General features: G+C 44.1%; 1 protein-coding gene and 1 pseudogene across 2 annotated transcripts; both read right to left on the bottom strand.

Moving 5' to 3' along the window:
* Window positions 1-38,835: 38,835 nt before the first annotated feature.
* On the bottom strand, window positions 38,836-107,450 carry MTMR12 (myotubularin related protein 12). Of its 2 annotated transcripts, none has more exons than XM_027605860.2 (16): window positions 107,370-107,450; window positions 80,914-80,974; window positions 78,201-78,343; window positions 76,806-76,878; window positions 75,913-76,043; window positions 74,126-74,219; window positions 70,583-70,712; window positions 63,405-63,480; window positions 55,046-55,152; window positions 53,938-54,062; window positions 52,236-52,314; window positions 50,701-50,771; window positions 48,443-48,615; window positions 45,787-45,954; window positions 44,674-44,835; window positions 38,836-41,798 (listed from the first exon to the last, which is right to left on the bottom strand). In XM_027605860.2, the coding sequence occupies exons 1-16, from the start codon at window positions 107,448-107,450 to the stop codon at window positions 41,229-41,231; spliced, it is 2,244 nt and encodes a 747-aa protein (XP_027461661.1). In that variant the 3' UTR covers window positions 38,836-41,228. The 2 variants fall into 2 exon arrangements, with proteins under 2 accessions (XP_027461661.1, XP_027461662.1); XM_027605861.2 differs by lacking the exon at window positions 107,370-107,450 and adding an exon at window positions 86,255-86,320.
* Window positions 58,405-61,177, bottom strand: LOC113929163 (annotated as a pseudogene).
* Window positions 107,451-108,338: the final 888 nt, after the last annotated feature.

Genomic DNA, 108,338 nt, shown 5'->3' with positions numbered 1-108,338 from the left:
AATCCGAGGTGGGGAGGAGAGGGCAAGGGGAGCACAAAGTAGACCCTGCCTTTTTCCTATCTTTCAGGGCAAAGGTCAATTTCACCTCAACCGGTTTCTCCCATTCAACATCCTGTTCAACTCTTTTTTTTTCCTTTTATTTCTCTACCAATTATTTCCCAAATAGCTTAAAATGTTTCTTTTTAAAAGAAATTTAATTATTTGTTTAGTATAGTCAAATCCATATAGTTCAAGGAATAAAAAATTAATATAGTGAAAATCTTCCTTCCAGCCCTGACCCTGGTCACCCAGTTTTTCCCCTCTTCTCCTCACCTGGTGGTTTCAAAAATACTTCAACAAATTCTCTGATGCGCCTCTCAGAAGAGGAAGCCTTACTCCCCTCCCCTTGAGTGTGGGCCTGACTCTGACTCTCTGCAAATTAGTAGACTGTGGCGGTGAGACTCCGTGTAACTTAGACTAGATCATAAAAGTCGGAGCTTGTTCTCCCTCTCCCCACCCCTCTCCTCTGTCTCTCTCTATCTCTCAGATCATTCACTCTGAGAGAGGCCAGCTGCCATATCTTAAACACTCAAACTGTTTTATGGAGAGGTCCACTTGGGGAGGAACTGAGACCCCAGGCACAGAACAATAGGAGTGAGCCATTCTGGGAAGCAGATCTCCCAGCCCCAGTCAAGTCCTTAGTTCATACTTGATTGCAATCTCATGAAAGACTCTGAGCCAGTCCTGAACTTCTGAGCTACAAAAACTGTGAGATAATAAATATTGGTTGTCCTAAGACACTAGGTTTAGTTAACATCTTATGCAGTTCTGCAGTGATAGGTATTAAAATACCTGGGTGCTTATACGAACAAATAGGTGACAACTAATAGTATTGTTATGAAAATCGGGGGTGTGAAGCTGGCTTGGTCAGTAGAGCGCGCAACTCTTGATCTGGGGGTTGTGAGATGGAGCCCCACAGTTGGGTGTAGAGATTACTAAAAACACATAAATAAACTTTAAAAAATAGTATTGTTATGAAAATCAACACAGGGAGCGGTGCCGGGGTGGCTCAGATGATTAAGCGTCTGCCTTCGGCTCAGGTCATGATCCCAGGGTCCTGGGATCGAGCCCCCTTGTTGGGCTCCCTGCTCAGCGGGGAGCCTGCTTCTCCCTCTCCCTCTGCCATTCCCTCTGCTGGTGCTCTCTGGCTCCTTCTCTCTGTCAAATAAATATATAAAATCTTTTTAAAAAAATTTTTAAAAAATCAATACAGGGAAACCTCACTAAAGTAGAGGTCAGGAGGCTAGACAGGGGAGGCTACAAAAGGGAGCCTTAACTGCACTACCTATTATTGCATTTCTCTGGTGCTCCCAAATAAACCCATTTTTGCTGGTAAAATAACTGACTTTTACTAACATTTTCTTGGATTTCCTTCCAGAGATTTTTTTTTATGTATATTCAAACAAGTATGAAAACAGTTTCCTTCCTTTTTTATGCAAATAATAGCACATAATACACTTGTTTCGTATCTTGATTTTTTTCACTTAATGTTGGAAAACATTCTATATCAATACTTAACAGCTTCTTCATACTTTGTTTCGGCTGCATTGTATTCTATTGTAATATACTTTTTTCTTTAGTCAACTCCCTGTAGATGGACATTTAGGTCATTTCCAATTCCTTGCTATTACAAACAGTGCCCTAATAGATATAATGAATAGCCTCATGTATTTTGTCCACAAAAATGCATGCTCATGGTCTGTCTATTCATACGCACTCTTGAGATTACTAAGACTTTACATAACTTCATTGTTTTTTCAGAGGTTTTCTAGCATTTTTTTTCCTTGTTTATTTTCCACAAGCTAGACTTCAAAATCACCTTACTTGGAAAGAAAGAAAAAGAATGAAGGAAGGAAGGAAGAATATGGCATTTGGGGAACCAAAATATATATTCCTAATAACAGTGACTGTTTATTTATTGACTGCCGAGTATGTGGCAGGCATGTTCTCCAGTTAACCCCACCAGAATCCTGCAGAGAAGGTGCTGTTCCTGCACCACATAAACCCCTACCTCCTCGTGCAGCAAAGCCTGCCAGCACACTTATGCCCAAGCAGAGGAACCTAGAAGTACAAGGGAGTTAGCACTTAAAGCGGGTAAAGTTCCCCTTTCTCTCCTCAAATGGGTCACTGAGATCCTTTCTACAATTTCTCTGAGGTACTTAGCTGCAGCAAGTTCAACAACACATTCCTGCTACGTCTCTGCCCTTCACTCCACCCTCCCCCTCTTCCTCGCTTCTGTTCTTCGGAGTTACACTCTCTAACAAAATAGTGGCACAAAAGCCTTTGTCTTAGGCTCTGCTTTCTCAGAATCCCAGATTACGACAACCGTTTACTTGTGAAGAAACTGCAGTTCAGAGAGATTAAGTAATCTGTCCAACATACCACATCTGGTAAATTGCAAGCCTGCATTAATGAAAAACATATTTGTATTAGAACCCCAGTCCTTACTTCAATCATTAAATATTTGTATGTATACATATTTGCTGTATGCTGAGCACTGTGCTAAACAATGAGGATGATATAAAAAACCAAAAGAGACACCACTCAGTTCTCATGAGACTGTTTAGTGGAGGGCACAGATATTAAGGAAATCATCACACATTAATGTATAAAATGAGAACTCCTTTGAATATATTTGAATACAGAAGGAATATAGTATTATGAGACTATATATTCTCAAATATATGAGAAACTTATATTTTATCTGGGACTCAAGGAAAGCAACTCTGCAGAAGTAGTAAGCCAAAGAATGAAGAGAAATTAACTAAACCAAACCTCTCATTCCTGAGAAAAAAATTGCATGTGGAAAGGCCCTCTGGCAAGGAGAGATCATGGGATGATGGAGAATGAAATAGAAAACCATTTTGGCTAGGCTAAGGGGGAGAGTGTTGTCCAGATGAGATCGGGCGCGTTCAGGGTGGTATGGCCGTAGACGGAGAGTGTTGTCCAAAGCAAGAGTGACAGACAAGGATCAAATCATGCAGTGCCATAAGGCCATTTAAAGATTTTGATCTTTTTCCAACCAAACACAATGAGAATCCATCAAAGATGCTTTTTTTAAATGCCTCCCTTGTGGGGCGCCTGGATGGCTCAATCGGTTAAGTGACTGACTCTTGATTTCAGCTCAGGTCATGATCTCAGGGAGTCTCTCTCTCTCTCTCTCTCTCTCTCTCCCTCTGCCCCTCCCCACTCACTCTCTCTCCCCCAAATAAACAAATAAATAAATGCCTCCCTTGTAGGGGAAAGGATGGAATGGGTGGGTATGTAATATTACATTTATATGAAATGTATATTATGTATACTTAAATATATATTAAATCTGAATATTATTCAGATTTGCATGTTGAAAAGCTCCCCCAATACACGAAAGAGATGGTCACGATTGATACAGCAGCCAGTTAGTTTTGCAGTAATCCCAACAGGACCTGATAGTAACTTACCTATGACCATAGAAGAAGAGATAGTAAGAAATGAAAGCTTCCAAGAGATGCTTAGGAAGCAAAATTAATGAACTCATTGGAAGATTGACTATGGAGTGGGTGAGCCACAAGGAAGAGAGGTTTTCAAGGATGACTCCCCATCTCTGGCTTGTGTAAGAATGCACAGGACAGCCCACTGAGATAGGGATCACTGAGCCCTGACCAGGTTTGCATTTGAGTATATTTCAGTTCAGTTTTCGAGAAGTGTATGACACTTCCAAGAAGAGATGTTGTATAGGTAGTTGGATGTACAGGTGCTTTCTGTTTTAATCTGGCAAAAATTTCAAAACACCCAGAAAATGGAACTGTAAAAGCACAAGAAGAAAACTAGGGGTGAACTCTTTTTATAACCTTGGAGAAAAGATGCCTTTCTTAACATGATTCAAAATTTGGTAAAAAAAATTGTTTTTGAAATAATTATAGATTGGGGCACCTGGGTGGCTCAGTTGGTTAAGCATCCAACTCTTGATTTTGGCTCAGGTCATGCCTGATCTCAGGGTCACGAGATCAAGTCCCTCGTCGGGCTCTTCACTGGGGTGGAGTATGCGTGGGATTCTCTCCCCCTCTCCCTCTGCACCCACTACTCGTGCATGCTCTCTCTCTAAAAAAAAAAGAAAGAAAGAAAGAAAAGAAAAAACAATTCTCGATTGACAAGAGGTTGTAGAATTAGTACAGAGAGGCCTTATATAGTCTTAACCTGGTATTCCCCAACGGTAACATCTTCTATTACAATAGTACAATACCAAAACCAGGAAAGGAATATCGGTATAATCCACAGACATTATTCAGACTTCACAGGTTTTATATGCACTTGTGTGTGTGTGTGTGTGTGTGTGCGTGTGTGTGTAGATCTATGCGATTTTACCACATGTGTAGATTTGTGTAACCACCACCAATCGAGATCGAAAACTGTTCTCTCACCACGAAGACCCCTCATGTTACCCCATGATAGTCCCACTCCTCCCCTCACTCCATCTCTAACCCCTGCTCACCACTCATCTGTTCTATCATTTCTGTCCTTTGAGAATGCTGTATAAATGGAATCATACGCTCGGGAGCCTTTTGAGATTGCCCTTTGTCATTCAGCATTATTCCCTTGAGAACTATTCCATGTATCAGTTGTTCGTTCTTTTTTATTGCTGATGGTATGGATGTTCCACAGTTTGTCTACCCACTCACCCGTTAAAAGACTTTGTGGTTCTTTCCAAATTGTGTCTATTACAAATAAAGCTGCTATGAATGTTTGTGCACATGTATTCGTGTGCACATGGTTTTCATCTCTCTGGGATAAATACCCAGGAGTGCAATTGGGGGCCTTATGGTGAATGTGTGTTTAGCTTTTTAAGAAACTGCCAAAATGTTTTCCGGAGTGGCTATTCCATTTTACATTCCTACCCCAGCTTTGCTGTGAAGAACAGCAATATTATTGATATAACTAGCAAACCTTTTAGAGGCATTCAACAATATTATTTCCTTTTTAAAAATTTGGCACTACGATTGCAAAGATTTAGGGAGCATTTATCATATTCCAGAGATGGCTCTAAATGTCTTTCACATTAATTTTAGTTATTTTTTTAAAGATTAATTTATTAGACAGCGAGCGCGTGCATGTGTGCTAGTGGGAGAAAGAGCAGAGAGAGAGAATCCTCAAGAATTCTCCCTGCTAAGCGCTGAGCCCAACCAGCTGGATCTCAAGACCCATGAGATCATGACCTGAGCCGAAACCAAGAGTCCAAGGCTCAAGAGACTGAGCCACCCAAGCGCCCCTTTTGCACATTAATTTTAGACCAAACTGTGTAGGTCACAATTTTTCACTCCCCTGTAGTTACACATCCACATCCTTGCTATTGCCTTGCAGTGTGTGGAGTATACTTCATTACCCCCTTGCCATTGGGCTTGACCTAAGTCTCAGCTGTGGGGTTGGCCATGTGACTATCTTTGGTAACTAGGATGTTGGCCGGTAGGATGCAAACAGAGGCGTGAAATAGGCTTCCGCAGTTGTGCTTTTCCTTTTATGCTCCAGGCTGCTGCCATGTGAAGGGCTGCTTTCATGGCCATGAAAACACTTCCTCTGGGTAGTCCGCTAGTCCCAGAAGAATGAGAATGAAGCAGACAAAAGCGAACACACAGCTTGGAGTCCAGCCCAGCCAAGCCCAGCTGAGATGGGCAGAGCCATTCTAGCCACGCCACGATTGTTGAAATAAATGCTTCCTCTCGTTTGCCACTAAGCATATGTGCTGCCGAAGCAAGCACTGTTGTGTGCCACTCAGATGTCATGTTATCCAGTAGCTCACTTAGTTCTCATAACATGCTGATTATGGGCTATCAGAGCCCCATTTTACAGAAAAGGAAATCGAGACACACAGAGATTAAATATCTTACTTAAAGTTCCACTGCCTGATACCAGAGTCCATGGTTTTATCAGGATCTCACAGTGACTAGATGAATTTAAGACAAAAACAAACTACACAGAGTGGTCTTTGTCATAAAAGACATAAAACTCCAAAGCAAAGTTTCAAAGATTTAAAATTTTATTGTATTTTTGAATAATAAACTCACATACTTCAAAAATCAAAAAGATAAAAGGGATGTACATAGAGAAGTTGCACTTCTACCTGTGAGCCATCTGTCAGAGACCTAATTCTAACATGGCCCTTGGCGATTCTTGCCACCCTGGTATCTACACTGTTGTGAGATTCCCTCTCCTTGAGTGTGGGCAGAAGTCGTGACTTGCTTCTAACTACTAGAAAAGGGCAAAAGGGGAGAGGGTATTGCAGATGTAGTTAAGGTCCCTAATTAATTCACTTTGAGTTAATCAAAAGAGAGATAACCCTGGGTGTGCCTGGCATAATCAGGTGGTCCCTTGAAAGCAGATCCAACCCTTCCCTAATGAGAGAGACTTGAGTCAGCTGAGACATGGTTTTTTTTTTTTAATTCTCCATAGGGAGTGGCTTCCCTTCTTTTTTTATTGAAGTATAATTAAAATACAGTGCTATATTCGTTTCAGGTGTACACTATAATGATTCAACAATTCTATACATTCCTCGGTGCTCTTGATGGCTCTCAAGACCCTCTCTTGGGGGCGCCTGGGTGGCTCAGTCATTAAGCGTCTGCCTTCAGCTCAGGTCATGATCCCAGGGTCCTGGGATCTAGCCCCGCATCCGGCTCCCTGCTCCGCGGGAAGCCTGCTTCTCCCTCTCCCACTCGCCCTGCTTGTGCTCCTGCTCTAGCTATCTCTCTCTCTGTCAAATAAATAAATAAAATCTTAAAAAAAAAAAAGACACTCTCTTGAAGAAGAGAACAGCTATGTTGTCAAATGCCTATGGAGAAAGGTAGCTTCTAAGAGCTGATGGTCTCAGTTTAGAAACCCAGCAACTGAATTATGCCAACATAAATGAGCTTGAAAGAGGACCCAAAGTCCAGATAAGAATGTAACCCAGCTACTTTGATGACAAACTTGTGAGACCCTGAGCAGAGGATCCAATGAAGCTATGCCAAACTCCTGACCAATGGAAACTGAGATTATAAGCATGTGTTGTTTTAAGCCACTGAACTAGTGGTAATTTGTTATGCCATAGATGCAAATAGGTTGAAAATAAAAGATGGGGGCACCTGGCTGGGTCAGTCAGTGGAGCATGTGACTCTTGATCCTGAGGTCGTGAGTTCAAGGCCCACACTGACCATAGAGCCTACTTTAAAAAAAAAGATGATAAAATACATCAATCATGCAAACAGAACCATAAAAAAAGCTAGAGTGGCTATACTAATATCAGACAAAATAGACTTTAAAATTAAAAAAAATGATACTGGAAATATACCCTCAGGTTTATGGTCAACTGATTTTCAATAAGGGTGCCAAGACATCAATGGGGAAAGAATAGTCATTTCAACAAATGGTACAGGGACAACTGTGTATTCACATTAAAAAAAATAATAAAAATAAAAAATAAAGAAGGGATGCCTGGGTGGCTCAGTTGGTTGAGCACCGGACTCTTGGTTTTGGCCTGGGGCATGATCTCCAGGTCATGGGACTCAGCACGGAGTCTGCTTAAGATTCTCTCTCCCTCTGCCCCTCCCCCCACTTATATGCACGTGCTATTTCTCTCTCTGAAATAAATAAAATCATTTAAAATGAAATGGAGATGAACCCTTACCTTATATCATATACAAAAATTAACTCAGAATGGATCAAAGATCTAAAGGTAAGAGCTAAAAAATATAAAATGTTTAGAAGACAACAAAGGTGGGTGTGCCTGGGTGGCTCAGTCAGTTAAGCGTCTGCCTTTGGCTCAGGTCATGATCCCGGGGTCCTGGGATGGATCTCCACAACGAGCTCCCTGCTCAGTAGGGAGCCTGCTTCTTCTTCCTCTGCCTGCCACTCCCCCTACTTGAGTGCTTGCACACGTGCGCTCTCTCTCTCTCTCTCTCTCTAGCAAATAAACGAAATTTTTTAAAAAAAGAAGAAAACAAAGGCATAAATGTTCATGATCTTAGATCAGTTTTCTTAGATATGACACCAAAAATACAAGCAATAAAAGAAAAAAAAGAGATAAATTAAACATCATTAAATGAACACAATTTAAGAAAATGTGCTTCAAAGGACACCATCAAGAAAATGAAAAGACAGGGGCACCTGGGTGGCTAAGTCGGTTGAGCATCTACCTTCACTCAGGTCGTGATCCCAGGGTACAGGCATCAAGCCCTGCATCGGGCTCCCTGCCCAGTGGGGAGTCAGTTTCTCTCTCTCCCTCCACCCCTCCCCACGTTCGTGCTCTCTCTCTCGAATAAATAAAATAAAATCTTAAAAAAAAAAAGACAATTCATATAATGGGAGAAAATTTTTATAATTCATATATCTAATGATGGACTTATATCCAGAATATATAAATAACAACTCAATAATAAAAACACAAATAACTCAATTTAAAATAGGTAAAATATACGAATAGACATTTTTCCAAAGAAGATAAAGAAATGGCTAATAAGCATTTGAAAAGATGCTGCACATCATCAAGGAAAAGCAAGTGAAACCACGAGACACCCCGTCACACCCCCTAGAATGGCTGTAATAAAAAAGATATTAACAAGTGTTATTGACAATGTGGAGAAATTGGAGCCCTCATACAGTACTCCTTTACAGGGAGTGTAAAATAGCACACTATGGCAGAAAACAGTTTGGCTTTAAACAGTGTTACCACATGATCCAGCAATTCCACCATAGACTTAGATACCCAAGCTAGATAAAAATATATGTTTAGACAAAAACTTACACATGAATATTCATAGCAGCCTTATTCATAGTAATGAAAAAGTAGAAACAGCTCAAATATCCAGCAACTGGTGAATGGATGAATAAAATGTGGGGTATTCATGCTATGAAATATTATTAGGTAAAAAAAAAGGAATGAGGTACTGATATACGAAGACCCTGAAAACATGCTAAGTAGAAGAAGCCAGTCACAAAAGACCACATTTTGCACAATTCTGTTTATAGGAAATGCTCAGAATAAGCAAATCTATAGGGAAGGTAAGTAGATTAGTGATTGCCTAGGGCTAGAGAGATTGGGGGTGGGGTAGGGAATGGGCAGCGACTGTTAATGGATCCAGAGTTTCTTTTTGGGGTGATGAGAATATTCTAAAATTGGTTGTGGTGGTGGTTGCACAACTCTGTGAATATACTAAAAAACACTGAGTTATATATCTTAAAAGGGTGACTTGTATGGTATATAAATTATATTTCAATAAACCTGTTAGTAACAAAAATTAGGGATTTTTGAATTAGGTTTGGCTAGGAACATGTCCCAAGATACTTTATTATTGAGGAAAAAAAAAAGGTTTGGATCCTTTAAAAATTTACTTTTATAACATGTACTTTTAATTTTTAGGTTAAAATGTTTTGAACAAGGTTTGCTCATAGGGAGGTGATGAAAAACAAACATACTTTCAGGATAATAAAACATACTCATATTTTTTAAACCAATAAATTTGGACTAGGATTTAAAATTTTAAACAAATATAGAACAAAACATTTTTATTTACTTTCATTGAAGTTTATAGTAAGAAAAAACAAATACTGTAAACATGGAAGGAATACAGAGACTAGAGAAGCTATAAAAATAATTCTAGTGCTTTGCTTACATAGCAATCTGTCACAAATTCTAGAATTACATAGTTTAAGGAGCTCTCAAGATATCAAACAATTCACATTTCTGAAACTTTTCCAACAGCCTACTCATTTTTCCTAGAAATCTAGAAAGGCAAGATTTTGGGTTTTACCAAATAAAGTTTGATATCTTTCCACCATGGTCATCAGGAAATTTTCTAATCTTTTAAGTTAAATCCTTAATTATTAGTCTATATGAAGCAGGAAATGGAAAGCAGTTGGCCTGTCCTGACTTACAAGTAAGGGTCTCTAACTGTGATTGGAAGCTTTAGGCCAAAACTATCTTAGAATTTACTTCAGGTTTAGGTAAAAATCCTCTGTGCTTTTGTTGCATTTAACACCCTTCTCTTTTTCTTAGCTCAGTGCAAATTAGCTAGCTTCCTCATTGTTATATATAAAATTGCCCATTTTGGGACGCCTGGGTGGCTCAGTCAGTTAAGCGTCTGCCAGGGTCCTGGGATCGAGTCCTGCACTGGGCTCCTTGCTTGGCGCGGTGGGAAGCCTACTTCTCCCTCTGCCTGCCGCTCCCCGTGTTTGTGCTCTCTCTCTCTCTCTGACAAACAAATAAATAATATCTTTACAAAAAAATAAAAATAAATAAATAAAAGTTCCCCCTTCACATGTATACAAATTTTATTTGTTCCCTGCCCCACCTTCTTTAAGTAAATGATCCTCAGTTCCTGAGTCAACCATGAAAATAAATGCCCTACTGTCCAGGATTTGCTTTTTTAAGATTATTTATTTATTTGAGAGAGAGAGCACGTGCGCTTGAGCTCAAGGGGGGGAAGGGGCAGAGGGAAAAGCAGACTCCCCACTGAGCAGGGAGCCCCACATGGGGCTCGATTCCAGGACCCCGGGATCATGGTCTGAGCTGAAGGCAGATGCTTAACCAACTAAGCCACTTAGGCGCCCCCCTCCTGTTGAGGATTTTAAAGAAATCTGGGTGTGATGAGAAAGAAATGACCTTAGAAAACTGTAAAATGTCTTCCTTTTAACAAACCAGAATTTTACTTCTAGGAACAAAGGTTACTTTCACATTAAAGGATTGCGTGCTGACGCTCTCTGAGTATCTGTATTAGTTTCTATGCCGTGGATTGATTATCCCATAGTTTCTGTGGGCCAGGCATCCGGCCCAGCTTAGCTGGATCCTCTGCTCTGGGACCCACAAGGAGGAAACCAAGATGCCCGCTGAGCTGCATTCTCATCTGGAGGCTCAGCTGGGAGAAAATTGGCTTCCAAGCTTGCTCAGGTTATTGGCAGAATTCATTTCCTGTGGTTGTAGAGGAACTGAAGGCTTTTGTTTGTTTGTTTCTTTTTTAAGAGTTTATTTATTTATTTGAGAGAGAGAGAGCATGCACGCATGAGTGGGAGGAGAGGTAGAGAATCTCAAGCAGGCTCCACACTGAGCCTGGAGCCCAACTCGGGGCTCAGTCCCACGACCCTGAGATCATGACCTGAGCTGAAACCAAGAGTTTGACGCTTAACTGACTGAGCCACCTAGGCACCTCAAGGGCTTCTGTTTCTTGTTGGGGCTGTTGGCTAAAGGCCACCCACCCTCAGCTCCCAGAGGCCACATGCTGTTTCTTGCCAGTGAGCTTCTTCAACATGGCTGTTTACCTCCTCAAGCCAACAAGGAGAACCCCTAGTGTGAATCTACTAGTATGATGGAGTTTTATAGATGAGAAAATAATCATGGGAATGACATCCCATCACCTGTGCCATCTTCTATTAGAAACAGTCATTAGTTTTAGCTGACAAGAGGACGGGATTATAAAATGCACCAATACCAGAAGGCAAGGATCACTGGGTCTGCCCACCACAGCAGTACTGAATCCTTTCTGCAGGCTATAGACAGGATGTGAATGAACAAATTAATGAACAAAACTGAAGCTATCATTCACTATTTTGTATTATCTTATTTCTTTATTCATAACTCCTCAGAAAAACATGTGTATGAGTTTTTTTTTAATTTTATTTATTTATTTGACAGAGAAAGACAGCAAGAGAGGGAACACAAGCAGGGGGAGCGGGAGAGGGAGAAGCAGGCTTCCCGCCGATCAGGAAGCCTGATGCGGGGCTCCATCCCAGGACCCTGGGATCATGACCTGAGTTGAAGGCAGATGCTTAACGACTGAGCCACCCAGGCGCCCAACATGTGTATGAGTTGTTTATTGCTGTGTAACAAACCGTAGCCTCAAAATAGTGGCTTAAAACAGCAACTATTTGGGGGTACCTGGCACGCTCAGTCAGTAGAGTATGCAACTCTTGATCTCAGGATCATGACTTCAAGCCCTACGTTGGGCGTGGAGCCTACTTAAAATAAAAAAAGAACACACAGCAACTATTTACTCATCATTCTGTGGTTCAGCAATTTGAACTGGGCTTAGTGGGGCTGTTCTACTGATCTCCCATGGGGTTACTTACATGTCTGTAGTCAAACTGCAGCTTGACTTGAACTAGTTAGTTGATTTAACATGGCCCCACTCACGTATGTAAGAACTGGTGCTGGCTGTGGGCCAGTCCACATGTCTCCCACAGGCTGGCCCAGTCTTCTTTGCATGGTGTCTGAATTCTAAGAGTAAGAGAAGATGCAAATCTCAGAAGTCATATACTATTACTTCTGCCATATTTTATTGGTCAAAGTAAGGTCCCAAGCCTAGCCCAGATGCAACGGGTGGGGAAATAGACCCCAACTCTTTTCCATTCTAGAGTTATGCAAAGTTCAAACTTGAGAACTCTTTAAGATTTACCTAATAACTGTTCCAAAATATCCATCTTTGTATACGAGAGCATTTCCTAACTGGTTAAAGTTTTAATGGCATTTAACATTTATTATTGTTAAAGTACAGTTGTTAATTGATCTTTGCTTATATAAAATAAGCTATCATCCCTGGATATCTTTACATGTTAGTCTTAAATATTGCTAGGCTTATTCTTTTTTTTTTAAAGATTTTATTTATTTGACAGAGAGAGAGAACACACGGTGGGGGGGGGGGGCAGAGGGAGAGGGAGAAGCAGGCTCCCTGCCGAGCAGGAAGAGTGACATGGGGCTCGATCCCCAGGACCCTGAGTTCATGACCTGAGCCAAAGGCAAACGCTTAACCGACTGAGCCATCCAGGTGCCCCTGCTAGGTTTATTCTTAGTAAGTATTAGTCTTAAATATTGCTAACTGCTTTCCTTTTCCTTTCAACTCTTTATTTTGATAAAGATTTCAAAGCGCTTAGTAAATGAACCATAAAAGTACCAGAGAACACTGTGAGTGGATTCTTTTGTGGCCTTGGAGAGGAGAAGCCTTTCTTACCATCACCCAAAATCCAGAACCATGAGTATGTGCTATGGTGAGTGCTGTGAATTGTGTAAGGCTGATGAATTACAGACCTGTACCCCTGAAACAAATAATACATTATATGTTGATAAAAATAAGTTTAAAAAAAATCCAGAACCATGAAAGGAAACATTGATAAACTTGATTACATAAAAATCAAATACTTCTGCATGGAAAAAAATACCACAAAGTCAAGACACATGGCAAATAAGAAAAAAATGGTCACAGAACATTGACAGTTCACAGAAAAATAAATACAGGTGGCTCTTAAATATGAATAAAAAAACTTGGCTTTGTTAATAATAAAAGCAACTAGAACTATCCTGGTAATACCATTTCACCAACTGGATAGAAAGTTTGGCAACACAACATGTAGGCAAATGTATGGGGAAAATAGAAGGATTATACATTGCTGATGGGAGTGTGAAATAGGGTACAATATGCTGATATCTATCAAAATTATGAATGTATTTACTTTTTGATCCAGTGACCTCACTTCATCTCCCAGATTTATCTGCTAATGTTTTGGAAAATTAGTCATCAACCAAACTACAGAAGATCTGATTGAGAGAGATCTGGGAAGATCAGTTTCTCAGGCTTCACATTTGCCTCACTGCTTTTGTATTCTACTTCAGATCCAGTATCAACTCTGCTATCTCTCAAACCGAGAGTGGTTTGAGTGTGGCCAATGGATGGCCTTTATCTGCCCCAATCAAGAGATAGAGTCTATCCCCCCTTCTCTTGAACATGAATAGGCTTGAGACTCTCGACCAATAGAGTATGGTAGAATTTACCCTATGTAACTTCTGAGGGTAGATCATTAAAATATCATGAATATCTGCTTTGTTCTCTTGGGATGACTGCTCTTGGAATCTGGCTGCCATACTGTGAGGAAACCCAAGCATCCTGTGCTGAGACCCACCTAGAAAGGACCTGAGGCCTCTGGCCCACAACCCTGGCTGAGCTCCCAGTTAAGTGAGCAGCAATATGCCTGCCATGTGAGTGAGCCATCTTGAAAGTGAATCCTTCATCATTCCAGTTGAGTTGTCCCAGCTGATGATAAGGGGAGCAGAGATGAGCCATCAATTCATGAGAAATAGATAACTGAGACACAGGTTAAGAAGAGTTTCCTTGGCTCAATCTCCTTTACAGCAGAGTCTATTCTATCTTTAGATTCAAAGGACTTCCCTCTTCTTGAGGTAAAACCACCAAGCCAGTAATCAAGAGGAATTGTTAACTGCCAATAGAACTCTGAACCTTTCATCAGCTTCCTTCATCCAAATAAGTAATTTAGTGAAAGCTGACCCTACACTCATTTTGCAGCCTGGAAACTTTAAACAGGAGGAGTTACGCCACAGTGGACACCAGAGTTAGGAGAGCCTGACTAAGAAAAATAATCAAGTCAATGGAGCAGTCAAGAAGAGAAGAAAGTAGATATGCCCTTGAGAGACAGGGAGAGAATCCTCTAATTATGAGGGTAGGACCAAAAAACAGTCAAGCCAGTTAAGTGATCTGAGCATGAATTTGAGGAACTGTCACAGAAATAATCTCTCTTGTTTTTAGCTCTTGAAGGGGGGATGAGGTCAGATGTCAAAGAGTTATGCACACAAGGGGTTCAACATACATTATGAATTAGTACTTCTTGTTTTCAGGAAAGACTGAATGCATCAAGTGAACTTTTGAAAATTACACAAGTGATGGGGTGCCTGGATGGCTCAGTTGGTGGAACGTCTGACTCTTGATTTCAGTTCAGTTCGTGACCTCAGGGTTGTGAAACTGAATCGCTTGTCATGCTCCTTGCTCAGTGGAGAGTCTGCTTGAGGATTCTCTCTCTCCTCCCTCTGCACCTCCCCCACCCTCAAATAAATTAATGAATCGCTAACAAAAAAGGAAATTACACAAGTAACATGAACACACTGTTACGATAAAAGATCAAAACAGGAATCAATTCTAGTGAGCAAAAATATAAAAGTCACCTTGCACCCTCATCCCCATTTTTACATCCCTCCTCTAAATTAGCCAGGACTGTGGTTTGGTGGCCATCCTTCTTGTCGCCATTCTATGCATTTACATGTAACACATGTACATAACATTATACAGGTTTTTAATATAAAAGGGTCATGCTGTACACATTGTTTCACAAGTTGCTTTTTCCTCTTTATAGTATGTCTTAGGAACCTCCCCGTATCAGTGCATTTACCTTATCTCATGCTTCTTAATAGTTGCAGAGTATTTCACAGTATGGGCAAACAATTCACTAGATCAGTTCTGTAATGATGGATATTTAATTTATTCCTAAATGTTCACTGTACCCACAGTGCAATAAACCCCCTTGTACAAACATCTGTGTGCAACTTCAGTAAGATAGAGTCCATGTCTTAAGCTCATGTCCCCATTTCCCCCTGACACAACTCACATACTCTCTGATGTCCCTTTTTTTCTGTGCCTTTCAGAACTGTTTCTTCAGTGACTTCTCCCAAGGCATTCTAGAATGACTACTCACTGAGGAAACAGAACACTCCGGTGGCAGGAAAATTAAGCTGAGGTTAATTAAGACCTAAAATTTGACATGAGTACCTAAACCATTCTCCAAAAAAGTTTCTTTCTATATTTTTTTAAGATTTTATTTATTTATTTATTTATTTATTTATTTATTTATTTATTTATTTGAGAGAGAGAGAGAGAGAGAGAGAGAGAGTGCGCGTATGACCCAGGGGGAGAGGCAGAGGGAGAGGGAGAAGCAGACTCCCAGCTGAGCAGGGAGCCCAATGGGGGGCTCGATTCCAGGACCCTGGGGTCATGACCTAAGCCGAAGGCAGACGCTTAACGACTGAGCCACCCAGGTGCCCCTCCTAAAAAGTTTCTTAATAAAGATGGCCTTGAAATATGTTTACCTTTCTTGTTACCTCTACTATTTTTAGTTTTGGGGGCAAAGTTAATACTTGATTATAAATACATGAATTTAAAATAAAAGAAAGGAAGCCTTGTAACATAAACCTAGAATGTTTCAACTAAAATTAGCCATCTTCTTGCACTGTAGATACCCACCTGAGCGTGAATGACATACATGCTTCGAAGCATCATTAAGTTCTTTATTCCGTTAGCCTCTTCTTGGGCAGATGCATTTGCCTCACGTACTAACTGTACTAACTGGTGCCTCATGACCTTAAAACCTTAATGTCTTCCCCAAACATCATTTAGCCAAGTCCACATCATAGCTAGAGTCAACCTTGTGGTCTGTCCTACCAGTTTTAGTTTTACTTATTTGTCCCAAGAAGGGTTGGGGGATGGGAAGGAAAATGAATAGGTTAGGTTTGCTTTTTACAAAGGCCAGACCAGTGGAAGGTTTCAAAGGCAAAGCTAAATATAATAAATCCATATATTGTAGTGTTCCCTCTACTTTGGTGTATATTTGAAAGTTCCCATAACATAAAGTTTTAAAATTATGGCAATAAATAAATAAATATAAAAAGTCCATTTTGGATGGGCCTTACGTGGTTGAATTGTATTCCCACCCATCCTGTTAGTAAAGCCACAGCATTTCTTACACCTGTGTCAAAGATTACGTCCTGGCAGTGTGTGCGATGGGCCCGTGAACCCGTCTCCTGCTTCAGCAGTGTTTGGACAGAACAGACCCAGGGGTACCCCTTTCCTCCAGCCTCCAGCCCCCCTCCAACCTCTCTTCCAGCTGCAACTTTCAGAACTATCTTCTTGGCCATCTTCTGCCTTCCGACCAGCCAACCCTGTAGGTTGAGCTTAGCTCCTTACTGCCGGTCAACCATGAGCTTCCAGATTTACAAGAATGATTCCACCTAGGTGTGGTCTGCCGTCAACCCCCCTGGTCAACATGTATCTGGGAACCTCCTACACCCACCTCTCTTTGGGCTTCCATTTCCACCTCAAGGATGTGGCCCTGGAGGGAGCACACCTCTTCTCTCACGGGTTGGCCGAGAAGCATGAGGGTGCTGGGTATGTCCTGAAGATGCAAAACCAGTGCAGCAGCTATGTCCTCTTCCAGGACTTGCAGAAGCCATCCCAAGATGAGTGGGGTAAAACCCGGGACACCACGGAAGCCACTTCTGTTCTAGAGGAGAACCTGGGGTGGGCCCTGCATTCTGCCCGAGTAGACCTTCATTTCTATGACTCCTGGAGAACCGCTTCTTAGATGAGGAGGTGACAATTCTCAAGAACATGGTAACAACCTGACTCACTTCCACGGGCTGGCCGGCCCCCAAGCTGGGTGGGGAGAGTGTGTCTTGGAAAGGCTCATCCCCAAGTACAACGAGGAGCCGGCAGCTCTTGAGTGGCCCCTGTAGCAACACCCTGGTGTCAGGCTTCTGCCAGAGACTCTCCCTGCAGCCATTAGGTAGCTTTATTTATTTAGTTAGTTAGTTAGGTATTTGTTGGGGAGAGAGAGAGAGAGAGTGAGCACAGGGGGAGGGGCAGAGGGAGAAGCAGGCTCCCTGCTCAGCCTGGGGCTCGATCCCAGGACCCTGAGATCATGATCTGAACCAAAGGCAGATGCTTAAACCACTGAGCCACCCAGGCACCCTGCCACTAGGTAGTTTTTCAGCCCTCACGGAGCTTCCCCCACGCTGTGGGCCAAATGGAAGCAATAAAGCTTTCTGCAGGGGATGTGAACTAACTTGAATTTAAATAAAACTTTGAAAGAAAAAAAAAAAGCTTTCTGCAGGGGAGAAAAACAAAAAACAGAAAGAAAAACAAAACAAAAAAGCAAGGATCTCCTACCATTCTAAAATGCGTTTCCATCTATAACCGTAACTCCTGAGGGCTGTGACAGTCCTGTTCCTGTTACCATAGGCATTCCGGCCTTGTTCGTAGGAGAAAGTTTCCTCTTCAATGGTGGTCTGTTGGCTTGTTTATTGACAGGCAGCTTTCAAATGGTCTACCTTCAAAAATATAGGTGTTTTGTTAGCTTGTTCACCATAGAAAAATAAGCCCATAGGGCTTATTGGAATACGAACTAAAATTTGAATCTTCCAACAGGAGTTTGGTTTGGAATTAAGATTGAGAAAAAAGAGATTGATGATATCGGTGCACTCACTGATGAGATTTAGTGGCTTAAACAAAGGAGCCCAAGTACCATCGTGGGGACTGGCCACGGTGCTTTGTGTTTCAACAGAAGGAAGGGAAATGAGACTAACAAGGTGATGTGCTATAAACAAGAAGATTACGCCATCTTCCATTTTGCTGGGTTTTTGTTGTTGTTGTTTTACGGCGAACAAATCTTATTTTTATAAGAGAGTTACGAAGCCTCTAAGATACTTCTAGGTATTATCTTCAGTGATGCTCCTTACCTTTCTTTCAGGTAATATTCAGCCCCTATAGCTACCGCAAATGCAGCAAATCGCCCACTGATTTCTTTAAATAATGCACCAACAAAGGAAATGTTGTTTGCAAAGCCACCCGTGTACCTCCAACCCTCGCTGCGGCCCTGTGAAACCCATAGCCCTCAGGCAGCTAGCTTCTCCCGGGCAGTTTCTAATGGTGTCCCTTCTACCTTCCATTGTTTATAATCTGGAGGTTCCATTTTACTATGACCACCTTCATGTCTATGTCCATGGGCCACGTCTGACAGCAAACTGACCTCCCAGGAATCTCAATATTCAGCTCTCTAGCCTCAGCCACCATCTTCCATTTCTGAGACCCGTTACAATGGTCTACTCCTCTGCCTGTCTTCCATTAAGAATGGAGGGACATGCCCATATACTCCCAAATTAGCCCTCTTGTTACTCCCCTACCCCAGATAAATAAATTCCATGTATCTCAGTTAGGTGTGTGTGTGTGTGTGTGTGTGTGTGTGTGTGTGTGTGTGTGTGTGTGTGTGTGTGTGTTTGGGATAAAATAATTCAAAACCAAGCCCATGACTACGATTATGTGCATTATTATTATTAAACTTTTTTTTAAATAATTTCAAATGTAAGGAAAAATTGCAGGATGCCTGGGTGGCTCAGTCAGTTAAGCGTCTGCCTTCGCTCAGGTCATGATCTCAGGGTTCTGAGATCAAGTCCCGCATCGGGCTCCTTGCTCCCCTGCTTGTGCTCTGTCTCTCTCTCTCTCTGGTAAATAAATAAATAAAATCTTTTTTTAAAAAAGTTGCCAAAATTACAAAGAATTCCCATTGTGCCTTTATCCAGAATAATCATTTGTTTCTGATTTCATCACATTTATTTTCTTTTTCTCCCTCTGTAATTATTTATTTTCTCTGAACCATTTGAGTTTATATAGCTCATGCCTTTGTTATACTCCTAAACTTCATTGTATAGTTCTTAAGAACAGGTATATTTTCCTACATAACTGCAACACAGTTTCAAATCAAGAAATCTAACCTGGATACATACTTTTTTCTACTCTGCAATCCATATTCCAATTTTGTCAACTATACCAATAAATTCTTTATAGCATTTTCCCCCTCTAATACCAGCTTTAACCAAAGATCACATACGCATTTAAATTGTCGTGTTTCTTTAATGTTCTTTAATCTGGAAAGGTTCTTTAGTATTTGTGTCTTTCATGACATTGATGTGTTTAAATAAGCCAGTTGTTTTGTAGAATGTTCTTCAGTCGGACTTGCCTGGTGTCTCCTCTTGACTTGATTCAGGTCCTGGGTCCCCTGCCAGAAGGGCACAAAAGTGATGTTTTGTTCTTCTCTGAGTATCAGATCTGGAAGCACACCATGTCAGTCTGTACCCTGTTGGTTAATTTTTTTTATTTTTTTCCATTTTTAAATTTAAATTCAATTAATCAACATATAATGTATTATTGGTTTCAGAGGCCTGTTGGCTAATGTTGGTCAATGGATCCAGATGTCGTCCAGTTTCTCCACTGTATAGTTACTATTTTTCCCTTGCAACTAATGAGCAATTTATAGAGACACAGTTTAGAATTGAGTAAATATCCTCTTCCTCATTAAATATTTCCCCCTAGATATAGCAATCATTGCTATTTCTTGCCCAAACCATTCTTTACTATGATGGTTGCAAAATGGTGATCTTTCAACAGTACCGCTCCCTCCACACTTACCGATCTATATTTCACTGTAAGGGAGGACCGTCCCTTGCTCAGCCCCATTTATTTGGTTATCTATCATCAGCATGAATTGATGGATTCCTATTTTATTCAATAAGTTATAATCCTTTACTGTCCTGGTTTATCTTTAGCTCAAAAATTGTCCCAGATGTAGCCACTGGGCTGTCCTTGAAACTAGTTCTATATCCTTTTAACATGTTCCCATCTCTTTTTCGTTGGTTTTTCATTGCCATACTTTCTGTTACAGCAAAATGTTCCCATCTTCCTGGCTCATCTTGTGCTTCTCAGGCATTTCTCCAAGGAGCCCTTATTCTTTTTAAAGAGGAAACTGGGGGCACCTGACTGGCTCAGTCAACACAACATGCAACTCTTGATCTCAGGTTGTGAGTTCAAGCCCCATGTTGGGCATAGAGCTTACTTGAAAAAAAAAAAAAGATGATATCATATTTAGAAAGATTTGGGCACTAGGTATATCTTTTGCATTTTAAACGAAAAACAACCTCCAATGACATTGCTCATGACTGAATTGTGGGTATTCTGTTAGGTTATTTGGGATTATATTTTTTATTTGTATCTGTTTTTACAAAATAATATATCTGTTGTTACAAAATAATATAGAAATACTTTTTGCTGTATTTTCCAAATATAAAAACAATATATGCTGTGGAAAATTAAAAAAATGTCTAAAAGTTAAGAACATATTTAAAAAAATCTATCAGGACACAATTAGAAATGTATTAAAGTTTTGTTTAGAGGTTAAAAAAATCACCCACCATTCTACTCCAAAGATAAACCACCATCAAGATATTAATAGTATTTATCACTAGATAACCAGATTTTATAGTATAAATATACCAAAAATGTTTCATCAGAATACAATTATTGGATAATTCCAAAGTGTGTGTGTGTGTGTGTGTGTATTTCTTCAGGATAAAGCCCTAGAATTAAGATTGCTGGATTAAAAATGCATGCATATTGGGGTGCCTGGGTGGCTCAGTCATTAAGCATCTGCCTTCGGCTCAGGTCATGATTCCAGGTCCTGGGATCGAGCCCAGCATCGGGCTCCCTGCTCAGTGGGAAGCCTGTTTCTCCCTCTCCCACTCCCACTGCTTTTATTCCCTCTCTCGCTGTGTCTCTCTCTGTCAAATAAATAAATAAAATCTTTTTAAAAAATGCATGCATATTTATAAGTAAAGAAAATGTACCCAACATTTTAGTCATCAGGGAAATGCAAATTAAAACCACAGTGAGAGGGCCCTCTGGGTGGAGCAGTTGGTTGAGCATCCGACTCTTGGTTTTGGCTCAGGTCATGATCTCAGGGTCATGGGATCGAGCCCCGCACTGGACTCCATGCTTGGCATAGAATCTGCCTAAGGATTTTCTCTCTCCCTCCCCCTGCCCCTCCTCCCCTAAAATAAATAATTCTTAAAAAAAAAAAAAGAGAGGGGCGCCTGGGTGGCTCAGTCGTTAAAGCGTCTACCTTCGGCTTGAGTCACGTTCCCAGGGTCCTGGGATCGAGCCCCGCATCAAGCTCCCTGCTCGGTGGAAAGCCTGCTTCTCCCTCTCCCACTCCCCCGGCTCATGTTCCTGCTCTCACTATCTCTCTCTCTGTCAAATAAATAAAATAAAATCTTAAAAAAAAAGAGACCACAGTGAGATACTTACAACTACTAAAATGCATAAAAAAATTTAAACTGACAATATCAGTTGTTGGCAAGGATATGGAGCAACTGGAACTCTATCAACTACTCATAGAAGTGTAAACTATAATAACCACTTTGGAAAACAAGCATTATCTACTACAGCTGAACAATCTTTAAGGTTATGCCTTTGGTGTGACATATAAAAAATATTCACCTACATTTTTTTCTTGCTTTTTGATGGTTTTACTTCTTACACTCAATCCTTAATCTGTATTGACTATAGGTATAAGGTAAGAATCTCCATTTTATTTAATTTTTTGCAAAAGGTTAGACTGTTGCTCCAACTGTATTTATCAAACATTTTTTTTGAGAGAGAGATCCCGAGATGGGGGAGCAGCAGAGAGATAGAGAATCTCCAGCAGACACCTCACTGAGCATGGAGCCCAGTGCAAGGCTCAATCTTACAACCCTGAGATCATGACCCGAGCTGAAATCAAGAGTCTGGTGCTTAACCAACTGAGCCACCCAGGTGCCCCTTGAACAATCATTTCTTTCTCTCTCTTTTTTTTTAAGATTTTATTTATTTATTTGAGAGAGAGAGAGATAGCGAGAGAGAGCACGAGGGGGAGGGAGAACCAGGCTTCCCACTGAGCAGGGAGCCTGATGTGGAGCTTGATCCCGGGGCCCTGCGATCATGACCTGAGCCCAAAGCAGATGCTTGACTGAGCCACTCAGGCACCCATTGAGCAATCATTTCTAACTGAAAATCAGTTTACTGATTGAAAATAAAGTCATAATATTTTAAATTCTTATATCTACTTGAATCTGTTCTTAAACTTTTAAAATTTATTTTTAGAGAGGGAGAGAGGGGAGGGGCAGAGGGAGAGGGAGAATCTTAAGCAGGCTCCACCCAACGGGGAGCCCAACATGGGGCTCAATCTCCCAACCCTGAGATCATGACCTAACCTGGCTATAGGTGGGATTAGGAAATCTGGCAAAAAGTAAGCTGTTCCTTGTGTCTGAGGTCATGGTGATCCTTAATTCTATTCCTGTTTAAACACCTGGATTCCCCGTCACAGCATCTATTGCCACCTATAGCTAGAATGAAGTGTTGTCTTAGATCCTGTTGTACATTTAAGAATAAACTTTTGTAGGGGCGCTGGGTGGCTCAGTCAGTTGAACATCTGACTCTTGGTTTCAGTTCAAGTCATGATCTCAGGGCCATGAGATTGAGCCCTGCACTCTGCGGGGAGTTTGCTCGAGATTCTCTCTCTCCCTTTCTCCCTCTGCCCCTCCCCCAATGCTCACTTGCTCTCTCTTTCCCTCTCTAAAATAAATCTTTTTTTTTTTAAAAAAGAATAAACTTTTGTAAAAAAATAAATCAATCATAAAAAAAGAGGTTAGGGAGGGTGTGTGTGCCTGTGTGTGTGCCTTTATGATGGTATAGGAATAAAGAGCATTGCACAGGGAGAAAAACATATCCATTAACTGTTTGAAATACTAGCCATGATATTTTCTCTTGTTTGAATCAGACAAAGCATGGCTTATGTCCTGTGTAAACTGTTGGGTCCTAGTCTGCCAGACTTTGGAGGGGGAGCACTTGCTACACTAATTTTAACATCATGGTGCAGTGTTTCTGGGGCATGTACTGCAAACTGGTTCACTCAACACACTTTCTGACCTCCTCCTAACATGCAAATGCTTATACATCACTAACTATAAGCTACACACTATTTTAATTGCTTTATATTTATTAACTTGTACCATCCTCATAAAATCCCTATGAAGTAGATATCACACTCATTTCCTTAAAGAAGAGCCCGGGGACGCCTAGGTGGAGCAGTGGGTTGAGCATCCAGCTCTTGGTTTAGGCTCAGGTCATGATCTCATGGGTCCTAGGATGGAGCCCTGCATCAGGCTCTGTGCTCCATGGGGAGACTGCTTGAAGATTCTCTCCCTCTGCCCCTCCCCACCCTACTCACTCTCCCTTGCTCACACTCTGTCTAAAATAAATAAATAAATCTTTAAAAAAATAGAGCCCTGTTTTCAAAAGTATCATGCAAAAATAAAAATATATGACATTTTTTATTAAGAAATCCTTGGTGATCTGCTAATAGGACTAAGGCTAAATTCCTATCACCAGTTTCACAGTAACAGCTCTATTAAAAAGATGCAGCAGCTCTTGCAAGATCTTTCCCCTTTAAATTTCTCTTTCAGCTTGTGCATCTAAAATGTCTCCAGCTCACCAGTGAGTAGCCTGCATTTCATGAAATGTCTGATGAGGGCGCCTGGGTGGCTCAGTTGGTTAAGCGACTGCCTTCAGCTCAGGTCACGATCCTGGAGTCCCAGGATCGAGTCCCGCATCGGGCTCCCTGCTCAGTGGGGAGTCTGCTTCTCCCTTTGACCTTCTTCCCTCTCATGCTCTCTCTCTACCATTCTCTCTCTCTCTCAATAAATAAATAAAAATCTTTAAAAAAAAATGAAATGTCTGATGAGTTCTCAACACGAGGTAGCTTCCCACTGAGTATATCAGCCAACTATTGCTCTGTAACAAACTACCCCCAAATTTAGTAGCTTAGAACAGAAAACAATTGTTCTCATCTCACAGTTCCTGTGGGCCTGGAATCTGGGCATGGCTTCACTGGGGTCTCTGGCTCAGGGTCTCTTGCAAGACTGCAATCAGGGTTTCTGGTGAGACTGTAGTCAATCAATGTTCAACTGGGGGCAGATCTGTTTCCAGACTCACTCATGGTTATTGGCTGACCTTAGGTCTTTATGGCTGTTGGCCAGAGACATCCATTTCTTGCCGTGTGGACCTCTCCATTAGACAGCTCACAAAATGGCACCTTGCTTCCCTCAAACAAAGGGCTGCAAACATGAGAGAGAGAAGAGAGATGAAAGTCAAGTCTTTTGTAACCTAGTCACTTTTGCCATACCCTATTTGTTAGAAGTCCCTAGGTCCAGCCCATACTCAAGGAGAGAAGATTAATAAAGACATGACTGCTGGGAGCCATTTTAGCAGTTGCCCGTCACTCTGGGCCACTTTATTCTTCCTACCCATTACTGTTCTTACCATCCTGCCCTTATAAGATGGATTAGGCCATGTGATATGACCAATCAGTCAACCCGGACCCGAGTGTTCATACTCTAAGCACGCCCTGCTTTCTTCCACTAATACAATGGTGTGCTTTAAAAAAAGATGAATACTAATGCAGGTGGGCTCGGGGAAGCCTTTTTTCAGCAATCTTACTGTTTGGATGTGTTCTGGTATTGAGACTCCCAGATCAACAATCTGTAACATTGAGAGGCCTGAAGCTCCCCTCCCTCAGAACGTGCCTACCACCTTGGCAGTGTGTCCTTGAAAGCTCTTTGTCCTACCCATGCTCCACGGGATGTCAGGGAGTTAGATTAATTATGCAGGAAAAGACTCAAGGTTTCCCAGTCCGTGTTAGGGGCGAGGACATGCAGCTGAATAGAGGAACATTACCACAGGGCTGTCAGGATTGCTGTCCTTCCCAGACTTCGTTCTGAACAGTCTCAGGGCACAAGCTCAGCTGTGGGGAGGGCTTATGGAGGATGGCTGATCTGGGCAGAGAAGAAGAAACGCACTGGACCAGAAAGGTGCTGAAGGCGGCATTCTGCTAACCCCCTGAGGGAGCTTATCAAGTCCTGTCACCACTGCGGCCTTGAGTTCATCCTCTCTAAAATGACAGGATCAAAGCAGATATCTCTACTTTTTATGGGTTAATGACTCATAGAAAGAATTTGTGAGGTAGCTAGTAAAGAATGAGGTTAGCTCTTTGACAGAGAAAGGGCTAAGTCAGTGCTGATTTACTAAGAAGTTACAGAAAACTGTGAGACTTTAAAATAACATAATTTTTTCTGATCTTAACAAAATTTCATGTTGTTGTGAAGACTATTGTTTTGTAAATACAGAGCTCCTTTCCTTCTGGAAACAACCACTTATTATCATTCTTTTCAATATTTCCCACCACACACACACACACACACACACACACACACACACACACACACACACACACACCATCCACATAATTACCACAGAAGCCACCATGTTTTTTTAAGATTTTTTTTTTTTTTTTTTTTTTTTTTATTTGAGAGAGAGAATGAGATAGAGAGCATGAGAGGGGAGAGGGTCAGAGGGAGAAGCAGACTCCCCACCGAGCAGGGAGCCCGATGCGGGACCCGATCCCGGGACTCCAGGATCATGACCTGAGCCGAAGGCAGTCGCTTAACCAACTGAGCCACCCAGGCGCCCCAGAAGCCACCATGTTTGTGAATCATGATTCTTTCTGTCTGCAGGTGACTAGGCCAGGGTGGTGTGCCTATCTAAGTGGGGACAATCTCAGTCCCAACCTGGAGATTTAGATCTGGAAACAGGTGATGTCCAGTCTGTCTCAGGACTAGCAGGGTGCCTGGGTGGCTCAGATGGTTAAGCATCTGCCGTCAGCTCAGGTCATGATCCCAGGGTCCTGGGATCGAGCCACACATCTGGCTTCCAGCTCAGCAGGGAGTCTGCTTCTCCCTCTGCCTCTGCATCTCTCCCCTGCTCATGCTCTCTGTCTCTCTCTTTCTCAAGTGAATAAATAAAATCTTAAAAAAAAAAAAATTCAGGACTAGGGTGCCTGGGTGGCTCAGTCGCTAAGCATCTGCCTCCGGCTCAGGTCATGATCTCAGGGTCCTGGGATCGAGCCCCACATCGGGCTCCCTGCTCCGCGGGGAGCCTGCTTCTCCCTCTCCCACTCCCCCTGCTTGTGTTCCCTCTCCTGCTGTGTCTCTCTCTGTCAAATAAATAAAATCTTAAAAAAGAAGAAGAAGAAGAAGAATTTCAGGACTAGGGGGCGCCTGTGTGGCTCACTCAGTCAAGCTTCCAACTCTTGGTTTTGGCTCAGGTCATGATCTCAGGGTAGTGGGATCAAGCCCTGTGTAGGGCTCCACACCAAGCAAGGAGTCTGCTTAAGACTCTCCCTCTCCCCCCTTCCCCCCGCTCTCTCTCTCAAATAAATCTTTTTTAAAAATGCATTTTAGGACTATAGGGGGGTGCCTAGCTGGCTCATCCAGTACAGCATGTGACTCTTGATCTTGGTCATGAGTTTGAGCCCCATGTTGGGTATAGAGATCACGTAAATAAAAACTTAAAAAAATACTCAAATATTTATATGTAACATCTAATAAATAGATATTTCAAATTCCTCTCTGGATACTTACTGCAAGAGAAAAGACACATCAATATAATCCTAGAAGGGCTTCAGAATAGATAAAAGATTTATAATAAAACTGTTATTAAGTTAATATAAAAGTTGCAGTAAAGTATCCAGGTGAAAGTTTAGGCCTGATTAAATTGCTCACCATGAGATTGTTACCTACTAGGGTCCTTTGGCTCTCTAAGTGATAGAAATTTACTGAAAGCCAAACTGGAAGTTTCAGGCTGGTTTTTTCAACAAAGGCCCAGAAAAGTTTTTACAGAGACTAAGGTAGGAAAGGAGCGATGTCTAAGCACTTAAGGGCAGGAGAGATACAGGAAGTTGGGAAGGCACGTGCAGTGGACACAACATGCTTCCTCATGCATCTTCTGTCTCATTAGCATGTTAACTCTCACCCCTGGGCATGATTTTCAGTATTATAATGAGGTAAAAAGTCAGTGAAAGGTCAGCGCTGGGGTCCATCTTGGCACAGACTGGTTTGGTTTGGTCTTCACCAGTCTTTATAGTTGAGTCTCTCCTTCGGTCAGCATCCTGCTTCCGCATTCCTATGAGATATGCTAGTCAAGAAGCATAGGATTTCAGCTATCAAGGAATGCTGGATTTCACGGTCAGTATTGTGGGAACCTGAGTCCAGTCCCTGCTCTGTTTCAAGACTAGCTTTCCGTATCTGAAAACTAAGTGCTGAACAATGTGGTCATAGCTTCCGTCCTTGGGTCCTTTCTCAAACTTTTGCTAATCATTGCTTTTATCACGTGAAGGCCAGCATGGGCCAGGTCATGGAGGGCCTTGTGTAGGGGGTTAAGGATTTGCATCTTCATCCTAAGGCAATGAGAAGGCCTTAGAGAATTGTATGTAAGTGACCTGAACCCATTGTCATTTTAGAAAGACTTTGACTGCAGAGTGGGGTCAGATTGGAGTGAAACATGTGGAAAAATGAGATCAGAGACACTGACAGAAGAGTCCAGGGGTCTGCCTGTGCTGGTTAAGGCCGGGGTGGTAACAGTGGGGATGGAGAGAAGTGGAAGGACTCAGTAGACATGTAGTAGGTAGACTCAACAGGCATTGGGGGTTAATTAGGGTCAGGGAATAAGGAGAAACAAGACATCGAGAACGACTCTCAGATTTCTAGTTTGGACAACTGAGTGAATGGTGCAGTCATTTTATGAAAACAGAATTCTGAAGGAGAAGCAAGTTGGGAGGGAGTAAAATGAGCTTAATTTTGGACATGTTCAGTTTTCAGTGCTTTGTAAACATTCAAATCTTGACAAATGGATCAAAATAGGAGATAAAGATTTGGAGATCTTTAGGGGCATCTGGCTGGCTCAGTTGGTTGAGCATCCGACTCTTGATCTTGGGATTGTAGGTTCGAGCCCCACATTGGGTATAGAGATTATTTAAAAATAAAATCTTAAAAAAAAAAAAGATTTGGAGATCTTTGCATATAGGCAGAGGATAAGGATTTGAGGGTCACTTGTGTCCACAAGGTAATTAAATCCACAGGAATAATTATCACCCAGGAAGAGGATTAAGAGACCTAAGGAGGATAGAGGAAAGAATGTCTGTCAGGAGACTAAGAAGGAGCAGCCAGAGAGAAAAAAAACTAGGGAAGCATAATAATGTGGAGCCCAAGAGAAGAGACTATTTCACAAGGGAGGAAATGGCCCATAGCACTGACCACTGAGGCAGTCAAGTAAAGTCATTGACAGGTGCCTTCCCAATGTCCATTCTTTCCTTTTTCTTGGCTTGTCATGCTTAGTCCTCACTGGTAGACAAGATGAGAACCAAAAAGTGTTTGGTAGCATGGAGCTCACTGGGGCCTTGGGATAATGGACTCAGAAGTTTGGAGTGGACTCAATAGCCAAACTGTGGAAAGAGCCAAGATGTCCATCGACAGATGAATGGATAAAGAAGATGTGGTATATATATATATATATATATATATATATATATATAGAGAGAGAGAGAGAGAGAGAGAGAGAGAGAGAGAGAGAGGAATGGAATATTATGCAGCCATCAAAAGGAATATTATGGAATATTATGCAGCCATCAAAAGGAATGAGATCTTGCCATTTGCAACGACGTGGATGGACTGGAGGGTGTTATGCTGAGCGAAATAAGTCAATCAGAGAAAGACATGTATCATATGACCTCACTGATATGAGGAATTCTTAATCTCAGGAAACAAACTGAGGGTTGCTGAAGTGGTGGGGGGTGGGAGGGATGGGGTGGCTGGGTGATAGACATTGGGGAGGGTATGTGCTATGATGAGCGCTGTGAATTGTGCAAGACTGTTGAATCACAGACCTGTACCTCTGAAACAAATAATACAATATATGTTAAAAAAAAAAAAAAGAAGATAGCAGGAGGGGAAGAATGAAGGGGGGGGAATCAGAGGGGGAGATGAACCATGAGAGACGATGGATTCTGAAAAACGAACTGAGGGTTCTAGAGGGGAGGGGGGTGGGGGGATGGGTTAGCCCGGTGATGGGTACTAAAGAGGGCACGTACTGAATGGAGCACTGGGTGTTATATGCAAACAATGAATCATGGAACACTACATCAAAAACTAATGATGTAATGTATGGTGATTAACATAACAATAAAAATTAAAAAAAAAGAAGTTTGTAGTGGACTGAGAAGTGAGTGTAAGATGGGACAATGAAAACCTAAGTGAAGATGACTGTCTCAAGGAGTTTGGCTGGCTGGTGGAGGGCAGGGCATGGAGGTAGGGAGCACACGTTGAGGAGAAAATAGGACCAAGGCACGCAAGTCTTTTTTTTTTTTTTTTTTTTTAATGAGAGACAGAGAGCACGAGAGGGAAGAGGGTCAGAGGGAGAAGCAGACTCCCCGCTGAGCGGGGAGCCCGATGCGGGACTCGATCCCAGGACTCCAGGATCATGACCCGAGCCGAAGGCAGTCGCCCAACCAACTGAGCCATCCAGGCGCCCTTTTTTTTTTTTTTTTTTTTTTTAATGAGAGACAGAGAGCACGAGAGAGAAGAGGGTCAGAGGGAGAACAAGGCATGCAAGTCTTGCAGTAAGCTACAGCATTAAAATACTGATGGGCAGGGTCAGCAGAGACTAAAGGACCAGACAGACAGAAGCTAATAGAGAGCAAATGTTCCTGCACAGATGACAAGTGATGGCAGCCAGGGCACAGGTGAAGGGACTCCATATAAATAGAAGGCCAAGTCTTCCACTGTCACAGGAGGGACAGAGGGAAAAATAATGGGATAAAGGCAATGGGAAACCACGGGTGGCAGGAGTGTGAACCAGGAGCCACAAGCTCCCTGAACAATGCTGAATTAGATCCACAGAGCTAGGGAGAATTTTCGTTCCTATTTTATTAATAAAACTGCCCATTTCATCTCTAGTGATGGCTTTATTTATCAAAGCCAATCTTTTATGATAATATAAAAAGTCAGAGACCAAATAGTCTAAATGTATCTCCTCCTGAATCAGCTTCTTTAACATGTATTGACAAGGTCAAAATTAAACAGTGGGGTCACAATGCCCAGGTACATCACTTCTGTATCCCATAGGATGTCTCTAATTAAAATAGCCTTAACTACCAGCAGCCAGAATGAAAAGAGAGGGCTCAAAAAGAAACTCACATGGATATCCACGTGGAATATAATAAAGTTGGACCTTTACCTCACACCATATACAAAAATTAACTCAAATGAATGAAAGATTTAAATTATAAGAACTAACACTGTAAAACTGTAGTAAGAAGACGTAGGGGTAAATCACTATGACCTTGGATTTCACAATGGATTCTTATATATGATACCCAGAGAACAAGCAACCAAAGAATAGGGCGCCTGGGTGGCTCAGTTGGTTAAGCGACTGCCTTTGGCTCAGGTCATGATCCTGGAGTCCCAGGATCGAGTCCCGCATAGGGCTCCCTGCTCAGCAGGGAGTCTGCTTCTCCCTCTGATCCAACCCCTCTTCATGCTCTCTCTCTCTCTCTCTCTCACATTAAAAAAAAAAAAAGCAACCGAAGAATAAAAAACAAATCAGGGTTACTGGAATGGCTCAGTCAGTTGAGTATCCGACTCTTGATTTCGGCTCAGGTCTTGATCTCACAGTTAATTTGACCCCACATTGGGCTCTGCGCTGGGTGTGGATCCTACTTAAAAAAAATAATTGGACTTCATCAAAATTAAACTTCTGTGCTGCAAGGACAATCAAAAAGGTGAAAAAACAACCCATGGAATGGGAAAAAGTATTTGCAAATCATGTATCTGATAAGGAAATTATATCTAGAATACATAAAGAACTCTTGACTCAGAAAGACCATACAATTAAAAAATGAACAAAGAATCCAAACAGACATTTCTCCAACTACAAGGAAGACAGACAAATCGCCAACAAGCCCATGAAAAGATGTTCAACACCATCAGTCAATCATCGGGGAAATGCAAATGAAAAATAGAACGAATACCACCTCATACCTACTAGGATGGCTCAGAGTGAAAAGTCAGGTAATAGCCAGTGCTGGCAAGATATGGAGAAACTAGAACCCTCATACATTGCTGATGGGAATATAAAATGGTGCAGTCACTTTGGAAAATGGTCTGGCGGTTCCTCAAGAAGTTAAACAAAGAGCTCTTGTTTGACCCAGACATTCCACTCCGAGATTCATACCCAAGAGAAAGGAGAACACATGTCCACACAGAAACTTGCATACAAATGTTTGTGACAACATTATTCATACCAGCTAAAAGGTGGAAAAGACCCAGTTGTCCAGACTGATGAACGGATAAGCTAAATGTGGTATACCCATATAAGAGGTTATAATTATTAGGCCATACAAAGGAATGAAATTCTGATACATGCTCAGTGTGGATAAGCCTTGAAAACATTATGCTAAATGGAAGAAATCCATCACAGAAGACCACTTACGTGATTCCATTTATATGAAATGTCCATAATAAGCAAATATAGAGAGACAGCTTTATCAGCGGTCGCCTAAGGCTTAGGGAGCGGGGTGGGGGGGTGGGGGGGTGGAGGAGTGATAGCTAAAGGGCATGGGTTTCTTTTTGAAGTGATAAAAATGTTCTATAATTGATTGTGGTGATGGCTGTGTGACTGTGAATATATTAAAAACTACTGAATTGTACACCTTAAAGGAGTGAATTGTATAGTATGTGAATTATATCTCAATAAAGCTGTTATCAAAAAAGAAAGAAACTTGCAATTGTAGGGCAGCTTTCTACCATGTAGCCTATTTTCTCTGCAAGTCACAAATATCCTCAACCACCTGGTCTAAGTAAAGGGGTACCCCAAAATGTGGGTCCTTGGGATACAGGCACAGAACTGTATCTGTGAACTGAGCCACCATCATGTCATGCTGGATTTCACGTGTCTAAGTTGCCTTTTGTCTTGACAACTTGGCTCCTCTCTGCCTGAGTCAGTGCAGGATAAGTTCTCCTTGTGCCTACAACACACTGAGCCCTTATTCCCTGTGCTGTTATTGCGAGGAAAACCAAGAAGTTTTGAATACGCTCACACAGAACTATACTTCAAACCGGTTATGCAAAGGCAGGAAAGGGTATGTGTTGCGTTACGTTTTTCTCACCACCTACTACAAACAGGAGTTGTTTAATTTCTTGGCTTGTAACTTTTTCCTTTTAATCACAAAACATTTATTTCTTGAATTCTTGCTGTCCTTTCCCCATGCTCTGTAGCTTGGAGGATTGGGGGAGGGGGTTGCCGCCCGCTTGAGGATGTTACTGCACTTTGAGGTGTTGGCAGGGATTCTTGGAATCGGGTGATGAATGAAGAGGTACTCTGTGAATTGAAACACTGCGTGATTTTTTAATGTTTGATTTGATTAAATAAAAATTTTGACTTTGCAGTGAGGATTGAATCATATAATCATCTAGTTAATTTTGCCATTTCCTATGAGGCCAGGGAGACGGTGCAAGTCAGATCTTCAAGAATTCTGGGAACTCAGGTCCTGGAACCAAAGCTCTGAGGCAGGATGAAACTCAACTCCCTGGTAGAAATAGGAAGGGCATTTGGAAGTGTTCACAGGCTTTGCGGATATAGGAATGGTACTCCTTCTTGAAGAAGGGAGGCACAGGCAGTCCCACATTTGGAGTTCAGGGGAGAAATCAGGGACTTTATCTGGTGTGGAAGCTCTCTGAGCAACTATTAGGTAAGAATGCACTAGGACTCTACCACTTGGATCTAGAGGACTTTCCACAAGACAATGTCGAGGGAGAAGAGATATGGTATTAACTAACGTCTCCACCCCCCATTCATAGGGTCTCTCAGAGGGTCCTCGTCAGGGTTGAGCGCTAGTCACCACAGTGACGAGGGGGCTCATTCAGGTACTCTGTGTTGGGTCGCTTTCCTGTTCTACTTCCTCCTCTGTGCTGCCCAGGGTCACTCAACAAATAAATTACTTGCACCCTAATTTTTGTCTCAGAATTGGCCACTGGGGGAATGCAAACTAAGGCCCAGGCTAGGAGCCCCTGGGTGGCAGCCATGATGGACCAAAGGCCAGAAGCAGGCTTCCTATACCTGAAGACTCCTGTACAACTGTAAGGAATGAGGGAGGAGTCCCCTCGATTTAACTAGGGTTGGGTACCCAGCAAACCTTACTACATAGAACGATTACATTTTCAGTCAATCTGGTGGAGTGTCATGAGCTGACGTGTCAATCTGGCTACAGAGCAATGGTGATGCTCTTCAGGTCAATGTCAGTAGCTTCGGGAAGTCAGAGGTGGGAAGGGGCTAACGCTCCCCAGCGCTATCACGACCATCGCCTTAGCAGATGGCGTTTCACAATGAAAGCCAGCCCTGGACCAAATTAATAGATGTGTGCACATTTAGTAACAGCACAAAACAATCGTGTTTCCTGTACTCAGGTCGTGGGAGAAGTCCCTCTCTTTGTCCTCAGGCTAGGACCTGGCATGAAAGCTTTACTCCCAAGATCAATGCAATGAGACGGCAGAAGCAGTTAATGCTGTGGTCCATGGGATGATGTGGAGGTCACTGAACCAATGGGGCTTTTAGAGCTCGTGCTTTGCTCCAAAGTGTTTATGCTGCTGGGCCGGATGGATTTTCATCCTGTATGTCTGAGGATGTGGCCTCTATGAGATTCCTAGCCAACCAGAGATCCCAAGTATCCACTCATTTTACCACTGAAAGAGCATTTTTAACATCCCAGATGCTGCTCAACAAATCCTCTGAGGTAGATCTTGAAAACATTTGAAGTGCTACTGGGCCACCTCTGGAGCCTGGATTCCTGTTTAGAGTATTTCAAACCCTAACTGCTCCTGGGTTGGAGATTAAAGTTACACACACACACACACACACCCCTCTGTTTACACGAAGTATTTAAACGACCACACACACAATACAATCCTAGCTAACGTTTGTTGAGCATTTACTATGTGACAGACACTAAAGGAACTCACATCTAACCGTCCAGCACATCAATGAGGTGGGTTCTGTGAGTGTCGCCATTTTGCAGAGAAGGAAACAGAGACCTTGCCCAAGTCCCACAGTTTGTAAGCTGCAAGTCAGAGGTTCAGATTCCAAGAACCTAGCTCCTTAACCACCACACCACACGGCCTCTGATGGGGACCAGGGCCAGACTGAATTTAGAGACATAGAGAAATGTGCCACTGGTAGTGTTAATCTGAGAACCTGACCTTTAGAGAGAGGCCCACTCCACAATCGGTGAGCAGTGAGCTACAGCCCAAGTGCAAGCTGGGAAGACACACGTGCTACACTCCGAGCTAGCGGGGTGGCCTTGGTCCGACACAAAGTCCTTGCTCACAGCCGGCCTGCCCAGGCTCTCTTCTCCAGGCTTTGGAATGAGGACCAAGATTCCAGCTTCAGTGTGGCTGGTGTCTTGAAATCAGATTTGCCATGGGAGCTTATCCCACTTCATTGACTGGGAAGACGAGAGAGCTGGTGTGTGGAGCGAGAGTGGCCAGTAACAGAGAAGACTCCATGGGCTTCAGGTACTGAGAGCCAACAGCATCTCCGACCTAAACCTTCAAACACACACACAATTGCTCTTCTTGGTTTAAGTTGTTGCAACCCATTGTTCTCACGGATGCAGCCATTCAAAGTTTCCAAGCCAAAAAAAAAAAAAAAAAAAAAAATCACATGACTGCTCCAAGGAAGATTCACTGGCAACGAGAGGGCACTGAAAGCAGAGGGGGTAATTTATAATAATGATCCGGGCAACAGAAAATGACCCAGAGGGACGATGGAAATGGAAAAAGGGGACTCAAGGCAAGGGGACATGAAAATTCCAATTCCTTCCCCAAGTTCCATTATATCCTGGTGGCCAGGTAATTTGGTAAGGATGTTTCTCTTCTCCCATAAAGGACCAATATACTTCCATATATATATTTGTTTATAATTACTTCTTGAAAGATTTACTTAAAAATGTTTCCATTTATTACGTAAAGTTTCAAATACAGCAAAGCTTAAAGAATTCTATGAATACCCGTACTCTCATACACCCAGCTCGAGATCATCTGACCTTTTGCTCTACTTGCTTTATCACACACCTAGCCATATCCAGCCCTCTACCCATCCATTAACCCATCTTATTGTTGTTGCCATTGAGTCAACTGCAGACAACCGTACACTTCTCTCTAAATAATTTGGTGGTGTATCTTTAACTAGAGCTCAAGATTTGCTCAGTTTCTTTTTCTTTCTTGTAATGTAAAATTCAAACACAATTAAACACATCTTAACTGTATTTTTGCTGAGTTTTGGCATGCACCTGCATATTCCCAACTCTTATCAAGATCCAGAATGCTGCAACCATATGGATAGAACTAGAGAATATGATGCTAAGTGAAATAAGTCAGAGAAAGACAAATACTATAGATTTCACTTATATGTGGAATCAGAAAACAAAACAAATGAACGAAAAAACCAGACTCTTATTAAATACAGAGAACTTGAGGTTGCCAGAGGGGAGGCGGGTGAGGGATAGGCAAAATTAAGGGGATTAAGCGGTACAAACTTCCAGTTATAAAAGAAGTCACAGAGATGAAAAGTACAGCATAGGAAATAGTCAATATTATAATGACGTTGTATGATGACAGATGGTGACGCCACCAACCACAGGGAACATCCAGCAATTCACAGAACTGTCAAACCAACATGTTGTAAACCCGAAATGGATACAGCATTGTAGGTCAGTTACACTTCAAGAAAAAAAAATCTAGAATTCGGGGCACCTGGGTGGCTCGGTTAAGCGCCTGCCTTCGGCTCAGGTCATGATCCTGGAGTCCCGGGATCGAGTCCCACATCGGGCTTCCTGCTCAGCAGGGAGTCTGCTTCTCCCTCTGACCCTCTTCCCTCTCGTGCTTTCTATCTCTCCTCTCTCTGAAATAAATAAATAAAATCTTTAAAAAAAAAAAAATCTAGAATTCGACCTTCCTTTCAGTCAGGCCCTTCCCAGCCTGCCCCCGCCCCACACCTCCCAGCCAGGTGACGTCTCCTGCTGCTTTCTGGCCCTGGAGAGTCTGGGGACAGGCTGCGTTCAGGTCTCCTTGGGGAGACTGCAGTAGTGTTCCAAGCCCGGTCCTTGGGGGCAGACTGAGGGAGAAAATGTGCTCCGTCTGCATTCCTGCCTGACCCAAGACTGGCACACACCACACTCTTATGGGGCAGGGGGGGTAAGCGCCACATTCCCCCGGCCCCAAACATCGGTGAAATGATCATTTGAAAAGTCCTCCATTCTGGATTTGGGGGGGGGGGTAAGCTACACAGCATTTTATAAAAGTGATACTCAAATCTAAATTTAAAAAGTTAACTGGGGCGCCTGGGTGGCTTAGTCGTTGGGCGTCTGCCTTCGGCTCAGGTCATGATCCTGGGGTCCTGGGATCGAGCCCCGCATCGGGCTCTCTGCTCCGCGGGAAGCCTGCTTCTCCCTCTCCCACTCCCCCTGCTTGTGTTCCCTCTCTGTGTCTCTCTCTGTCAAATAAATAAATAAAATCTTAAAAAAAAAAAGTTAACTGCTTTACAAAAACCAGACGAGCTAGCCAAACTGGAAAGTTTTCTTAAAGGAGGGCCAAAAAAGCTTACTGTGTGTCTTTCCATCTGATTATACACTTCATATCCCTTAATTGCTAGAGGCAGACAATGTAATAGAAGGATTAAAAAGAACGAACCTGAGCCTGAACCACAAAATCGGCTGAGATGTCTGTGTTTTTAAAGACACAAAAGCACCACTCCAACAAATCATTTTCCTCTTCGATCTATAAATGGTATTTAAAATATTTCCCCATGGCTAGGCTGCTTATCAACATACACAGCCCTCCTTATACTGGAATCCACACCAAACAGGATCTCCCCTCACATGCCTCCATCCTAATTCTTCAGGGCAGTATGTGGCGTTAGGGAGGCTGTTGGAAGGGCATGTGTGGAAGGCCATGGCCACTGTAGACCGTCCCTGCAATGGTGGGGGGCGGGGGGTCCTGTCGGCCCCTCTGTCCTGTCCCAAGGCTGGCTTCACAAGTGCTCTAGAGCCCCAGGTGGGGCATAGGCACAGCAAATGTGGCTGAGGAGACTTCCCTTCTGCTGAGCAACTCCAGCCACAGCACAGGAGGGGCTTGGAGAACGGGCTCCACGCCGGGCCCCCTCTGCCCCCAAGTTCCCTCCCAGCATAGGAGCCAGGGGTCTGTTCTCAACAGGAACCCCTGTCCAATCCTGTTCCACATCAGATGAAGTATGTCCCACCCTTTACCCGCCCCTGCAAGTCCCCCACTGCCCTCACCTGGAAACCAAGGAACAATCAAAATCAGGAGAGAGAGACCACCAAGTCCACTCAAAGTCGAAGAACTTTTAAAGAAATGTGGAAAAGAGGGCCAAAATCTGCTCATCTATAGGGTCCTAAATATTACTCGGGAACTTAACAGTTATCGAAGAACAATGAAAAGAATGTGGTAGCAATGGGAGCTTATTAAGTTCCAAGGATGTTTCAGAGCTGGCTTGTTGACAGGGAGCTAGGCCTGGCTAGACACAATAGGAGGTGAGCAGAGCGGGGGGGGGGACGGGACGGGGGGGGGGGGGGGGAATCTTCTCTTGTCCCTGAAAGGGGGAGGGATGCAGAGAGGAAAGGTCAAGGAAATGGAACTCTCCCAACAAACACAAGTGATAGGTCTCAATCTAGCAAGTGCTAAACCAAACGAATTAGAAAAAAATCCTACCGTCACACACCATCCCATTCTGCCAGCTCACTTCTCTCTGGAAGGAAAAACAAAGCCTCTTCTCTTTCATGGTTTAACTGAACTCAGATCTCTTTCAGCAGTGAAACAGACTTCTCATATTATATATGCCCTCAAAAGCAAAGCAGCAGCAGTATTTTATTTCACATATTTAAAAAGCCCTTTTCCTTTATTTGCTCTATTTTATTGTTCTTCATAGTATTTCAACCCCACCTGAAATTTTTTTAAACTCTACACCCAAGGGCACCTGGGTGGCTCAGTCAGTTAAGCGACTGCCTTCGGCTCAGGTCATGATCCTGGAGTCCCTGGATCGAGTCCCACATCAGGGTCCCTGCTCGGCAGGGAGTCTGCTTCTCCCTCTGACCCTCCCCCCTCTCATGTGCTCTCTCTCTCATATTCTCTCTCTCAAATAAATAAAATCTTAAAAAAAAAAATTAAAAAAAAAAAAAAAAAAAAAAACTCTACACCCAACGTGGAGCTCAAACTCATGACCCCAAGATCAAGAGTCTCACGCTCTACTGACTGAACCAGCCAGGTGCCCCTAAAATTTTAAGTACTTATTTAGTTGTTGGTTTCCCACCACTACCAACAACCAACCAATTCAACTCCACCCAAGACACACACACACACGCACACACGCACACTGAATGAAATTGTTCCATGTTGTATCAACCACATCGAATGCAGTATTGCTTGTAAATTGTGCTTTAATTTCTGCAATCAGATCTGATGCAGTGAGATACAAGTATAAACTTTCATTGTACATTGGGAAAATAGAAAGCACATTTATACAGATAATAGCCCAACAGCTTATTCCCTTTAAAAAAAAAAAGTTTTGAATGTTTTTAAAGCTAATTTATCTTCAGTGTAAAAACTTGGAGGTATAAACAAACTCAAGATATTATATACAGTAAATTAATGTACACTTCCAAACTCGCACAGTGCAGCATTTTAAACAAAGTAAATGGTCTCATTTCAGCTTTTACTGTTAAGCATAATCCATATCTCAATCTTGAATAAAAATGTCACAATATATAAATGAGAATTCTGTACACAAATACAAGTTTATAGAAATCTGATTTCAAATATAAATACATAAATTGTCATGACCTCACGTTACAACAGCTTATTTTTCTATTGTACTTTTTTTTAAAAAAATCATAGAAAAATATTTCAACACACATTCAACTGCTATGACAAGGGCCATGACCTTGTGCCTTTAAACCATACTTTGTGGAGTGTAAAGCATCACACCAGGCATTTTTGGAATGAAAATTACTAAGATTCTAAGATTGAAGAGGCTACTGTATAAATATTCACGTTATAATATGGTAACAAAAATAGTTAGCTCCATAGTGTATTTGGGAGGCAGTGGGGCAGAGAAGTGGAGGTTAGTGCTAGTTTAAGAAGGCCCACAAAATGTATGTTAAGGTAGCTAACGAACTAGTGTATTTTTAAAATCCCTATTGCAAGCCTAACACTGAAATCACTAGTGAGACTCTTAAGGCAACCAAGACCAGACATGCGTTTGGCCCCCCAATGCATGAATCCTGCCCTCTCAGCCTCTGCCATTTTAACAGACCAACCTGGCTCACGTGTCAACGTGGAATGGGGAGAACAGCAAAGCAATTTCTTGTACATACAAAAAGACGATTCAGTGCAAACTGAGAAACTTCTTTGTCAATAGTTTCCAAATTTCTTATTGCCCTCAAGCAACTGAACTTTTTCTAAACATGTAACATTCAAATTGGGATCTACACTGGAGAGCAAATGTATATAAAAGGCAAACATTCAATTTGAAACATTCTCACATTAGTTTTCCCCCCCTTCCTTTTGTGGCTTTTAACAGGGTTCCACTGAGAAAGAAAAAACTGGTCCTTAAAAGTGTACTTTCCTGCATTTAAAAATATATATACCATTTAGACAGCAGATCCAAGGTGACCAGGCATAATCAAGTTTCTTCTATGGCTTTGAAATCATTGAGGTACTGTAGAACCATCACCTCTGCTATTCATGCTTCGGGGCCTCCCTACGGAAGCCACGTTCAGAAGTGATCCTGCTCACGCCTGCGCGGTTACAGAGACTTTGGGGAGACCGCGTGAGGGCTGCGGCAGAGGACCATCGGCACAAATGGCCCCAAGCCTCAGCACACTGTTAGAAAAAGGCAAAGCACTTTCAAACACTGAAGAGGCTCCAGTAGAATGGGAGCTCCTTCGGGCAAACCAAAGGGATTCCCCCAGTTTAACCAAAAGATTTAGCAGCAAGATCCTGGGACTCGGTGCACCACAGCAGGGAGCACGGGGACGGCAGTGAGGGGGACGGAGTGGGCAGAGGGAGACCTGGAGCTGTCAGCACATGGAAAGGGCAGTGGGACTGGTCGGCTAGCCCCCCAGCCCCACACAAAGTGACACAGTCTATGCAGAAGGGGGGATGGCCGGAAATGCCAGGATGGGTGCCATGGATGGAATTCCCCCAGCTTTTCTCAGGCGAGAGGATGTAGAAGGGAAAAATCCTATGGGTTAAATGAATGCCACACATCTTAATACCTCTATGTGAGTCTTTCACTTTGCCATACACACACTGAATAAAGCTGAAACTGCTCCGAACTAAAGATGGGTAGAGAGACACACACTCTTCCCAACAACTAGATAAATTATCTCGGCACCAAAAAAAAAAAAAAAAAAAAAAAAAAAAATCTTGGCACAGAAAAGATCTGAAGAAAGTATCGAGTCCAAGAATGTCTGACCAAAGCCCTTTCTAGTAGGAAACCCGCCACTGCAGGTTCTGTATAATACTTACGCATCAGACAATGGCCACAGTTCTATTATGGGTCAAGTAGTAATTCCTTTCGATTAATAATACTAGAAATACAGTTTTAATTGCATAGTCTTTCAGGAGCATGTAAAAACCACGAGAACCAGCTCTTTTCCTGAAGGTCCAGGCTTCCTGCTACAGAGCCCTGGACTAATGCCTCCCCGCTCCCCCCGCAGCAGTAAGCTTCAGCGTGACCCACTAATCGGAGATCAAACGTGTTCGACTCCCGTCCCAGCCCTCAGTGTTCCTCCTTCACAATCACTGAACAGACGAGTCACACATCCCCCAGATCCACAAACTCATCTTCTCGTTTGGCCAGATCGTCTTCATCGCCCAAAGCTTTCCAGCCACTGGTGGGCAAGACTGGCTTCGAGGAGTGTCGCTGCAGCAGAGCAAAAGGAAACAAAGAGGACAAGCGGGCAGAGCTCCTCAGCAACGGGGGGGCCTCTGCCAGGAGGGCCCCCTGGCTGTGGTGTCTCTCGTCGATTTTCTCTTGTAAGTGCTCTACTTCCTCCATCATTTCCAAGAGTTTGCTCATGGTGGCCACTCTGCCACCACCCAGGATTTGGGCTTCTGGAATCCAGCGCAAGTAGCGCTGGGCCCAGACTTTGATTTCTGGCCCCTCGATGTGAGGCAGCAACAGACCGTGATAGTCCGTGGGCTTGCTGTGCCAGCTTTCATAGAACTCTCGAAAGTTGTCTTGCAGCTCATCAGAAGAATTAATTAATTTGCTAATTCTCCTGCCCAGAAGGTTTTTAATTAAATGATCTGTTTCTTCCCTGAAAAATCCTCTTTTGGGAGATGATTTAGATTGGGTGAGTGGTAAAGAAAGTTGCCGTTGATGCTTTGAGAGAAAACACAAATAAAAATCTCTGGTTAGCTAACAGCAGTTACAATCATTCCTCTCAAAAAAGGCCAAAAAAAAAAAAAAAGCGGGGGTGTGGGGGGGCATAATCCTGCTTTAACAGGAGTCATGAGAAATCAGAATGGCCATGTGAATGAAAAATCATTAAAAAGCAGTAACCTGGTCGGGGAGGGGGTTATTCCATGATGCAAACATTAGATGCACGTGGCATTTAGAGACAAAGAGGTGAAAGCAGGCACGTGCAGGGCTGTGCAGCAAGGTGGGCTGTGACAGGAAGAGCAGCTTTCTGCTTCCTCCTCTCCTGGCACAGGCACAGTGAGCACTTCCGAAGAACAAGCTTAACTCCAGCTGGGCTGCCGAATTCAGGCAGTGCGGGCGTGAGGCCTATTCATTTTCCGGAGACAGCAAAATGTTTCTTCCTTAAGAACAGTCTGAACACCTGGGAGGAAGCAGTGCTGACTACCTGAAGATCCCATCGCTTTAATGAACCACATTTGCAGGTTATCAGGCATCCAGTGGGAGTCCAAGCCTATGTCATCAAGATTCTTTTGGACAAAGAGACAAGTGGGAGCAGAAGGAATTTGAGGAACTGGCTAAATTGGCCAGATGTTCTTGCCTGACAAGCTGCGCCGAGTTGAAGATGCAAGGGCACTGACATTATTTTCCTCCCCAGTAATTCTACCTGCAGCCAAAGCAAGGTGTTCTAAGCTGAGGAGCACCAGGACGGGGCCGTGAAGATGGGTAAAGAGGTAAATGGTTACAAGGACCCCCGGGGCCCAATGGAGAGGCCAGCAGTGTGGGGAGACACTGTTTCTCCCCAGCTCTTTTGCTCCTGAGGTGTCCGTTTGAAATAAGTCAACAGTTTTATGGGCAGGCCAGCCCTATAACTCTCTAATATATTCCTGCCAGTGGTTCTTCCTTGGGGGGGGGGTGCGAAGCATCCTTTATTATGGAATATAGAATAACAATAAAAATATAAAGAAGAAAAGCAAAACCAGCCACAATGCCACAACTTAGAGCTGACCAGGATTTCTGACTTTCCAGCGGGGAAAGGAGCGCCAAAGGCCAGGAGTCAGCAGCCGGGCCTCTCTCCTCCCCAGGGGTCAAGGTGACTCAGTCCAGCCTGGGGGGGCCGGCGGCGTGCGGGTGGAAGCGAACAGTCGCTGAGTGTTTGCCGCCTGCCGGGTTCTGTGCTCGGTACTTTACGTGCATCGACATTGGCCAATTCTCTGAGTCACTATTCCTGCCCCGTTTTACAAATGAGGAAACCAAGGCACAGAGGTTAATACACAAAGACCCCAGCTATAAAGTGCTAAAGGTGGTTTCACATACAGTCTGGCTCGAGAAGACTGGGCTCTTAACAGAACTCCATTTGTCTTGGAAGCCCCTCCTCTCAACCCCTAAGTGAACGGTGGGTTGGAGTGGCATGCCTGGTCAAGGCTGAGGTTGGGATCACATGCGTGAGCGGGGCCCGCCGCCTCAGATGGCAATGCAAAAGCAGTGCTTCATGCTGCTCAGCCACAGCCTCTTTCGTTTCTACAGAACTTTTCCAAGGCCATCTGCCCACTCAACAAGGGGCTCGAAGCCCAACACATGATATCCTAACACAAAGGCTTCAAAGTTCCTCGTCACCCCAGCCCCAACTCCACTTCAGCTGATACAATCTGAGATTCTCCCAACTCTTTGGCTCAAACCTGCTGCACCAGTCAGCTCCTAGAGCCTCGGCCATCTGCTCCTGATTACAAGGAGAAGGGACACTGAGAAAAACTGGATCTGGTCACAGAAATGAAATCCAGGCTTGCAAGGGGGGAACCTCAGTTTCCTCCCATGCGACATACGGAATCAGGCCTCGCTGTCTCTGAGGTCCCTTGCCCCCTCGAGCCCGGGGCACTTCTGAGATCCTGAACAGGTGAGAAGTGTGCATGCAGCCACCAGGGGGCACAGCACCCTGAGGAGAAACGGACCTCTGGCTGAGCTGTTCCAGAGCTCAGGGCAGTTCTGGTCCAGTGGGCAGGAAAGAGACTAAGCTGGGAGGGGAAACATCCACCCCGGCCCTGACGACCCTTGAAAGAGGAAAGCGACAGTTCGAGGTTGTTCAGCAGCTGGTATCTTCTGCAAGAGCGGGCTGCGGCTCACCGGGCCCCCAAGCCTCTTCAGAACGGAGCACCTCCCGCACCAGGACTGGCCAGGCTCCCTGGACGGCAGGTGGGATCAGAAGAAGGGCAGTGGAGAAGGCAGACACACACACTGATCTGGGATTCATCACTGCTGCTTTCCCCTTTGTGGGGTCTGATGGGGGGAAATTCCAGGCCAGGAGCAGAGTTAGGAGATGGCATGGAAATCACTGATCATCTAGGGAACTTGGGGGTTTTAATAACTAGTACAATGAGTAACAAATATCTGAAGGGATATCCAAATAATCTGACAGTTTTGGTTTATAGCACAGGTGAGCAAAGGACAGCCCATGGCCGATCAGGCCCAGTGCCTATTTTTGTAAATACCGGGACACAGCCGCGCTCCATTGGGAGAGAGCGGGAGCTGGGCTGGAGACTGTGTGGCCCTTAACAGAAGAGACTGTAGACACAGCTCAACGAAGAAAGGTCTTGCTACTGAAGACATGAACCGGTACAGACAGAGCAAAACCCACAAGTAATGCTCCTTCTGCCCTAACCACACTCAGGCAAAGGCTGATGTGTTGACAGCAAGCGAGTCTCACGGGCCCTGACAGTTCGCCCACCACAAACCTGGACTCCGCAAGCTGTTTACAGAATGTAGTTACAGGATGTAACCTTCCTCCTTACATACATGGGGATCTCTGGGCAGATGAAGGGGGTTAGACATGTGGTCATCTTACTTTCAAATGCGTTCCTTTCCGCTGGCCTTTGTCCAGTTTTGGCTTTTCCACATAAAGAGGGTTTTTGAGCAACATCTGGGCTTTAGATTCAAACTGTACGGACCAATCCCACACGGTGAGCAGATTCAAAGGCTTGCTTTGTGTATCCTGGCTTTCCCTACCCTGCCAAAACAAGCACAGGTCACGACGGCTCCCAGGGAGGGCTGGAGAGAGCAAGCACACAATGCTGAGAGACACGCACCAGGAAGGGCGCTCCTGCCTTGCCCGGAGACCTACCACTCATGGGGTCCTCCTTTTTAAAGGCTGCGGCTGTCAGTGGTTGTTCACTTAAGGCTTTGGGTGGGAAGGGAGAGAGGGAAGAAGGTCACCTTATTTTCCAGTGGCCCACGTGCCACCCACTGATGGGCACTTTCACCATAACCCTTGTGAGGTCACTATTTCTCACATTTTATATTTGAGGAAACTGAGGCTAAGAAAACTGAGGTGAACTGCCTGAGCTCTTGAAGTTGGTGAGCGATGGGCTGGGCTCTGGAGCTGGGGCTGTGTGACTAGAAGGCCACGTTCTGTGCCCCCACTTCACTGAGGAATTTGCTAAAACCACTCCCAAAGAGCCAGCTCAGGCAAACCGGGAGGCCAGCAGAAAAGCCGGCCAAAGGCATTCGGCATGGTTAGAAAGTAAAAACTCCCAGGAGCGAGGCCTCAAGGGAGACTAAAGGATTTTAAGATGGAAAGTAAAAACCTAGCCTCCCTGCTCTGCCTCATCTCCATTTTATTTAGAGTAACTCCAGGCATCAGGTAAATGGAAGAGAAGGCTGACCGTCTTTACAAAGAACAACTTTTAATTTTGCTTATTAATTCCTCAGCTCCAACACTTGCTCTCCCAGCTCCAGTATTTACTGTGTGGCCTTGGGCCAATTACTCATCCTCTCAGTGCCTCAGCATCTCAGGCTAAGAATAAATTCACAGGGTGCTGTGAGAATTATCAATACCCAGAAAGCACTCAAAACAGGGCCCAGTGTAGTGTTACACAAAGATTCTTTACATCAAAACTATTGCAATCTACTTGTGAGTCAGGGCTTCTTTAATGCACAGGTTCCTAAGAGGGACTCTTACCATGTTAATATCTTTTTGATGAGGCGAATTGAAGAAGAAGGTGCTGAAAATAGGTAGGTACAGACTATCTGACAAAACAGTCAGGTAAGTCTCTGTGAAATCAAATGCTGGGGGATGCTGGTGCACCAGCTGCCAGACGCAATCTAAGAAAAGCAGGAACACAGGAACCTATGCGAAAACAAGATACATGTTACTGAGCAGGCACTGAAAGGCCAAGGCCAGCTGTCCCGAGTTCAGGGGTGGCCATCTCAACAGCTGTGGAATAACCACTTCTGGGCACTACATTCTCTGGGAAACAACAGTAGACTCCATCCCATTCCAAGCAATGAACATCCTCAACTGAAGTCACATGCCTGTAGATTGCTATCAGTATTTGGCAGTACTGATCTGTGTAAAAGACATTTCAAAGATGAAATATGTAAAATCTCATTACTGATCAAGCATTGACAGATGAGCATCTGCAACTGATTTTGATGACAGGGAACACTTCGAACCCCAATTAAGAGAAATTATTACCTCCCCTCCAAAAAGAGTTCCATTCTTCTCACTTGTACTCAATATTTTGAATTTTGTCAATATTCCTGCTTCCGCCCCCACAATGACGGTGAAGAAGAGAAAGACGACAGGAAAGAAGGCAGAAGCAGCAAAGGTGAGTTTCTAAGCTTTTTGCACAAGTGCACAGATTTTTTTAACTGATAGCCTCCTTTATTAGCTACCTAGGGGCAAGCCCTTTAAAAGCAGAGAGAGGTTTCCAGGGTGCTTTGTCATTCACAAAGTATTTGTCCTTCTGAGCTGGTGACCCTGCCCGGGGAAGACAAGCCATGTCACGGCCTCCCCCTTACGGAGGCTGCCCACACCCCATGCAGCTCAGAAGAGAGACAGGAGTTGGGAACCCAATTCTTGAACCAAATGCAGGGCTGCATTCATTATATCACAAAACAGACCACCCCGTTTTCCTTTAAAACTCCAATATGGTGTCAACTAAACTCAAGTATAAAAATATAATTTTGAAAATTTAAGAAATTGGGGCACCTGGGTGGCTCAGTCGGTTAAGCAACCGACTCTTAGTCTCGGCTCACATCCCGATCTCAGGGTCGTGGGATCAAGCCCCATGTTGGGCTCCCTGTTTGGTGTGGAGTCTGCTTGGGATACTCCTTTTCCCTCTGCCCCCAACCCCAAATAAATAAATCTTTAATAAAAATAATTAAAAATTTTTAAAAATAAAATTTAAAAACTTCAAGAAATGAAATAAAAGTAGTCACATAATAGAAGAAAAAAGAAAAACCAATCTGTTGATGTTGAGATGTTAAGAAATGTTTACATAGCATCTTTTTTCTTAAAAGAGAGCACAAGCAGGGGGAGCAGCAGGCTCCCCGCTGAGCAGGCAGCCCAATGGGGGATCATGACCCAAGCCAAAGGCAGTCGCTTAATTGAGCCACCCAGGTGCCCCTATGTAGCAACTTTCACACCTCATTTTCTGCTCAATGTATCATTTAAATAGAATGGAAAATATCTGAACCTTATTGTAGAGGCAGGAAAATGGGTTCAGAAAGTTTGGTTGACTTCTCCAAAGGCTGGGTGAAAGCAGATCAGACTGGATCTGCTCTTGAACTTATTCCCGCCACCCCCCACAGTACCTGTCAGTCCTCACTTTCTCAAGATATCCAAAACATACTCTTCCCCACAAAGTATCAGCTCTCTCTGCCCATCATGTTATTTGAGTCCCATTAACCTTGCAAAGTCCTCAGAAAGGCAAAGTCCATTCCAAGACTGAAAATGGCGATTTCCATTCAGCTTAATGAATGGACACAGATGAGCAGAGACCAGGCCTGAAAGAAACCTCAAGCCTAGCTAGAGAAGCTGGGGTCTTCCAGGAATCCAGAGAGACTCCTACAATTTCTGTTAATTCCATAAAGCTGCTCCCCACCAGACACAGCCACATTTATTATCTGGAGTAAGAAGAGCCATGAGTCCTGCTCCTAGAATACGGGAACTTCGCAGGTGACTTAACTAAAGAAAGTTCACCTGTTTTCATTTACTTTCCACAATCATTAATAATGTAGTCAAAGTAGTTTGCACAGCTGCAGCTGAGACAAGTACGCCGCAACTTGGGGGGCTAACTAAACTACAATGCTAACTCGCCTACACTTGAGTTCAGGGTCCATGCGTGGGGCAATTCACATGGCCAGGAGCAGAAGAGGTGTACACAGCGGACATATACTGCTGATAAGGTCCTGGTAATGGATGGCATTAACATAACTCCATGCTTTATTCTGAAAAGATTTATGTGTTATTATGTATTTTCTGTAAGTAATTTGTATATTGGATATTCTTTTTTTTTGCAAAGATTAACTTAACAGAAATTGTAGGAGTCTCTCTGAATTAATTTTTTAAGTTTTACAAATCAATGTTATTCCCATCAGAAAATAAACAGCCACCCTTAGTATACACAATTTAGAAGAGAAGGATCTGAACACACTAACATCCCTTTCCTTGGGGAAGGGTTTCGATACCGTTTAAAGCATTCAGAGTCATCAAACGGTGAAGTGAACACAGCCTTCCTAACAAGCCCATCGGCATGCACTTCGCAAGCAGTAACACTCCATCTGAAGACAGGTATTAAGAGATCGGGCACTTCTGTGATGAGGACACTCACCTCCTCTTTGTCGCTCTGACGGAGGTGGTTGCAGCGATCCAGGAAACAGTGCCCGCCCATGATCCACTCCTTTTGGACGAGGCTCTGGAAACCAACCCTGGTTCTGCAGTGGGGGTCCATCATCACTTGCACCAGAGAGGAAAGGAGGCAGCAGAGGTCGGAAGCATTCTCCTCTGGGAGGGGCCCCAGAGCCAGTACAAAGAGGCAGGAGAGTGTGAAGTTATTTAAAGCCACCCAGAGCACTTGCACTTGCACAGTTAATAACAGGGTTCCCCAAACCAGAGTCGGCTTGCTGACAGTCAAGCCCGACTTCTCTGAAGCCAAAGATGCCAATGGGAAACAAGGTAGTGTTTTCAGACCGAGGGACAAACAGCTTCTGGCTAGTCTCGTACAGGTTCCTGCATACTCTGGCCCTAAGCATGGATTTGCTTACTGAATGAATAAAACGTGGCATGCCGAGTCCACTGTCAGCATGTGGGCATCCCGGCGTGCCACACAACGAGGACAGAACCATACACAAGATGGTGGCCTGCAGGGTTTCACAGACCACTTCAAACCTCTTCCAGTTGCTGTGTCAAAGCAAAAGTCCTCACTGGACCCACTGTTCCCAGGCTCCGCTGCTTCTCAGACTCACCTCGGAGCTCCTTTCCTACACTCCCTCTGCTTTGGAGGAAGTGTAATCTCTCTGGACCCCCTTATTCCCAGCTCCACAGCGCTTTCTGTTTCTGTCTGAGAGCACAGAGGTGCCTGCTTCCCTCTGCCTAGCCTGGAGGAGAAACTCCCCTCGGGCTACTTCCACGCGCCCACCCCCGGTACGCACCGTACAAAACCTGTACAATGAAAATTCAGTGCACACGCTTGTTTAGCATTCAGGACTCACAGCTAATAAAAGCATACATCACCATCCATATATTTGCCTTAGAGTTTTGAGATCCTAAAAGGGAGGGTCTATATCCCCGTGGTTTCCCCTTTACAAAAAGAAGTGCAACCAAGCTGCTATTTAAAAATGCCCGTGGGGAGGACGGTGCTAGTAGCGGTGCAGTTAGAGAAACTTGAGAATGAATTCTCAGTAGGTAGAAAATTCTCATTCTGACCCTGTCACGGTGAGTTTCATTTTTAAGGGAATCTTCCTTCTTGCGTCTGAAGGATATTAATAGTATATGTGTGGGTAACAGGAAGAGGGGCTCGAAAAGGAGATTTCAAAGGAGACAACTCAGTGGTCCATCGGGGAGCAAGTGACTTCTCACACCTCAGCCAAAGATGCAGATTTCGTTTTATGCGACTCTGTGCCGTCTGGCCCTTACTTCCATCTCTCAGACCCCAATCTATCCCTCCTCCTTTGTACCAGTTAGTCAGTACTCTGTTCTGCCACTGGTGGTAAGGTCTCTTTCAATAACATGCTCGGGTCAACTCTCTCATTAGGCTGTAAACTTCTAGAAGGCAGAAGTATACAGCTCTGCACATGGCAGGTGCTCAATAAATGTATTCAAATTGAAGTCACTGAGCCAATATCAGGTGGTACAGAAGCCCCAGGCAGACACATTTTCCAGCCTGCCCACAGAGGCTAAATTTCAGCAATCATGGAGTGCATGAGAGCAATGGTAAAAGCCTCAGGGTATGAAAGCATGAGATGATCTACTGAATTGGAGGTACAGGTCTATAAAAAGTTTAAAATATTCTAAATAGCAAACATAATATTTTAGCTGAGATCTAATCAATTTCAGCAACCTTTAAAAAAAAGCAGTTTACACCTGTTTTTACACGTTCTGTATGTGTATGTCCTGTTGGCAAGAATAGCAAGTTAAGCCCACTGAGGAAAAGGAAATCAGGACACACAAAGTTTCTATGGCAACCGCACAAGGTTGTCAAACGCAAAGGTATAAAAATAACAATTAAACCATCCACGGGTTTCTTTTATATAAAAGGAATTATCAAAAGGTTTTAACTTTAACCAAGTTGAGTTAATATAAAACAAAATCCAAAGCACTGGAAACGTGACCTTTGGTGAAGATACCAAACAATTCCTTCTTGGGCTGCAAATAGGTCTGTCAAGTTCTAAACGAAGGATTTATTTTTAAACTGTAACACTGATCGCAAATGCAAAGGATTCCAAGGTCAGAGTAGAAAAGAACGGGAAGGATTTTTACACTAGCTCACTCCTTTTATAAGACAATTCCAATGCCTTGAAGCTGTGTATACAGAAACTGAATCTCGACTGAAGGAAAATGAAAACCACTCCTGTGCTTTAAATATATTACCTAAAAGAAGAACGTTCATGTTTTGTGCTTCTAGACATTCTGTAATCTCTATTGCTTTTTTCAGGCAACGTCTAAATTGGAAAGAGACAAGAAAAGGGGCGTTAGTTCCTGAGGTTGGCATCAAAACGATGAGAAGTTTAGAGACAGAAAACTGAAGACTAAGGGAGACGATCTCATTTGTTTTTCCACTTGAAATCCTCCAGAAAAGAAGCAACTGCCATTTACACTATTCAGATACTGCAACACACTCATTTGCCAATTAGAAACTGAAAAATTTCAGAAGGGAATCCCAAAACTGATGTTCAGATGTTCCTAGGTGAGTTCTAAGCTACAAACTCTTATTGAGAATTCATGCCTGAGTCTGGCCTGCGAGTCCTAGTAAGACCCACCAATGCCCACGTCAGAAACTGTGCCGCACGCCCACATCATTTAATTCAAGGTCACTTGCCAAATGTGTCAGTGGGGCTGACAAGATCCAATATGCCCAGAAATCCCTTTTGTCTGTCTCTGTACACACTCTTCCTTTTACAGCTTCGACTGTTCTCTACTTATAACTAGGGGCTTCACAATGCTATTCCCTGCCTGCAGGGGTGCCTCCCTTGGCTGACTCTTCCTTTGTTCTCTGCCCACCCCACATAACAAATGGTTCTTTTCTGTTTGACATTTATCACTGTTTGCAATTGTACATTCAAACTGTGGGACACGTGGCAGGCTCTTCAAAATGTATTTGTTAATAAGTGTTTGGAGGGCTGAGGCTCTGTGCCACAAACCTCACCGGCAGAACTGAGAGAGATGCCGTGCCACGTCAAGGGAAGAATTCTTCTCTTTTCTCAAAAGAATCCTAGGGCCACCGGAGCTATTCTCGCACCCCTGATCATCATTTCTGTTCTGTGCCTCCCCCTTTGCCCTCTCCTTTACTTAGCAGCAACAGAGAGGAGCTATTCAATATATGAAGTAGGGAAGGGAATGTAATTCTTTCTCCGGGGCTCTCAACCTAATTCCAAAACCCAAAATGACTAGTTGAGATTAATCATAAAGTTATGAAAAAAAGGGGGGGCACCTGGGTGGCTTAGTTGGTTAAGCGTCTGCCTTTAGCTCAGGTTACGATCCCAGGGTCCTGGGATCACGCCCCGCCATAATTTTTAAGTAGGTTATATACAAACGAGACACAGAGTTCAAAAAGGTATTCAGTAAAAAGTCAGCATCCCTCCCCTTCGCAATCTTGGTTCCTGCTTGGAGGCCAGCACCGCTGCCTCAGTTAGGATCTTGGGTTGCCATGCCCCCTTTTCTGCAGTCTTTCAATGCCTAGTCTAGAGCCTACAGAGATCTCCTTCTGAGCAGGTAGCATATCTATAAATTCAGATCAAATGTGCACAGAATACATAACACGTAAAATCCAGCTAAGCCCTGAAGAAACATGTGATCTAAAGAACAGTTAACTGTGAAATATAACAGTTAAATTATTTGTCAATTTGCTTTACTACTTTGAATTGGAGAACTATAAAATTCATGAGCAAAAGAATGGCTTGAAATACCTGATTATGTCAAGCCAGCTGCTGCTTTCCAACAGAGAAAACCATTTTATATCTGTGTCCCAAAATTCAGTACTATTATCTGAAAAAAGAAAAAAAGAGTAAGAAGTCAGGTCACTGTTCTCTTCCACATCTGCCACCAAAAAGCTGTGCTACTCAAGCATGCTGTTCAGTCAGTCCTGGACCTGGACTGCAGACTCCAAGCACAGATCTCTGCTTTTAAGCAGAGGACATTTCCAGGCTTCAGCTGAAACGGTGTTTGAACTGTAAGCCCCTGGAAGGGGGTAGCAGTCAGAAATGGATTTTTTAGATTTTTATTGCTCAAATAAAAAGTGCCCCACAGTATGTATATAAAGTCACAGTCCACCTTTAAACTCAACAAGGAGAGTAACATGTTTTAGGCAGAAATGGTCAGGACCCAGGCTATACTGTTCCTAGTAGCGAAAAATGCAACAGGATACATCCTGATGCCAGGCAGCCCAAAGGGGGAGATTTGGCTTCTGTTGGAATCCTAAATACACAAACACATTTTCCTTGCTCACTCCTACACCATCCCCCCCACCCACCTTGATACAGGGAACCCTGCGTTTCATAGACATCTAAGACATGTCAAAGTTGCAAACTCAAATCAGTGACAAGGCAGACAATTCTGCGAGTCCTGGAAGATGAGAACGGAAGTGTAGAATCACAATCCTGCAACAAATAGTGAAGTGAAAACTATACGTTCAGGGATCATTTCTATTGTTTGTTACTAGAGAGGTTTCTCTGAACGTGTAGAATACCCAAAATTTAAGATCTGCAAAAAAAACAAAAAAAAACAAAAAATAAACTAGTGCAATGTATCACTCTCCACCAGGTCCCTGCTTTTTATAAACCTATTTTATAACACACAACATAGTGTGTTCTCCTTAGAGGCGGACACTGCTGTGTCCCTGGGTGTCATATTCATCTTTATCTCAAATGCCTCCATAGTCAGTGCATTTAATGAAAACTCCATAAACATCAGCTGAATGAATGAATCCTAAATTAGCTGGAATTAGTTAGGCTAAAAAGTCCACGTTAGAAAAAACTACATGTAAATGTGACCAATCTCAGATGGTAATACAGACTCACTGAAGAACGAGGAGAATAGATAACTGAGCTGGTCAAACTGGATTCAAGTCCTAAATTGTTCATAGTGGGCAGCCTAGGCAGGGAAGTGGGGGAGGCTGGGATGTGCATATTTCATTTCCTACTTTCCATTTCTGCTTAATCTGAAAGGAAAAAAGAGATTTCCACTTGGGGCGTGGGCAGGGAGGTCCATTCAACAAGTGACCAACAAAAACAGACCATTTGTTTTATAAATCACCGTGAGAGAGCCAGTGAATACTGGCATTGCACAGTCCCACAACTTTTAAAGGGAGAAGCCCCAGTGTTCCCCTCTGGGCAACCGGGGTGCTGGGGATGGAGAGAAGAGGAGGGGTGGGCCTGTATTCACGGCCATGAGAAGGGGCAGTGGGGCAAAAGCCTGGAGAAAAATGGGGGGCAGACGTGGCAATGACACGGCCCCTTGGCCACCAGCCCGCCCTTCTGCTCCACATCAACCCTCATGGCCACGAGCCTCTGGTGCAAACGGAGCCCAGGGAAAAGGCACCAACTTTCACCTGATCCACGTGGCATGTCTTTCCCCATGTGACAGGAAGTTTTTACTCAGCATTCTTCTCACCTATCAGGAAGAGCTGTTTAAATTTAGAGTATGCAGTCTGGATGTCCTGAAGCGACAGGAAGTTGCTGGACAGGTCTTCGGTTTTAACAATTTCATAGGGTGGCCTGTGGATGGTCTTGTAAATTCTAGGTATCAAAAAGTAACGTGAGATTAGAAGAACAGATGTGAATTAGAAATAGCTTATTTGCCCTGAGCACTTACTATGTGCCCAGATCTGTGTGTGTAGGATCTTCCCGTTTAATCCCTGCCAATAAAGTAACTACCACAGGACTGCTGTCCCTGGTCAGCAGAGGTGGGAATGCAAGTGCGTGGGGCACCTCCCAGCCCAAAAGTATGAAGATTGTAAACTGACAGAGCCATGATTTGAATCCAAGGCAGTGTAACTTCAAAGCTGTCTTCTTTTCTGTTTTTAATTCATCCACACTTTGGGGTTTTTTTTTTTCCACATTTTGAAAAATTTCAAACATTCGTTAAAGGACAGTGACATAGGCCACGACCTGGATTTGACCACTGTCGAACCCAGAGCCATCGTGCCACTTCCCCCTAAATACTCAGGCATGCATCTCTAAAAACAATGCAGTTGACATTTTCTATGATTATGTTATACTGACTCCTTTCAAAGTTACTTTTTTAAGTTTATTTTTTTCAGTAATCTCTACTCCCAGTGTGGAGCTCGAACTCACGACCCCGAGATCAGGAGGGGCATCCTCTACCAACTGAGCCAGCCACCTGCCCCTCCTTTCAAAGTGATTAAAAACAATCACTCTAGGGGAACCTGGGTGGCTCAGCCCATTAGGTCCCTGCCTTAGGCTCAGGTCATGATCCTGGAGCCCCGGAATTGAGCCCCGCATTGGGCTCCCTGCTCAGTGGGGAGTCTGCTTCTCCCTCTCCCTCTGCCCCTCTCCCACTTGTGCTCGCTCACTCTCTCTCAAATAAATAAATAAGATCTTAAAAACAAACAAAAACCGATCACTCTATGTGGTATTCCCAAGCACTAAGCAGCTGTCAGCAGGTAAACAGGAGTGAACATACTATTAAGAACTGTTCCCCTGCATCTGGGAAAACAAGAACTGAACTAACCAATAACAAAATGTAGAACAGTACTGACCCATCCAAGAAGCTCTTTTGGATTTGTAAAAGGCCATCATCCTGTTCTTTGGGCAGTGCTGACATTTTCAAAAGGGCACATCCATTATGGCAGGACCAACACCATATCTGCAAAGGGGGAAAAAAGATTTTTCAGATATAACATACACAATCCAGGAGACAGGTAAGCTTAGCATTTAAATTCATACAGGGAAGTGTTTCACTTTAGTAAGAAATGGCTGGATGTATTCACCTTTGTTAAGCCAGAGAGTAGTTACGTAAGTGAAAAACACCGATTTAGTCTTAAAACAAAACAAACCAGGTCTAGATAGTCACACGGAGCCTTGCTTATGGTCTAATGTATACCTTTTGACTTGCCTTTAGTGCTGGGAGCCGAGACGATGGTGTCACCACCGTTATCAGCACAGATCTCACAAGAGCGCAGCTTACTCGGTCAGGCATCTTACGTCAATTAACCCATTTGATACTCACAGTCACGCTCGGAGACAGTAAGATCCCTAACCCCATCAACAGCAAGAAACTGAGGCTTGGAGAGACCAAATAACCTCCTCGAGCTGCACTCTAAGTTCTGACGAAAGGCCAGATGGCATGCAGGGGGCAGCTCCTGTTACCAGAGAAAGTTCACACTAGAAAGAAGGGAAGCTGGCCATTCAACGCAGAAGACCTGTACATGCAAAGCAGTGCAGTATGTAAAGACAACGTGAAGAGGGCTAAGATATGGGTCTACCTTCAAGGAGTTTACACTCTCAAAAGGGAAGTACACTTATAAACATAGTAAAAAGTAGAATGTGGTAAACGAAAGAAGAGAATTTCAAGGAACAACAAAGGGAAGGCGAGACAAGAAGAAATCATATGAACAACCGTGACAGGTTCAGGCACTTTTCTGGCTGCCGTGGGAACTTTGTTTGCTCCGTTTTGCAGGAACGAAAGGAAATGAGAACTGATCTTGGGACAAAGTAATCTGCCAGAAGAGCCCGGTATGGAGGAGAGGGCAAGGCTGGTTGGGGCAGGTGAGTACAGTTGTGGACCTTGAGCCCCATAAAGGCCTGGTTAAGAGTTGAGAATGGCCAGAGGCCGGCCACTGCTCTGCTGACCGCGTCCTCAGCCTTAGCTCAAAGGTAAACCTAGAGGAAGATGATGCCTTTTATAATTCTGCTACATGGAGATGGTACCTTTTTGCTTCTCATCTGCAATGAATGGTATAAACCATATACTGGCCATGCTAGCAGCAGACGCCGGGGCCACAAAGTTCAAGATCAGCACACAGTCCAGGTGCTACTCTGCACTCCACTTAGAAAGCCAGGACGCACAATTGGTTTGGGGGTTTCAGGGGAAGAGAACAGAATCAGTGCTGGGTATATTAGGACCTGTGTACAGATATCCAGAAGACACATTAGATGAGGGTTACAAGTTTAGGAGGGGAAGCCCGGACTGGGGTTGTGGACATGGCAGCTGGCTGCCACCAGACATGGAAGAGACGAGAGCCCACCCAGGTAGTGAGGGCAGAAGAACACAGAACTGTTTCAGGAAATGCCAAAAAGCAATGACTCCCCTTCTCAGGGCCAAGCCGTACTTGGACTCTTTAAGATTCAAAATGAGGTTGGAAGTGTTAGGACACCAAGACAAATCAAAGGGCCCTTTACTGTCCTCCCCCTCCCTTTCCCAATGTCATGCTAAGCAACATACAGAAACCAGCACACAGTTTCTATCCTTCTGCCAAGGGTGGCGGCATTTTGAATGCCCAAGCAATCCTGTCCCCCTAGCTGGGTGCAGCTCACTCGTACAAAAGGGGACAGGAACTCTTAGCTATGACTAGGTGACAGGTTCTTTTTTTTTTTCCTAAAGATTTTATTTACCTGACATAGAGAGACAGTGAGAGAGGGGAACACAAGCAGGGGGAGGGTGAGAGGGAGAAGCAGGCTTCCCGCTGGGCAGGGAGCCCGATGAGGGGCTTGATCCCAGGACCGTGGGATCACGACCTGAGCCAAAGGCAGATGCCTAACGACTGAGCCACCCAGGCGCCCCTAGATGACAGGTTCTAAGAAATTATGTGTCCTTTATCCTTTTTCTCTCTTCTCCTGGGGCAGAAGGGGTTGGCTCTTGTTGATATTCAGCCATTAATAACTCATTTTCTTTTGAGGGCACAACCATACCTGTCTCATCTCATCTGAGGCAATTTCCCTTACTGTTCTCTATTTGAAAAAATAAATAAAAAACAAGCAAAATTCTTGGTCAAAGACAGACTTCTCATTGGAAATTAACAAAAAGCTGGTTTTCTCTTATTGTGATATGTATAATTTCTGTCTGGTGTCTTAGTATAAATGTCTTGACAACAGACAAGAATCACTGCTCGTTAATCCTGTTTAACTTTTAAAAGGGAGAGGAAAAATTATTCATTATTTGATACAGCTTAAGGTTATCTTTTTTGTTGTTGTTTATATTGGTTTAACCCATGTCAAATGTAGTTTACAAAGGGAAAGGACAAGTACCTTTGTATAGAATATACAGACAGCATCACACCACGGGGCCCATGTGGGAGGGGTGCGGGAGACCACTTTCCCTGGGAACAGCAGTTCTAATCCCAGGAATGGCTCTTGACAGAAGGCTGGACAGCCAGGAGCACACTCATCCAGCCCCAATCTCAGCCCCTGCTTTAGCTCGGTTCCCATTTCCTGTGTCTCCCCCCTCCCCCAACTCCTTATAAAGAGCCCCAGGAGCCAAGACGAAGGAGAGGATCGTGTCCCTTGGGGCATGTGGCCCATGTCTGGGGGAAGAAATATACACCACTGAACAGCAAGCACATGGGAGAGGAAAAGGGATACCATGGGAGAGAGAGAGGCAGGCACCCTGAGAGGTGGATGGGCCGAGCCCCCAGCCACCCCTGAAGGGGGCACTGCTTCCAGGTGTTCTTAAAAAAAGAAGAAAATCTTACAACCAAAGGGGAGGGGATGGAGTGGAGGGTGAGGAGTTGTCCCATTTACACACAACATTGTAAACATACACAGCCTATATTACATATGCTTCAGTCTGGTGTTTGCATGTCTGTCTGTCCGTCTGTCAGTCTGGGGGCTGGATCTCAGGAGCCTTGCCCCACTACTCCCCCCCACCTCCACCTCCTTGCCCCACCCTGGGGACAGAACCTGGAACAGGTATGGTCCCCAGTCTTGGTGGCAGCCAGCAGGCAGGGCCTGGGCCTCAGCCTCCACTCTGGCTCCAGAGTCCTGTGTGTGTATATGTGTGTGCGCGCGCGCATGTATGTACACAGGGAACCTGTGTGCAAGTATGTACAAGGGGGAGGGTCACCTCACAGAGGCAGGCAGGTGAGGCTGCTCGAGGCGCAGCCCACCAGGGGTGGCTAGCTCACAAGTAGATTCTCCGCAGGTCTCCGGGCGCCGTGATGGCGTTGCACTGAGGGCAGAGCTTCTTGGCACCCAGGGTCTGCACCCAGCACTCCTCGCAGTGCATATGCCAACACTGGATGGACGTTAGGGGCATCGAGGAGGAATCCATACAGATGAGGCATCTGTAACGGTCCCCATGGGATAGCTGCCGTTCAAGTTCCCTGATCCGAGCCTTCAGGAACTCAAATGTGGTCACAGCTGAATCTTCGTGATTTTCTCGATGTCACTATTCTTGAAGGTCTTCTGCATGGCCTCCTGCTTGCTACTCTCCCCGCTGCTGGTAGATGGCATCTCGTCATTGGCCCATTTAGAAAACTCAGGCGTGATGCGTGTGCTGGGAGGGCCGCCATTTAGGACTGCCTCTCTCTCCTTGGCTTTACCAGGCTCCTTGCCTGTGCAGGGGATGACGTCAGCCTCCGTGTATTGCGGCTTCCCATACTCCAGAGTGTCATCCCCATCCACATCCAGGTCAGCGTCGCTGTCCGGATTCTCTTTGCCACTGCACATGACGAAGCCAGAGCCTCAGAAACCACCTTCCAGGAGAGTGATGGCCCGTATCTGCTTCTGCCTGCACCACTCATACTCCTCAAAGTGGTTGCTGTTTTCATGCTCGATGTCCACGGCATCATCCTCGGCCATGCAGGAGCCTTCCCTCTGCCCTTCATCTTGCTTCCTCCATTTCATTTTCCCAATTCGAGCATTCAGTTGGGTCTGCCGGTTGGCTCGCACTCGCAGGAAGGTTTCCTCCCTCCCTCTGGCCCCCCTGCTCCGCTGGCCGCTCCGGGCCCTCGGCACAGCCGCCGGGGGATGCTCTAACGTGACCCCATGGCCGCCGCACGGTGCCGCCCCAACCCTGGTCTCCGGTGCTCTGGGCCCTGCGGCCGCCCGGCCAACAAGGGTGCCAATGCAGGTGGATTCCCCCCGGCTGCCCCGCGGCGGCCGCGGCCATGTTGGCCCTTAAGGTTATCTTTCTTAACAGAGCCCAAGACAGAACTTTAGGGGAACATCTGCAACTGGATGCTAGAAAGCAGCGTTAAGAAGGAAGAAACTATTAAAGAGGTCAGAGGGCCCAGAAAGCACAGTGTGTCCAAAGCAAGACAAGAATTTAGACACAAAAAAGGTCAAGACCCTAATCAGTGTCAAACCTGCAGTGCTGGTATGGGGGAGTGCTGGTACTGGGTGGGGGGTGGGCAGTGCTGGTATGGGCAAAGGGGATGCACAAGGCCCGCTGACTACTTCTGGAGGGTCCGTCGCAGAGTAGGGGGTAAAAGTCACAGTGCAAGAAGAAATGAGAGAGTCAAGGAAGGAAAATTAGTACAGAGTCTTTAAAGATGTTTGTCAGTACTGGGAGGGAGAACAAGACAGTAGCTTAACTCTTAACGAGGGGCTTCTTCAGGTCAGGGGAGGCTTGAGTGTGCCTTCAGGTAGAGCGGAACACCAGGAAAGATCCACGGGGAGGGGGGAAGGCTGATGGAAGCAGGCTCCTGACAAAGCAAGGGCAGATGAGATCAAGAGCCAGGCAGCTGTTTAGATTCAGGAGAAGGAAACAAGAGCACAGAGAAAAACAGGAGGTGAAGGGGAAAGCCGAGGGAGGTCTTGTCGAGGGTTGTCCACAATCCCACAGAAGTAGGGGAAATATTGTCTCTTGGTGTAAAAATTAAGAATGGAATTACAAACTTAAAGAGAATGAAAAAATGGCTTATACCAGCCCTAGGAAAGAATGATACAGGATCCAAAAGGAGTTAAACAACAGATTGCTGAGCAGAAGAAAGGCCCAACTGAGGCAAGGTGACATATGGCTTTTCCATAACCCATTCAGTAGCACTCTGCTGTTTGGTTTGAATAATCTTTAGCAATGTTCACTAGCCGCACAGCCAAAAAAGATCAATACTCAGGGGCTGGAGAACAGCAGAGGGTAGAGGAGGCCAAGGTCGCTAGAATGGCCGTAAGGATATGACTGAACCTACAAATGATGCAGGTCTTCACTGAAAATAAGTAAAGGCAAGAATAAACACACTAGCTGAAAAGTCAGGGTAAAAAAAAGGCATGGAGATATGGAAATGTTCTGGAACTGGAAAGTGGTAATGGTTGCACAACATTGTAAATACAATAAATGCCACTAGTGGTAAATTTTATGTTATGGGTATGGAGAGCTCTGTGTTCCCTGGGTAAATGTGTCAATTCCATCTTGTGTAATATTTTAATGTTGTCCATTCATGGAAATTCCACTAACAACTTTCAGGACAGATCTAAAAAAAGTGAGAACACCTTCCTAACTGTTTCTACCAAGAAGTTATGTTGCTGGCTCCCCACTCAGATCTCATCAGAATATTTTCTACTTCTCTGCCTCAAGGCCTAGCTAGAACACAGTATCCAAATTTCAACGCTGGATGGAAAGGCAGCCCACTCGCACATGTGTAGACCATTCATCTTTATTTCTTCCCACAGAGCTCACCCTCTTTTCCTCAATCCATCTCTGAAAGGTTAAAGAATGAAGACCCTCATTTTCATTGTTTGAAAACAGTGATTCTCAAAATGTAGTCTATAGATGGGGGGGTTCCCCAAGACCCTTTCAGGTGGCCTGAGAATAATACTAAGAGTTAACTTGTCCTCTTCACCGTGCTGACATCTGCACGGACGGTGCCAAAGCCCTGGTGGGTAAAAGTGCGGGTGCCTTTGGACCACTCAAGGCACCGCTCCCAGATGGCACTGGTCACCACTGTATTCTTCATAGCCACATGCTCGCAGAAAAAAGAAATTGTTCTACTTGAGAATGTCCTTAATGCAGACGAAAAATTACTAGTTTTATTAATCTTGGCCATTACAGATTGATATTTAATATTAACAAGCTTTATAATTGACGTGATGGAGTGGGAAATAAGCACTGAAATACACTGCATGTCTTGAGTGCTGCTACACTAGCTGCTCTCTTCATGGAATTCAAAGAATGAGTGAGAGTCAAACACTGGGTGTTCAGACTTTGGTATGTGGCAGGTGTTCATCCTCAAAACAAAACAAAAAATGAAGTGACCCTATCACTTCAAGGAAAACAACTGACAAATTGTTGTAAATGATAAAAATTGAAGTTTCATGCAAAAATTAGAACTGCGGAAAACTAATCTCTGCCTCTACCTAGACAGCTTCCCAAAACATACAGATTTTTCTGATGAGACAAGGGTGATGTTAATGAGTGTGATTTTTATATAAGGAAACATACTAATATAACCCCGTGAACCAACACTTTCCAAAAGACCACTATGAAAGGTCATAAAATCATGCATGTTTTGGGGCACCTGGGTGGCTCAGTCGTTAAGCATCTGCCTTCGGCTTAGGTCATGATCTCAGGGTTCTGGGATCGAGCCCCGCATCAGGCTCCCTGCTCAGCGGGAAGCCTGCTTCTCCCTCTCCCACTCCCCCTGCTCGTGTTCCCTCTCTCGCTGTCTGTCAAATAAGTAAATAAAATCTTTAAAAAAAAAAATCATGCATGTTTTAAGATCTATTCCAAGTACAAGACAGACCCCCATGGATTTTAATTTAGCAAAGAATGAAAAATTCATTGATTAGGTTTTCAGATTCCTTATTGCAATTAACCTTGATGAAACCACCACTTCTCATTTTTTTTGGTGCACCATCAAAGAATAATATTCTGAATTATCGGAAAAGGTGAATAACTATTCCTCCCTTTCCCAAATATGGATCTGTGTGAGGATGGATTTTCTTCCCGTACTTCAACCAAACCCTAACATACAACAGACCGAATCAAAGAGGTAGATTTAAGAATCCAGTGGTCTTCATTTTTAAAAATGTACAACACTGCTATTCTATGTTTTTGTTTTGAACAATAGCTATTTTTCACAAAAATATGCTATTTACACTAACGTGGTAAGCTTATTGCTAAAATAAACTAAAATTTTTTGTTTCTCCATATGGCAAATATCAAACAATATAATCCACATAAAAAAAGTCTTTGAAATTCTCAATAACCTTTTAGAGTATAGAGTGTTGAGATCAGAAAGTATAAGAACCTCTGCTCTCAAGCAAAGGTTACAAACTAATGGGACATGAGCCAACTCTAGCCCAAAGACCTGTTTTTTAAACATCTGAATCAACTGCATACATTTAGAAATTGGGGAAAGTCACAACTCACATAAAAATCCCTATCTCTGGCTTCTCCTGAGAAATCAGGATATCTGGCAAGACCAGGCCCATATTCCACATGGCACAAACCGGCTGGCAGAGAAAAGCAGCCTCCCCCTTAACTCAGGTGGATGGTCTCTGGTTCACTGCAAGGGCCAAGCTCATTACCTGCCCTGCCTACAATGGGACCTACATGTGACCCTTATTAAACATCTTGCCTCCCATCCAGGAGTGACCTTTTTCGTGAACAAGCCATGGGCACAGTACAGCATTTATTTGTAATTCTCATTCCTTACTAAATTCCCTGAAGGCTTGGCAACTCCCAACCACCAATTAGAAACTGGAGTAACTGCCAAAGCCTTGCTTTCTTTGATTAGTAACACATTAAATATGGCTCCCATCCCAGTCTATTCTGTGAAAACTAAGTAAACTCTCCATGTTGTCTCTGGGAGAAAAAATGGCCACACGCACTCAAAAATTAATAGTGGGGCCAAAAAGAATCTTAAACCCTACTACCCTTCGAGCGGGGGACTCAGCCTCAAAATGATTTCAGGTGCAAAATCAGGCTGGCTTTCAACACTAGGCAGATCTGTAATCCTCTTCAATCTCTACGATGTTTCTGCTAAAAACTCTACTGCATCTGTGAAAACTTCAGAGCTGTCCCAGGGAGCCTCATGTCTGAGAGACTCTTTTAGTGAGCCCCTGAGATATTTCTGGATCCCTTTTGGACGGAGGACCAAAGCCAAGGGCTTTAAATAGAATAATCTGCCAGAATGGGCTGATGAGCAACCCATGGCTATTAGGGTTTCCAGATGTACTCACTGGTATGCCACGACCCTGAAAGCATCGCACGTCCTCTTCAGGAAGAGGGGTGGGGACAACAAAGTATGCTGGCAATCTAGAAGAAAGAGATGTCATCAGTTTTAGTACTGGAGTAAGTCACTAAATATGAAGGCTCAACTTTAATGAAGTGAGGAAGCAAAACACAGTAGTAAGGACACGAACCTTATTTCCCTCTTAAGAAGAACCAGTGCAGACGAACTATCTCCAGCCAAATCAGCCGGGACTCTCGGTTCAAATCCTAGCTCTTCCTCTGATTCTGTGTGACCCTAAGTAAGCTACCCCACTTCTCTGGGTCTGTTTCCTCATCCATGAAATGAGGGAACTGGAATATATGATACCTACAAGTATATGAATTTCAAAATTGGGAGTGCTCTTTCTCATCACATAGGGGCAATTAAGCACCCATGTTTTCAGTCAGCTAATATAAAAACCAGTAATTACAATGACTGCTGCCTAGACATTTTATCAAGCATTCTGACAAGAAACATTTAACTGCTTCCTGTAGGCCAGACTTAAATTCCTTAATACAATTACTCATTTTACCCTGACAACTCTATGAGGTATGTACTATTATTCCATTTCACAGCTAGAGAAACTGAGCACCACTAAGGCCCTTCACAGATTATACAGCTAGTAAGCATTAGTAGAGCTATGACCTGAACCCAACCAGTATGGCTTCAGTTTCTGTATGAGAAAATTTAGGTTCTAAAAATGACCTGTTAAGTGGTAGGAAGTGGGAAAGTTAGGTTTTCAGAGTTGCAAAGATCAAGAGATATACAGAGACACCACCTCTTCCTCTAGTTAGCAAATGCAGGTTTCTATTAATAAGAAACCTGCTAAGTTGAATCACTGTGGAGCTGGAAAACCCTTTCACTCAAAGAGCTTGATATAAAGCCTCAAGGGAAGTAAGAAGGTGTCTATGGTGTAAGAACTACAATGGAAAATAATGGATGGTACCTGTATGCATGCTGCATGTTTGAAGTCAGTCCTGTAAGTATCAGGTGATGGGACAGATGGACTTTCTAAGTTGAACAGGTTGGAATTTGAATGTGATCAAGTCCCTAGATCTAATAAATCCCTAGGGAATGGAGCACCATTTTAAACACCAGCAAAATCCAGATTATAGGCAACAATCAGAAAATAGCCTGGTTTCTTCAAATAAATTGCAAGAAAACAAATGGTGGGAAGCTCTACAGATTAAGAGACTTGAGAAACCTATCAATCAATTGCAAGATAATCAATATCACTGAGTCTTCATTAATGATAAAATGGATAAAAAGATGAAAAATTGTTCTAAAAATTTATAAAAACAATGGGGAAATTTTTGAACACTGACTTATGTTACTGAATGATACTGACTGAGGATTTTAATGCTAAATTTGAAAAGCGTGATAATGGTTTTTTTTATTTTTTATTGTTATGTTAATCACCATATATTACATCATTAGTTTTTGATGTAGGGTTCCATGATTCATTGGCATGATAATGGTTTTATGGTTATATTTATAAAAAGAGTTCTTAATTGTTAGAGATGTATACCGAAAAATTCATGAATGAAATGTGATGAGGTCTGGAATTTATTTCCAAATAATCCAAGGGAAGCACAGAGAAAATAGGATTAGGCATGAGTTAATAATTGTTGAAGGGGGGCTGATGGGTAAAAGGGAATCTATCATAGTCTCTTTTATACTGCTTGAAATTTTCCATTAAAAAAAATCTTAAAGGTAATTAAAAAGAAAAAAACCTCTCATTATATTTTAACGTAGGACCAGGTTTGAAAAACACTGGTCAAGGACAAGATACTTCAAACCATCAAAATTGTTTTAATGCATCGGTGGTAAGGTATCCCTTCTTCAGGTGTTATCACTGACGTAAACAAACAAACCCTCCCCAAAAAATCTCTTCACATATCAATGAACTCAGGCTGCCCATTAAAATCACACGGGAAGATTAAAAACCTCCCTACGTCCAGGCTCCCCCCACAGAACTATTAAGTATATCAGAAGCTTGAAGAAAAAAATCCGAAGCTCAAGAGCTCCCCAGTGTACAAGGAGGATGACAGCTGTTGTTCTAGAAGATCCTGCTACTCCAAGTATGCAGCAGCATCACTTGGACAGCACATTTCTCCAGCTCAACCTCGGACCCACTGAATCAGAATCTGCATGTTAATCCCTGGATGACCGTGGAAGTAGCGCTGTGCCAGCAACACACCAACAGACCACAGTTTCTCTGCCTTCACAGGAGAGCTACCTGCGGGTTTGGGTTAGCCCTGAGTCTCAGCTCATTCTGCAGAGCTGGGGCCACAAGGTTTTTTAAAGATTTGCATGTCTTCCCCTTCTAGTACTAGTGAGGTTGAATTTTTTACCATGTTGGTTAGCGAGTTAATTTTCTCTTATAAAGAATCTTCCATCAAAGGGGGGAAAATGTCAGAACCAAGTGTATTAGCATATGCAGCATGAATTGGCTCCAGAAAGGAGGCTGCACAGAGATGGACAGCTCTGCACCAGTGAGAGGAGTCTGAGATGTCCTCTCTTGTCCCAGCAAACTACTAGGAGGTTCCACAGGCTCTCTGCTGTGAGGCTCCCAATGTCCACAAACAGCTAACCCTCCCTCCTTGGAGAGCAGTCATTCTACTCATCAGGATGAGCTTCCAAACACAAAGTCAACGGCCTTTCCAACTACAGGACGACTTTATTATTGAAGGAATAATAAAGGCTAGGCCTTCGTTAGGGTGAGGAAACCCTCAGAGGGACAACAGCAGGCCAGCAATGTCTTCCTGGGGCAGCATCAGTTCACAGGCCTGTGTGACACACGCCCATAGGGTAATGGACCTTCTGATACCTTGACAGGGAGGCAGGATGGCAGAAAAAAGGCTTTTCAGGAGAGGGAAGACAGGTACTGGAATAGCCAGCTCTGACCTGGGGAGAAGATGAAGTAGACGCTCAGTTTCCTATTATCCAAACTGACTGGAGTGCCCGCTAAGCACTGGAGGAAGGGCTTTCATTACTTTACTCATTCTGGTTCCTATTTCTTGATGCCTCTTAAAACCAGGAACTAGGGGCGCCTGGGTGGCTCAGTCGGCTAAGTGACTGCCTTCAGCTCAGGTCATGATCCTGGGGTCTTGGGATCGAGCCCCGGGTCCGGCTCCCTGCTCGGCGGAGAGCCTGCTTCTCCCTCTCCACCGCCCCCCAACCCCCCCCCACCGCCTGCCACTCTGCCTACTTGTGCTGTCAAATAAATAAATAAAATTAAAAAAAAAAAAAAAAAAAACCAAACCAAAAAACCAGGCACTATACTTGGTACTGAGGATATAATGATGAAAAAAAAAAAAGGGTCCTTGATTCTCCAGAGTTGACAGGTTGCAGAAACAAACATTTCCAAATGGTGACACAGATAAAAATAAACTCACAATCATAGGAAGTGCTGTGAGGAGAGGCATGAGCACAAAGAAAGCTCTCACTGAGACCTGACCTAGTCTTGGGCAGGCTCCCTACTAAAGTAACACCTGAGCTAAGATCTGACAAGTAAGATGGAAACTACCCTTGTGCTGCTAAAAAGCAAAAGGAGCATCCCAGACAGGAGACCACCCAGGCAAGGCCTATGGTAGGGGGTCAGTATGGTCAGAGGAAGGTAGAGGGGGGAGTCAGGCAGGAGTCAAACCATGAAAGGCCTTGTAGATACAGAGAATGGATGCTGGGGGACCAGAGTGGGTGGTGGAGACCATGTAGGCAGCACCACAGTGGTCCAGGTGAGAAACAAAGCACAACTTGCCCTGTATCTTCTCCACAGGGCAGAAAAGGGTAGGGGATTGTATGTACGGCTAGGGCCGTCCCAGGGATATGTGTTTGCGCTGAGTGCTCCCAGAACTAAAATCTTGCCAAAGCCCCATTTTCCCTGCTAACCACTAATTAAAAGCTTCCTTCCCATGGGCACCTGGGTAAAGCTGAGTCAGTTGGGCATCTGATTCTTAGTTTCAGCTCGGGTCATGATCCAATGGGTCCTGGGATCGAGCCCCACTTCAGGCTCCACACTCAGTGGAGTGTCTGCTCAAAGATTCTCTCCCCCTCACAGACTCACTCACACTTGTGCTCTCTCTGAAATAAATAAACCTTTAAAACCTTCCTCCCCACCTGCCTTTTCTACCAGGTATATTTTTGATGCTGACAACTAAATAAATACCAATGAATTTAATCAGTATGTGACAGGATTTTTTAAAAACAATTCTCGGGGGTGCCTGGGTGGCTCAGTTGTTAAGCATCTGCCTTCGGCTCAGGTCATGGTCCCAGTGGACCTGGGATCGAGCCCCGCGTCGGGCTCCCTGCTCCGCGGGAAGCCTGCTTCTCCCTCTCCCCACTCCCCCTGCTTGTGTTCCCTCTCTCGCTGTGTCTCTAATAAATAAATAAAATTTTTAAAAAAATAAAAACAATTATCGGAATGGGGACGCCTTCTATCAGCGTCAACATATTACAAACTATCACCTCCTAGGTGCAGGGGTTTCTAACCTCTTTCTGAGCAAGAGCTAGCTTTCCGTTTTCAAGCTCTGTGACTGGAAAGAGCGGGGAGGAGGAGAAGGGCAGGAATGGGGCCGTGACATTTGCTCTGCAGGTCCCTCCCCACTGTCATTCCGGGTTGTGCTGTCAGGAGAGCTAAGTTTATAAATGTTTGAGATTGGGGAGGCCTGGGTGGCTCCGTTGGTTAAGCACCTGCCTTTGGTTCAGGTCATGATCCCAGGGTCCTGGGATCAAGCCCTACATCGGGATCAAGCCCTGCATTGGGCTTCTTGCTCAATGGGGAGTCTGCTTCTCCCTCTCCCTGCCGCTCCCCCTGGCTTGTGCTCTGTCAAATAAATAAATAAAATCTCTTTTAAAAAGAAATATCGGTTAAGCATCTGCCTTTGGCTCAGGTCATGATCCCAGGGTCCTGGGATCGAGCCCCGTATCAGGCTCCCTGCTCAGCGGGGAGCCTGCTTCTCCCTCTCCCTCTGCCTGCCTCTCTGCCTACTTGTGCTCTCTGTATCTCTCTGCCAAATAAATACATTAAAAAAACTTAAAAAAAAAAAAAGAAATACAAATTTTATGAAATTGCTAGCAGGATATTGAAGAGTATGTTCCAAAATGAGAAGATTCAAGCTTCTAAAAAAGAATTATGCAGGGGTGCCTGGGTAGCGCAGTCAGTTAAGCATCCAACTCTTGGTTTTGGCTCAGGTCATGATCTCAGGGTTGTGAGATCAAGCCTTGCGTCAGGCTCAGCGCTCTGTGGGGAGTCTGCTTGAGATTCTCCCTTTCCCTCTGCTTCTCCTGCTTGTGCACGTGCGCACTCTCTCTCAAATAAATCTTTTTTAAAAAAGTATTATGCAGAGTCAGCCTTTAAAAATGTAGGTCAGGGGCGCCTGGGTGGCTCAGATGGTTAAGCATCTGCCTTCGGCTCAGGTCATGATCCCAGAGTCCTAGAATCAAGATCAAGCCCCACATCCGGCTCCCTGCTTGGCGAGGAACCTGCTTCTCCCTCTCCCTCTACTGTTCCCCCTGCTTGTGCTCTCTCACTCTCTGTCAAATAAATACATATTTTTTTAAATAAAATAAAAATAAAAAAATGTAGGTCAGATCACATCATGCCTCTGCCTTTTCCTCACTGCACGATAAATGCTGAAAGCCTCCTCCCCTTCACCATCCAAACACCTCCCTCTGCCCCGACCTCACCCCCTACTACTCTGTCCCTTGATGGCTCCTCACCAGCCCCTGGGCTCCTTGCTGTTCCCTCACAGAAGCCAGACAACACTCCACCTCAGGGTCTTTGCCTCTACCGTCCCCTGTGCCCGACCAACCCTCCCCACCAACACTTCCAGCACTCCCTAGCCCCTGTGATCTATTTTTCTCCATAGCACTTACTACCTTTTAATACTCTCTGATCACTCATTTATTCTATCATTGTTTTCCTCCCACTAGTGTGAAAGTTCCAGGACGGCAGGAATTTTTAGGCTCTTTGTTTACTGCTGTATCTCTAGTAGCCAGGACACTTCCTGGTGCACAGTGGCCACTCAAAGATTTGTTTTAAAGATTTACCCATTTATTTGAGAGAGAGAAAGAGTGTGCACACAGGGGGAAGGAGAGAGAGGGAGGGAGAGAGAGAAGCAGGCTCCCCACTGAGCAGAGACTGACGCGGGGCTCAATCCCACAACCCCAAGACCATGACCTGAGCCAAAACCAAGAGTCGCACGCCTAACCAACTGTGCCACCCAGGTGCCCTGCCAAAGATTTTTATTGAATAAATGAAGTGCTAAGTAAAAGGAAAGCAAATATACAATATAAATTCAAAAATGCCTCTAATAGTTTTACATTTAGACTCTACATACAATGGGAAAAAAAAGACACAAATTCACTTTTGAATGTTTTAAGGGACATCTTAAGGGTTTCTTAAGCACAGTACCAACATGGAAAACGTGGACCCCTCCTACGCTGCTGATGGGAGTGTAAATGGTACAGCCACTGGGGAAAACAGTCTGGCAGTTCCTCAGACAGTTAAACAGAGTTATCATATGACCCAGCAATTCTATCCTAGGAATACATACACACACACACACACACACACACACACACACACACACACACACACACCTAGGCATACACACACACACAGAGAGAGAGAGAACTGGAAACCTAAAACCTTGTAAACAAATGTTCATAGCAGCATTATTCATGATAGCCTATCAACTGATGAATGGATAAATAAAATGTGGTCTATCCATACCATGGAATATTATTCAGCAATAAAAAAGAATGGAATGCTGCTACATGCTACAACATGGATGAGCCTTGACAACATTATGCTAAGTGAAGAAGCCAAGCATAAAGACCACTTATTATCAGATTCCATTTATATGAAATCTTGAGACTAAGCAAACTATGGAGACAGAAAGTAGATTAGAGGTTGCCTAAGGCTGGGGGTGCTGAGGGCACATGGGGAGCAACTACTAAGCGGAGTATGAGGTTTCTTCTGAGGCTGATGAAAACATTCTAAAATTGACTGTGGTGATGGTTGCACAACCCTGTGAATAGATTTCAAAATACTGTGTACCTCAAATGTGTGAATTGTATGGCATGTGAATTCAATCTCAATAAAGCCATTAAAAAAAAAAAAGCAGAGCACTGAATGCTTACCTTTCACCAACTTTATAGCCTTCATTGACACTCACTGCTTTGTACTTGACATTGCCTTTGGTCCGTTCCAATTCCCAACACCAGTCCTTAAGTGTGTCAAACATTACCGTATGGTTCTTGGGATCGGTGGCTAACAAAACAAATTTAAAAAGAAAGTCTTGTCATGAAGTACAGGTATTTTAATGACGTGAAAGTGGATCCGTAAGCCCCAATTTTGTTCATTAAGCCCATTTTTATCCAAGCACAGCAAGTTCACTGCTTAATCCTAACCTTGTTCCTTTTTTTTTGTCATTAACTCAAAATTATGATGAAGGGTCTGTCTTTTTATACTGGAGGAAAGGAGGTGTTCTTGTTCCACTCCTTGCAAAAGTAATTTATAGCTCCATTTTCAGTCATCTGACCATGAGATAATTTATATAACATGAAAGATCCTGTGAAACACTAGAAGACAGGCTTGGCACAAATGCTACAAATAATAAAATATTTTTAGCCCTACCAATATGTGCATAAGATGGCAAACTCATTTGAATAGCATGTCAGATCCCTGAATGTAAATCCTCCTTCAATTTGCAGATGCATTCATTGCCAACAAGAGGATTTTCCAGTGTGACATAGTTACTAACGGCCATCACCAGATCAGACAGCTGTGGTGAGGGTCAGGGCTTGCTAGTCAGGGACTGCACCATGGTCATGGAGACTTCTGTCCCTCACCCTGCATTAGGGGGAAATGTCCAGGAGCACTACGCTTGCAGCCCAGATGTGTCCTCGGTCCTCTCCTAAGCCACAAACCACTGGGTGACATGCACCAAAACAGTCTCAGCTATTTACACATATCAGTTCAAGCCCTCGTGCATTTCAAAAAAGAAACCCAAGCATTCTGGGGAAAACAGTGTTTGATAAAACTCCCCCATGCTATTTTATTAAAATAAAACCAGATCGTAGTACAAACGATAATAAGAATAATGACAAAAACAGTGGTTAAGCTTATATAGCACTTAGTATGTGCCAGGTACTGTTCTGAGCATACTATGTTTTATTAACTCCATCTTCACAATCCTACAGGGTAGGTAATATTAATTCCTCCATTTTACAGATGTGGCAGAGAAAGATCAAGAAACTTGCCTAAGGTCACAGAGCTAGGCAATGGCAGAACTGGAATCCAAGCCCAAGGAGCTGTAAGGGATTTCCATAAAGTAATAAACACCAAAAAAATTTCCCCATGGACACAAATAATAGTAAGATTCCTATTCAGAGTAGATAATTCTTTTAGCAACACAGATAAGTCCTTCCCTAAAATGCCACGTCACAGTATTCAGGACCTTTCAGCCAAAGCATATTTTGTGAATTATTAAGCCAGAAACTAACTGAAGATGTTCAGGCTGCAAAGCACCCACCTCTACAAACCCCTACTAAACGCAAAAGTTAACTGTTCAATTAGCATCCATCAGTTATAACATTTACTTCTCAAAAAATGGGGGTTGGAAAGAGGATTAAAAAAAAAAAGATGGAAAATAGAATAGAAGATGCCACATTATCCTGGGCCTTGTGACACACACACACAAAACAAAACAAAACAAAACACCACTAGGTGAAGAAACGGCGAGAGTCAATCAACGTAAGGGTTGGAACACAGATCAACATAGTCTTGGGGAGCCAAGAAACTATCCTATACTGAGTCTGGACCAAGAGTCAGGATATAAGGAAGAGACAGAATTCTTAAAAATAGAGTATGATTTTTCAAATGTAAACCCAGTAGATGTTTATATAAATTACAGTAATTCATAAATCAGTCATATTTTGTGTAGCTCATATTGCACCAAGCTGTTGTAAGCCAGTTACTCAGCACTTGAACGTGTAGCTACAGTGAAAGGATCTGTCATTCTAAGATGAACTTACTGAATTAAGGAACTAATTTTATGTTCAGTCTAACGCTAGAGCTAAGCATTATCTTAAGTTAGTGTAATTCTCTGAAATAATCCACCCTGAATAATACACAGTTATACTTTCAATTAACCCTCACTTAATTGACTGTACCACACGTGCTATGGATTTAACAATTTATAATCTTAACAACACTTCAACCAAGGCTTTAACACTGCTGTTTTTATAATGAGAAAACACCTGCCCCCAAAATTTAGTGTCATCCCCAGGATCACACCGCTACTGAGCAGCTAGGCAAGGACTTGAACTCAAGTGGGACAGACTCCAAAACTCACAGCTTTTCTACTAAGTCACCATAGTCCCCAAAATGCAACCTGCTCTCTCAGATATCTACATCTCTGCACATGCTGATCCCGGCTGCCTAAAATACTCCTCTGTGCCCACCAGACACCCCCACATCCTCCACTATCGGCTCCAGCACAGCCTGTGCCCTGTGACAGCCTCCCCGCACCACCCGCAGTGTGACCAGCCCCTCCACCAAAGGACACAGCTCTCAGCTGTCTCTGCTTAGACTTGATGCTCATAAAGGACAGGGATTTAGTCCTACCCACTTCCATCCCCAAGTCCTGACCCACAGCAAGCGTTCAAAAATGTTGAACAAATGAGCAGTTCAACTCTACACTCCAGAAGGCCCCATGTATGCTGTTAAACTAACATGCCACTTCCCTAACGAAAAGCACATAGCACACAGGGTCACTCAACATCAACCTGATGTTAAGATTGACCGGCAGAGTGAGGAAACAGACCGAGGAGAGAGATGGAGAGAAGAAGACAGACATCTGTGGAAACACTGTACAATGCTAGCCATTATTAATAGCGAATTCAAATGACCAATGTTTCTTAGTTAAAAAACTGCTCCCTTTTTCAGTGAACTGAATGGAAGACATTTAGAATTTAAGTTATGTAAGCATATTTGCTTTCTGATGTGCTCTCTTATGTACAACTGCTGTTCCATTTCCCCAGAGGATGTTCTGGTTGTTTAAAGGCTTTCTAGAATGCAAGACATTCTCTAAAGTATTATGAAATGAAATCAAATACATTAAGGTGGAAAAAAAAAACCAAACAGGATTATTTTAAACTTGTCTGAATTTTCTCTACAGTCTCACATTCCCCGTTATAATACATTGATTTTATCTTTCGTAAGAAACAACCAAACCAATAATACCTCACAAAAAAAGCAAATAAAACTAAAAGATAAGTTAAAGCAATAAAGATCACAGGAAAAAAAAAATAGAAACTTTTTTTTTTTAATGTTTTATTTATTTATTTGAGGGAGAGAGAGCGAGAGAGCAGGAACACAAGCAGGGGGAGCGGGGGTAGAGAGAAGCAGGCTTCCCGTTGAGCAGGGAGCCTGATGTGGGACCCGATCCCAGAACCCTGGGATCATGACCTGAGCCAAAGGCAGATGCTTAACAACTGAGCCACCCAGGCGCACCGAAACTTTTTTTTTTTTAAGAAACGTGAATGACTTACCCAAGCAAGAGGCAATCAATTGCTAGGAAAGAGGAAAAAGAAACTCATGGATGGGTTTTTGCTTGCTAGTTTCAGGTAGGAATTTAAAGGGTCTGCCTACCTGCAAATTAGAACCTAGAAGACACTCACCTGTATTGTTTTGTGCAGCAGCTGCATAGGAAAACAGAAATAATCTTTTAAGCAGTTTCGGAGCCTGGGTATGATGAATTATGCCACTGACAATCTAGGAAAGAACCAAACAATGGGTATAGTCATACTTTTGGCAGATAAACACTTAGCTGTCTAGGTTTCCAGCATGCTAATAGGCTCCTATGGGCATCACGTAAACTCTGAGGTCTCTATGATATTACCTTTTGGAATAATGCCAAGTAAATAGAATGTTAACAGTTTTGTCAGGTCTACTAAGAGCTTTGAATTTCTAGGGAAAACTTTAAAGATTTTATTTATTTATTTATGTTTGTTTGTTTATTTGAGAGAGAGAGAGAGAGAAAAGGGAAAGGAGCGGAGAGGGAGGGGAAAGAATCCCAAACAGACTCTGTGCCAAGCACAGAGCCCAAGGCAGGGCTCGATCCCATGACCCTGAGACCATGACCTGAAACCAAGAGTTGGATGCCCAACTGACTGAGCACCCTGGCACCCCTGAATTTCTAGGGAAATTAAAAAAAAAATTTTTTTTTAATTTATCCATTCATTTGAGAGAGTGAGAGCACATGCGTGTGGGGTGGGGTAGGGAAAGGGAGAGAGAGTCTTAATCAGACTCAGTGTAGAGCCCAGTGTGGGGCTCGATTTCACAACCCTGAGATCATGACTTGAGCCAAAGTCAAGAGTCAGGTGCCCAACCACCCTGGCGCCCAATTTCTAGATAAATTTTTAAAACATAGTCTCATTTATCAAAAACAAGGTGCTACAAAAACTTAAGTGCCATGTTCAGATACTCTAAAAATCTGACACATCAGAGACATAGGGCTAATATCAGACAATAACCAAGACACTTAGCTATTCTGATCCACTTGTGGACTTTAAGACCTTCTCCTAGAAGATTAGAAAAAGAAATCAATCCATTGTGCTTTTTGTCTGAAGTTTCCAAACAAAAGTATGTTTGGACAGATAGCTAAAACCATCATTCAAAATGAAGTTTCTGGCTTCTCAGGTACTTTCCCTATATACACCACTCTTTTCCTGCTTAGAATAGATACCGGAGTCATGTTCATTATTCTAACTGAACTACCACACTCCCTGAAAGAAAACCAAGGAGTTACCCGTAACTGTGTATAACTCAACTGTAGCCAGAACGACAGGTGAGCCAGCCCCTCTCCACATTTCCCCTGATGGATTTACCAGGACAGTGGCAAGTTTGAGACCTTCAACACTTTAGTAACAGAGTCGCAGAAGTTACAGTGACAACTATAATCAGTTCTTCCAGTTACATATTTCTATTTGCTGCAGCAACCAGATTAAGTTTCCTTGGTGTCCAAAATCACAGGCCTCATTTGGTAACTCGGCTTTGCCCGTCTGCCCCATGTACCTCTTCCTCCTCCCACATACTTCTACAACTTCCCAGATATGAACTCCTCTGTTCCAGGACTTGGGGGTCTCTACTACTACTTTTTGGAAAGACTGTCAGAGGTGGGAGAAGAAGCTTGCCTCCTGCCCCTGGTTTATCACCTCCCACTCTTTCGAGGCTCCAGGAATAAAACAATCACGAACTCTAGGATTAAAGGTAGCATGTGCCAACATAATACGCAGGCATGCTTCACCAAATTCTCTCTCAATTCTAATCAAAGCATGTGATTATAAGCCAATTTCAACTTTATGGAGTGAAATGCACCCCCTCCACCTTCATGCAATATAAGCAAAAAGAGTTAGTGGTGATACATGATGGGAAAGAAAACCTACAAATACATGCAACTAGTTACCCTTTTGACTTCCTCTTCTTTTGTGTACCTCAGACCAAAGTGGAACACTCGCAGGTCTTTGCAGTGGATGATGAGTTTCTCAGGGTATTTCTTCAGTTGTCCAAAGAGAGGTTTCTTTTTCTCATCAAACACTACACATTGATGATGAAATCAAGAAGGGAAATCATGTTATAAGGCAAAAAGTTAATGCTGAGGAAACAGGTAGACTATTCACACCTCTCAAAAGTGAGAGGAAAGGTGCTGTCTTCGAAGTAACTGTCAGCAGGGGCCCCGGCTCTCTGACAATGGGCAGCGTTCTTCATTCCTCTGGACAAGCTCAAAATGGACTGACTCCAGAAGCTAAGATTACAAAAGATGGAAGGGGGTCACTAGGGATATGCTGTCAAGACAGTTGAGACCTGGCTTTATGGCCAGGGGCACCTCCTGACACTTCCCTCCCTGCCCCGGAATTTGAACCGCACAGCACCTACCGGTGTTGGGATCATCTTAAATGGCTACTGAATGATTTCTGAAAAAGCCCTTACTGCCAAAATATAGAACTGAAGCACAGAGAGGCTTGACCCTTAGCAGAAAAGACTCAGAGTACAGTGCAACAAACCTTTATCAGATTAGTCTTTAGAGTAAAACCTACACACCTCACACGGACAGTCACAAGTATGATCTAGCATATAATGGCACTGCAGAGTATTAGAAGAGGTTCCAAATTCAAGTGCAAGCTCCTCCAGCTAAGTGGCCCCGAATAAGCCACTTTACATCTCAATTTTCTAATCCATAAAACTGATTTAAACAAATATGTAAAGAAATTTTAGTAAACTGTGAAGGACCACAGAAATATTATCATTATCAACCATACTTCCAAAGGCTGGCAACACCCCAGAGGAAAAGATACTTACCTCCATAAATCTGATCAACACAGTGGAGTGTGATGTCATTTTCTCCTATAACCTTATTCTTAAATTGGGTTTCCTAAAAGATTCAAAAGGAAACAACTGTGACTCCTTTCTGTGCCCTATTAAACATTTACAGACAGAGCAAATCACCATTTTCCAATTGCACATTAGGAAAAACAGAGAGGGGGTGGGTGGAAGAAATGGGTGAAGGTGGTCAAAAGGGGCAAACTTCCAGTTATGATAAACAAATCATGGGATGTAACATAGAGCCTGGTGATTATAGTTAATACAACTGTATTATATATTTGAAAGTTGCTAAGAAAGATCTTCTCATAAGGAAAACAAATTTGTAACTATATAAGGTAAGAGATGTTAACTAAACTTATTCTAATAATCATTATGCAATAGACATGTATCAAATCATTACGTTATATTCCGTAAAATAATAGGATGTTATATGTTAATTATATCTCAATAAAACGGTGGAGAAAATTGAGTGTATACTCTAAAAAACAAACAGGGAAATGGAGCCGGCCACATTCTCTAGGAAAGGGATGATGAAGTGTGCTAGGAAAGCTGGTAAGCACTTTTTTTTTCCAAACCCAAGCACGACATGCCATTCCTGGGCTGCTCCCAGGCAAACTGGCCATGCCACAATCACTTGGAGAGGTTAGGATTTCTCTACACAAATGCAAACTGGTGAGTGACAGCTACAGGAAGGCACGTTTAGGAAGAAAACACTGTGAGTGCTGTCTGTATTCGGACGGGACAAGGAGCCAAGCCACTAGAGCAGACAGCAGAGCAGGAGACCACACTCCAAGGCAGCAGGGGCGGGTTGGGACCACTGAGTTTGCATCAACATACAGCACGTCCCCCGAGGACGTGGGCTGTCCTCTCCCTCACTCCACTTGCCTATTCTCCGTAAGCAGGGACGAGTCTTAAGAGGACACTGCGACTGGGGCACAGTAAACCCAAATTCAAGTGCTGCATTCAGCATCAGTTTCATTACCGAGCTCAATTCCTGAATTTGAGGGACAGCTCAGTATACAGAAAACATGGGGAACTAGTATATTTGGGGAGATGTGATTCCAGTGAGTGATATGTACTGTTCTAAAATACAGGAGAAATTAAGAACAAGTTGAAGGTGTCAACCTACAAAGTCAGATGCAAGCCAGCGTGACTTGAGGCACTGGAGGGAAATTTAGAATGGTCCCACCACTGAAAAGAGATCCCAGAGGACAGAGAGCAATCTAGTGGTGAAGACTTCTGTCCTTTGTGTTTAATGTGTGTTGGCAGGTAGGGGGCGGGGGTAGAGTCACTGAGGAGCTGGGAAAAAAGACAACAGGGCCACAAATGCACTGCTCCCCTCAAACTCCGCCAAATGCAGCTCATACATACATCATTATCCAGTGCCGATTCGTCATCGCCCAAGAAAGCAATCTTAAAGTCTGTGCAGACAAGTTTCCCATAGATCCCACGCTGACAGGAATCTTCCTGGACATACTTCAGCACTGTGCTGGCTTCACAAAGCAGCTGTTCACCTGATCAAAACCAAAACAAGTCCTCCTGAGAGTCTTCAGGGAACATACAATATGCGACAGTAAAAGCTTCCCCAGCTCTCGTCATGGAAAAGACAAACGCACAACATGCTACAGCTCTTCAGAACCTACACTTTCAGCACAGCAGGGGCTGCAAACCTGAGGCACGAAGATGAAGCAGAGTGGGGACTGCTGGTAAGTGAAACCAAAATGGCTCAGATACACCTTCACATGGGGCACTTCCCCATCTTCTCGCTGTGAATGAGCAAAGTGTCCAATATGTGGAAATGATCTCAGCTACTTGCAAGCACAGACCTCAGTGTTCCTATTACTTGGGCCCAAGCAGGCGTTCCCCAGAAGTGATACCCTACATGGAATTAGCAAGGCTCTAGAACACAGAGCTCAGGCCCGCTTTGTGGGGAGAGTGGGCCATCATCTCACTCTGGACCTGAGAGAAAGCGGGGTGCCTCCCCAGCCACAGGGCTGGCAGGCAGCTTCCTCAGACACAGAGGTGCAGCATGACCACATGCATTCTGGCTCCACAGACAAGGATGGGAGGAAAAGGGAGGTCAGAGGTTTGTGGGAAAAAAAATGGTTTCCTCTCTTTCTTAGTTGAGGGTGTTTCCTCTCAGTGTGTCACCTTTCCTGCTCCATCTGCAGGCGCCCAGCCTGCTCGAGCAGCTGTATTTCCTGGAGATAGAAAGGACTTTACAGTCAAGATTAGGATTTTGGGATAGGTAAGCGTTCACTGCTCCCTAGAAACAGAGAAGCTTATGAGGGCTAGACGTCTGGGTGAGAGCAGAAAAAGGAGAAGGATATGGAAGATATAAAAAACCAAGTGCAAATATTTTGTAACAAAAAAGAAAAGGAATATTCTTCTCTTTCAATAGACAATCGTCTCCCCTTAGAATCTCCCTCTGGATATTTTCTTCAGTGTCTCTGAATGTACTTTTTGGCTCATAATTCACTTGGTCTAACTTTCAACATGAAAATAGAGTTTCAGACACTAAGACTATCAAGTGATGCATATTATGGTATATTTTTCCATCTCCCAAGGGGTTAATTACTAAGGAAATACAGGAAGATGGCTCAGTCACTAGGTCAGCCTCTAGAGGGACCACCGAGCTCGAAGAAAACAATGAATCGGGGCCTTGTTAGGGTTTAAAATAGTTCAGAAAAAATGCCTCAACTAGTTCAAGGTGGAAGATACGTGAACAAGGTTTCCTGAGCTTTCAACTCTTAGCGTGAAACACTTTTAACAGTGTCTCCCCAAGACCAGGCAAGCCGGGTTCAGGCAGTGGCCGTGCGCTGGCGACTAGACACCGGCACACAGCAGCTAATACAACATCCCGTGCGGCTCTGCAAGCCCAGCGTGCTGCACCATTGCTATCAGCTTGCATGTGCAGAGAGGGTCTCAAATCATGGGAAGCGGGAGCTGGAAAAAAATCAAGGTCTAGTCTGGGAAACAGAGGCGGCTCATCAAGAAGAGACCTCAGGTAATCCAGAGGATGAGAGAATGTGCTAACACTACACTAAAAATCAAAGTTCCAGGATCTATGACCCAAGGAAAGGAAGGACAATGTGGTATGTGGATTAAGATTTCGGCCATTATTAGTAAAAAACAAAACAAAACAAAACAAAACAAAACAAACACACACCTCTGAAACTCAGAAATATTTTTAAGTTTTAGGATCCCAGTATTTACCAAATAAGGTGGATCAGTCAGAAACTTGTGCATATTCATATCCTCTCAATAAACATTAGTACCAGAATGAGGCCTCCATTGCTTTGGGGAAATATACCCAAAAATCTTATGAAAAAAAGCTATTGGGATTAGAAAAAAGAAAATGTTAGAAGAAGAACCGAATGCACAGCCCCCAGGACAGCCCCACCCGTGGAAGGGGATACAACCACCCCGTAGTTTCTGTCTCTGAATTCAGGAATGATTAAAGCTTAACTTCAGATACAGAGTCTCTCTTCCATCTCAAAATTATCCAACCAATTCAGACTCTCAGTGATGACCTCAGAGCAAAGCCGTGGCAGCCCCAGGGTTAGTAAACCCCGACCTGTCTGGTCCTTACGCTCAGATGCATACGCAGAGACCACAGGTGAGGCCAGCCACCAACACCTGCCTGGGGAGGCAGAGACAGCTGTGCTAGTCCAGGGCAGCTAGTCCAGGGCAGCTAGACCTCAGCAGCATGAAGAGCGTGTGGAACGTAAGGCTCTGTGGGGGACCAGGACTTTCCTGAGTGGAGACCAGAATACTGGATGTATCCATGTATGGTGACCCAAAAAAGGCCTAATTTGCTTGTGAAGGAGGTGAATTTCCCAGGCTTATTTTCATCAGCTTGGGTGGAGGGGAAAACAAGAAAAATTCTTGGCAGATGCTGTAATATTCAGACCTAGGTATGTAGTGATTGAACTAAAGACCTTGATATTTTTGTCCAACTCATCCCTATTATATGCTCTCTGGGTGAAAACAAAGGAGTTTATATATAGCAGTACCAGGGATGACATAATTTATCACTGGCTTTGAGTTGCACATAAGGTCTGAAGCTAAACATGACCGTTACCTGGCAACAAGTGAAGAGTTACTTCCTTCTCTGTTACTTCTTTCTCATTTGTGTGAATTTCCTAAAAGAAAAGAACAAATGGTAATATTTTTCTTTGTTTAAAGGCTCAAAATGAATAACACAAAGTCATGCTTTCAGAATACACACTAAAACATCATATACTGTCAGGAGTTTTTTATTTGACAAGCTACTTTTTAAAAATGTATTTTTAACTAAAGACAGAAAATTCCAGCAAATTACTTCAGTGTACTAAATATCTAGAATCGACAACTATTACTTGCCCCCAGTGGAGTGGCAGGAATGGGCACCCCCTATCTAAAAGAACAAATGTCACACAGAAAGTAAGGCAGCTCCAACAGAGTCAGAAAGAGAATGGGAGACATTCCACAGCATGACTCCCCTCTTCCTCCAGTGAGAACAAAGGATCAAAAACAAAAGATGATTATGTGTTCTTGAAAGAAAATGGACATATGTCAAGGGCTTGAAGAAGAGGAAAATAGGAATGTGTCAAGTCAATACTGATCCATCTACTCTGTAGCATACCGAGTCGCGGTAAAGACAGATGGGAAAACATTCCAAATTACCTAAAACCCCAAGGCAGTGCAATGGGACACAATCACTTCTAATAAGGAATCAAGGCCAGGTTCTTTGTCACTGTTTCTCAATGAAAAGATCTTCAAATGCCTTCATGTTGGGTTCACTGTTTTTTGGGTATTTAAAGATAATTAGCAATCCTTAATGAATTAGTGGAACCCGGGAAAAGGTCATAAATGGGTGTTAACATAACAAAAAGAGAGGCCCGGTGGGCCTCCTAAGGCAATCTATCATACCATCTATTAAGCAGTCTTGCCAAAATATCTATCCTCAATCGGCGTGGGTTTCTATATCAATCTACCAATGTATAAGAAACACTGGGACAGAGAAACATGTTAAATGACACCACGGGGATGCAGCCAGTCAAATCTTCACTGTGGAAAATTCTACACGACACAACCAGCTTTGTTAACAGATAAAATCAGAATTTGTTTTGTTTCGTTCTTTGGCATGAGGCTCTACGTGGTAGGAGTTTCCTGAAGTTGTGAATTCAGACTGAAATACTGAATACTGAAATCTTGAAGCTGAAGAAGAAAATCATAGCTGTTTCAGAAAACCCATTTTTTAAAAAAGATTTTTATTTCAGATAAAGAGAGAGTGAGCACAAGGAGGGCGAGGGGCAGAGGGACAAGCAGACTCCCCACTGAGTACGGAGGAACCCAAAGCAGGGGGCTCAATCCCAGGACCCTGAGATCATGACCAGAGTGAAAGTCAGGCACTTAACTGACTGAGCCACCCAGGCGCCCCTCAGAGAACCCATTTTGACCATGGTGTATTTTAGAGATGGTTACAGTTTACATCCCAAAAGATGCCGAAAATCCAGTGGTTCTGAAGAGACAGTGCTTCTTAGACTTGGAGAGTGTCACATCATCTGGGGATCTTGTCATCTCTGCAGGTACTCACGCCTCACCACAAGAGTAAGGAAATCAGAGTGCTGGGGGTCCAGCTGGGCCCTTGGTTTTGCAAAAAGCTCCCCCAGATGATTCTGATGCATTGCCCTATGTTGTGCATCTTGCATATAGAAATGCTATGAGTGTTTTGGTAATTTAGAAATTCTCTTGGAGCTTTCACTGTCTGCCATTGGCATAGAACTAAATTAAAGCACAATTATTTTTGACAGGTCTGCCATCTTTCTCCAAGGAGATAGCAAAACTATTCATTAAATTCAATCAGTTGTTAGAAAACTAGTGATCATCTTGACTAGTGCTTGGAATTCAGTTCAAACACTGCAGCCAGCTTGGAGAGGACTAGCCCTACTATTATGTGTGCAGAAGTAGCATCTTCTAATGATAATTTATACGCTTAAAACTACATCAGTTCTTGAAATGGTTAGTGGAATTCTTTCTTTACATTCTATAAACAAAATAATCAAGAGACACCTTTTAGGATTCTGTCCTACCCAAAACTCCCTTTCCCCAGTCAACTGTTCTCTGCTCCCCCAAGTTCCTGGAGTGAACCACCACTTCACCATCAAATGCGTGGGAAAAGGACAGTGGTCCCTGAAGAGCTTATCGTTTTATGTCTCAAATTAATTTGGCTGAAGATCTAAAAGAAGTTAACCAAGCTGGCTACTTAAACTACAACTTTGTAAATTTGGTCACCACAAGTATGGTAAAGCAGAAAAAGCTGTTCTGCAGAGAACAAGAACCATGAAAAGGTAATGTGGAGACAAAAGCCCCCTCTTCCAGACAAATGACCATGGCTGGGACTCTCACGGTTTCCGAGGCTTTACTGAGGCCCAGCCACACCTTTGGCCCACAGTTCTGTGAATCACACCTGCATCCTTACAATAAATCCTCTTGTTCACCTACATTAGTTACAGTGGTTTCTGACTGTCACCAAGGGAATTACTGACTTAGGTCAATTGCATTAACAATACAGAAATCATAAACGACTAGAATCACATATTGCAACATGTCAATGTACAATATATCCAGGCCTTAGGATTAGGACCCATGTCATAGCTGCCACCTCACAGGTAAGACTGGCAGCAAAGAGTCAAAATGCCAGAACTAGCATCTACTGCCTCAGTGTGTGGGTTTTTAGATGGAGTGAGGATGTATGAAGCCTCCAAACCATAAAGCCTCGTACGAGTTTGCCATCATTCAGCCGATTAGCCTTGTCATTTCTAAACTAAGTCATATATGTATTTGCATATACATATACATTTATACACACACATAAATTGTAAGCAGAGGATGCTAGCCTTCTAAAGGTAACTGAGGTTTATTCATAGGAAGAAAGAAGAGATTTATAAGACACAAAGGTAATTTAAATGAATCCTACCAAGTTCTAGGTAAACAGGAGTCTGCAGTCCAGGGGGAGAAGAGACAACACAACACTCTTGGACAACCATAATACAACACGACGGACGATGAATAAAGGTATTGATGTGGGGCTCCAGGAGCACACAAGAGGGGGCCTAAGTCCCCAAAAGAGGGAGGAGAGGGGAGACTGTTCAAACAAGTGCTTCTCATGCTTCTCCAACTGCCCTCAGTGCTTCTAGGCAAGTGGCTCCTAAGGAACGTGCAGGAGTTCAAGGGACGGTCAAGCAGAGAGAGGAGGTGCAAAGACACAGAAGCAAGTAATTCTGCAAGAGGTGAGAAAGATGGCAGGGTGAGTGGTGGGATTCAGGCCATTTTAAGGAGTTTGGGCTTTAGTCCATGGGTAGTGGGGAGCCCATGTAGGATTTTAAACAGGGCAGTGAATTAAGCACATAGCATTTACTATCTCTGAAGCAGGTCTTTCAGGAAAAAGCACAGGACTAAACCAGGAACTCTTTGTAGGGTTCTAGCCTACAAAGATATCAGAGGGATCTCAGGCAAGTGTCCTGGCCTCAGTGTACCCATCTAAAAGAATGGAATTAAGAGCCATACTACCTGCCTTGCGAGATAATGCGCAAGAGACCTGTGCAAGGTCAAAATCGTGACAGTGATGGGAGCCTGAGCATGTGTGTCCAGAAAGGAGGCAGGGTCCTTGATGGCTTTCCCTCACTGGAAACAGAAAGGAAAGCCTCCCCCACAGACCCACTCTCTCCATTCCAGAACACTGTCACAACAAGCAACTGAATTCTCAGAGGGATGAATATCAATCTACTGGAACATTTCCTGAAAGAAAAAGGGGAAAGGCTGGAGATCTTTTCCCACTCACCATCTTCTTTTTTTTTTTTTTTTTAAGATTTTATTTATTTATTTGACACACAGAGAGAGATAGCGAGAGAGAGAGAGAGGGGGAGAGAGCACAAGCAGGGGGAGCGGCATGCAGAGGGAGAAGCAGGCTTCCTGCATGAGCAGGGAGCCCGATGTGGGGCTTGATCCCAGGACCCTGGGATCATGACCTGAGCTGAAGGCAGCGGTTTAACCAACTGAGCCACCCAGGCACCCCCCACTCACCATCTTCTTTGTCAAATGCCCCAAAAGCTTAGTACACATTTTTCATTTTAAACATACTGACTCCTCTTCTTCCCTAGAATAATGTTAAATACATTTGGATGGTGGCAACAAATTGCTGACCAATAACTGATCTGAGAGAGAAAAGGGAAAACACACAAAGCAGCTAGCTAAGTCACTGAGAAGCCACGTATTTTATGAAGCGTGTGGGAATTTCAACATTGGAGAGGGATGACAGAAACACCACCGAGATTCCTCACGGGGCTCAACCTCCTAAGTTTCTGCTGCTACCCCTCAGACTGCCCTCAGTGCTCAGACTGCTAAAGTAGAGATCAGAATAACACAGTAAGATTACACTGCTGCTGAAAAGCCAGCATCCAAGAAAAATCATCAAATGCACGTGAGCCCCTGCCTCAAATGCCACTAAAGAATTATAACAAGACTTTATTCATCCACAACACAGGTAGTACAGCAACCTCATCTACTTTGAACGCTGTCGAAAATCACGAAGACTTGGGGCGCCTGGGTGGCTCAGTCTTTAAGCATCTGCCTTCGGCTCAGGTCATGATCCCAGGGTCCTGGGATCGAGCCCCTCATGGGGCTCCCTGCTCCGCGGGAAGCCTGCTTCTTCCTCTCCTGCTCCCCCTGCTTGTGTTCCCTCTCTCGCTGTGTCTCTGTCAAATAATAAAATCTTAAAAAAAAAAAAAATCACAAAGACAAAAGGATTTCTGAGCAGTAAACACAGATGTGTCCAAGTTTGTGCACGGCAATCAAAGCCCTCCACAATCTGTCAGGCTCAGCTTTCACTTCAACTGCATGCTTTCACTATAATCATAATAACCAACTAACATTTACCAAGCTGTTATTATGTGCCAAGTAACGGCTCTTCGTTAGTATCTCATTAATCTGCACGACTACTCTAGCACTGGTATTACCTCCATTTTAAAGATGAAGAAACTGAGGTTTAAAGTGGTTCGGGAACTTTCCTTTTATAGGAAATAAGTCACTAACCCAGGGTACAGCCCAAGCCCTGACGAGCTCCAGAACTCAAATTCTTCGCTGCTAAGTATTAGTTCTAACAAACATGGTCTCTGGTTTCCTACTACAAAAGGGAAAATGGTTGTGATAGCCACTGCGTGTAGTAGGAAACCACTCTCCTATTACAAAACTGATTAGGACAAATTAAGAAAATTCCCTTAGGAGAACTGTACTTCACTATACAAGGATTTGCCACATCTAGGACAAAAGCATGTGAAAGCTAAAGTCAGCTAACACTCCTGAGAATCTGCTGAGAGGCTGAAAAGAAGCCTGGTTTTCATTCCACTAGTTCTCAAAAAGTAAATTCTCTAGTTTCTTACCAAGTTCACGTTTAAGGTGCTCATCTTCTCAAAAGTGTGACAGACCTAAGGCACCTCGGAAAGGCAGAAAATGGGCCCTGCCAGAAAGCTGTTGACTTTAAAAAGAATGGGGAGTGTGGAGGGTGATCCTACAATGAAGCTCTCATAGGCCAGAATGCTTACAAGTATCAAAATGCTTCACATCAACCCTTCACTGTTTACCAGGGCTCTGAGTCAAAAACTGAAGTTATTCTCAGTTTAATCTCACCCAGCCAGAAGGGCAAATTCCAAGAGCCAACGTCCCTAAAGGTTCCAAAACACAATCTCTTTCAACCACATTTGGCACCAAAGTGCTAAAAAGACACACCACAGACATTTTATTTCCTGAAAGTCGCCCTACTGCTCTCAAATGGACATTTAATACACTTGTTTTCTCCACTAAAATAGAAAATCTGAGAGGGGAAATGTATTTGCATCCACATACTCGGTGGGAATCTATGTGCATCTTAGGATGAAATCTACCTTTTTTTACAGCAGAAAGCTCTATTTTTAATACAGCATAATACTAATAAATTTTGTTTTCCCCCTTGTTTCTCCAAACTTCTCTCAGTGCATATGCTAACATCAGAAAAAATACAGATTTGGGGCAACAGTTCAAATCCAGCTCTGCTCTACAGACATGACCTTAGGCATGTCATTTCACCTGACTGAGCTTTTACTTGCTCCTATGTAAATGGAAACAATACTACCTAATATGAGGCTTGAAGAAAAATATATGCAAATGCCTGGCACACATGTTCAGTAAATGGGAGTTATCACTGTTGGTTGGAACAGTATCTGTGCTTCTTGATTTCCTTCATTCTCTCATCCTTTCCTCCGAGTAAACAAAGAATTCAAATATACTACGTAGTTACAATTATTCAAAATTGTCACACAAGTAAGAAAAATTTCTACTTCTCTCTCAGTCCCGTTTCCCACATTAAACTAAACTGAATCTACTCTCAGTTCTTTTCTGTGGATCAGAACTCCTGAAGTTAGCGACACCCAAGTTGGCCCTAATTCTGTAAGACAGAGTACACAGGAGTATCTGAAGCAAAGGAAAAAGAAACGGCCTTTTTCTATTAAAAGGATTTGTGTTCTAGAAGCCCAAATGACTTAGATACGGTCATTTTGTGTCTTACCTTCTGCAACACAAAGTACTTTGAACCCATTATAAGACCAAGAGAGTAAACTAATGGCTTCCTTAAGAGAACACCACATCTGAGGAAGGGACTGCTCGGGCATGCTGTACAAAAAGTAAACCTTTCTCAATAGCTGATCCTATTGAAAGTAAACTACTGAAAGCTGGTAACAAATTGAGAATAAAAACCTATATAAGCACTTAAGCAGTAGAATTTAAGGAGCCACACTATAGGCAAACATCACTAATATCTAACCCTTCTCTGGTTAATACTTCAAAATAATTATAAATTATACACTACCCAATTCTTACAAAAAACTCAGAAAAAAGTAAGTACCATGATCACTACCATCAAATACTCATTCCCAAAACAGACAACAGTCCTAAGAAGAGAAATAGCCTAAGGGACTCCAATGAATCAGTGTATACAAAGAGAATCATTAACAAACCAAAAAACCAAAAGACCCTCCCAGGGCGCCTGGCTGGCTCAGTCAGAAGAGCATGCGACTTTTGATCTCAGGGTCATGGGTTCTAACCCCAAACTGGGTGTAAAGATTACTAAAAAAGAAAAAAATAAACTTAAAAACCCTCCCCTCAAAAAAACTCAATTTTTTCTTTTAATTTGGGAAGCTATCTATTTGGGTGGTGGGGAGGAATCAGGAAAGACAGAATGGAGTCTCATTAGCTATGTCCTATTGTTCCTTCACTCCTGTATTTTACAATAGCTTTTTTTTTTTTTAAGATTTTAGTTATTTGAGAGAAAGAGAGCGCACAAGCCGGGGGGGGGGGGGGGGGAGGGTAGAGGGAAAGGGAGAAGCAGACTCCCCACTGAGCAGGGAGTCCGGACATGGGGCTTGATCCCAGGACCCCAGGATCATGACCTGAGCTAAAGGCAGATGTTTTTTTTAAGATTTTATTTATTTATTTGAGAGAGAGAGAAAGAGAGCACAAGCAGGGGGAGTTGGCAGAGGGAGAGGGAGAAACTGGCTCCCCACTGAGCAGGGAGCCTGACATGGGGCTCAATCCCAGGACCCTGGGATCATGACCTGAGCTGAAGGCAGACGCATAACCGACTGAACCACCCAAGCGCCCCCACAATAGCTTTTTGAACTACACAAAGAACTGACAAACATGGAGATAACATCTCAATGTGTCTGAGAAAGAGAAAAGAATTATAACATCCATTGCTTGTTGATTCTGGGAGAATGAACACAGTCAAATGGAGGAGAGGGGAAGCAGTTACCAACAAGGGTACAGGAGCACCCACGTCTGGATGTGCGGAGTCTGAACATGGATTTTTTTTTTTAAGATTTTATTTATTTATTAGCGAGAGAGGAACAACATGAGGGGAGAGGGTCAGAGGGAGAAGCAGGCTCCCCGCCGAGCAGGGAGCCTGATGCGGGACTCGATCCCAGGACCCCGGGATCGTGACCCGGGCCGAAGGCAGTCGCTCAACCACTGAGCCGCCCAGGCGCCCCGAACACGGATCTTAAAGTGGGTTACGGGACAGGATGAAATTCCCACAGGTACACCCTACTCCTGGCCATGCTGCAGCCCGAGTGTGTATAAGCTGCTGTCTTCATGGGAAAATTTATTGGATGAGTGATTAAAGGCTATCCGACCTGATCTTTACAACTGGATAAGTAAACACAATCTCTTCCCTATCAACACTACAAATTACTAAACCATGACTCAGGAGTCACTTGTGGACTGCAGAAATCACAAATGTCCACTCTGTAAATGTCAACGAGGGTACTTACAAGGACCAGCCCCTACTGAGGTTGAGAGGTGAATAACGATAAATATATTCTTTTGGCGAGCGAGGGACAGAGGGAGCAGAAGAGAGAGAGAATCTTAGGCAGGCTCCATGCGCAGGGCCCAATCTCAACCCTGAGATCATGACCTGAGACCGAAATCAAAAGCTTAGCTGACTGAGCCACCCAGGCAGGCACCAGTGATAAATTATTTCTTGAGTTGTATGTGTCAGGCATTGTTTAAAGGGTTTGATACTTATTAACTCATTTAATCCTTATAGCACACCTTTGAAGTGGGGTTATTATACCCACTGTTATCTCAATTTTGCAGATGAAGACACCCAGCTAGTACGTGTGGAGGTGAAAGTCAAACCCGGTAGCTGGCTTGGTCTGTCCTTAGAGGATGCCATACTGCCTCTTACATGGAACAGAGGAAAAACAGGACAAAATGGCCAGTCAATGTATCTGCTAGACCCACCTGAAACCAAGTCAAACCAAGAATCATAGAAAGTTCCCAGGGAAAACCTAAAAGGGTGTTGTAGACAGACAAGAGGAGGCTGAAGGGAAAAAAAACAAAAACCAAGAAACACCTGCTCCACAGGGGTAATGGCTGGCTGCATGGGGAAGAACTCGGGCTTCTTCAACACCAGCTGAGTTACCTTTTGTGACTTACTCCACTGGGTCCACTGAGGCAGAAGTCTCGGATTTGTCACCCCAACAAACCCTCGAGGGTTCAATGGGAATCTTCTGATTCACGACACTCCAGGCAAGGCTCCAACCACAATGAATATTGCTATGTACTGCCTGGACAACTCCGTGCTTCCCTTCAAGAGCATGTAGTCTAGAGGCCACCTAACAGTCTCCCTTGTCTCCCTTTACACCTCCTTCTCCGTCAGCCTCAATATCCAATCTACCACCAAACCACATCAGTATCACCTGTTCAGTGTTTCTAGAATCCATATTCCTCTCTTATCTCCACCACCAGCATCACCTCATTCAAGCTACCATTCTCCACCCGAAAGCAGCAGTGATCCTTTCAGCACACAGTTTGTTTGCATTATTGGCAGGATGAAGACGGTGCTTTGATGTGGCCTATGAGGCCCTGTGCAGCCTGGCCCTTACCTACTTGTCCACTCTGGTTTCTACCATTCTCTTCCTCAGTCTGCATGTTGGCCACACTGGCCTCCTTTCAGCCTCCCATACCTGCCAGGCTCCTTCCCATCCTGAGGTGTTTCCACAGGATGCTCCTTCTACAGAATGCTCCTCTCCTTCTTTGCCCTGCAAATTTTAAGTATCCTTCAGGTCTCAGAGCGAGGGCCATTTCTGCTCCCGGGTTCTCACAGCCCCATGTATCTCTCTCCCTTCTAGCCCTTGTCATAGCTGCAATTTCACATTTGTTTATGTAATTATTTAAGTCTATCTCCCCGCCGATCTCAACTCTTTAAGGGCACATCTGTGCCTGTTTTTTTGCTCACCATATATCCCCAGAATCCAATACAGACCTTGCACATGGTACGTGTTCAAAAGATTTCCTTGACTAATTTAATTAGTAATGACTAAGTAGTGAGAGGTTTTAAAACCACTTGAGCAGGGACCAGAGAAACATATGGCTTAAGAGACAATATCCATCTAGGCTTGGGCCATTACTATGGATGGCATCACCAAATGCTCTAATCATATGGTAAAGTACTGGGGAAAGAGTGCATTCCATTCAAGACTGTCATGCATGTGGTATTAATCCAGAGAGACCAGAACCCATGAAGCCTGTCCGGTAAGAACTGCAGGAACGCAACAGCCGCGGACGGGGCTGGCGTCATCCCAGGACTCTAGAGCTGATTCAGCTCGCGTTTAGTGACAGCTGCCCCCTGGTTTCGGAGAGGGGCCTGAACTTCCTCTTCACCCTGTACTCCTTCAGGCCCCTCTCCTTCAACCCAGCTGCCTGACCAGCCAGTGGTGCCAATCTTACTTCCAGAGCAATGAAACATGGGATAAAAGTCCTTACTGACCCCAATTAACGATCCTGGGTCAATGTGTAGGGAAAAAAAAGGTAGAAAAGTATGGTTCTTTAATAATCACACAAAACTGGTTCTCCTAGTTACACTGACCGACTTTTCCTGAACTCCGCAAGATTCCTGAGAACCAACTCCTTTGAAAATGATGCGAATTTTCAACAAATGTGGCAGTTAAAAACGGACAAATGCTTTGTGCAGCACCTCTTGCTACTCTGTCCAAGTGTGGACATGTTGTGCCATGACGGCACAGAGGAGCGCACAGACGGCCACCAGCACTCTCCGTGGTCCACATTTCCAAAACTAGGGTATCCCAGTGGCCTGGATTCAGTTAGAACAGTGTCCGAACGGAAATGGAGAACAGCTTGGCCACACCGCTAGGACGGGAGCTGGGGGTTTTGTCGTTGTTAATTCCTTATTTCATCATTTACCCCAATGCCTTTTTATTTGCTTTAATTTTAAAAGAGGATAAGGGCATGAATAACAAGTCTTCCAGTTTCCGCACGTTCCACCCTGCAGATCAAAAGGAGCTGCATCTGTTCCTGTTCCCACTGCAAATATCAACCATCCCCAGGACCGGCAGCTGCCCCTCCCCCGACGTTATCTACCCTCCCCCCCACTCCCCCCCCCCACCCCGGCCCCGGCCGAGCCAGAAGCGCGCTCCTATGCAGGGGCAATTTATGCCAGACAAGATTGAGAACTGCCACCCATTCTTCAACAAGCTTATGGCCCCGAGGAGACACCAGGAGATACCAGAAGCCGTATCACACAGCTGGCCTGGCATTAACAAGGTGTCACTGTGATCTCTTCTCAGAACTAGATTTCTGAGGAGTGGCCCAAAGCACAGGGCTCCAGTGAGCGTGAGGAGCGACACCCTTGAGTCCACGCTCAAGCTGTGTCTGGTTACTCAGAGTGGCAAGGTGAGCCATCTCATATACATACCAATCCATTTCAACAAACAGCTCCCCAACATCCTAAACACCAAATGCTGAGGATAAAAAGATAAATAAGAATTGACTTCTGCCCTAACTTCAGACAAATGAAAAGTAATAACTGGAATACTGGGCGAACAGTGCAATAAATTCCAGAAGCTGACAAAATAAAGACTGCGTCATCTCATGTAATCCTCACAACTCTGTTAACAGCTATCAGTGTTCTCATTTTACAGATGAGGAAAACAAGGCTGACCAAGGTTAAGTGAAGTGGGACTTGAGCCTCAGTCTGCCTGACCAGACTTGTATTCTTCACCACAATACAACCTGCCTCTGCCTGCTGACCACATCCATCTCCAGGACTCTGCCTCCCGCCCTTTCACATACTCTTTCACTGACCGAACTATCACTTCTCATGCTGTATTCCAGGACCACGAATCCAGGAGAGAACACACCGCCTTTGCCTTCCCGGAGCACACAGGAGTCGATCACAGTCCAAGCTGTAAGGAAGACGTGTGCGAGGTGCTGCGTTTGGAGAAGGACAGGCCACAGGCCTGAAGGGAACCCAGCAGGAACATCTAACAACATTCAGACAGGGTCAGAGAAGACTGCTTACCCTCAGGAAGTGTCATTTATACTGAAACCTGGAAATTAGCAGAAATGAGTTCCAGGCCAAACAACCACTCTCTGGCGGCTTTTCCACAAGTCTCCTCTTCGGGCAGGGTCCTCGTCCCTCCTCACGAGACCTGTGTTCCCTGGTCGAGCTCTCCCACTCATGGCACGTCCAGCAATATAGAGGATGATCCCCAAATGGCTTGTCACTCCAGATCTCTATTCAGAGCTCCAGGCCTGGACACCCAAACAGCCTCCTGGCCACCTGCATTGGAATGTTCCTAACATCCTCCAAATTCACATTTCAAAATCAGCTCATCAATCCCCTGTTCCCCCACCAAACCTGTTCACCCTCCTCTGGGCTCTGACTTGATGGTCAGCCCCATCAGCAGACACCCAAGAGTCATTCTTCTTTTTTTTTTTTAAGTTTTTATTTAAATTCCAGTTAGTTAACATGCAGTGTAATACTAGTTTCAGGTGTACAATACAGTGATTCAACACTTCCATACAACACCTAGTGTTCATCACAAGTGCCCTCCTTAATCCCCAATCACCCATTTCACCCGCCCACCTCCCTTTACCCAGGAATCATTCTTAACTTACTCCCTGCCCCTCACAACCTGTCTGCTCAGCTTTATGAACAGCTCCAGAATCCGTCCACATCTGTCCATCCCCATTACCACTCTTACTTTTGGCCACCATCACCTCTCACCTTGCACACTGCCGTGACCACAGCCACACCGCCACCATCTAGCCCCCAATGCAGCCACTGGGCCCATCAATCCACTGTCCACACAGTTCAAGACCTCTGTGAAGCTCTGATCAACCCTCCCTCCTGTATCCAACAATCTTTTACCTTGCCTCCTCCCCAACCAGCGACAAACTGGGGGCTGAGGCCATACCTGTATGTATTTTTTTATTTTTATTTTTGTATTTAAATTCAATTAACATATAGTGTATTATTAGTTTCAGAGGTAGAATTCAGTGATTCATCAGTTGCATAACACCCAGTGCTCATTACATCACGTGCCCTCCTTAACGCCCATCACCCAGCTACCCCATCCCCTCAACCCACCTCACCTCCAGCAACCCTCAGTTTCCTATGATTAAGAGTCTCTTACGTTTTATCCCCCTCTCTGATCTGTCTTGTCTCATTTTTCCCTCCCTTCCCCTATGCTCCTCTGTTTTGTATTTTTTAGCTTCAAATAGTAAACTGTCAATAAAAGTCTACTGAAAGAATGCATACACAAAAACATAGAAAGAGACAAATAATTCTTGATACTGGTAATATTCCTAAGCATAGTTCTTGACAGATTTTTAAAAAACAGCTCTATTAAAAATTACTACCTAAGTACATGATTAGTGCCAAGTATTACTAAACTCTTATCACACATCTCACCAGCTTTGTGAAACACATTCTAGACCCATCAGTGGGGCAGGTGCATGTTCAAAGCCAGACTTTAAATCTGAAGCCCTGTCACTGAAGATAGAGACTCGAAGCTACATGAATCTACCCACAGTCCAGTTCTAGGGACCTAGAAATCAAGACAGAATTTGTCTCCTGGAGCTGATTCTCAGGGCTCTTGGTTCCCTGGTCCTGGCCAGAGGGCTTCACTCCCTTTGGAGCCAGGCTGACGAGCAGGCTCATTCCCCTCTGAAAGCATGACCAGGTAACAGCTTTCCGGCTAACCACAGCTCGACTCCACTAACTATACACTGTCTTTGGCGTACAAACAACAATTACTCTGACAAGAAAACAGAAGCCAGGGAAGCAGACATTCAGTAAGAGGCGACCTGACAATCTCTGTCTGGACTCAAAGTAACAGACCATAGACTGAGCTGTTCCGGTATCTGGTCTTTGAGGACTCTGCTACTTACTCATCATGCAAATCAGTTCTCAGCCTTAATAAGTATTAATTGCATATGGCTAGCTGGGAACTCTCAAAAACATTTCAGACTAAGCATCTATTATCCATGGGGCGCCTGGGTGGCTCAGTCGGTTAAGTGTCTACCTTTGGCTTAGGTCATGATCCCAAGGTCCTGGAATCAAGCCTCACGTGGGACTCCCTGCTCAGCAGGGAGTCTGCTTCTCCCCCTGCTTGTGCTCTCTCATTTGTACTCTCTCTCTCAAATAAATAAAATCTTAAAAAAAAAAAAGCGCATCTATTATCCACAAAAATATAGGACTAACTTAAACACATAAATATATAATTTGCTGGAGATTTTCATACGTCCACTTTCATATGTCCTATGTAATTTATCTTGACAATGATCCTGTAAAGTATTCTCATCCCCACTTTACAGATAAGGCCAATGAAGCTCCAAGAGGTTAAATCATGTGCCTGGGCTCATATAGCTAAACATGCAATGAAGCCAGAACTTTTTCTCAGGAGTTCCAACACCTGAGAAAGTTTATGACAAAAGTTTAGTACTTTTGGTTTTTACTTTGTTTTTGTAAACGTTGTACTAAGACATAATTCAGGGGCACCTGGCTGGCTTAGTCAGGTAAAGCACTGGACTCCTGATCTCGCGTTGTGAGCTGAAGCCCCATGTTGGGCATAGAGCTTACTTAAAAAAAAAAAAACAAACAAACAAAAACCAGACAAATTCATACACCCTACAGGTCACCTATTTAAAGTGCACAATTCAGGGGCGCCTGGGTGGCTCAGTCGTTAAGCATCTACCTTCGGCTCAGGTCATGATCCCAGAGTCCTGGGATCGAGTCCCCCATCGGGCTCCCTGCTCAGTGGGAAGTCTGCTTCTCCCTCTCCCACTCCCCCTGCTTGTATTCCCTCTCTCCCTGTCTCTGTCAAATAAATAAAATCTTTAAAAAAAGAAAGTGCACAGACGAACCATGAGAGATGATGGACTCTGAAAAACAAACTGAGGGTTCTAGAGGGGAGGGGGGTAGGGGGATGGGTTAGCCTGGTGATGGGTATTGAGGAGGGCACGTTCTGCATGGAGCACTGGGTGTTATGAACAAACAATGAATCATGGAACACTGCACCAAAAACTAATGATGTAATATATGGTGATTAACATAACAATAAAAAATTTAAAAAAAAAAAAGAATAGAGCTGAAAAAAAAAAAAAAAAAAAAAGAAAGTGCACAATTCAATGGTGTTTAGTATATTGAGAGTTATACAACTATCACCACAATCAATTTTAGAATATTTTCATCATACCTAAAAGAAACATGGTACCCATTAGCAGGGTACCCGTTAGCATTCTCCCTGACACCAACCCTCCGATCCCACTCCTAGCCCTAGGTAACTACCAATCTTAAACTTTTTTCCTATTACAAAATAATACCATCAAGTATCCTTTCAACTGTAACACGTGTTCAGGACAGGGAAACAGGAAACAACCTCTAACAGTGCATCACCCTAACAGCTAAGGAATACTTACTCATGTGCCCATTCTAAATCCTTCCTTTTACATTTGGACTGTTTTCCCTTATCTCAGATTTTTTTTAAAAAGATTTTATTTATTTGACAGAGAAACAGCGAGAGAGGGAACACAAGCAGAGGGAGTGGGAGAGGGAAAAGCAAGCTTTCCGAGGAGCAGGGAGCCCGATGCGGGGCTCGATCCCAGGACCCTGGGATCATGACCTGAGCCGAAGGCAGACACTGAACGACTAAGCCACCCAGACGCCCCGATTTTTTTTTTTAAAGGAAGAAAGTAACTGCTCACTAAGACTCAAATTGAATCCCTCACTCTGGTTTGACAGCTCATCATTTGTTGAATGGCAGTGAAAGTATTACTCATTCATGCTTCTTGACAAGAATCACTTTAACAGGGGCGCCTGGGTGGCTCAGTTGGTTGAGCGACTGCCTTCGGCTCGGGTCATGATCCTGGAGTCCCGGGATCGAGTCCCACATCGGGCTCCCTGCTCGGCGGGGAGTCTGCTTCTCCCTCTGACCCTCTTCCCTCTCATGCTCTCTATCTCTCATTCTCTCTCTCTAATAAATAAATAAAATCTCTAAAAAAAAAAAAAAGAATCACTTTAACAGATGACTATTGGGCATAAAGACCAACAGAGTCAGCAACCACACTAAAGGCCTACCACAGCTCTCCACCTCAGCCATCCAAATCACTCTCCAGGAGAAATAAAGAAGAGCCTCAGAATAATGCACCTACCAGCAAGCTTCTGAGGCCCCCTCCTGGGATGGCCACAATCCTCTCTGAATCCACCCTGACCTCCACTAGGCCACACTCAGCGGCACTACAGCCCTGCCCTCACGGAGCTTACAGTTCTGTTGGAGAAAGAAGACCCGTAGATGTGGAGCAATTATACATCAGTAGAGAATAGATGCTCAACTGTAGCAACCAAGAACCCAGAGCTATGGACAGTCCGTACGATGTACAAAAAGAGAGGGAGAATGCCAGTTAGGCAAGACCAGAGAGCACAGAGAGGCTAACATTGCTCCGGCCTTCTGAAGTGCTTCCTGGCCAGGTTCTTTTCCCACTAAACTCCTCTGCTCACTTTTCTTTCTCGACTTGGGTTTCCTCCATGACTTCATTTGTAACAGCAGTTCTCAACAGGGGATGAGGGAAGAGATCATAGTCACCAGAAAAAATGCAGATTCCTACAGCAGGTGCCCCCCCAGGCCCCTGCACCCTTCTCTGCCCCTAAGACATATCTGAATCTCTAAAGCAGGACTTGGGACAGTATTTTTTAAAAAGTTCCTCAAAGAAACAGTGTTTAAAAAGAAAAGAATTTCCTTGTGCAAATTAGGGTTTTTTTTGTTTGTTTTTTTAAAGATTTTATTTCTTTATTTGACAGAGAGAGAGCGAGAGAGGGAACACAAGCAGGGGGAGTGGGAGAGGGAGAAGCAGGCTTCCCGCCGAGCAGGGAGCCCGATGCGGGGCTCGATCCCAGGACCCTGGGATCCTGACCTGAGCCGAAGGCAGATGCTTAACGACTGAGCCACCCAGGCGCCCCAGGTTGTTGTCGTTTTTTTTTAAAGATTTATTTATTTGAGGGGTGCCTGGGTGGCTCAGTTGGTTAAGCCTCTGCCTTCAGCTCAAGTCATGATCTTGGGGTCCTGGGATCGAGCCCCGCATCAGGCTCCCTGCTTGTTGGGGAGCCCTGCTTCTCCCTCTGCCTGCCACTCCCCGTGCTCTGTCAAATCAATAAAATCTTAAAAAAAAAGACAACAATCTTAGGAGCTAGACACTACTATTATTCTCTTAAAGCATCTGGATTTTGTTTGTTTTTAAAGATTTTATTCATTTATTTGACAGAGAGCACAAGAAGGCAGAGCTATTAAGCAGAGTCCCTCTGCTCTGCCTTCTTGTGCTCTCTCTCTGTCAAATAAATGAATAAAATCTTTTTATTCAAGGAGGGAGGGGGAGAGGGGGAGAGGGAAAGAGGGAGGGGGAGGGACAGGGAGAGGGAGACATTATTTTTATAGTTTATATTTAGTTTATATTTATAGTTTATATTTTTATAGTATAAAATACTAATATTTTTATATTTTATAAAATACTATTATTTTTATTGCCATTTCATAGATGAGGAAACCGAGGCTCAGAGAAGTTAAATACCCAGACCAAATCCATGCGGCAAGTATCCGAGCTCTAATTCCAAAGTCATGCTCTTAACAAGCACATTACATTGCAAGAGGGCAGCACTGGAATGTGTACGAGTGCTAGAGAGGCAGGTGGCAATTACAGGGCTGGCCGAATCTCATCATTTTCAGCGAACTGATGGGACTAACAGCAGCTGCAAAAACACATGGTGTTGCCTTCTGTGCACCACCCCCACCCCCCCCACTGCTATATAAATACTAGGTCAGCTGAATAGCTGGCGAAGAGCTAAAAACTTCGGAGCAGGAGCTTCTCTGTGGCCTTGGAGCAGCAGGAACCAGGGGCAAATGAGAAGGCGCCTGCAGCCTCGCAAAGGGCCAGACTGACTTAATGGTAAAGCAGCAACCACAGAAAGCAGAAAACAATCCTGCACATCCTAGCAGCACCCCTTGGATTCTACTTTTCAGGACTTAGCTTCCTTGCACCGCCGCCCCCCCCCCCACCAACGCCTTATATAAGGTATGAGACAGATGCTCCGACCACCTGGTCCCAACATGCCCATGCGCCTTTTGAGCTGTCTCTGTTGCCTGCCCACTACATCATCCCCCGCCTCCCCACACTAGCACCCACTCTTACACGGCCCTTTCCAAGTCCTAAACAGCCTTCAAATGAGGCCAGATGCTGCCGTGGGCCCTCCGTGCACTCCGCCTTCCTAACCAGGCAGCACCCATCTGCCGACGTGCTCTCTAACAGGATGTGAGCCTCCTGCATGCACAGACTGTTTTTTCACATTCCTAATTCTAATGCAGAGCAAATGGTAGGTCCACGATCAAGAATTCTCCCAATTCAAGTTACTATTAATAATAACAGCATCCAGCAGTTGTTGGGGACCCACTATGTGTCAGGTTCTGAGCTGGGCAGACAGGGTTATTTCTTCTCAAGTGCAAAATAAGCCTGCAGGGAACATGGTCATCCAATGTTACAGCTGAGGAAAATAACTCTATGAGAGGTAAAATCACCCTGGAAGTAGATCTCTAGAGATTAAAGCAAAACAGGAATTCAATTTTATGTCTAAAGAAAAGGTAGGAACGCAGTGAGATTTTTCATTCCAAAACTGGGCTCACTCCCTTTAAGGTATTCTCAGGAATTTTAGAACTCTCTTAACAAGAAAAGCAAAAAGCCCAGCAGCTCAGGACCAACGTCTGAAATTGGGGGTGGCAATCCGTCATTGGGAAAGGTAGACTGGGGTGCCTGGCTGGCTCAGTTGGTAGAGCATGCGACTCTTGAGCTGTGGGGTGTGAGTTGGAGCCCTACGTTGGGTGTAGAGATTACTTAAAAATAAAATTCTAAAAAAAGGGGGTGGGGAGGTAGACTTCAAAATATTTCACAACCGTGGCTAGGGCTTCCATACACAAGTCCTGCTCTTCTTGTGGCTGAAGCCCCTCCCTTCCCCAAAAGCAAACAACTGAGGGCTAAGATGCCACCTCCAAAAGGCTGCCCCCCAAGTCATGTCTACAGGGAAAGATGAAGGACAGGGGCACAGGAGGGAAAAGTTATGATATTATTTTAGGAAAAGTATTTACATATGAAATTGAAACAGCATGGTCTTGCAAGTGCCTTTGAAATAAACAGTTATTACTCCCAGAAGTAATTTGGTTTTACTTACTCATATCTTAAGTCAATCACTGAACAGATATGATAAAATGGACAAAATCTGGCCTATGATAGAGTCATTAGAAATGAGGGACGATGGGGGCACCTAACGGGTTCAGTCAACAGAACATGCAACTCTTGATCTCAGGGTTGTGTGTTGAAGCCCCATGTTGGGGGCAGAGGTTACTTAAAAGAAAAAAAAAAAAAAGGAAATGAGGGAAGAGGGAAAAGGGGTCCACAGAATGAAACTAGCAAAAGGTCAAAGGCCAAATGTTAACAATGAAAAAAGTCAACTAGTAAGTGTTCTCATTAGGTAGGAATTTTAAATATAATCTTATCATTCTCAAATGTATAAAGGAACAAAGAAAAAAGGAAAAGAAACTTTTAGAGATACTGAAAAATACTCTAAGAAAGAGTTGCCACACAGTGAGCTTTCCTGGCAGGGTACCATGGCAACAACCACAACAACCAAATACTCCACTTTTGTTAATACCTTAGCTGGGAAAGATTTCTGTATTCTAAGATTAATGATTAAGCATTTTCTGAAACCATCCAAGTGGCCCTGACCCACAACTGCTGGATAATAACAACAGTAGCCCACATCTACTGAAGCCTAACCATGTGCCAAGGACTTTGCTGAGGATCTGCATAATCACATTTAATATGCATACATGTTCACATCTACCTATCAGATATAACTATTCTCATTTTCCAGGAAGAAATACAACCAAGGCTTAAAGGACTGGCCTCACTCACAGCCATAACCGGCGGTTGTTTGCTCTCTCTAGAGCTGTGCCGCTGGAGGCGCGCAGAGGGGACTAAGGGAAGGAGGCGGCCCTGTGGTCCTTCCAGCTCTTGAGCAGCTTCACTCCACTCCAGAGTCCCTGTCCATTTTTACCTCCCCCCTTCATCCTCCCAAAGCAATAGAAGATTAGAGGTTATAAGAATTATTCCAGTTCGGGGCGCCTGGGTGGCTCAGTCGTTAAGCGTCTGCCTTCGGCTCAGGTCATGGTCCCAGTGGACCTGGGATCGAGCCCCACGTCGGGCTCCCTGCTCCGCGGGAAGTCTGCTTCTCCCTCTCCCACTCCCCCTGCTTGTGTTCCCTCTCTGTTTCTCTCTCTGTCAAATAAATAAAATCTTAAAAAAAAAAAAAGAATTATTCCAGTTCAATCCTACCTCCCAACCTATCTCAAGAGCTTTATTTTAAATGATTCATTAAACTGCAAACCCACTGTTCTTGCTGACTCCCAAAAACACATCAGAAGTCACAAGTGTAACTTATGAGACACTAAGCGTGGTTTCCTGGGGAAAAACAACTCAGACTGCATGCTCTACTGGGACAGGTCGGCAGTACTACCTTCAAATACATCTTTACACATATTATGCTTGCAACCATATGAGATACAGACACAGACAAAGCAAGAACATCCTAAACAATGGACCTAACTGCTTAGGTTGAGGTAGCATAATTGACGGTAATTTTATTTTTCTAACTTCTGATGTTTGTAACTTTGCTATGTCGTCTTTAATACTGTTTTTTTTTTTTTTAAGATTTTATTATTTGACAGAGAGAGACACAGTGAGAGAGGGAACACAAGCAGGGGGAGTGGGAGAGGGAGGAGGAGGCTTCCCGCCGAGCAGGGAGCCCGATGTGGGGCTCGATCCCAGGACCCTGGGATCATGACCTGGGATCATGACCTGAGCCGAAGGCAGACACTTAACGACTGAGCCACCCAGGCGCCCCTAATATTGTCTTTATCATAAAAATAAGTATACATCTTTTAAGGTGATTAAAAAGAAGCTTTGGGGGCACCTGGGTGGCACAGCCAGGTGGGCGTGCAACTCTTGGTTTCTGCTTGGGTTGTGATCTCGGGGTTGTGGGATCCAGCCCCGCATCGGGGTCCATACTCAGCAGGGAGTCTGCCTGGGTTTCTCTCTCCCTCTGCTCCTCCCTGCCTACGCAGGCACCCGCACACGCGCGCGCTCTGTCTCTAAAATAAATAAATGTTAAAAAAAAAAAAAAAAAAAGCTTTGGTTGGGGTACCTGGGTGGCTCAGTTGGTTAAGCAACCGACTGGATTTGGCTCAGGTCGTGATCTCAGGGTCGTGAGATCAAGCCGCATCAGGCATGGAGCCTGCTTAGGATTCTCTCTCCCTCTGCACCCCCCCCAAAATAAAGAAAATTAAAAATAAAAATTTTTTTAAAAAGCTTTAGCCTCTGAAAATCCAATTCTCACTAAAGAACACTATTACACAGTGTGGAAGTATTCCAAGAACATCAAACATCCTGTTGAAGATGTTCAGAGAAAAATCTAGAACTTTAAATTTCTAAGTATGGATTATCCTCAGCCTAAGATTTTGATGGCAGCCCTGGTTTTCACATCAGAGAGGGAAGTAGGGTGCATAAGAGCATCGGGTTCTAAGACAGAGGGTGTTGTATGGCAGCTGTTTGATCAGGCTGCAGGAAGTGTCTCGATATTGCCTCATGACATCTTCTGATGCTCCATCTGCAGAAGTTGAGTGGTATTGGAGAGGATCCAGGGAGATGCCACAGGAAGCACATGCAGGAGAGAAAAAGCGGAAGCTTTGGAGAGATCATCAGGCTAAAGCCACAGCTAAGAAAGTGATCATTTTAGGAAGAACTTTTGATGTCCTTTCATCACTGTCAATGACCTCTAAGCTCCAGGAGAAAATTCTGCCATCAAAAAATTAGTTTGGAATGGAAAAAAGTTAGAGGCTTTAAAAAAGAAAAGTGATGGATCTAGAGTCTGCCTTTAAAGGTATTTTTTATTGCTAGGACTGAGCAAGGATGTCTGTTTTAGGATAAGCCAATGTCTTCTACTCATGGATCCATCTAAGTCATCAAAGTTAGTAATCCAACACAGGAGTGTTCCACCAAAAAATAATCTCAATCATTTCATCTGCTTTGTAGCCCCAACATCTAGAATAGTGCCTTGTACTAGCAGGTGCTAAGTAAGTATCTGCTGAATGAATTACCTGTATCTCCAAGGGGCCCCCGTATCCGCTCACAGTCACCTGGTAGAGAAGCTAACAAAAGCCAAGAAGGAAACTGCTACTAGAGACCACGAATGAGAAAGCACTTTAGTGCGTGAACACCAGTCATGACTACATGCATGTTTCACTAACAACATTACCTGCATTCATAAATGTAAGGACGGAAGAACAGCCCTGGAGTGAGACTGCCCAAGTTTAAATCCTGGCACCACCTCTTGTTGGCTGTGACCCTGAGCAAGGTACTAACTTCACTGGGTCTCTCCACATCTAAACACACAAAAGGAAGTAATAGTATCCACTGCATACGATAGTTGAAAGGATGAAATGAGATAAGTACAGTTCCTGGGACACAGAAGTAATAATTACTAATAAATACTAGTAATTATTCACTGTATTATTTTGATATATACCCCAGCTTTTATCTCTTGGGAAAACAGAAGATCATAGATCAGTTCACTTCTCTCCATGAAAAGACAGGGCCTTAAATCAAGATTAGGCAATCAAATGCATTCCTTTCCCTGAGGGATAAATGAAAAGAAAAAATTGGCTCTTTAAATCTGGATTTTTTTTTGACCCTTCCTCAATCTTCGTTTCTTTTCTTGCTTTTTCTTCCCACATCTACATAAAAACCTTTCCTAAGCTCCTGTGGACCTAGCTTAGCCACAGGCACTGCTATCTCCAGGAGACAGTTCTTATCTCTGGACTGCAATACTTCTGTGGCGCTGGTTAGGACATTTAACCTTGCAGGGCCTCGTTTCCACATCTGTATTACAGAGGAAGAGTACAGTGGTGGAGTAGATTATCTTTAAATTCTCTCCCAAATCTAAAAATCTACAAACAGGGGGCGCCTGCCTGGCTCAGTTGGTAGAGCATGCAACTCTTGATCTCGAGCTTAAGCCCCATGTTGGGTACACCCAACATTTATTATAAATAAACTTAAAAAAAAAAAAAAATCACGGAGCACCTGGGTGGCTCAGCCGGTTAAGCGCCTAACTCTTGATTTCAGCTTGGGTCGTGACCTCAGGGTCATGAGATCAAGCCGTGGGTCGGGCTCCACACTGCGGTGCGCGGTCCTCTTGAGATTCTCTCTCCCTCTGCCCATCCCCCACCCTCTCTCACGCGTGCTCTCTCTCTCTCTCAAAATAAATCCTTAAAAAAAAAAAGTCACACTTTCTTTGATTTTTTGTGCTACCTAACATCTCCCCGTCACAGTGTTTCTGTTGTGGAAAATGGGTCTAATTTAAAATGACATTACAGGTTAACAACAGACATGGAAAGCCATTTACAATATAGATTTCTGGTGAAAAGGCAGATTACAAATAATATGATCAGCAATATTAAACCCATTTTAGAAAAAACATAGGCATACACCTACACACATATCTGACAGGGTACACTCTGAGTTGCTTATAATTTTTCTTTAAAAAATTCTCTGCGGGGCGCCTGGGTGGCTCAGTCAGTTAAGTGGTTGCCTTCGGCTCAGGTCATGATCCCAGGGTCCTGGGATCAAGCCCCGTGTCGGGCTCCCTGCTCGGCGGGGAGCCTGCTTCTCCCTCTCCCTCTCCCTGCCTCTCTGCCTACCTGTGCTCTTTATCTGTCAAATAAACAAAATATTTAAAAAAATAAAATAAAAAATTCTTTGCAAATCTATATTTTCTCATTTTTCTATAATGAACACTTACAGCTTCTGAAATAATAACTCAATCAGGTGTTTTACTTAGGAAGAAAAATGGATCTGGCTTCCAAACTATAACCAAATGCCTCCTTGAAGGGAAGCTAGGCACCCAGCGGTTCCCTTGCACAGAGGCACAAGGTCCTTTGCATTGTTTGTCTGGGACTAACCTGGGGTGGTGACGCTGAGATGTTTCTAGGTACCAGCCATCTGGTACCACCAAGAATGACCCAGCTCTCTCCCTCCCATTCACCTCAATTTCCAGAGCCACTGGCTTCCCCCTTACAAGCTCTACTGATTTGTAACCCTCTGGGCAGAGTTCACAAAACATGACCAAAGGTCCTAAACTACGGTTCAGGATTTTAACATTCACATTCAATGACAGAATCAACGACAGATGTCAATCCTCTCTAATCACAAGAAAAAAATAAGCCATCATATTTAAAAGCATCATCTTCAACTACTTTAGCCAGTAAAGCGCTACTGTTTTTAACACAAAGTGCTGACTCTTGACAGACTCTGGCATACTGAAGAAAGCCACTGTTGAGTCTTCCAAGATCTGATCAGCCGACAACAACTTCATCACCAGGTACAGGTATCACCACATCATAAGGCATGAGGATTGTTCTGGCAGCTCAGTGACCTACCAGCAGAAAGGTGCCTGGGAAACCTGTGATTTCCCAGCTAACAAAAGCAAAGCACATAAAGAGAAATGAGAGGAAGACATACACCAAATGCAGTAAAGATGAAAGCAATATAAAGGAAAGGAGCAGAAACAGAATGGCACTCCAGAAAAGTATTCTGAGGGACTCCTCCTCCTGAGTGAGCCAAGAGGTTACCAGACACAGTATTCTCAGAGGTATATAAGCTACACCTCAAAGCTGCTCACATCAATTTCCAATAATATGAGATCTAGCAAAAGCTATGCATTGAAAAACAAATTGCTTTCTCACCGGCTCAAAGCCTTATCTTTTAAAAACTGTAAGCAATTTAGGTCAGAGCCCTTCCCTCCGTTCAAAATATTTTGAGACAGATTACAACAAAGAAACATAGTGTCTACACAGCACTATTTCACTGCAAGAAAACAAAACTGCCAACTATAAGGATCTGAAAAATGTGACCATTTTGGGACTGAACCACTCCCCTTCCCTAATTATCCCTCAAAGGAAATATATCAGGCACTGTGGGCAAAGAGAGAAAACATGTCTAATTACAACATGTGCGCTTGGTGGATGAAAAATCTGAACATTCTTGAACTGTGGCCACATTTCAGAAGATTTTCCATTTGTAGTTTAATCTCACTGAAGAGGAAAGGTTAAAGATCAGTTGTGTTTCAGCAAGGACTCAAAAAGACACAAAGAGAAACCGACATTACTTACCCACGATACAAGGGAAGCCTGTTGAAAATTCAAGATGACCCTGACTCCTTATCAAGGATCTAAGGAGGAAGTGGTTTTTATTTTCAAATTAGGACTAAAAATAAGCCCCATTTCAAGAGTACTCTCCACTAGAGAAAACACAAATTTGAAGATGCGTATATAAAGGCTTCAGGCGTCAGGTGGTGGTACAGAAGCGGTCCCTGATCAAGACCTCTCATCCCACAGCCCACCTGGCCTTTGCTTTGCAGGGGTGGGAAAGAGAGCTGAAGACAATGAGTTTGATAGTGCTCCTGCACATTGCTGCTTAAAGTACCGGGAAGAGGGGCAGGAAAAACCTTCAGGAATCCAAAATAAGAATGCATTTCATTAGGTATCTGGGTTGGGAATTATTGCTCAAGAAGTCCTCAGGATGGCCTACAAGCTATGACCTCTCTAACCTGGTTTCCTCTGACTCTCCCCCTCACCTCCTAGGCTTCTTCAGGGCTGACTTCCCTGATGCGCCTCCAACACTCCAGACTTCCCTCTACCAGCACTACTCTTTCCTCAGACCCCAAACACCCTTCAGGTCTGCTCAAATGCCACTGTGGCAAGGAGGAAAATGGTGCCCTTCCTTTTCCCCTGATACCTATCACCTTCTAATATAACCATGTAATTTACTTATATTTATTTTACTTATTGCTCACTCCATTCTCCCTCAAATATGCGCCAGGGGAGCAGGGATCTTTGTTTTGTTCACCATGTATATATCCCAAGAGTTCAGAACAGTGTAGGAGCTCAAAAAAATATTTTATGAATGAATGAACTTGACAGTAAAACTCCAGGGGGAAGGCAAGAGGGGGTGAAATGAAAGGGGGAAGAAATGAAAGGGGGAAGAAATGACAGGGGAACTCTCACGGGAGAGAGCTGCACTGCTTGCTGATGGGAGGCGGGAGGCGGTGCACGGTATCCCGCCCCCGGCATCAAACAGCAGGCGAGCTCAGAAGACTCCACTGAGAAATGCCAGGGGCAGGGCAGACCCACCCAGGCGGCGGGCTCTGGGCAGCTCCCCACGGGGGCCCCGAGCGCGCAGCCCTTCCCCTCCCGCGGTGCCCAGGACCCCAGCTCCACGCCAAGGTAGTCAGGGGCGGCCCGGGCCGCAGCACCTTCCCGGCTCGGGCCCCTTCACCTAGTCGCCGGCGACCGGGCCCGGCGCTCGGGCACCTGCCTGCCCTCGCCGGAGGTCCCCACCTCAGCCCGCGCGAGATCCCAGCGCGCCCCCGAGGGCCTCACCCCGCCCGGCTCCCCTCCCGCACACGCACAGGAAGCGCCCGCGGCCCTCCCGGCAGCGGGAAGGGGGCTCCCGGCGCCCCTCGCCCCGGCAGCTCCAGCCCGACGCCCCGCCCGCGCGGCGCCCCCTCACCTCAGGGCGCACGTACGACACGAAGGAGGGCTTGGGCGCCTTGGTGCCGCCGCCACCGCCGACTACCCCTTTCCCCAGCATACCGCCGCCCTAGGAAGCAGCGACGCGCGGGAGCAGAGGCGTCCGCTCGGGATCGGCAGCGGCGGCGGCCACCAGCACTGGCGGCTGGGGCTCCGCCCATCCCCGGGGCCGCGGCGGCCGCGGCGACGCCCGCATCCGGCTCCGCCGCTGACACCGCTCGCCCCACCCACTCCGCGCGCGGGCCCTGGGAGTCGGGAGCCCGCGGCCGAGACCACGCCCCCTCCGCTCGCGGCAGGCGGGTCCGACGGGCGGGATTCCCCTCCGGAGATAGGCTCCACTCCGGCAAAGCTCGCCTCATCCGTCCTCTGATTGGGCAGATGGCGCTGCCGGCCTAACCCCACGCCAAGCTACTTCTTGAATGAACCTGGAGAGATGTTTCCCCTGACCAATCCAAAGAGCGTTCTTTCCGGACTCCCCGGCGATTGGATAGCAAGAATGTCGGTGTCGTCCAACGATCCTACGGTCACTAAGTTGTGAGCACTGGTGCATTGCGGTGGTTCTCTTCCCCTTGCTGTTTTGGTGTAAAACTTTCCAAAAGTGTGGTTGTATCGAAATCCTCCGTATGAGTTCCAGATTGACGTCCAGGTTTGTTACTTTTAAAATGTAGGCAAAGATGAGACAAACATTGTTAACAGGCACTTAGGAATAGGTTTGAATGACCTTTAAAAGGCCTATCGACCTCATTTTTCCACTGTTTTTTTTTTTTGTTTCTTTGTGTTAGAATAGTAAAAGCCCTTATGAGACTTATTTTATCCACTTTCCTAGGTTACCGATAAAATCCTCATTTTTAGTGAAAATTGCAAAGGAAATTCATTTTAATTTCACATTGGCTGCCAGGCATTGTGTTAGACACAAGTGAATAAGACAGGACCCCGCTCTCAAGAAAGT

Source organism: Zalophus californianus, chromosome 5 (genome assembly GCF_009762305.2).
Source record: "Zalophus californianus isolate mZalCal1 chromosome 5, mZalCal1.pri.v2, whole genome shotgun sequence".
Classification (NCBI taxonomy): Eukaryota; Metazoa; Chordata; class Mammalia; order Carnivora; family Otariidae; genus Zalophus; species Zalophus californianus.
The sequence above is the reverse complement of the archived record's forward strand: the minus strand, read 5'-3'. Positions and strand labels throughout refer to the sequence as shown.

Bases quoted from the DNA above. Each gene is read 5' to 3' on its own strand.
- MTMR12 (XM_027605860.2), bottom strand. From the start codon at position 107,450: ATGCTGGGGAAAGGGGTAGTCGGCGGTGGCGGCGGCACCAAGGCGCCC. The intron at 80,975-107,369 runs GTGAGGGGGCGC...CTTTTCTTTTAG, and splicing joins TGTCGTACGTGCGCCCTGAG to GAAATTCACACAAATGAGAA. The intron at 55,153-63,404 runs GTGAGTACATCT...CCCCCTTTGCAG, and splicing joins TTCAGGGTCGTGGCATACCA to ATATGGTGTTGGTCCTGCCA.